This window comes from Ranitomeya imitator, chromosome 8 (assembly GCF_032444005.1).
Source record: "Ranitomeya imitator isolate aRanImi1 chromosome 8, aRanImi1.pri, whole genome shotgun sequence".
Classification (NCBI taxonomy): domain Eukaryota; kingdom Metazoa; phylum Chordata; class Amphibia; order Anura; family Dendrobatidae; genus Ranitomeya; species Ranitomeya imitator.
The window spans coordinates 145,141,088-145,285,266 of NC_091289.1; the positions used below are offsets into that span (position 1 = coordinate 145,141,088).

General features: G+C 43.6%; 1 protein-coding gene across 1 annotated transcript; it reads left to right on the forward strand.

Moving 5' to 3' along the window:
- The first annotated feature begins 17,526 nt into the window (after positions 1-17,526).
- On the forward strand, positions 17,527-85,881 carry LOC138648039 (calcium-activated chloride channel regulator 1-like). Its single transcript, XM_069737511.1, has 14 exons — positions 17,527-17,711; positions 35,093-35,233; positions 35,995-36,145; positions 38,318-38,426; positions 39,606-39,792; positions 45,978-46,202; positions 47,818-48,042; positions 50,936-51,116; positions 53,394-53,500; positions 54,392-54,613; positions 73,904-74,174; positions 77,079-77,243; positions 78,347-78,583; positions 84,708-85,881. The coding sequence occupies exons 1-14, from the start codon at positions 17,553-17,555 to the stop codon at positions 85,220-85,222; spliced, it is 2,895 nt and encodes a 964-aa protein (XP_069593612.1). The 5' UTR covers positions 17,527-17,552; the 3' UTR covers positions 85,223-85,881.
- Positions 85,882-144,179: the final 58,298 nt, after the last annotated feature.

The window sequence follows — 144,179 nt, forward strand, 5'->3', positions numbered from 1 at the left end:
TGCTCCCAGCAGTGAAAAGTGAGAAACTCTTGACAGCACACAATGTACACACTGTCAGAATTCAAAAGTCTGTTAAGACTGTAACCTTAAGCCTGGACAACATCTTTAATACATTTGTGTTATTGCTGATTTCCACTGTAACTCAGACTGGTATATTAGCCCAGTTACAGTAGAAAATCATTATTTCCTATTCAGAACAGATCTTTTGTGTTTCCTAGGACCCAGATGCTACTGTTTTTACTCTACATCCAGAAATCACATGATCACTAGGTCCAGAGGAGGAAGCACAGTGCACAGTGTTTCCTAATCTGTATACTCAGCGCATGGTCAATGCTGTATATACAGTGATGAAGAAGCTAGATATGACAATAAATCATATCTGCCTTCTCTGAAGGGAGTCTAACTATGTCTGACAGCTGGCCCCACAGCTGCACAATGATGTACACATGCTCTATAATGCAGTGACATTTTAGAACGTCACTGCAGAATTCAATGAGGATAGCCCAGACAATTAAAGTCTAAAGGCAGTCCTGAACTAGTTAAAGGAGATGTACCAAGTATATAAGTTGTCCCCTGTTGATAAAATAATAAGATAGGGAATTATTCATTGATTGCGTTGTCCAATTGCAATTACCCCCACCAATCTTGAGAATGGGGTTCTGGGAGTGAAGGTTGGGCATGCGCACCTCTGCTCTATTTATTCAACCTGATATAGTTGAGTACATCACTCGGTATTTTACAGCAGTCCCATACAGAATGGATAGAGCAGAATTGTCTATGTTTTACTTCCACTTGATTTAAATGGGGCTGTGCAAATTGGTGGAGCTACAGGGACCTATCATACTGAGGATAGCCTTTCTTAAGCGATAACTTACAAAGTTGGCACACGACCATTAAGTTACACTTTACTTGACCCTGTAAGTCGATTTAGATCAGTAGTGGCCAACCCAACATATTGTGTGGGCTTTAAAAGGCAGCACATCACATTCAATCATGGTCAGGTCAACAGATAAGAACAAACATTTGACCTTTTCAGCCAGCTGCATTTGTGACCACTGTTTTCTCAGATATTTAATTTACCTAACAACATCTTTGACCTCAGCCCCCCAAAAAGGGATGAAAACGTTTCAATCTCCCAGGACTTGTAACCTGTTTTTGGCAAAATAAATATGAGAACACCATATAAAAAAGTCCATTTATGATTTTCTATAAGTAGCACAATTATACATATAATGCAAGTTTTGGACATGACAAGACACCACTGTGTCCCCATAAAAAGAAGACAAAAGAGCCCCTATGGGCATACAGGATTGTTCCTGGCTGATCAATATCATGAGGTATTAAGCTATAACATTTGTTTGCCCTCTCGTGGAGGCCGCACCTCAGGCCACACAAAGTGGTTGGGCTCCCAGTTTAGGATCTTTGGGTCCATAAATGACAGAGAAATGTCTACCTATCTAGCAACAAGAATAAGGTAACTCAACAGCAGAGCAAGCACATGTGTAAAAGACAACTTTTTAGGCCGCTTCACATGTCCATTTTTTACCGGAAATGTCAGAGTCCATGTGTGTAATACTTGGGGCACATGTGTGGCAACTGTGTGACGCATCAGTACCATACCCACTGGCACCTGAGAAGCAGTGGTACAGTTAGCGCTGTTCCCCAGCGCCAGGTGCTGAGGACCGCTTGCATCATTCTCCCTATCTCTGCCAGCGGTCAGCGACAGCAGAGGAGAATGATGAGAGTTATATTCAACTGATAGCAGAGACAGCAGGCGGCCTCTGATGGGACTATTACTCCCATCAGCCTACACCTGCTGATGCTAACAACAAGAGCAGGAGTGGCTGATGTGAGTATTCATCTCCCAGTACCTGTATTATAAATAAATAAATAAATAAATAAATAAAAAAACGGCATTGGTTCCCCTGCGTTTCTGATAACCAATAGGGCAAAGCGCTCAGCTGTCAGCATTAGCAAGGCTGGTTATCAAGAAGAGAAGGGTCCCCACACTGTTTTTTTTTTTAATTATTTAAATAAATAATTTTAAAAAACAGCATGTAGCCCCCCCAATTTTGACAACCAGCTTTGCTAAAACTGGCAGTTGGGGGCTGATATTCTCAGGCCGGTAAGGGGACATTGATATAAGCTTCCTCAGCCCGTAGCTGCCCAGAAAAGTCAATTGTATTAGATGCACCAATTCTGGAGCTTTGCCCGACTCTTTCCACTTGCCCTGTAGCAGTGGCAAATGGGGTTCATATTTGTGGGGTTGATGTCACCTTTGTATTATCTGGTGACATCAAGGCCACGGCTTAGTAATTGAGAGACATCTATAAGACACCTCTCCATTACTAATTCTATAGTTATATGGTAAATAAACACACAGCAAATATAAAGTCCTTTATTAGAAATAAAACAAAACACACTTCAATTTTTATTTAAAAATAACAAACACATTTATAATAACCTAATGCCCATTCCACTGAATCCCTCGTCTCCTGTAATAAAATAAATTAAAAAAACAACAATATCTTTCACCTGTCCATCGTTCTGTCCCACACCTTAATCTATGTCTGCGGGATAAATAGTTTTCAACCCGGATGGTGCCAAGATGCGACCGTCCAGGCTGAGAACCACTGTTGAATGAGCTGCTGTGAGTGCAGCATCAGTGACCAGCGGTGACATCATCGAGGTTACTGCTGGTCAGTGAGGCTGCGTACTCGGTCAGGCTGAACTGCGGTGATCTCAGCACCGTTGGGAAAAGTCAGTGATGAGGTCACATCAGTTCTGCTCAGTGAGTTCACAGCAGATCGCCATGAGAATTTGCAGTAATGTGTCACTTACTTGGCTTGTTTCAATAAAATCAGTGTTTATCAGCTGGTGATTATCACTAGAAGGCTAGTTGTCTCATGCCATGTAGTCTTCCTGTTCTGTGTAGCCCCAACCCTACCACTGATTAGCAGCTTTCTGACAATTTAAAGTGGAATTGTAAATGACACATCGCTGAAATAAGGGTCTCTGCCACTACATTATACTGCACTAAGATTATATAACAAAAATCTGGTGACAGATTCCTTTTAAGGTGCAAATACACATAAAGCAAAGCAGACCTCCCAACCATCCCGAATCCAGTGGGGCAGTTCCGATTTTGAGAGTCTGCCACATGGTCACGGCCAGTATCTTACTTGTCCCGCACTGCACTGACTGTGATTCACCAACTGGTTGCTAAGAGACATCGAGAAACTTCCTCTGCAGCTTTTCTTTGCACAACAGATTCAGAATCCCGGATGGCTGCTCTGTGCGCACAGGACCTGTGATGAGGTCACAGGAGGGGAGGAGTCAGGGTTTACATGATCAGGGGCTCCCTGTATGCAGGACGTTGCTGTGCTGGTTGTCATGGTGCTGGATGAGGGTAAGTTTCTGTGTGGGGTCAGGTGGGGTTTACAGTGTGGATATAGCAGAGCCGTGCATGTACAAGGTGTACGGAGCGGAGCCGTGTGTGTACGAGGTGTACGGAGTGGAGCCGTGTGTGTACAAGGTGTACGGAGTGGAGCCATGTGTGTACAAGGTGTCCGGATCAGAGCCGCGTGTGCGAGGTGCATGGAGCTGAGCCACATGTGTGCAAGGTGTATGGAGTGGAGCAGTGTGTGTATGAGGTGTACGGAGCGGAGCCGCCTGTGTACAAGGTGTATGGAGCGGAGCTGCGTGTGTATGAGGTGTACGGAGCGAAGCCGTGTGTGTACGAGGTGTATGAATCAGAGCCGCGTGTATGAGGTGTATGGAGCGGAGCCACATGTGTACAAGGTGTACAGATTTAAGCCGTGTGTACGAGGTGTATGGAGCAGAGCCGTGTGTGTACGAGGTGCATGGAGCTGAGCCTTGTGTGTACGAGGTGTACGGATCGGAGCCACGTGTGTACGAGGTGTACGGATCGGAGCCGCGTGTGTAGAAGGGGTACGGATCAGAGCCGCATGTGTACAAGGTGTACAGAGCGGAGTGACGTGTGTACGAGGTGTACAGAGCAGAGTGCATGTGTATGAGGTGTATCGAGCGGAGCCGCGTGTGTACGAAGTGTATGGAGCCTCATGTGGGACCATCATACTGTACGCAGCATCATGTGGGGCCATTATACAGTATGGAGCACTGTGTGGCCATTATACAGTATGGAGCATCATGTGTGGCCATTATACTGTATGGAGCATCATGTGGGGCCACTAAACAGTATGGAACACTGTGTATCCATTATACAGTATTAAGCATCATGTAGGGCCATTATACTGTATGGAGCATCATGTGTGACCATTATACAGTATTGAGCATCATGTGCGGTCATTATACAGTATGGAGCATCATGCGGGGTCATTATACAGTATTAAGCATCATGTGGGGCCATTATACAGTATTGAGCATCATGTGCGGTCATTATACAGTATGGAGCATCATGCGGGGTCATTATACAGTATTAAGCATCATGTGGGGCCATTATACAGTATGGAGCATCATGTGTGGACATTATACAGTATTGAGCATCATGTGGGGTCATTATACAGTATTGAGCATCACGTGGGGCCATTATACAGTATTGAGCATCATGTGTGGCCATTATACTGTATGGAGCATCATGTGGGGCCATTATACAGTATGGAGCACTGTGTGGCCATTATACGGTATGCAGCATCATGTGTAGCAATTATACAGTATGGAGCATCATGTGTGGACATTATACAGTATTGAGCATCATGTGGGGTCATTGTACAGTATTGAGCATCACGTGGGGCCATTATACAGTATTGAGCATCATGTGTGGCCATTATACTGTATGGAGCATCATGTGGGGCCATTATACAGTATGGAGCACTGTGCGGCCATTATACGGTATGCAGCATCATGTGTAGCCATTATACAGTATGGAGCACTGTGTGGCCATATTTTATTTTTTCGTTTATAATTATTGTTTATGAAACAGTGTGGTTAGCAGTGCTAAATGGGTGTGGTTAAGGTGTGGATATGGGTGTGACTAGTTAAGAAATGGGTGTGGTCAGAGGTGTGGCCTAAAATTTGCCGCTGAGCGCATCGCAAACTTTGTCCCTGTTTGCCTTCTTCAAAAGTTGGGAGGTATGAGCAAAGTCAACCGACCACCCTAAGTGTATGCAAGACCCCTGAATTCAATGCCTGATCTAGTTATTCTCAGGGAAGATAAGCCATTGCCAAATGGGTTTGGCTGTTACCTAGTCCCCATCCCCATTCTGACTATATGCACACTCAGTGAGCCAAGGCTTGACAGCAATTGAAGGAGTATGAAATTATCCTTTAGGATGAGTTATGATTGCGGAATCATAGGTACTCTTCTACAATCTGTAGTGACCCAAGATGAATAAACCGTGACATATGCGTATGTGACATGGCTATGTTTAATGACAGTACAATAATGATTTTGTTTATCTTTTGTCAACTGCTAAATAATACCACATTCTACAAACTCTGCTAAACTCTGTGTGTACGGGGATATCCTCCTCTTTGTTGTTGTGTTTTTAAAGGAATTTTATTAGGCAAAATGTTGTCATTAGTTTTGGACTCATTTTTTACTTAAAGGAGTTATCCACTTTCAAGAAAGTGTGCCCCAAACTGATCAAAATACCTAAGATAACAAACTCAGCAGGTACTCAACCTCTCTGGGTCCAGCATCGGCTCCCTGCACACTTCTCCAGTCCTGCTGGTTTGGCTGCGGCGGTGACATCTCGCCAACAGCATATATCACCACTCTTGTCAATCACTGAGTTTGATGCTCATGCACTGCGCTCTGTGGCATGTGCCGTCTTAGGCTACTTTCACACTAGCGTTTTCTGCAATCCGTCACAATGCGTCGTTTTGCAGAAAAAACGCATCCTGCAAAAGTGCTTGCAGGATGCATTTTTTCCCCATAGACTTGTATTGATGACGCATTGCGACACGTCGCATCCGTCGTGCGACGGATGCGTCGTGCTTTGGCGGAATGTCGGGAGCAAAAAACACTACATGTAACGTTTTTTGCTCCTGACGGACCGCTTTTTCCGACCGCACATGCGCGGCCGGAACTCCGCCCCCACCTCCCCGCACCTCACAATGGGGCAGCGGATGCACCGGAGAAATGCATCCGCTGCCTCCGTTGTGCAGTGCGTTAAACGCTAGCGTCGGAATCTCTGCCCGACGCATTGCGACGGGGAGATTCCGACGCTAGTGTGAAAGTAGCCTTACCTTTGCCACTGAGCTCAGTGTCTGGCTAGAGATTGTTGCTGTTTACGTGACGTCGCCACTGCAGCCCAAATAATGAGGCTGGAGCAGCAGATAGACAGAAAGAGGTTAAGTATCTGCTGAATTTGTTATTTTAGGTATTTTACATAGTTTGGGACCCACTTTCTTGAAACCGGATAACACATTTAAATCAATGCATTTTTTAGTGAAAAATCATTTGTTGCAATTCAATTCAATTTCATTAGAAAATTTGATCCTTTTGCTTTCCGCAGCCATACTATATATCGCTCTACATAGTTGGCTTTAGAATTAGTTAAATATAAACCTATCAATGAGCTTGTACTAATGGAAGGGGTTTGAAAGTTATATTTTCTTTCTCCTAGATTTCTTTAATCTGATTTATGACCATTTTGAATGTAATTGTTTAATTAGAAAGACAAAAAGGAGCCCAAACCCTTTACTTATAACATTTTTTTGAAGACCTAAGTCAGTTGACTACAAAGAACTCAAATGATCTTGAGTTGAAGTGGTGCATAAATTGAAAGCCTCACTGCCATCACAACATCAAGAGAGATTAGCCGTTAAAGAATTACAGAGTAATAAAGACCTTTTGATCCGGCAAGCAGATAAGGGGGAGGCTATAGATCTATTGAATGCAGGACTTTATGAATTATTGAACCTGAACATGTAAAGAGATCCAAATGTCTATCAGGAGTTAAGTTTTAATCCAACAGGAAACTGCAGTATTAAAATGGATTTATTACTTGAAGAGGGCCATTCCACGAGCGTACATAAAAAGGTTGAAAATCTTTAGGTAGAATGTCCAGTAGTACCTATTTTTCATTCCTTACCCAAGGTACACAAAGAAGTGTTTCCACTCTTACTAAGACCTATAGTTGCAGGGATTTGGTAGTTTAAGTGAACCTTTATGCTCTTGGGTAGATTTGCATTTCCAACCTCTCGTCAGGAGTCTTCCCACGTATCTGAGAAACATCAAACATATTATTTCCTCAATGGATGGAAAAGCGTGGCCCAAGGGGTCCATATGGCTAAGTTGTGATGTAGTCAGTCTTTACCTCTGTATACCCATGACTAAAGAAGCATGTGCAGTCTTACAAAGACATTTGAAATCATACAGTAAATACACAATGTCCACACAAGAATTTATTGTTATGGCGGTGGAAAAAATGCTACAGAACAATTATTTTTCGATTAATAATACTTTCTTTTTTCAAAGACAGGGCGCCTCCATGGGAAGAATGATGCATATTTTTGTATGGTAATCCCTTTTCCTCCCATATCAGGTGGATAGGTCATTCCATTGATGACCTCCTCCTGATATGTAAGTTGGATTCCATCTTGGCTACTGATTTTGGTGCCTATCTAAATTATAATCCATTTGTAAAGAAAGAGTGGGATGGCACTCACCTGCCTGTAAAATCCGTAATCTTCAGCAGGGGAGAAATGTGTGGGATACAAGGACGACGGCCATTTCGTGTGGCTGCGCTTCTACGGCTCCTAATGACAAAGGGAAGGGGCAGGACACATATACACCTGGATGTGATAGAGGTACCCGCCCCTCCCATTATGTCATGAAAACACCTACCATCTACTAGAGTGAAATACAATTAAATGAAAAAACTCAGAGCAAGGGATACATAGGTATTTTAATAACTCAATAATATGCCCAATGTGTATGTATATTATATGTATCCCAAAATGGACATAAGGAGGACAAATCGGAAAAATATAAATAACAAACAGAGAACACACAACCGAACAAATGCCCAAAAATAAATTAAATTCAAAATAGATTTATTTATACAAAAATATATACCAATTGGTAGGGGGAAAAAGAAACCAAAAGAGAGGCACAACAACAAGGAGACAGGGCAACATACAATCCTGTACTGGTAGAATAATGGCCAAATATAAAATAGAAAAAATATATAATAAATATATATAAAGCCAACTACAGAATTGAAAGATTAAATATAAATATATATATATATATACACAAAAAATATTTCTTGTAGAAAACATATATATATGATCATAAAAGGATATGTGTACATATATATATATATATATGTATATTATATGACCGCACACAATAATATTAAATAATGAAAAAATAAATAAATAAATGAAAGAATAAAAAAAAAATGAAAAAATGGGTGGTACACCTTTAAGAGAGACCCAAAGGGGTTGATATAATATCCATAGCGGTAGGATGTGAAAACCAATACTAGAAAATGTGGAAATGTGCGGCTACATACAATATGTGCCAATATACTTAAATATTAATAAGGGATACAGGGAGCTGCTGCATAGATCAGAAGACACTATAACGTGTAACACAACAAGTAAATAATGTTATTACTGCAAATAGCAAAATGGAGTGTCACAAAGCAGGCTATACCTGTAGTGCCGCCCTCCTCCTGGATGTGCCAGTCCCCGACGCGCGTTTCGGCGTCAGCCTTCGTCAGGGGGTGGCAACATCCTGCAGAGAGGAAGCATATAAAGGGGGAGCACCCAATGAGCAGGGGCGACGGATGAGAAATGACGCGCACCGCTATTGGGCAGAAACACGGCGACCGCCGCCGCCAGCCCACGTGATCCCCGACGCCGCGTACATATGACGCAGCACCGAGGGACATGGAACTGGAAGGCGGGGACGCCATGATCCCCAACAACGATGCGCGTACCATCCGGCCCGCCGTCATTGGTTAGTGAGGGACATGTGACCAACAGGTCCTAGAAGGGTAAAGGAGAATCAAGGAGAAAACAAACGTAAAGGTCCTGGAGATGTATGAATTAAAGCTGATATAGTAGAATGTAGGAAAGAACTATAAGGGACAAATACCTTAAAAGTATATTGCAAAAAGAGGGAGGAAAGAAGGATATGTAAATAAATAATTGAATAAAGATGTATATATATATAAAAGTATGCATAGGCGTATGATGGACAAGAAAAATATATATGCTAAAGTGCACAAAGAAAATGTGATATGCATAAAAAGGAAAAAAGAAAGAAAAAATATATATATGTGAGTGAAAAACAAACCACCGAAAAAAGAGGGGGGTGTGGGGGTGATAAAGGAATGAAAAAAAGTGCAAAATAACATCCACAAAAAATGTATATATGTGCATGAACACGATAAATGAATAATAAATGTAAATGTGATGGATTATAAGATTGGACGAGACCAGACAAGCAAAGTGAAATATGTGCCATATAATATAATACCAACACACGCATACCAATGAAAATATATGCACATACATATACATATACATACATGAACATGTGTAAAAATATTGAATAAAAAAAAAAAAAAAAAAAAAAAATAGAAAAAATAGAAAAAACATAATGATTATATAATAACATGGGGAAGTAGTATGAATAATAAATAAGTTCAAATGTCCATCATTCTTCTCATATTCATCTTGATCATAGATAATGGGGAGAAAGAAATCTCCAACCAACATTCAACTCCGTCCTGACAACGAGTCAATCAAAAAGGATGTCCGCAGAAGAAAAAACTGCCATAACTTCAGTGGCTGAACTCTCCAGACATATAGGACCTTCATCCAAGGAACACCAGGTAAGTGAAAACTGAAAAACTAGGAACATATAAATGGTAAGTATAATAAATATAAATAAATAAATAAATATACCTAAAAAGGAAAAAAGAAAAAGGAAAAAAAGAGGGTGCAAAAAAAGAAATATAATATATTATATAATTATAAAATAGCATGAAATGCTCACCATGAAACGATTAAAAACAGCTAAAAGGCAAAATTTAATAAGACAATGGATAAAACCATACAGAAAAATTGCGCAGACTCTACACAGGATACGATGGTGGAAAAGGAAATTTATAAAAAAGGAACAAAGCTGATGTTTTCGTTTAAACCACGGGGTTGTATAGTGTCCAGGGACCAGATCCATCTAGCTTCCTTTTGTGCTAGTTTTTGACTGATGTTACCTCCTCGCATAGATGGATTAATTTTGTCAATGCCCCTGATTTTTAAAAGAGATGGATCACAGTTGTGAAATTGCTTAAAATGTTTAGGAATGGTTTTAAGAGTGCTAGGGTCAACCTCATTATTTTGTGCGGCAATAATACCATTGACGTGCTCTCGTACCCTCACCTTGAATTGGCGAGTGGTAAGGCCAACATAGATTTTGGGACAGGGGCATGTGGCATAATAAATGACCGCCTTGGTCTCACAATTAATAAAGTGTCGAATATTATAATGTTTTGTTCCAGAGGAATCATTAAATGTATGAGTTCTTTCTATGTTAGGGCATGCTTTACAGTGGCCACATTGAAAAGACCCCTTCTTAGGTTGAATTTGGGAAAGAAAAGTTTTAGAATTACTTTCATAGTGGCTTTTTACCAATGTATCACGGATATTCCTTGATCTGCGAAATGTAATACTTGGTTGTTCATTCAAATATTTGGAAAGTGTCTCATCTGCAAGAAGAATAGGCCATGCTTTCTCAAGTATTTGTCTCATCTTCCGATTTTCAGAATGGTAATCGGTAATAAAGCGTACATTCATAGTGTCAGATCGAGTTGGAGCGGAGTATAACAACTCATTCCTGGATGAGTATTTGGCTCTGTTATATGCCCGTTTCAAACTCCGGTGACTATATCCGCGATCCAAAAATCTAACTTTTAATTCTTGTGCCCGGATTTCAAAATCATTATCCGTAGAACATAGACGTCTAAGTCTCAAAAATTGGCCAACTGGAATTGATTTGATCAGAGATTGGGGGTGGGCAGATGAGGCATGAAGTAGCGAGTTGGTTGAGGTCTGTTTACGAAAAATGTCAGTTTGCAAGATATTATCCTGGTCACGTTTTACAAGAACGTCCAAAAATTCAATATGAGATCTGTGGTAATGATGTGTCAACCGAATATTCAAATTATTGTTGTTGAGATGCAAAATGAATGTATCCAACAATTCAATGCTACCTTGCCAAATGAAAAAAATGTCATCTATGTACCGTGTCCACAATAGGACACGGCACATATGAAGATGACTGTCTGACATAAAGAGGTCCCTCTCCCACAGCCCCAGGAATAAATTTGCATACGCAGGCGCAAATGATGCGCCCATAGCGGTGCCCTGGAGCTGTAGGTAGAGGGACTCTTTAAAAATAAAAAAATTATGTGTCAGACTGAATTCCAAGACTTCAATAATGAAGTCAATCATCGACGCTGGGTAATCAGATGTATTCAGGAACCATTTAACTGCCTGTATACCATCTGTATGTTTTATACTGGTATATAATGATTCAACGTCACATGTGACTAGAATCATATCCTCATCAATATGTAAACCGTCGATTTTCTTCAGGAAATCTCCAGTGTCCTTGATAAAAGATGGAAGGCATTCAACGAGTGGTTGGAGCTTGCAATCAATAAACTTGCCCACATTTTCAACATAATTACGATTACCGGAAACAATAGGTCTGCCAGGGGGCAAAACAGGGTTCTTATGTACCTTTGGAAGTAAATATAATGTGGGTATGCACGGTTCTTTGATTACAAGAGCTTGGCATAATTCTTTGGATATAGTACCTTCACTATTGGCTCTATTCAGAATAGTATTAAGCTCAGATGTAAAGGTAGCCAACGGATTAAAGGTAAGTTTTTTATAACATGTTTTATTTTTTAGTTGTCTGAAAGCTTCTACTTCATACATTGTAGATGGCCAGATGACAATATTACCCCCTTTGTCAGCAGGTTTGATTACGACATCGGGAAGATTACTCAATCTCTGGAGGCTTTTGCGTTCTTCAAAATTTAAATTGCCATTGACAATATGATGAGGGATCTTTTTAAACTCTTCACTGACAATTTTCACGAACAAATCAATGTTCGAACAAGTAAAAAAGGGGGGAAATTTCTTTGAACGCGATGCAATACATGATGGAATCTTACCTCCTTCTGGTGTCAAATTCTCTTGAGCCAATGCGTTTAAGGCTTGTAGTGCCGTTTGTTCCGAGTCTGTTGGAAATAATTCATAAGTGGCTTCATCGTGAAAATATTTTTTGAACATAAGTGACCTTGCAAAAATATGCAGATCCTTAGTTGCGGAAAAAGGATCAAATTGCGAATCAGGACAAAAAGAAAGACCTTTGTGTAACACTTTTAGATCAATTTGAGAAAGAGTGTGATTACTGAGATTAATTACCTTTAAATGATTGTCAGCAGAAGAGTCAAAATTACGTCTGTATGGGGTATTCCGTAAATAACGTCTACGTTTAGATGTATCCTTATATGATGTCACTGAAGAGGTTGAAGCGTCCGAGTATTCGCTCAATGACTGGGTGGATGTTATAGATGTAGTCCGGACACGACCAAAATCACCGGTGGAAGGTCTTTTCCATCGGTAAACACGGTTCATTTGGACATCTTTTTGGTCACGTGATAGCTTATTGGCGTGATTATCCTGGATGTCTTTAACCCAGACATCCATCTCTTTTTCCATGGCTAAATTCATTGATTGAAAATCGTCAGCTAATAGCTGAGTTCTTGCCAAAGCATAGGTGTTATCCAATTGTAAATCAATAGCCTGGATACTCTTGGTGTTCAGATTAATTAGTAATTCCATGAATTTTTTAGACGTGTTATTGCAAACATCTTCCCAACCCTTTATGAATTCGTCATCTTCAATGAGAAAAGAAGGTATTACTTTGACCCTTAAACCCCTGGGGATTAGGTCTTTAGAAATATAATTCTGTAAAAACGCTTTGTTCCACCATAACCGGGTACGTTTGTGCAACAATTTCTTAATTGTATTATTAAAATCAGAGGATCCTAGGCCACCAGGGCCATTGGATTCAGACCCACCACTACCAAAAAGTTGATTAATGCGACCAAGCAAACATATTATTTCCTCAATGGATGGAAAAGCGTGGCCCAAGGGGTCCATATGGCTAAGTTGTGATGTAGTCAGTCTTTACCTCTGTATACCCATGACTAAAGAAGCATGTGCAGTCTTACAAAGACATTTGAAATCATACAGTAAATACACAATGTCCACACAAGAATTTATTGTTATGGCGGTGGAAAAAATGCTACAGAACAATTATTTTTCGATTAATAATACTTTCTTTTTTCAAAGACAGGGCACCTCCATGGGAAGAATGATGCATATTTTTGTATGGTAATCCCTTTTCCTCCCATATCAGGTGGATAGGTCATTCCATTGATGACCTCCTCCTGATATGTAAGTTGGATTCCATCTTGGCTACTGATTTTGGTGCCTATCTAAATTATAATCCATTTGTAAAGAAAGAGTGGGATGGCACTCACCTGCCTGTAAAATCCGTAATCTTCAGCAGGGGAGAAATGTGTGGGATACAAGGACGACGGCCATTTCGTGTGGCTGCGCTTCTACGGGTCCTAATAACAAAGGGAAGGGGCAGGACACATATACACCTGGATGTGATAGAGGTACCCGCCCCTCCCATTATGTCATGAAAACACCTACCATCTACTAGAGTGAAATACAATACAGCGATATTGCAAATAATGACATACGATTAAAAATGAACAATATATGACAAACATCAGAATTATCATAAGAACACAGACATGTCTATTCTATCATTGAAACCTGTGCTCCTAATGCATGTGCACGCAGAATCCACCTAGCCTCCCTTCTAGGAGAAGTCCAATAAATTAACCTCTTCTAGTTGGATATCTGAGATAAATCTTAAATTCATGTCATTATTATTTATCCAACACCATAAACATGGAACATGAAATTCACATCACATTTTGGAGGCTCCTCTTTGGAATTTCTAGACGTTAAAATACGGACTGAACAGGGGACTATTAATACAGAGGTTTACTGAAAACTATCCTCTTTTAATTCCCTTTGACACTTTACTAGTACTCATCCCCATTACACAAAACAATCATTACCATATAGTCCATTTTTTTGGGTAAAAAGAGTGAACAGTAACGCCAGTGGCTTTGAAAAACAATCATCAGATCTTTATAAAAGGTTTAAGAACCGTGGGGATCCTGATTCCATACTTGATACAGCATTAATTAGGACGAAAAATCATTCACAAGATAATTCATTGGTTTTTTACCATCAGTAGAAGGAATAATAAGGAAATAAGATTTGTGTTCTGTTTTAAATATGGTCCCATGGATGGTAACATTCGTTCAATTATCAGAAAAAATTGGCATATATTGGAAAAAGACGCCAATTTATCAGATGTAGTGAGCAGAGGCCCTCTTATTGCTTGTCGCCATAGCACTAACCTAGGGGACATTTTGGTACATAACCACATGAGAAGTGAACAAAGTGAAAGTTTAAAAATACGTGTCCCTAAATGTAATTTCAAATGTGGACATTGTTCTTTTTTTCCCTTTGTGGGCTTAGAAAGTTACTTTACCATGTCAGGGAGGTGATCTCCATAGATATTTCTCTAAATATAATAGTGGTTTATCTATTATGGTTACCCCTATAGAAAAAATATGTCCATTAATTCTACACTTTTAGAGACATCTTGTCATTCTAAGCATCAAAAACATACCTGTGGGGGAGATAATCCGTATGAAAAGAAATACTTAGAGAATAACTGTTGTCTGGAACTGACCCAAATTAAAGAGAGACTTGGAGTACCCTAAATGGATGCTCACTTGGGCAACTAACACAGTAGAAAACTTCCCCAGGCAGGATATATTGAAAGATAGGAAAAATACTGTAAATTGCATGTGCAACAAGAGCAAAATGTAAGTTTAGTCACAACTTATAGTCCCCAATTCAAACAAATTAAACTCATAATCAGTAAACATCTACCTATTTTATACTGGGAGGAGAAATTTGAACACATTTTACTACATCCAGTTAGGTTTTCAGGCAGAAGAGCACCTATTCTAGGTCACGTTTTATCCCATAGTTTGTATCTCAAACAAGATGTTGAATAGAGATAGCGAACCCGAAAAGTAAAGTTCAGCATCCGTACCAAACACCTACTGTTCGGGCACAGACACCGAACACGGACTTCAGCAGGAAGTCCATGTTACTGTTCGGTTTCGGCTGCCTGTACACTGGGTGTTTGTCACGCTGTCATATGCATGGCAGTGTGGCAAACATCGCTTCTGATCGGCGGTGAAATCATTCCCACCGGTCAGAAAGCCGTGGTTCCCACACTGTCAAAAGACAACGTGAGCGCTCAGCTGTGATCAGAGGTATAAAGTTTACCACTGGTGACTGGTGTCAGCTGATGGGACAACTGCTCCCATCATCCAACACCTGTTGCTGCTAATAACAGTGAGAGTAGGAGCAGCTGATGAGAATATTCATTACCCGGCTCCTGCACTGTAAAAAATTTTTGTAAAAACTCACAGCTGGGGACTGCAACCCTCATTTGTCAGCTTCAGCAAGGCTAGTTGTCAAGAATAGGGGGGTCCCCATGCCATATTTTTAAATTATTTAAATAAATAGCGGCGTGGGGTCCCCCCATTTTTGACAACCAGCCTTTCTAAAGCTGACAGCTGGGGACTTTTATGAGGCCATGGATACTGTCCCCACCAGCCTAAAAATAGCAGCCCGCAGCTGTCCAGAAAAGGCACATCTATTGGATGCACCAATTCTGGAACTTTGCCCAGCTCTTCACACTTGCCCTACGGCGGTGGCAAGTGGGGTTAATATTTGTGGGGTTGATGTCACCGTTGTATTCTCAGGTGACATCAATCCCACGGTTTGGTAATGGAGAGGTGTCTATAAGACACCTCTCTACTACTAATCTTATAGTTAAGTGGTAAATAAAGACACAGCCAGAATAAAGTCCATTATGAGAGATAAAACAAAGCACAGTTTTCCTTTTTTATTTAAAAATAACAAACACAGTTGTACTCACCTAATGCCTATTCCACCGAAGCCCTCATTCTCCTGTACTAACACTAAAATGAAAAAACAACAATATCCCTCACCTATCTGCCGTTCTGTCCCACTCTGTAATCCATGTCTGGGGGAGAAATAGTTTTCAACCTGGATGGTGCCAAGATGCAACTGTCCAGGCTGAGAACCACTGGTTAATGAGCTGCTGCGAGTGCAGACTCAGTGACTGGCGGTGACATCATCGAGGTTACCTCCGATCACTGAGGCTGCGTTCCCAGCCTCAATGCTATGCAGCATCTGTAATATGTAAAAAAGTTTATAAAATGACAGTTACACTTTCAGCAGGCCAATTTTGGTCCATTAACGAGCATGGATCGATTATATTAAAATAAGTAGGAGCTGATCTGTATTACCCTGGTGCAGCCACTGAATAATGTGCACATACAGCTAACAGCTGATTGACGTGGGTGCAAGTTGTCGGACCCCCTTGAAAGAAGGGGGCCTCCTGATCCTTCTCTGTGGGTCAGTTGCCATTTCCTGGACATTACTTCAAGTCTTTTTTTTATTTCTTTGTCTAAGCCAAAGGATGAGTCCAGATACAAAAGACAGGGTAAAAAATATTCGCGCCATGGATTTTTGTTGATATCTTTGTCATTGTGGTTTGATCACTGTGTTGGACAACTGTCTTATCCACTAAATTTATCATACCTCTCATAACTCTCTGACTTCATAAGTTTGACCAATGGCTACAACTTGCCTACTCTTCTGTGCCACATCAATGATTAAGCTCAGTACCATTCAGGCATTTCAAAGCACCTGGAGATCCAACCTTTGAGGTTCAAACCTCCTTGAGAGGTTCCCTGGTGAAGAACTGGAGGATCCATTTAATTCCACACATTAGTTTAGTTGTCATCAAACTGTGACATATGTTAACAGCTTTCTTATCTGTTCCCAAGTAAAGCTGAGCGAATTTGTTCGGATTTGGGTCCGAATATGATCGGCATCTAATATTGTTTTTGTAATATTTATCGAACACATTCGAACGTCATTAGAGTCAATGGGAGTAGAAAGTGCCGAATATGTTCGGAACCGATCATCAAACATACATTTGGCACGAATAGTGTTCGAATATGGCACAAATATGTCAAATTCAGATTCGGTGACCAAATCCGAACAAATTCGCTCAACTCTATTCCCAAGTCAGTAAGAAATCTCAACTATCCAATCTTTGCTCTAAATTATCCCCAGTATGCAAAGACAACTAATCAATTGTGTTAATCCCAATCATTTCCTTGAAGTTGTTAGGTCAGTTCTGTGGCTGACAACTTTATGGCACATCTATTGCGCATAATTTCTAATATGTAACAAAGTTCAATTGATAAGACAGTGTTATATCTTTCAAGAAACTGATTTCAACATCCGGCTGTGTAAGATGTAAGATGGCTCTCCGTCATGTGCTGGTGTCACTATTAATCCCTTATTTGTTTAATACTAGTGGAGGGTCTTTGGTAAAGGTTAACGATGGAGGATACGAAGATATCGTGTTTGCGATCAATCCAGAAGTGAAAGAAGATATCAGAATTATTGAGGAAATTCAGGTAGGACAATAGTGCTAAATGTATGAGAAATCTAGTGAAATATACAAAATATTTTATGTTAATAGACGCAAGAGAACTTATTTTTAATTATTATTTCTACTACTTTTAGCTGAAGAATAATGTGGTTTTCTGATATAATTTTAATATGATAAGCAGGAGAATCGTTAGCAGAGGGTGAGGGGCACCAGTAGCCACTGGGGTTGACCAGCATATTAGACACTTTTACAGAAAAGCCTGGCTACAATACTGAATACTCTATTCTATTGTATGTTGGGAATTTATGGCCACATCTAATCACACAAAAACACAGTTTTCGGTGGTCGCAAGGGCAATGAATATAGTAGAGGTGAAGCATGCACATCTATTCGCTCCATTCAAGACAAGGTTCTGCAAAGCCTGACACTAGGGTTCTAGAGCCCTGTACTTGGGATTACTAGGGTCCCAATATTTGGACTACCAGCAATCAGTAAGTTATCCCCTATCCTTTTGATATAGTAGAGTCAATTGATAAAGTTCAGTTGAGAATGTTGATTAATAATTCACTACAGGTCAGGATCCATGAATAAAGGCTCCTATGCTGCATAGTAAAAGACATGGAAAACTTTACATGGTTTTACTGTGAATTGCAACATGTTTTTTAGCTCAGCAACTCATATAGGGGAAACAGATGTCACACGGTCAACACAGTCGAAAATGGCATCACAAAGCAATGAGAATTTGTGATAAAACTGCATGAGATAATACTCCCTGCATGTATGTAGATTTGGGGAACTTTGCTGATAATGGCGTACTGCAGATATACCCTATTCTTTTGAATAAGTGTGATTATGCAGTAGCTGTCCACAACCACTGTACAGTTGACGTAGATGTGCTGTTCCACTTCCGGGTGTCACACTCCCACTGATCTGATATTGATGATGACCTATCCTAGGGATAAGCCTGGATAACTCCTTTAATTTTTTGTCACTAAAGAATAATGGTTTCATTTCACATCTTTTGGGTACAGTGGTTTGATGATTGCAGTATAGGCTAGAGGGAACTATTACTCTTGTCAGTTCGCAATTATTGTGAATAATACAGAATATCTGTACATTCTTGGATGCAATCACCATTGTGAGTCACCCGCCAGGGCCGTGGGGTACTCGGTACCCGGTCCGATACTTAAAGTGGCTGTCACGGTGGTGGCAACCTGGTCTGTGGCCCTGGGCACTCAAGTAAAAGGGGAAAGGTCTTAAAGGGGTTTGAAATGAAGTTTGTGTTTGTGACGCAACCTGTGGTTTTCGGTCAGAGGGGACCGACGCTGCTTAAAGGGGTCCTCTGGGGCAATGTTACTGCAGCAAAGATGGTAACACTTCCCACAGGTGAAGCGGGGTCCCCAGGGTTGTGAATGAAGGTGTCAACTATTTACAAGAAAGTTTGTGGACCATTCACTGTCCATGTCCTCAGTGTCTTTTCAAATAAACAAACTTTTAAAGCAGAAACCTTGGCAGGTTAACTTTTAACTTTCAAACTTCAACAATTATAGCATTCAGCAGTCATTGGAACTTTCAGGAACTGTCTATTTTCTTTGCCAGGGTAGCTCCTGGTAACTGCTACTCCCTGACTGGGAAAATTCTAGATCATAACGTTCCACTGGGATGGCAAACCAAGGCCTACTTGCTGGGAATCCCATAAGGTCAGTTTTAGGGTGCCTCTGGCGTATAGTTTCTTTTTGTCTGCACACTTTCAGGGGCAAGGGTTCAGGCACAAGTTGGTCAGTAAGTGCAACCCCCAGATCTGTCATGTGGTCCCAGGTTACTGTTGTTGCTACCTGGCCAGGCAGTAGGATTGGCGGGGGTTCTAGGGGTCCCACCAAGATTTCCTTAACTACCAGGACAGTTTGCATACCTGTCTCTTCAGTGCTGGTGTTGTTTTCTGCCTCCACTGGGGTCAGGTGCGCTGGTCGCAGGGTTGACTTCTGCAGTGTTGCCATCTCCTTTTGCAGCGTTTCATTTTCCGGCTCCGCTGGGGTTTAAGGTGCATGCTCCGGGTCTTTCGTCGGTGCTGCCATCTTTTTCAGCAGTGCCGCTCTTTCTGGCTCTGCCGGGGTTGTGAGCGCTGGTAGTAAGTTTCGTTGCTGTGCTCTCGTCATCCTTTTGATCAGGGACTCCTTCGATGCGGCCACCGCTGTCATCTGGGTCCACCAGGAGTCGGGCTAGCTCCTCCATCTCTGTGCTGAGGAGCTCCAGATCCAAGGTGGTCCGGGGTTTCTTGTAGTTGACCGGGAGCATCCTCTCTGGTGTCGGCAGGTCCCGGCAGCTCTCCACTGCTGTCCGCCATCGCTTCTACTGGGTAGCATGCAGCCATGCTGCGGCCACCCTTTCCCGTGTCTTCCTCCGTCTTTTCACTTCGTTGGCAGTCTCTTCTCCACTTTCCCGCCGGCCATCTCCGGGGGCAGGTCAGTCCTCCTGATGGACATGTTTTGTTGGCATTAAAGTCTATGTAGGGGTGGATCCAGTTTTTGCGCTGGTTCTTGAGCTCCACCCATGGCAACACCTCCTTGTTCTCTATCAACCTCGTGGTGCAATAATGGCAGCCATTAAACAATTTCACACAGTCCCTTACAGTCCATGGCGCACAGGACCCATTCCAATGGGTCGGTCCATCCTGTTCGTGACGCCAAAATGGAACGCCTGGGTACAGTCAGCTTAAAGAGGATGTCACGGTGGCAGCGACCCATCCGTGGCCCTGGGCACCCATGTTAAAGGGAATGTCCTTAAAGGGATTTGAATAAAGTTTGTGTTCGTGACGCCACCTATGGTTTTCGGTCAGAGGAGACCGACGCTGCTTAAAGGGGTCCTTTGGGGCAATGTTACTTCAGCAAGGATGGTAACGCTTCCCACAGGTGAAGCAAGGTCCCAAGGGTTGTGAGTGATGTGAGTGGAAATGTTATAGACAGGTAGAGGTGCAGAGTAGGTGATACTGGAAAGAAATGGAAGGACACAGCAGGTTGCTGTTTTCACAGCTTTGCTTACAGTTCAGGCCCCCAGCTGGGGTGCTGTGTCCTCCATGTAAGAAGTCCAGAGAACTCTCCAGCAAGTCGGGCACCTGTCCAGAACTCCACTTATATGTATGCCTCTCCTGGCTGTCTTTCTGCACTGGCTATCGCCTCCGCTGTCTCGGCGCTCGCCACCCAGTGTCCCAAGCCAGTGTCGGGTGACATACTCTCTGTCCCTTGGACCCTATATGTTCACCTTTTCAGGGAGTAGGTGCAAATGTGGCTGCTGCACCTGCAATCACAGCTGCTTCCGGATTCTTAGCTGGAGCCTGGAGTGTTCCCACTAATTCAGGGGCCGGATCCCCACTGCAGCCTGGTCCCTCCATTGATGCTGGTCAGCCTGGAAACAGATCTCACAGGTGGCCTCTGCACTTCCCGTGTTCCTGGAACCCCTTCTACCGGGAGCTTCTTCTCCTTCCTTTCAATTCTCTTGCTCTCTCTCAGTCTGTCTGGAGCTGCAGACCCCCATGTCTGCTCAGCTTCACTCCTATCACAATCTCTGCCTGAGCTGATGTTCCCAACAAGCTCCTCTTCTTTTCCCCTCCGCCTCTGACTTCCTTCACCTCTGGTCTCTCAGGACCAACTGCTCTCACACTTTTCCAGCCTGATTAGCTCCTCCCCTTTTTCCTACCTTCTCCACCCACTCCCCAACACCCCTTCCTATCTAGACTGGGAAGAGGCCATCCTCCCCAAGGGTTCATCCAGATGCCCCGTCTAAACTGGTGTCTGTTGGGTGCGAGTGTTAGAGTTCTGTACAAAGTTCCCTTCTTACCAGAGAGTTGGTATACCACATCTCTGGCTGAGAAGCAGTACCTCTGTGGTGCCTGGACCTTCAGGAGCACCACAATTGACTTCCTTGCTATAAACTATTACCAATTTTATTGATACCATTTTTGGGATAGATGTGACATTTTGATCGCTTGTTACAACATTTTTTGTAGATAGCAAGGAAAATCCCAGTATGTAGCCAACGCTCCCATATAGAGATTGTCATAGATGTTATATATAAAAATCTGCTTTATTTAGGAAATAAAAAATGTCAGTCCTGTAATGTTTTATTACCACAATAAAGCAGATATTTATATATAACATCTATGAGAATCTCTATACGGGAGCGCTGGCTACATACTGGGATTTTCCTTGCTATCTACTGTTTTACCACGAATGTCTGAGAGCCTTTTCCGAGTGTCCAGTTGGCCGAGCTGCAGACTGTTTCCCTTGGATTCCTGTCGGATCCCCTTTCGATGCTTCAGTTTCGCCTTTGACTAGGTGAGTGCAATTATATAAGCGTGCAATTTACACCTAGTTTCTACTGCAGTTAGATCATGCATGGCGTTGTTCCCTTTTTTTCCCTAACCTCAGGGTTGATTGGATACAACATTTTTTGTGGAATTGCAGTGACCAAAAATATAATTTTAGTGTTTTGGAATTTTTTTGGCTATTGATCAGGTGAATTATTTAAATATTTTATTTGATCGAACTTTTCTGAATGTAGTGATACCAAATATATATATATTTTTTTAAGATTAAAGTATGTTGCTGGCTAACAATCATTTAAACAAACTATTGCAATGCTGACACACACAGCCATACACAACTTCATTTATGTTTCCTATATTAGTCGTTCATCCTGGCCAAATATGCTCAATCACATTGGTAATGAACGAACAATCTTCCTGGGAATATTTTAACAAAAGGTTAAAGATGTTCTGTGCAACTTTAGTTAAAAAAAATTAAACACCGGTGTGTTGTATTAAATGATGATCGTATGTGATCAGTCATCAAAAAATATTTTTCGTTCTAATGGTTTTACCCAATGAGCTATCATTTTTCTTGAAATCGCTCATTTTCATCAACTTTAATCTAATGTGCATGGAATAGTTTAGTATAACCATGTTGACCTGCATCCACACAATATCAACTGGCTAAACAATAAATGTATAGTCTGGACGTGTAGAGCATAGGAGTTGAGAAGCAGTAGACTTTTACCAGCAATAGCAAATAGTTAGCTCCCACAGTGAGCTGAACACCTGTTCACATACTAATAAAATTACTTAAAAAAATAAGTATACTCCACAGTCAGTTGTTGGGTGCTCCTTTGGTTTAATAAACTAGATTTTGGAGTGGTATCTGGGGCAGTATAACAACATTCAGATTAGAGAAAGAAAATAGTTAAAGATAGTGATTAGATATGTTCTGTTCGGATTACGATTGCCAAATTTGGAACATTTGCCAATTTATTCATCAAATAATAGCCGAACGCCATTCAAGTCAATGGGAGGCATAACGAACGCATACACAACACCTTCAAATGGGCCGAAAAGCTGCCGAAACACATTAAATGAGGAACAGACACCAGGAAAGTGGCCTCTATTCACCCACAGTACAAATTGTAGCATGGCATGGCAGCAATCAGCCATGCCTGAGGTATCGGGGCCTGGCCAGCATTTACAGCTTTTAATTGAACTTCAAATTAAGGTGAGGTGGGTGAGGGATTGGTGTAGGCCTGCTGTCCTGGGAGCCCTGATACCACATACAACAGCTCAACCTGCTTTTATGCTCAGCCACACTCAGTTGGCACAAATATCAGTTTCATGGAATACTATTGTCAGAAAAATCTAAGGATAGTAACACGGGTAGTTGACTGAAAGGCAAATGGAGGCCTTACAGTCTTGAAGACCTACTGCTACAGTCACCACACATGAAGGAGACCCAATCAGGAGTCTACACATTTACAAAAGTTAGTGGCAGACACCAGCAAAGTGGCATCAATTTCATCACAGTAGTATAAAATGGATCAACATCTCTTCCACTACAGCCAACCCAATAAATGGAGAGACCCAATCAGGACTCTGCACATTTCCAATAATTATTGGCAGACACCACCAAAGTGGCATCAATTTCACAAGAGGATCAACATCTATTCCACTACAGCCAACCCATCACATGGACACCCAACTAGGAGTATTGACATTTCCAAAAATTAGGGCCTGGCACCACTGAAGTGGCATCAATTTCACCAGAGTAGAAATAGTATAATGGAGCACAATATCTCCTTCATTACAGTCAACCCAACAGATAGACACCCAACCAGGAGTTTACAAATTTCAAAAATGAGGGCCTGAAACCATCAAAGTGGCATAAATTTCATGAGAGTAGAAATAGCATAATAAGGACCAACACGTCTTCCACCACAGCCAACCCAGCAGATGGAGACCAATCATGATTGTTCACATTTCCACAAATTTGCATTAACATCTTCAGCAGCAACAGCAACAGCAGGCACAGGAGCCACATTAAAGATAACACAAAGTGCAATTACACAAGATTAATGCAGCACAATAATAAATGCCACATTGCCTAGTCTGTACAGTCTGCAATTGTTGAGCAAAAGTCCTTGGAGATCCATGAATTGTTCATCTTGATGAAAGCTAGGTGGTCTACACTTTCAGGGGATAGCTGGCTGCTCTTATCCATCAGGACACCACCAGCAGCACTGGAGAAACATTCTGATAGAACGCTGACTACCAGGCATGATAAAACCTCCAAGGGGTGACAGTCGAGCTCAGGCCACTCATCCATTTTTGAAAACAAAAATGTGAAAAGCTCCAAACCCTCCCTGATGGTATTGATATTCAGTTCTAGATACTCCTGCACCATCCTCTCCATTCATTCACCATATGTTAGACTTGGATTCTGTTGTGCTGGTGCATGAGCTGGTCTTAATAAAAGTGTCACAGGACACACAGAAATTGCTTCTTCCACTTACACTACTGCTGCTGCTAATGTTTTGGAGTTGACGAATTGACATGCCGGATGTTGGAAGCTTACATCTGCTATGCACACTGTGTGCCTCACTGCTGTCTTGGGGAAAACCTCTCTTAAGGATGTGTAAAAGCGTGTTTCGATACTCCAGCTTTTGCAGGTCACTTTCCAGGGTGGGAAGCATCTGTAAAAATTTGGTCTTATAACGTGGATTTAACAGAGTGGCATCCCAGTAGTCAGCACTATTTCAAAATCATAACTATGCGGGGATCATGTTGCAGATAGTGTAGCAAGAAGATACTTATATGTTGGGCTTTTTCATGAGGTCCAAGCCCATGCTGTGTGGGTGACAGGGTAACACTGATGATTGTTTCCTCCATCCCCTCCCGCCAACCACGAACAACAGAGAGTGGATGATTATCCTCTTCTTCTCCTGACAGTTGTTCGCCCATCGTATCTTCCTCCCCCATTTGTTTCTTGGATCTTGGACCTTCACTAACAACAGTTTGTTTGTTATCACCAGCCCCGATTGAGAGCAGTAATCCACCCACCCTTGGCACCCGCCTGTGTGACAACAGTCTGGAACGTTGAGACAATGTTATCTCTTCCACATCCTCCTCAGCTTCCTCCTCTTCCTCTGGGAGCACCACCTCCTCTCGTAGGCTATTCAAAGTCTACTCAAGCATATAGATGACCAGAATAGTGATGCTGATGATGGCATCGTCAGTGCTAACCATCTTAGTAACCATTTTGAAACTTTGCAGAAGCATGCAGAGGTTCTTAATCTGTGCACACTCTGTAAACGTGATATGCACCACATCTGTACTGTGTTGGCCCAGGCAATACAACATGACATACTGCATAAGGGCTCATTGCTGCTGCCACAGTCACTGCAACATGTGCAGAGTGGAATTCCACCATGTCGGCACATCACATATCAACCTGTTAACTAGCATGAACAAAGACTTCTGTATCAATGCAAGTCAATGACAAGAGAGTGCGAACAGTGAAAGTGGGCACACAGCTTCAGTGCTTTGTGCAGCAGCTGACCCAGGCCAAGATAGTGGCAGAGAAAATGCTGTACCACTAGGTTGAGAACGTGAGCCATGCAAGGCACGTATGTGTGCTTTTATCGTCGTAGAACTATCACCAGGTGTTAGGGCTGGTGGAACACACCGAGTAAATATTGAGGTAGAATAGGTTCGTTCGCTGCCCGAGGTCCACCATGCAGGAGTGGAACCTGCTGCTAGTAAATGGCGGCACTACATGGCGTCACTACACCTGAATAGACATGGGTTCCGTCACCTGGGCTGCACAGGAGCCAACTCTGTTACTTCACTGAGTCGCTGGGATTAAAGAAGACGCTGTGCCCTGTTAACCTCACAGGGGATCAAAGCTCATAAACTGAGCAGGTAGTGTACAGTGGTCGTACAGTCAGCAACAGCACTCAAACAACTCTTCTCCGGCGATGCCAGCATTCTAGTGGCTATACGCCAGCCCTGAATTCATACACACAAACTCCTCTCCGGAGGAGCTGGAATTCTAACGGCTTACATCCGACCTTGAGCACATGCTGACAAAGACCACAAGGTAGCTAAGCTCATACACACATGAACATAGGTTGATACTAGCGCATGACCATGCAAACCTTTTACAGAGGAAGCTCTCCAGGACCTTCCTAGTGGTCCAGTTGGAACTGTTTCAGGACCTGAGCATGTGACCCCCGACCTCCAATGAGAGGATGACCCTTGGGCATGCTCAATAGTGAAAAAGCAGGACTTAGTCCCAGGAGCATCTGCTCGCCACTGAACAGTGCTGGTAATGGCTGAGCCTGGAAGATCAGCAGTAACCAAGCGCACAGTATCTGACTGAGCAAGACGCTGGGACCGACGTCTCCGCTGAGCCGGCTCCACTGCGGCTGAAGAAGAATGGGGGACTGCAGCAGAGGTGGCTCAAGATTCCCCCTGTGCAGTGGCAGGAACGCGACACCTAACATTACCCCCCTCCAAGGGCCCTCTCTCCTTGGGCCTCGCTATGCTCAAAGGCAGCAATGAATTGTGGAGCCCGAATGTGCTCAGCAGGCTCCGAGGACCTGTCCTCTGGGCAATAGTCATTCCATTCCATCAAATAAAATTTCTTGCCACGTACCACCTTACACCCCAAGATAGCATTCTGTTGTGAATTCTGTTCTTGGGTTCCCTCCAGTGGTTGTAGGTGGGAATGCAGTTGTCTCTGAGTCACAGCACTGGCCAGGTGTATCAGCTAATTGCTGTTCTGACTGGGATATTTAAGTGTGCAGGATTCATTAGCCCTTTCCAGTTGTCAATGTTTCTTTGGAAGTATTGGATCTCTGCCTGGCCTCACCTGCTTAGCTGCCAGTTCAGCAAAGATAAGTGTCTGTTTCTTTTTCTGAAGCACACTTGCTGTGTGCTTATTTTCAGTGCTGATCTTTTGTTTCTATTTGTCCAGCTTAGACTTTGTCAGCTGTTTTTCTCAGTCTGGTTGGATTCTCTGGAGTTGCAGTTATACTCTCCACGTCTTTAGTTATATGGTGGAGTTTTTGTAATTTCTGCTGTGGATATTTTGGAAGGGTTTTATTACTGACCGCACAGAACTCTGTCCTGTCCTTTTCTATTTAGCTAGAAGTGGCCTCCTTTGCTAAGCCTGTTTTCTGCCTGCGTGGGTCTTTTCCTCTCCAACTCACAGTCAATATTTGTGGGGGGCTGCCTATCCTTTGGGGGTCTACTCTGAGGCAAGATAGTTTTCCTATTTCCATCTTTAGGGGTATTTAGTCCTTAGGCTGTGTCGAGGTGTCTAGGTTTTGTTAGGTACACCCCACGGCTACTTCTAGTTGCGGTGATAGGATTAGGGTTTGCGGTTAGTATAAGTTACCACCTACTCCAGAGAAGGTTTTCATGCTGCTCCAAGGCCACCTGATCATAACAGTGTTCACTTCAAAATCATCCATAGATGAACCCAATGTCAAGGCAGATGACTCAGAAAACCGGGACATGTGAACGGGCTTAAGAAGAGACACATGAAAGGTGTCAGTGATACCCAGGCATGGAGGAAGGGCCAGACGGTAGACCACAGGGTTAACCTGTTCCAGGATTTTGAAGGGACCCAAGTAGCGAGGTGCAAACTTAGTGGACTCAACTCACAGCCTGATGTTACGGGAGGTGAGCCACACTAAGTCGCCAGGAGCAAAGGTCAGAGCAGGGCGCCGATGTGCATCCGCAGAGGACCTCATTCTCTCCTTGGAGGCCCTGATGGCATCCTGAGTGTGGTCCCAAATGTCACGTGCCTCAACAGCCCAGTCTGCTACCCTGGAATCGGCGGAAGACACAGGCATAGGCACAGGAACCCTGGATGCTGGCCATAATTAAGGAGGCATGGGGTCTGTCCAGGGGAGTTGAGGCTGGAAGATCAGCAGTAACCAAGCGCACAGTATCTGACTGAGCCAGACGCTGGGACCGACGTCTCCACTGAGCAGGCTCCACTGCAGCTGGAGAAGAATGGGAGACCGCAGCGGAGGTGGTTCGAGATTCCCCCTGTGCAGCAGCGGGAACTCGACACCTAACACCAGGTTTGCACCATTATTGGACACGGCCTTCCCTGGATGCACATTCAGCGAAGACATCCATTGCTCAGAGGCAGATCAATTTTAACACTGCCTGATTGCGGTGAGCCGTGGTTGTGCAGTGCGGAGATGGTGGGATTTTTTAAATGTGCGTGAGGTCTGCAGACAGCTTTGTTTCACCGCTCCAAATTTACAATTCAGGATATGGCTTGATATATAACGTTTAGCAGCAGAATTTTTTTTAATGTGCATGAGCTCTGCAGACAGCTTCATTTCACAGCCACAAAATTACAATGTGGCATAAGGCGGGCTACAGGACACTAGCTAGCTAAACTATCTGACTGATAAACAACGACCTAGCTAACGTCCTAAAATCTAGCATCAAACAGTCCCAGCATCAGAAGCAGCTTCTGTGCGCTGTTACAGTGTCAAAATGGTGCAAAAACAAGATGTCCGCTATTTATATGGAGAGGGACATGTGTTTTCAGCAGCCAAAGACAAAAGCCATTGTGTTAGGACATTGTGGTTGCTTCCTGTTTGGCTAGATGCAATGTGCACACATAAAGTTAGAAAAAAAATTAATTACAGTTTACAAGCACGCTACACAAACCCTCCCCCCTCATCAAACACGTGCCCTACGCTCATACCATTATCATAGCCAAAGAGCTGAAAATTCTTTAGTGGCAACTGGCAAATATTTTCCCTCGCTTTTTACTGAATATTTCCGATTTTATTACATTTTGCTGTTGTTTCCGATCACGAATCCGAATGTGCCATATTTGTTCCTAATTTATGTTTGGCGATCGCTTTTCAAACAAATTCGCTCATCACAAATAGTGATCAAAAGAAACAAAACTCTTGAGAGTCATCATTAGTTTGTATCTGATTTTGTCTTTCGGTTTAAGTAAACCTCCCACGGATTCTACAGATATTGTGAATAGTATTTTCAATTAAACTTTTAGTCAAATAGTGGTTATCTAGATGATATTCTGATCTATGCTTCAGACTATGCTTCTCACATTAATCATGGAAACATTGTTCATTACAAATTACATTGAAATATTATTTTTGTCAAAATAGATAAATGTACTTTCTGTGAACAAAATGCTAATTTTTAGGGTATATACAGTGCCGTCTTCCAAGTGTTTCTGGACTAAGCTACATATAAATAGATTCCTATTCATTTGTATGAGAATACCAAACCACACTTCACTGAAAGCAGCGAGCATCAGGGTCCCAATATTGAAGTAGATGTGAATATGCCATAAACGTAAAAGATGAGAATATCCTTCTAATCCTTTAAAAATGCAGGCTTTTTAATGGGTTATGTAAATTTAGATTTTCACAACAATATTGGAAATTTATTTTGGCTTTATTTTTTCTTTCATTTTCTTTCTAATATGCATTTATAATATGTATAGTGAATGTGCCATAAATGTACGAGATGAGAGCCACCTTTTAATGTTGAGCATAATCATTTCCTCCTTACAGTCATTCTGAATTTCCTTCTTGAAGTTGATGGATTTTGAACTTTCTTATGACTCTTATGACTCTCTTATGAGTCATATGGATGATGGTGTTATGAAATATATTACTAAGAAATGAAGAATTTAAAAAAAACTGCTTAACTAGAAGAAAAAAAAGAGAAATGTATTTAGAAATTATGGTTTCTGTAATATACATTCTTAAGGACTTAAGACTTACCTACGGATTTTTTTTGCATAGCACAAATAAAAAAAATCCTAAATTAATATTGTATCTATGATGTTTATAGCTTTAGTTACTCAGTATTACCTCAAATCTCATCCACCACATGTAAAAGCATTTTTCCTAACGATCGCCTGATGGGCTGTGATTTGAAGAAGGTGGTTGCAGCATGCAAACATAAGAATGAGCTGCAGGACATTACCCCTGAGAAACGGGCTAAGACGGGCTAAGGATTACTGTCAAAAGCTACTTCCAACAGGTGGCGCTATAGAGTTTAAGTCCTCTTTTTCTCAGAAGAGGCAATTTGCATATTATATTTCCCAGAGGAGCATTGCACGGCGAATAAGCCTCCTTACCTTGACAAGCTAGAGATGGTATGTCACTCTCCATAAGGAGAAACGTTACCCCTTATACCCCAGTCCAGAGCATCTCATCTAGCCAAATCAGTTCTCATGCTTCGCACTGACGAGGGCCAACAGCCCGAAACACCGTGTCTGCGAATTGAGATAATGATTTGGCTTTTTTCCTAAGTCATATTGCACGACTCGTTAAAGGGTTGATTGTGACTTGTAGGATCGCTACTTCCAACAGGTGGCGCTATAGTGTTTAAGTCCTCTTTTTCTCAGAAGAGGCAATTTGCATGTCAAAAGCTAGTGTCTTGTTATGCATCTTATCAGCCAAAGATGCTCTTCTGAGTACTTAGGGTACCGTCACACAGTGGCATTTTGATCGCTACGACGGCACGATCCGTGACGCTCCAGCATCGTAACAATATCGCTCCAGCGTCGTAAACTGCTGTCACACTTTGCAATGTACGACACTGGAGCGATAATTTCATGACGTATGTGCGATGTAGAAGCCGTTGGTTACTATGCGCACATCGTATACAATATCGTACACATCTTTGTTAGACCATGCGATCATGCCGCCACAGCGGGACACTAGACGACGAAAGAAAGTTTAAACTGATCTGCTACGACGTACGATTCTCAGCGGGGTCCCTGATCGCAGGAGCGTGTCAGACACTGCGAGATCGCTGGAACGTCACGGATATATCGCTGGAACGTCACGAATCGTGCCGTCGTAGCGATCAAAATGCCACTGTGTGACGGTACCCTTAAAGAGACTTGTCATGAAACTTAGTGAAGACTACATAATCAGTAAAAGCAATTGTTTGCTGAATTTGGTGAAACCACTTGTTATATTACTTGTGCTGATATATTTACATTGTTGTTGATTGATTGGTTTATTGCAAACAGCAGAAGGTTTGCAAATTTTGCTAATAAACCTAATTATCTTTGGATGATGAATAAGTTTGTTGTCAACTGTAAGACAATTTTATTGTTTGGTCATAAACTGGCTATAATTGGGCAATGTTGAAGGTGAAAGCTATAGCATCTTGAAAGAATCCCTGCAGTAAGTTTGATTACAGTTTTTTCTAACAAAAAATGAAGCTAGTGTTGACTCTTATTTAATAGACTAGTGCCATCTTACCATTTTTTTTGTTAAATGTCCTAAAACATATTGCTGCCCAGAGTTCAAATTTCACTAAGCGGAACAAGAGTACCTGAAGTACTGTCAACCTGTAACCCAACACTACAACAGCGGGGGAAATGTATTACTGTGTTTTTGCCTATAATTTTGCCCAATTTGTAACAGTTTCTTGCCCAATTTATCATTGCATAAACATCAATTTTCAGCTTCTATCCCAAAACTTAAAAATGATAAGAATAGGGGCTGTGCCTAACCATTTGATGTAAAGTATGACATATTTATGAATGAACTTCTGTATAAAAGATTCACAAAAAATTGTCAATTTTACACAGGTAATAGTTGTCTTAATAACCGCGTGGAACATATACATTTACTAAGCAAGCTTAATTATTAATGTGCTTTAAAAGTTTCAATATGTTCAAAATGTAGCATTAATGTACGACATTTTTATACTGGTCTGTCTGCTCTTTTCGAACATTGAATGGTAAAATAAGCATGCTTAAAAAGTTACACATGTAAAATTTTTCTATGAGTTTTCATATTAGCATGTCACATTTGTTAATTATGAACTGGTGAAGTTGCAGTGTCTGTGCTAAAAATTTGGCGGCAAATTTTATTCCATTTTATATAAACGTGGGCCAGTGTTGCAAAAAATTAGTCAGCAGACTGCAGTGAAAGACTTAGAGCTGGCTCTCATCTGGGTAAAAGAAAATTCCTCCGATGTTGATCCTGAAAAGTAGGACAAGTGCCATGTGAATGTCATATGAGTACAATACGATTTTTCTCAACTAGCATTCGTATGACGTGCATAACATCATCTTTTACATACAGTAATCTCTATGTAGTTTAAAACTAGCTTTCTAAGTAATAAAGCAATCTCATATTCAGGGATGGATGGATACAGGTGCTTCTCACAAAATTAGAATCTCATCACAAAGTTAATTTATTTCAGTTCTTCAAAAAAAAAAGTGAAACTCATATATTATATAGAGTCATTACAAACTGAGTGATCTATTTCAAGTGTTTATTTCTGTTAATGTTGATGATTATGGCTTACAGCCAATGAAAACCCAGAAGTCATTATCTCAGTAAATTAGAATAATTAACAAAAACATTTGCAAAGGCTTTCTAAGCATTTCAAAAGGTCCCTTAGGGTACCGTCACACTATACGATTTACCTACGATCACGACCAGCGATATGACCTGGCCGTGATCGTAGGTAAATCGTAGTGTGGTCGCTAGGGAGCTGTCACACAGACAGCTCTCCAGCGACCAACGATGCCGAGGTCCCTGGGTAACCAGGGTAAACATAGGGTAACTAAGCGCAGGACCACGCTTAGTAACCCGATGTTTACCCTGGTTACAAGCGTAAAACTAAAAAAAAACAAACAGCACATGCTTACATTCTGGTGTCCGTCAGGTCCCTTGCCATCTGCTTCCCTCTGCTTCCCGCACTCACAGACTGCCGGCCGTAAAGTGAAAGTGAAAGCACAGCCGCTGTGCTCTGCTTTCACTTTACGGCCGGCAGTCACAGTGCGGGAAGCAGACGGCAAGGGACCTGACGGACACCAGAATGTAAGTATGTGCTGTTTGTTTTTTTTTAGTTTTACGCTTGTAACCAGGGTAAACATCGGGTTACTAAGCGCGGCCCTGCGCTTAGTTACCCGATGTTTACCCTGGTTACAAGCGAACGCATCGCTGGATCGCATCGCTAGATCGCTAGATCGGTGTCACACACACCGATCTAGCGATGACAGCGGGAGATCCAGCGATGAAAGAAAGTTCTAAACGATCTGCTACGACGTACGATTCTCAGCAGGATCCCTGATCGCTGCTGCGTGTCAGACACAGCGATATCGTAACGATATCGCTGGAAAGTCACGAATCGTACCGTCATAGCGATCAAAATGGTATAGTGTGATGGTACCCTTAGTTTGTTTCAGTAGGCTCCACAATCATGGGTAAGACTGCTGACTTGACAGATGTCCAGAAGGCAGTCATTGACACTCCACAAGGAGGGTAAGCCAAAAATAGGTCATCATTGCTAAAGAAGCTGGCTGTTCACAGAATGCTGTATCCAAGCATATTTATGGAAAGTTGAGTGAAAGGAAAAAATGTGGTAGAAAAAGGTGCACAAGCAACTAGGATAACCACAGGACTGTTAAGAAAAGGCCATTCAAAAATTTGGGGAGATTCACAAGGAGTGGACTGCTGCTGGAGTCATTGCTTCAAGAGCCACCACACACAGATGTATCCAGGACATGGGCTACAAGTGTCGCATTCCTTGTGTCAAGTCACTCATGACCAATTGACAATGCCAGAAGTGTCTTACCTGAGCCAAGGACAAAAAGAACTGGACTGTTGCTCAGTGGTCCAAGGTGTTTTCAGATGAAATTAAATTTTGTATTTCATTTGGAAATTAAAGTCCCAGAGTCTGGAGGAAGAGTGGAGGCCACAATCCAAGCTGCTTGAGGTCTAGTGTGAAGTTTCCACAATCAGTGATGGTTTGGAGAGCCATGTCATCTGCTGGTGTAGGTCCACTGTGTTTTATCAAAACCAATCAAATCAATTTTTACTAGGAAATTTTAGAGCACTTCATGCTTCCCTCTGCTGACAAGCTTTTTGGAGATGGAAGTTTCTTTCTCCAGCAGGACTTGGCACCTGTCCACACTGTCAAAAGAACCAATACCTGGTTTAAAAACAACAGTATCACTGTGCTTGATTGGTCACCAAACTCTCCTGACCTTAACCCCATAGAGAATCTACGGGTCATTGAAAAGAGGAAGATGAGAGACACCAGACCCAACAATGCAGATGTGTGCGTAAAAATCAGGCGGTACGCGCATGGTCCATAAGCCATGCATTTTTTTCTGGCACCCATTGACTGGCATTGGCCAGTCTCATCCGATATATACATCCACTTGCAGTTTGCAGTATGCTATGATTTTTTTCTCATCTAGATTCAAGATGAGAAAAAACATGCAGAACAGCACAGAATCATTGAATAACTAGTCAAAGTGCAATCCGATTTTTTATCGGATTGCACTCATCTGATTTATATGCAGATGAGAACGAGCGCTTAGGCTATGTTTATCTGTTGTTTTTTTGCTGCTTTATTTCTCCATTGACAAACAAGAAATGACAGGCTGCAGTTTTCAAAAAAAGCAGCAGTTTTCCAATGGAGTCAGATAAAAAAAAGCGTGTTCATCAGATTTCTGAAATCTCATAGCTTTTACTGGCAGCTTTTAATTTGTATTAAAAAGGTAGCAAAAAATGCAACATGTGAACATAGCCTAAAAGGGAACTTGTCAGTGGATTCATGCTGCTCAAACCACAGGCAGTATGAATCAGAGCCTGGTTACATAATTGTCAGGTTTTTTTTTTCTATGAAATTTTCCAGTGTTTCAGAGAAAACATAATTGAAAGTTCTGGCTGGCGACCATAGGTATAGAAGCAACTAGTCCAGCACCGCCCGGTTGAGGTCTTCCCACACCACTCTAATTGATTGACAGATCTCTCCTGCTATACACATATGGAACAGACATCTTCAAACTATGTTTTCTCTGTGTTTGAGGGAAAAACATTGCTGCCTGCAATCAGGCCGTCAGGCTTTGATTCACGCTGCTTCAATTTGGGCAGCAATAATCGACAGTTTCCCTGTAAAAGTAGCACGTTACAATTTGATGTCTACTGTCAATCACAATGCTGTCTGACTAATGCGCATTGGTGAATTTTGCTTTGACAATATGTAGTATATGCTAAATGCTAAGCAATGTTTTGTTCTTATTTATATTCTAGGAAATGGTGAAAGAAGCAACAAGTTATTTATTTCAGGCCACAAGGAAAAGACTTTATATCAGAAGTGTTAAAATCCTTATCCCATCTACATGGACACCAAGTAATAATTATACAAAACCAGGGACAGAAACCTACAACACGGTGAGCAGTTAAGGGATTGCAACAGCTAAGAAAGTATCCCCATCTTTAGTGTGTTCTTAACCACATCCTAAATAGTTTCCATCATATTACTATATATATCAATTATTTACTCGCGACTGCATCAGACAAACCTTAATGTTTCTACATAGTAGGTGTGGGATTTTCAGTCACACCTAAACCAGGATCATAATGGGACCCAGATCATCTCCCTGGCCAATATGAAAAGACCAATATTATTAACCCCTTTCTGACATCGGATGTGATATTCCGTCCATGTGCCCTGGGCCTATAAGATCATGGACGGAATATTACGTCATCGCGATCACCCGCGCACATGGGGGGTGGTGGGGGTGCGGTTGATCGCCACCAGGTGTCAGCTGATTCTGGCAGCTGACACTCGGCTCTAAGTGCCAGGAGTGGTCACAGACTGTCCCTGGCACTTTGACCCCTAAAATGCTGCAGTTGAACACAATTACAGCATTCTTGAAGCCGGCAGAGGGCTCACAGCCTCTCTGACTCTGATTCGCAGACCCCGTGGCGTTACAAGGTGTCCCGATCGTTGCCATGGTGACCCGATGTCACATCCATTGTTGACTCTAAAACTACTAGAGTGAGGCCACCTGAGCACACCTCTGCTAATAACATTGGCAACATTTTTGGCATCTTCTGGATTATGCCTTTAAGTTGAAAGAGAAACTTCAGCTTTTCTATTACATTCTTTGCACAAAACATTGATAAACGTACCTCTCTTTACTTTTCAGGCAGATATAATTATTACAAACCCATATCTGAAATATGGCTATGATCCATACACCTTACAGTATGGACAATGTGGAGAACCAGGAAGATATATCCACCTGACCCCAGACTTCCTACTGGATGACAGCTTACTCTCGGTGTATGGACCAAGAGGTGATTTATTTCCTGTTTATCTATTAGGTTGAACACTGTAACACTATTCACTTTAGTTCTTTTTGTACCTCTTTTAATTAGGTTTTAATATTATGAAACATTATATATGCACCAAATGTAACCCGAGATATGATTCACACCTTGACTTTTAGAAAACTTTTGTTAAATAGTATTAGGGGCTTTAAAGGGGTTGTCCACTACTAGGACAAACCCTTCTTGATTAAAATGTTTGCCCCAATAAAATAATAAAGCCTATTCTCACTTCCCATGCTGGCAGTGATCCTGCGCTGTCGGCACTCGTAGTCCCATATTCTCGTGCGGGTGTTGTGACACATGATGCCGGCGCCCAAAAAGCACTGGTGTCACTGTCTCCACCTTCAGACAAATCAAACATGAGGAGGAAGTCCGTTCTGCAGCTGCTCTTGGGCTTCCTCTTCCTGCTCAATTGGACAGGTGGTGGGGACAGTGATGCCAGCGTTGATTGGGCACCGGGGTCAAGTGTCACAACAACCGCACAAGAGCCCTGGGACCGTGAGTGCCAAATCCGTGGGAATTGCATCGGCACAGGAGGGGAATATAGGCTTTATTATTTTACAAGGGCCAAGCGAGTGTATATATTTTCTGGCGTATAAGACTACTTTTTAACCCTTGAAAATCTTCTCGAAAGTCGGGTATCGTCTTATACGCCAGGTGTCGTCTTATAGGGCAGATGCGGAGTAATCTCCGGTCGCCGCATATTGTGGGGGGAGCGACCCCAATGACGAGGTGAGGGGGCACCTCACCGGGAAGGTGTAAGTAAAGCAGAGGCAGAGAAGGAGATAATAGGATACAAGGGCGAGCCAGATTAGTGAAAGAGGAGTGTTTTTCTAGGCACAGCACAGCACCGCTCTCTCTTTTTTGCATAACCCTTGCATCCCAGATTCTGACAGTGTGCTTCACTTACACCTTCCTGGTGAGGCGCTCCCTCACCTCGATATCGGGACCACTCCCCCCCACTATATACTTCGACCGCAGATTGCTCCGCACCCACCCTATAAGACGACACCCGGCATATAAGACAACCCCCGACTTTTGAGAAGATTTTATATTTTAACTGGAAAAGTTGGGGGTCGTCCAGTACTCTTATACGCCGGAAAATACGGTAAATAAGAAAAACTGCACTAAGCACTTTATTATACCAATTGTACAGATTTCTTTATGCACCTTAGTATACCTTTGAAGGAGTGTGTACCTGACCATCTATATTGTGGTAATACTCTCATGGCAAGAGTTTAGAGATTAATTGTTATAGGGAATTTTTTGTGGTACGCTGGTAATATTCAATAGTCTTTAGTCCCTCTTTCAAATTCTACACTTTTTCTGTTTTTAATTCTTTTATTATGATATTAATAAAATTGAGTTTTATCTATGACATTGTAGCACTTCTGATTTTTACCAGAGTGTAAGGCCAGGTTCACATTGCGTTGACATCAGCCCGTTCAAGACATGCGTTAACGGGCTGCTGTTAACGCAAGGGCCGATATGTCAGCGCACTAGCGCAGATAGAGCTAGCAAATGCTCTATCTGCACTAGCAGTGACGGACCTGGAAAGGCTGCAGCCTGCGTCCCAGGGTTCGTCACTCAATGACGGCACGTCGCTAGCACACGCCCATTGTGGGCATGCACTAGCGATGCATCCGACATTGGACTCAATGGCGGCATTAACGTTACACCGCGTTATGCCGTGGTGTTACGTAGTCCATCTAACGGACGCCCGTAACGTAATGTGAACCCAGCCTAATGGGCACCCTGGTAATCATGTTGTAGAGTAAAAAGGAAAAACAGCATTAGGAAAGTCAATTGCCCCCACATGTGCTTCCCATTCATTTAAGAAGAAATGCATTTCTTGAGGCGGAAGCATAGGATTAGAAGCTAAAATGTATTTGTTGTATCAAAATTTTCTAACATACTTTTTAACTTCTAATCATTTTCACAATCTATTTTCTTTTAATTGAAATACATCTTCTTGTCTATTTAGAAGAGATGAAAATCTTGAATGTGATGAGTCTGTAAACTATTGGGGATAAAACTGATAGAAAATGATGTTTCTATCTGTAGTAACTGCAGATATTCATGAAAGATTTACTAAAGAAATTGAACATTTATGTTACATTCATTAATTTTGGTTTTTAGAGAGAGTGTTTGTCCATGAGTGGGCACATCTTCGATGGGGAGTATATGATGAATATAATGAGGAAATACCTTACTATGTTGCTGGAAACAGTAAAGTAGAAGCAACAAGGTAAGTAAATGCAACTGTGCTGGGTAATGCAGTAATGTCCCATTCACTTCTACTGAACGACACAGCAATGCTCAGTACAGCCGCTACTTTGTAGATGGAATGGAGTTAACAGAGCAGAAGAGACTGGAGACAATTTAAATAGATGATTGCTGAGGATTCTGAGCATTAGGCCGGGGTCACACTTGCGTGTGCAATGCAAGAAACTTGCGCGAGTCTCTCACATCAATATCCGGCACTGCCGCCATCACTCGGGACCGGAGTTTGTGGCTGCATGTATTTCTATGCAGCCCACTGGTGGACACAGACCAAAATGGACCCTGTGAAAGAACAATATATAGGCCTTTTGCAGCCCAATAGCTCATCATAATGCAAAATTCCACCAACTTTTGAGATGGAAATGGTCCTCCTTTCCTTATGTGCCCCTGTGCGGCTGCACAGGTTGAACCAATGATATGCCTGCCCCTGATGCAGCCGCAAGCTCCAGTCCCTAGTGCCAGCGGCAATGCAGGGTATTGATGCGAGAAACTCGGGCGAGTTTCTCGGGCGAACTCGCAAGTGTGATCCCGGCCTTTTTGACTGATGACCTATCCTTGAGATAAGTCATCAATGTCTGATCAGCCAGGGTCCGACACACCTCACCACTTCCGATCAGCTGTAATTGGTGTCACGGTGGCAGCCAATGGCTGAAGGACTCACTTGCAGAGCTGGCCATCTTCTGGTAGTGGTCGAGGCTTGGTACTACACATCCGCCTCCTATTGATTTAAATAGGAGGCGGATGTGAAGTACCAAGCCTTGACCACTGCCAGAAGATGGCCAGCTCTGCAAGTGATTCCTCCTGCCAGTGGCCGCCGCTGTGACACCAATAACAGTTGATCGACGGGGGTGCCGGGTGTCGGACCCTGGTCGATCAGACATTGATGACCTATCCCAATGACAGGTCATCAATCAAAAAGTAGTGGACCACTTCTTTAAGTTTCCTCAAGTGGCACTGCTGCATTCAATGATAGCACAAGCTCTATAATTGCTAGTAGAGCAATACGGACCTGTCATTGACATCCTTTCCTGTTATAGTGGACAGCTGCTTTACTTTTTGGCAAGTTACAGAAGACAAAGATATGCAGAAGTGACTATAACTGGATAAGCCTATTTTACAGCTCTCATTTTCTTGTTTTTTATAGGTGCTCCTTGGATATTTTAGGTACAAATATAGTAAAAACAAGTGAATGTCATGGAGAAAACTGTCCAACAAAGGCTTGCAACTTTGATGTAGCAACTGGACTTTATGAAGAGGGTTGTGTGTTTGTGCCCTATTATACGAGGCAGTTTTCCCAGGATTCTATAATGTATTCACAAGCGCTGCCCACGGTGCGTATTTTCATTTTAATCTCTTCATGAGCATAGATAAAAGTGGCACATGCAGACAAACCAAGGACAAGTAGAAAAAAATGGAGACAAAGTATAGACTCAGCAGTACTTTTGGAGTTTTTAATTATGCAGATTTTCTACATCATTTCTGCACCTATTAGATTGTAATAGGGTGCAGGGTTGAGTATGTCAGCACGGAACAGACAGACCAACTGTTGAGTGGAATTTATTAACAGGAGTACGATTCTCCTCGCAGGGAGTAAACAGGGGGTTAATAGAGATAAAGCAAACAGTAAACAGTAATTGAAATGGTTAACGAGTGTTCTTGTAACTTATCAGTCCAGGGAGGTCCTGACTGGAGAGTCCTTATTCCAACGTGGGTACAGTCACCAGCAGCACTTGAGATTCTGAAGTCTCTCCTCTGTCTCCTGGGAACTGGAGACTCCTGGGTTAAGTCTTTGCAGTCTTTTCTCCCAGTGGAGCTGGAAGCAGGAAGTAACACAGCCACTCTGCTGCACAGTCTCTGTATATTAGCCTGGCAGTCTTTCTGCAGTAGCAATGCTACACACACACTGAGCAGTTTGCTTGTCACACTCAGGGGTCCTGGCTTGTCACTGCAGTTACCAGGGCTGCGCGCTCAGGTCACTGTCAAGGGATACGTCTTTTCTGATTACGGAGGCTTCCAAGTTCACACTCTCACGTCCAGCCTTCACTACGGCTGGTATTTCAGCCTCATTGTCCTCACGGGGAGCACTCTCTTTCGGGGAGCGCAGCGCTGCAGCCTGCTCTCTCTCTGGCGAGCTGTCCCCTCTGTCTTGCGCTCTGCTCTCCCGCTCTTTTCTGACCACACCCCTCTCTCTTCCTCTCTGTCCCCAACAGTCACATGGTCCCTTCTGTCCAGGGCGGAAAGTCTTCCCCCCAACAACCCAGCTGTCTGACTAAGTGGTTCCAGATAAGGAGCAGGAAAAGCAACCTCCTTACATTCCCTCTCTCTTGATGCTCGCCATTCCACGGGCGAGGACTCTTCATGCTTCTCTTCGTTCTTTTGAGGGGAGTCAGATACCTGCAATTCTCGCATCTCCTTCTGCCTTTCATCTTTCACATACTGCCAAAATAAATGGTCTAGGAGTTGTTCATCAGTCAAGTTGAGATATTCTTCCTCTACCTCGTCGGCAGCCATAGAAGAAAATTCCTCAGACGAATTTTGTGTTGTCACATTAGATTTTCCAATGGCATCCACTGTCCTCTTCTTCTTTTCGGCTTTGCTGCTAGCAGATGCTTGCATAGATGATTCATCCTTTTTCTTGTCATTATCGGAAACTTTAGGGACTTCTTGCCCGGGCTCCTCAGTCTGGGGGCTTAGTACAAGTAATTCTTCTCCATAGCTCCCCCTCTCTGTGACAGGAGCATTCTTGTCGAAACTAGAATCAGATGGATTAAGACCATGCAAGCCGGACTCTTCGTCATCTGCGCCGGGCTCTGCGGGCATCACTTCCCAAGGCTTCTCAGCCACACGCCCTATCTCACACAGCATTTCCTCTGTTCGATCAGGATCTTGTGAGCTGACAGCCAGCACACTCTTCACCTCAGGGGGCGACATCAGTGGTTCCTCCTTGTCATCGACTAGGACCTTGAAAACGAGCATAGCAGGAACACTTGGCACCTTTTCCCCTTCTCCTGGGCATCCAACACTGTGGTACTGTCTTGCTCTAGGTGGGGCTCTTCTCTTCCTGCTGTACCACTCTCTCCAGGGGCGACGTTCCCTCCAGTTAGCAGGACCCTCAGAGGGGTGAGCGGATCTCTGCCACCGCTCTTCTCAGGTAGGGCAATTTCTGGATATGTGTCCCACCCTTCTGCACGACCAGCACTCACGTCTGCGTCTGTCTGGAGGGCGCTTCAGTCTGGATCGTCGACCTCGGCGGGAGACATCTCTCATCTGTGGTTGCTCTTCACTCCACGATACAGAGTTATACTCTGGGGCCACCACTGAAGCCTTCTTCATGCTACACACCTCTCCGCTATCTCTTTCTGGCTGCTTCCGCACGTTACCTCGGGGTATGCCGCTGGTCCCCAAAATGGCAGTCAGGGCTTTCCCCAGACTCTCAATCTCTTCCCAGATTCTTCTTATCTTCAACTGGGAATCCCGGGTCCATGTCATCTCCTCTTCATTCTGACTGGGTGCTCCACAATCATAGCATGTCGGCAGTCTTCTTCGCTGAGCGGCACTAGTATCACTTTGGGGGGCGGTCTCTCTTTCTCGCACCGGAGGGCTGTACTCTGCAGCAGGGGTCTTCTTATATTCAGCCACTTCCTCATGGACCCGCTTAACCTCCATCTTCAAGTCTTGTACCCATTGAGGGGCGGTTATCTCCCTGCTCCATACCTTCCCCACTGGCACTACCACCCCTTGCTCTTGCTTGCGCGTGCGTGCCTCACTCCCGATTTCATATCTGGCTTTACGCACATGCGCTCTCACAGGGCCTGTTTCACCAACACATCTCGCAAGCCTGTCACCAGTTGGTCTCGCAGCACAACGTCAATTGCCCCCACACCTACGCCATCCTTCCGTATGAGGGCAGTATGAAGCTCCTGCATTCATATATTGCATCATGGTCTCTACCTCTCTTTGTACCCAGCAAAACAGTCACATGCGCAGCTCCCGTACGTCAGTGCGGTCCCCATGTGTCTCCTCAAGTATACGTAATACTTTGTCCAGGGTATCGCTCGCCTAGCGGGGTTTGAGCATAACAGAGTCCCGTGCATCTCGCTCTAGGGCCATCACAGCTATTTCCGCCTGCAGAGCTGGCGTCATAGGATGCATCAGCATCATCCCTCGGATGCGCTCTGTCCAATTCCACAACATGACATCGCTCCCCGAGAATTTTAACAGGTTAACTAACATGGCTCCCAGGGAGATGCTAGACCTGGGGCCTCCCCCAACTGCATAGTATGCCCTTTCCACGCTACCGTGTGACATCCTGCCGACTACGCCAAGTGTAATAGGGTGCAGGGTTGAGTATGTCACCACGGAACAGACAGACCAACTGTTGAGTGGAATTTATTAACAGGAGTAAGATTCTCCTCACAGGGAGTAAACAGGGGGTTAATAGAGATAAAGCAAACAGTAAACAGTTAAGCAGAATCAAAATGGTTAACGAGTGTTCTTGTAACTTATCAGTCCAGGGACGTCCTGACTGGATAGTCCTTATTCCAACATGGGTACAGTCACCAGCAGCACTTGAGATCCTGAAGTCTCTCCTCTGTCTCCTGGGAACTGGAGACTCCGGGGTTAAGTCTTTGCAGTATTTTCTCCCAGTGAAGCTGGAAGCAGGAAGTAACACAGCCACTCTGCTGCACAGTCTCTGTATATTAGCCTGGCAGTCTTTCTGCAGTAGCAATGCTACACACACACTGAGCAGTTTGCTTGTCACACTCAGGGGTCCTGGCTTGTGACTGCAGTCACTGGGGCTGCGCGCTCAGGTCACTGTCAGGAGATACGTCTTCTCTGATTACGGAGGCTTCCAAGTTCACACTCTCACATCCAGCCTTCACTACAGCTGGTATCTCAGCCTCAGTGCCCTCACGGGGAGTAGTTTGTTTCGGGGAGCACGGTGCTGCAGCCTGCTCTCTCTCTCTGGCGCGCTGTCCCCTCTGTCCTGCGCTCTGCTCTCCCACTCTTTTCTGACCACACCCCTCTCTCTTCCTCTCTGCCCCCAGCAGTCACATGGTCCCTTCTGTCCATGGCAGAAAGTCTTCCCCCCAACAACCCAGCTGTCTGACTAAGTGGTTCCAGGTAAGGCGCAGGGAAAGCAACCTCCTTACAAGATAAATTAGGTTACTTGCGTTTTTATTACACTTTTGAGTGTGTTTTCTTACTTACAATTTTATCATTATGCTATGGTTTTTGTCTCTTTTTGGTATGTTATGTTTTAAATAAAGCTGCTTTTTATATATACTTCCTGGTATTTAGCGTTGACAAAACTTTATTGATATTCATATATGGATTACATGCGTTTGTAGTATTCTTCCACAGCAGAAACACACCAAAAACAGATATACTGTACGTTATTTTCTTCCACATCTAATGCAAGTTTATAGAGAAAATCCACACATATAACTCAGCGTTCCTGCAAGAAAAATTGATATGTTGCTAATATAAAAAAAATGCACAGCAGATCAGTTTACACAGTGTAAAAAAAACTGGGCATGAGATTTCTATAAATTGCACTTTCTTGCTGTAATGCTGCATTTTTTACTCAGCTAAGATATACAGCATCAAAAACTCACCTAAAGCTCATTGTTGGAACTTAAGAATACTGTTTCACGTCACAGCATTCCCATGCCATCTACTTATAGGACCATTGCAGCCAATCCTCAGGTAATTAATGGTTGATTTATTGAGATCATCTACCGCCTTAAAGGGGTATTCTCAAGCTGTCTCTTGAGCAGCTCAAGACACTGCAGTCTCCTCACTTCCTTGTTTCTAACAGGGCGGGCTCTCTTCCTTGTTTGACAGCTCTCGTGAGTAGCAGAGCTGTAGTACTAGTAGAGCTATAAGGCTGAGCAGAAGTTCTGCTGTAACACATTCAGCTATCAGTGGTCTATACTTCTATCACAGTATATGAATATAGAAATAACAGTGCATTTAACCAAGCACATGTCTTAAGACAGTGAGAGCTGTGATGCTGGGTGCTGGGGAATTGTGCTTCTTCAGAATTGATCACAGCAGCTGTAGAAAGATGGGGAGGTGAGCAGATAATTGTTGCATAGAAATCAATGGGCTTGAGAAAGATAATTATTGTGTTAGGGGTTAACTCCTCTCCTGGACTGTAACCACTGCTACAGGGTTTGGGCAGGCACTAGTGGCTGTTCTCCATGGAAACCAGCTCTACATCATGTCAGATAAAAACTCCGGAGGCAAGATAATTAAAACAGAAAAAGTAAGTCAATTGAAAATTTGTTTGCTATTTTTCTCCAGTCTAATTAATGAAAGCAATGTAATAATTTGATAATATCCCCTTAAAAGTCTTTGTATGTCCTGTTCTGGCCAGATGTGAATGTCACTGCTGGAGCCATTCACTGGCCACAGATTGACATGTTGGTTGTGGCAAGTGATTGTCTGCAGCAAGGCCATGCACATCTGCCCAGAACCGGAAATACGAAAACCATCATGAGAACCCAGGTAACGTTCGAAGAGGAGTGGCGGGGAAGAATCATTTGCAATGTTTTAGAGCCTTCAACATGGTCTAAAAATATAGAAAGAAAATTTAGAAGTGGAGAACTCATTTAAAGTCACATATACACAGCTGCAATATGGATCCGTGTACTGTAGGCCATACTGTACTTTCATGTGCCTTTAAGAGTGGTTTCATACAGATTCATATGATGTTTTTTTTCTATTGGAGCTATTTGGAATATATGAGAAAAATTAGGGGAAGCTCTATTGTGATCCCTAACACTAAAGTTTTGCTTCAGGGAGAATAAAGAGGTGCTGCATAGTAACGCCATATAACGACGCCATACAGCAGCATATATAATAGTACAGGTCCAAAATACAGACCAGTAGGGATATTGTGTTCTACCATACAGGCTCTGTACACAGTTTCATCACGTTAGCACAATTAACACTGTTATCACAGCCAAATATTATGATGATTGGGTGATTGGAAGTAGACCTTAATTATAGCTGATTAGTTATTATAGGGGTTTTCCAGGATCATACAAAATTGACCCTAAAATAAGAGCTGGTATAAAATAAATGACAATTACTTGAGTACCTGCAAGTGGTTCCCGCAAGTGGTTCCAGTGGTTCCCGCTGATACATTAAGGGGTGAAGTCCCATCTATGAGTCACTTGACCACTGCAGCCAATCACTGGCGTCATTGATCACATACTGTACGTTTAAGCATCACAGCGGTTTTGGATGTCATCTATTCTGGGGACCACAAATGTGGCAGTTTTGGAGCAATTACACATTCAAGGGCTAAGTAATGATAATTGTGTTTCATATTTTGTCTTTATTTTATAACATTCGCAACTTTACAGTCCATTTTATAGAATTCAAGAAAACTCCATTAAAGTATTGCATACAGTATGTTGTACCCATATCCTTGATTCAAGGCTACAGGAAAACCCATTATACATCAAGAATATTTTTTTTTACTAATCGTCAATACATTTTATAGGTAACAGATTTCTGTGATGTCGATACCCATAACTCAGAAGCTCCCAATCTACAGAACAGAATGTGCAATTATCGCAGCACATGGGATGTTATCAAGGACTCAACAGATATAAGCTCCAGTCCTCCAAGACCTGACTTCAGTCTTCCAGTCCCATCCTTCTCTCTGCTGCAGTACAGAGACAGAATGATAACTCTAGTCCTTGATGTATCCGGAAGCATGATGCTGGTGGGTTACATTCTTATGATGTTGCTTATGCTTCTTTATTACTCTTAACTTTCATATTTATTTGGAGTTTGGATAAACCGTAAAGGGAATCTGTGATCAGGTTTTTACTATGTAATCTGAGAGTGGAATGAAGAATGATGTAGGGGCATAGACCCTGAATCCAGGGATGTATCACTTAAAAAGTTGTGTTTTGTTATTTTAATAAAGTCAGTGTTTTATCAGCAGGTGATTATCACTAAATGACTATTTGTCTTGTGCCTCCTTGTCCAACCACATCCCCCACCAATGACTAGCAGCTTTATATCAATATACATTGTACACAGAAAACTGCCAGTGGTGTAGGTGGGGTTATACAGAGCTCAGCATTCTGAGCTCTGCTATATCTGCAACACAGAAAACTGTTATTCTATCCCAACCGCTGCACCCATTAAGCTTAGTGATATATTGCTGGGATCAGGGTCTCTGCCCCTACATCGGGCTGCTGTCAGATTGCAAAGCAAAAACCTGAAGATAGATTCCATTTAATTAAGTTGTCCCACATTTATAAATAAGTAGCCCCCCACCATTCACAAGAATGGGGGTCATGTGTCCTAGTTTTGAATATTGCATTGGTCAAGCATGCACACTGCTTCTCTATTTAAAGTCTATGGGCCTGATAGAGACAGTAGGCAGCACGTGGAACGGTAGTGTGCATGTGCAACCATCTCTCCATTGAAACATGGAACACAGAACCCTCGTTCTTGAGAAATGATCAGCAGACCCAAGTAAAAATGTTCTATATTAGTAAACTCTTTTTAGCAATTAAATGTGTGCATATCAATTATCAACTTTATGTTACTTGTTACCTACTAAAGTCTCATGCACACAATGGAGACATGAAAAGAGGCTGAACAGTGGAAAAAAACGTTTCTGTGGCTCTGTTCTACAGAGCTGTATAAAGTCCATGTATCCCCAACCGGTGCTCCATACTGCGCCATATTACAGAACCGATATCTCCTAGAAACAGTGCTACTAAGAGAAAACGACAAAAAAAATCAGCATCGAACAGGACATGGCACTGACTGATCTCCTAAAAAAAATCTGAGATAAATTGTGATATACTTAATATGAAGTATAATTCATAAATGTATAATATGTTGGGGTTTTTTTGTTTGTTTTTTCCCCTTCCTTCTTTTTACTTATAGTTCCATACTCCTATGGATTCTCACATATGTTTTCTTTTCCCTCTTTCTCTTTCTAACCTCTATGTTGGAATTTTCAGAATAATTCTTTATTTGCTAATGTGATTTTTTTTTGTTTGTTTGTTTTTTTATGCAGCTGCAATGTGCTCTGCGTGAGTTGATCATAATATATTTGGTCGAATGTTGTGTTTTTTTGTGTTTTCACTATTGATTAATAAAAACAAATTGAACATAAATGTATAATAAGGCACCACAATGGCCTAATGGCGTCCTAGTATGACTGCACACAATTTTAGGGAGTTTATGTAGATGCCTAGTTTGTTCATGTATCTAATAATAATATGGTTTTAGCTTTTCAGTGCTTTTTCCTAATTTCATGTATTTGATTCCAAACTTACAGCCCCATTTATTTAGTTATATTTCCTTCTTTGCAGAATGATCGTATAAGACGTCTACACCAGGCTGCAGACATATTCCTCACCCAGATTACTGAAACCTCCACCTATATTGGGATAGTTGAGTTCTCCAAGTCTGCCTCTGTCATTTCCCCACTAGAGAAAATCAACGATCAACAACGAGAGAGACTGAAATCATTGATCCCATCTTCAGCCACCGATGAAGGGACAAACATCTGCTCTGGAATCGTCACTGGGTTGGAGGTAGAGTCCCACCATTCCTGAATGTAATAATGTGGCTCTCCTCAGGGACTAAAGACAAGCTCGGTAGAAAATCTTGTAGCCAATCTTCGGTCATAGGGTTTGTGCACACCGCAACTAAGAGACGCCAGCGTAACCGCTGAGTTTTTGAAGCAGGAGATGTTTCAGGAAAATGCTGGCGGTGTTTTTCCTGTAGCATATTTGGCACATTTTTGGTCTCTTTGCAGTGACTTTACCGCCTGTATCTTTTTATTTAACTGTATTTATAAAATAGTGAGTAGTTTCCAAATGGATGCTGCCTGAAGAATGGATCGGTCTCTTCTTTTAGCCACTTCAATGCTCAAAAAGACTGGACCAAAAGAAGCTCATAAAGACCGAATATTTGCACAGCAAGTCTTTTTGATGTTACAGTACACATGCTAATTATTTTCAGCACTTTTAAGTGCTTTTTCAGGTGGGCTCTTGGTATAAGCCTGAAAAAGATGTTACACGCCTAACCTTAAAGGGACACTGTCACCTGAATTTGGAGGGAACAATCTTCAGCCATGGAGGCGGGGTTTTGGGGTGTTTGATTCACCCTTTTCTTACCCGCTGGCTGCAATATTGGATTGAAGTTCATTTTCTGTCCTCCATAGTACACGCCTGCGTGAGGTAAGATTGCTTTGTGCAGGCATGTACTACAGAGGACAGAGAATGAACTTCAATCCAATATTGCAGCCAGCATGCAGCCAGCGGCTAAGGAAAGGGTGAATCAAAAACCCAAAAACCCCGCCTCCATGGCTGAAGATTGTTCCCTCCAAATTCAGGTGACAGTGTCCCTTTAAAGAGATCAATTGAACAAATGTCCTCCAAATTAACGCTGTATATATACTCAATGTATTCAACAGTACAGGAGAGAGGAACTCCATGAGTATGGATACATGATTTTTTTAAAAATCATGCTACACAAATTGGGTGAAATTGGCCTGGTAATGGTGGTCCACAGTGACCAACCAAAGAAAAGAAAAATCAGTAGTAAATAAACTCAGAAACATAGTACTGAATAGGCAGGGTGGTGCCAAAGTCAAATGTTTCCCATTGTCCATCAAACTCTATCTACCCAATGACCTCGCTGAATACATTTATCCATCCACAGGATAGATTAACATGTGGTATAGATCATTATTCATCTCTTTTTCAGCCAGCTACATGCACTTTTGACTGTGCTGAGCATGTATGGCCATTTGGTCAATTCAAAAAAGTTCATTTTTTTCTCATTAATGTGCACTCTGCACCCCATCTTCACTGGAAAAAAAACAGAAATGTAGAAATTTTTGCAAATTGATTAAAAAAGAAAAACTGAAATATCACATGGTCATAAGTATTCAGCCCCTTTGCTCAGTATTGAGTAGAAGCCCCTTTTGAACTAGTACAGTCATGAGTCTTCTTGGGAATGATGCAACAAGGTTTTCACACCTGTATTTGGGTATCCTCTGCTATTCTTCCTTGCAGATCATCTCCAGTTTCGTCAGGTTTGATGGTGAACGTTGGTGGACAGCCATTTTCAGGTCTCTCCAGAGATGCTCAATTGGGTTTTGGTCTGGGCTCTGGCTGGGCCAGTCAAGAATGGTCACAGAGTTGTTCTGAAGCCACTCCTTTGTTATTTTAGCTGTGTGCTTAGGGTCATTGTCTTGTTGGAAGGTGAACCTTCAGCCAAGTCTGAGGTTCAGAGCATTCTGGAAGAGGTTTTCATCCATAATATCTCTGTACTTGGCCACATTCATGTTTCCTTCAATGACAACAAGTCATCCCTTCCCTGCAGCTGAAAACACCTCCATAGCATGATGCTGCCACCACCATGTTTAACTGTTGGGATTGTATTAGGCAGATGATGAGCAGTGCCTGATTTTCTCTGCCATAAGGCCCCACTGATGGAGGGCTGCAGTGATAGTTGACTTTGCGAAACTTTCTCCCATCTCCCTACTGCATCTCTGGAGCTCAGCCACAGTGATCTCAGGATTCTTCTTTACCTCTCTCACCAAGGTTTATCTCCCACAATTGCTCAGTTTGGCTGGACGGCCAGGACTAGGAAGACTTCCGGTGGTCCTAAACTTCTTCCATTGAAGGATTATGGAGGCCACTGTGCTCTTAAGAACCTTGAGTACTGCAGAAATTATTTTGTAACCTTGGTCGGATCTCTGCCTTGCCACAATTCTGTCTCTGAGCTCCTTGGCCAGTTCCTTTGACCTCATGATTCTCATTTGGTCTCACATGTACTGTGAGCTGTGAGGTCTTATATAGACAGATGTTCACCTTTCCAAATCAAGTCCTATCAGTTTAATTAAACACAGCTGGACTCCAATGAAGGAGTAGAACCATCTCGAGGAGGATCACAAGGAAATGGACAGCATGTGACTTAAATATGAGTGTCTGAGCAAAGGGTCTAAATACTTATGACCATGTGATATTTTAGCTTTTCTTTTTAATAAATATGCAAATATTTCTACATTTTTGTATTTTTCAGTCAAGATGGGGTGCAGAGTGTACATTAATGTGAAAAAATTAACTTTTTTGAATTAACCAAATGGCTGCATTGAAACAAAGAGTGAAAAATTTAAAGGGTCTGAATACTTTCCATACCCACTGTATCTTATACTTGGTGTGTAGGTAACTTTGCGTCCCATTCATCTAACCCGAATTGTACCCTGCCTCCTGAATGGCGTCCTAGATGACTGCCTACTTTAAATGTCTATTTTCTTTGTTCTATATGAAGATAAACTTGGGTTGAGGTTTAGACTGATTACTTCCTTTCCAAAACTCAAAATTCAAGCATCAAGTGATGAGCCTCCTGAAAAAGAGTCAAATTCTAAATGTATTTATTTTTTTTTTTGCATAATGAGTTTTGTTTCAAATCCAGGTGAATAAAAATCTAGGTGGCTCTGCACAAGGAACCGAGATTGTACTGATAACCGATGGAGAAGATAATTATGACACTAGGCTTTGCTTTCCAAATATTTCAGCAAGTGGAGCAGTCATACACGTCATAGCACTTGGACCTTATGCCGAAAAAGAACTTGAAAATATTGCAGCAATGACCGGTAATGAAACACATTGACACAGACAATAAATATAGAGATACAGCCATGGTCAAAAGTGTTGGCATCCATGAAATTGTTCCAGAAAAAAAGTAGTATTTCACCCAGGAAATTATTGCAATTACACGTGTTTAATTTCCTTTGTGTGTATTGGCACAACACAAAGAAAGAAATAAATGCAAATTTGACATAATTTTACACAAAACCTCAACAATGGACTGGCACACTCAACTTAATATTTGGTTGCCCACCCTTTGGAATAAATAACTTTAATCAGTCACTTCCTATAACCATTACCAACCTTCTTATAACTCTCAACTGGAATTTTGGACCATTCTTCTTTTAAAAAACGCTCCAGGTCTCATATTTGAAGGTGCCTTCTCCCAACTGCAATTTTCAGATGTCTTCACAGTTGTTAAATGGGATTTAGATCCGGACTCATTGCTGGCCACTGCAAAACTCTCCAGCACTTTGTTTACATTCATTTCTGGGTGCTTCTTGAAGTATGTTTGGGGTTATTGTCCTTCTGAAAGACCAATTACCTAGGACGCAAACCCAGCTTTGTGACACTGGGCATTACATTGCAGCCCAAAATCTTTTGGTAATCTTCAGATTTCATGATATCTTGCACACAATCAAGGCACCCTGTGCTAGAGGCAGCAAGCAACCACAAAACATCTTGAACCTCCACCGTATTTGACTGTTGGTACTGTGTTCTTTCCTTTGTAGGCCTCATTCAGTTTTCTTTAAATAGTAAAATGATGTGCTTTACCAAAAAGCTCTATCTTGGTCTCACCTGTCCACAAGACGCTTTCCCAGAAGAATTTTGGCTTACTGAAGTATATTTTGGAAAATTGCATTCTAGCTTTTTTATGACTTTGTGTCAATAGTGGAGTCCTCCTGGGACTCCTGCTATAGTGTTTCATTTCATTCAAATGTCAATGGACAGTTCACACTAACACTGAGGCACCCTGAGACTACAAGAGAGCTTGATTTTCTCTGGAACTTTCTTGTGGCTGCTTATAAACCATCTAGACTATCCTGCATTGCAACCTTTCTTCAATTTTTCTCTGACATCCACATCCAAGGAGATTAGCTACAGTGCCATGGATTGAAAACTTCTTGATTATGTTGTGCACCGTGGACAAATGGACATCCAGATCTCTGGAAATGGACTTTTAACCTTCAGATTATTGATATTTTTTTCAACAATTTTGGTTCTCAAGTCATCAGACAGTTGTCTTCTCTTTCTGTTCTCCAAGCTTAGTGTGGCACACACAGACACACAATGCAAAGATTAAGTCAGCTTCTTCTTTCCTTTTCATCTAGTTTCCGGTGCGATTTTCACATTACCCACACTTGTTTTTTGCCACAATTGAGTTTCAACGAGCATCACATGCTTGAAACAAAGTTGCTTACTCACAATTTTGGAAAGGTGTTAACAATTTTCCCTCCCCATTTTGGAGGTTGTGTGTGAAATTTTGTCCAATTTGCCTTTTTTTCTTTGATTTTTTGTGTTGTTCAAATATACACAAATAAAATAAAAACATGTGTATAACAAAACATGTATGATTGCAATAATTTTCCGGGAGAGATACTACATTTTCTGGAACAATTTCAAGGGTGTCAGCACTTTTGGCAATGATTGTATATAATGAGAAAATAAATGATATATAGAGGTATTGAAGGTATAGGTAAATAAAGAAATAGACGGAAGGAAGGAAAGACGGATGGAAGGACAGACAGATAGATCCAGCTCCACTTCTGTATCAGGAAGTGAGAGGTACAACAGACTAACGTTTGCAAGATAACAGCAATTATTGTTCACATCTGTCAAATATCATGCACATGTTGGAAAATAATTAGTAGGACATGACTTGCTTTGTCACACATGAGATCAATGGATACTATGCCAGTAGTGCCACTGATCTACAGATGCAGAAGTTAGAGGAGCAGTGCAGCCTCTTTAAAGTTTGACTATTGTTCCTTTAAGACTTTTGTTGAAAACGTTTCCTTTTTCGCTTCAACCCCTTTTCAATATCTTTGATCTTCAAAAATGTTGACAAATTAGACATGTTAAATACTTGATTTGAGCAAGGATTCACAAATTTCTACTGCCCAACGATAGGAGTAGGGCCTTGTTACAGATTGTACATTGGGGCCTATACCCTGGACGTTATTCCTTTGTCTATTGGTATTATCCTGTTTATTCACCCCCCTCTACATATTTTACACAAGAACTTGCATATTTTTGTTTTATAACTTAATCATTTTTTCCAGGAGGAAGACAATTTGCTGTTTTGGATAACTTGGATGCTAATGGTATAATTGATGCTTTCAGTAGAATTTTACCTGTAGATGGACACGACCTACAGCAGGCCATTCAGGTGATGCCTTCAGATCCTGTTACGTATAAATTGTTATAATTATTGATTTAAAATAAAAAGTATGAATAAATTATATTTTGCTCTTTTTATTTTATCTTTTCTCTTACCCGAATGTTTAAAGATATACTAATGTGGTTGTGGCTGCAAGGCAACCTATTTTTAAATGTATTTTGTATAGATTGATTGGTTGAAGATTGGGAATTCCTTCTTCCATGTTGGATATTTAAATGAATAAATGACTCTCTATGGATTGCATAAACGCACCAGATCTCTCTGTTCTGGCAAATAAATAGGGATCCAAAGTAATAAAACCTTCTATGACATGCCACTGCCAAAATATGGAATATAGTCCAGGGTTATCATTGTAGGATAGCTCCTTAGTGGAATAATCAGTAGACAATAGGACCTAAAAAAGCATAGCGATAATCCATGAATATCAACCTTAAGTAACAAAAACATACACTGGGGCGAAAATTTACTGCATATTTAACAAGTTAATGGATGATACTCAGCAAAAAGTCAAAATTGACTGATTTAGTGGTCAATTTTCTCTTGTCTATTTTTTTTATTTTGGGAAGCCTTTAACCTTTTTGTGGGGTGCACTACCATATAGTAGCTACTATTTCTAATGTTTCAGTACTTCATCTGGGTAAAGCTTAGGGTTCCTCAGTGAGGTCTCTTGGTTGTTTTGAGCTCCGTTGACCAAACAAAGTTTGACAACCGCTGTTTTGGTGTTTTAGACCATTAGACACATAAATCAATGAATATTTGTTATATCTTGCACCTTTAGGTACCAATTAGCTGTATTTTGTGTACTTCTTATTAACTCTATTGCTATTACTATAACTGTCACCAATAACTAATAATATATAGATTTTTTTATTATTATAGCTGGAGAGCACGTCATTAGACCTTAAGCCAAGCACGTGTCTGATTGGCACCATCTTCGTTGACTGGACGGTGGGGAATGACACCTCATTTATGGTCACCTGGCAGACAGCTGTACCAAATATTCAATTACAAGATCCAAATGGGATCCTGTATACTGAAGCACAATTCATCAGCGATGCCACGTCAAAGTTATCAAGGCTTCAGCTGCCGGGAACAGCAGAGGTAATATTGTGTAGATCAACTAGTCCCTTGTTGAAGCGCAGAAGTATTTGGATGTACATGTGCCTTTCTATGATTACACCAATCACTAGTTTAGTAACATAACACCTTATGTAATTATTATAATGTTCTACTGGGCTCAGGGAATGCATTTTGAATAATTTGAGGTTTTTTTTAATATTCACATAGACTTTTAGTGCAAAACATCTAGAAATGTTGCAAAATTTTTGAGAACTCGAAGTTACACAACAATCTAACCACTTTTAGCTCATTTGTTTTTACACCAATCCTGGCCATTGTTGCAAAGTGGGCAGAGTTTTGGCACGACAAGGCATGACACAGCCCACATGGCCAGTTTATGAAAGCTTACACCACTCACTCTGTGTAAATTCTACCAGAAATGAACACCTGCACATGGCTGGAGTAACATTTCTGGCAGAGGCACACATAACACATAAGATCTGGCTAATTCATTAAGGCAGGGTTCACATTGCGTCAATGGCAATGCGCTGACGGCATGCGTTACACAGCGGCACTAACGCAATGTAACGGATGCTTCAGCGCATGCACCCATTGACTGCCATTATGTAGCGCATCGCTAACACATGTCATAATCGCCATGCGTTAGCGATGTGCCGCCATTCTGTGACGGATCCTCGGACGCGGTCTGCAGCGTTTCCGGGTCCATCACTGCTAGCGCAGATGGAGCTTCTGCCCTAGCGCGATCGCATAACATGATCTTTAAAAAGCACTAGCTTTGGTGCAGTCCGTTTAGCGCATGCGTTGAACGGACTGCACCAACGCAATATGAACCTGGCCTAAGTGGTGCTCCTCTCTTAATGATTTAGGCATATCTTACTCCAACAGTCCCTTCATTAAGACTGGGGTGCAAAATGCCAGTTTTAATGAATTGGGTAAATTGTAAAAAAAATTGAGTAGCCCTGATATAATCACATTAGAAAGATTTATGTTTTCCAGTTGTCTAGTTTAGAAAACCCAGTTGTAAATGCTACACTATGGCTACTTATTTCAGCATTTTCAACTATTAGGTGGAGGAAAAAGAACCTATAATTTGTGCTAGGGGTCGAGTTCCTGCCTCTGCACAGGGGGAATCTCGGGCCATCTCCGCTGCGGTCTCCCATTCTTCTCCTGCCGCAGTGGAGCTTGCTCAGCAGAGACGTCGATCCCAGCGTCTCGCTCAGTCTGACTCTGTGCTTAGAGTTACTGCTGTGTTTCCTGCTTCTCCCATTGAAGTCAGTGCTGGGCAGCGGCGAGCGGACGTTTCTGGGGCTAAGTCCTGCTTTTTACATTCTGAGCATGCCCAGAGTAAGATCTCTCAGTGGAGATCGAGGGTCACATGATCAGATACTGCAGCTAAGGTCCTTGTAGCTGCTAGGACTAAATCCTGCTTTGCACTCTGAGCATGCCCAGGGCGAGATCTCTCAGTGGAGATCCAGGGTCACATGCTCAGGTGCTGCAGCACTCCATTGGTCCTTCTTTGGAAGGTCCTAAACATGCTGCAGCTATTTAAGCCTCGCATGGCCGCACGGCCATGCACTAGTATTGTCTTTTGTAAATGTGTGTGTGTTGTGAGTGAAAGTCGTTCTTTAAAATCCCCTCCCTATTGTATGACTGCTCGCGGAAGGTGGGTGATTGCTACCTAGCGCCCGACTTAGCCATCAGCACGGTACACACATTACAGCGTCTTATTGCTGTGACCGCCAGTGTGGCGCCGTGCGCTTTCTCTGCGCTTTCCTAACCCAAGCCTGGGTGGTTAGTGGCGTCCGCCAATGCGGCACCGCACGCACTATCGTGCCTCTAAATATATTCTCTTGGTGCGGTACCGCGGCCCTGTGACTCAACAGGGTTCGCTTCCTTCACACTGGGTGAAGTTAACCCAAGTGTGTATTCATATTGTACCGCCATCTCGACCGTCTCTACTAGCAGCAGGGTTTTCACCTGCACGGTGGACCTCGGACGGCGAACGCACCTAATACCATTACACCTTATACTTGGTGCGTTCCGCCAGTCCTAATATAATACTAGCGCCAAGGTCTGGCTAGTAATGACGGACGATCAGCGTTCACAGAGGTACATCCAGCAGCTGGAGGGAAGGTTGGCGGCTCTTGAGCGTTCAACCTCAGTTGTGGATGTTACTGCTGTCGCTGTTCAGGCTGCAAGTGTGGCTGCAGCTACCTTGTCCACTGCCGCTTGTCCACTGCCGCCCCTGTACCGACGCTATCTCGCCTCCCGCTACCAGATAAATTTTCTGGTGACAGTAAGTCCTGTAGGGGTTTCGTGAGTCAGTGCTCAATCTCGAGCTTCTGGCCTCTCATTTCCCTACAGAGCGGGCTAAGGTGGGCTTTATCGTATCTTTATTGTCGGACAGGGCGTTGCAGTGGGCTACGCCGCTGTGGGAGCGTGGTGATCATGTGGTGCAGAGTGCTCCGTTATTCGTGAGCACTCTGAAACAGGTCTTTTTAGGACCTCGTGTCACCCATGGTACGGCGCTCCAACTGTTGGCATTGACTCAGGGCTCGTCCTTGGTCAGCCAGTTTGCCGTCCACTTCCGCACGCTATCATCTGAGCTGGAGTGGTCGGATAAGGCCCTTATTCCTATATTTTGGAGGGGGCTGGCTGACCACGTTAAGGACGCCCTGGCCACTAGGGAGATTCCCGCCACACTGGAGGAATTAATAACAGTATCCACTCGTATTGACCTCCGTTTTCACGAGCGGAGGTTAGAGCGAGCCCAGTGTAGGCAGAGGTTTCGGCTGGCTCCCACCTTCGCCAAACCTTTGAAGTCTCCAGTCCAGGCTCCTGAGTCCCATGAGCCTATGGTAGTGTCACGAGCGGGATCTAAGTCCCGGACCGCTCGTGCACTCCAGGTTTGTCATGTTTGCCAACAGTCAGGACATCTTGCCACCAGATGTCTCCAGCGGTCGAGGAAACGTCAGCGTCTAGTGGTAGTAGGTGGAGGTGCACTAGACACGGCGACATTTGCCTCCAAATTATCCTTTAAGGGGACAATAACATTAGGCTCATCCTCCCACTCGGTAGACCTCTGCGTGGATTCTGGGGCAGAGGGCAATTTTATGTCTTCTGCCTTCGCCCAACGTCACGCAATACCCCTGGTTATGCTACCTCAACCAGTAACGGTACGAGTGGTGAATGGGTCGACACTGCCCGCACAGATAACACATCAGACCATCCCTTTTACTCTGTCCATGTCACCATCCCATCAGGAGATTATATCTCTGCTCATCATTCCTGAGGGGATTGATGAGGTCCTGTTGGGGATACCTTGGTTACGGTACCACTATCCTCACATCGAGTGGTCCTCAGGCAGAATTCTGGGATGGGGTGAATCATGTGGGGGTAGGTGTCACCGAGAGTGCGTTCAGGTTGCTACTACAGAGGTACCCGCAGATGTATCCTCTCTCCCCAAGCAATATTGGTCGTATGCAGACGTGTTCTCCAAAAAGGCGGCGGAGACCCTTCCGCCCCATCGCCCCTATGACTGTCCTATTGATCTCTTGCCTGGTGCTGAGCCTCCCCGGGGTCGAGTCTATCCATTATCTCTCCTGGAGACGGAGGCAATGTCTCAGTACATTCAAGAGAATCTGGCAAGAGGGTTCATCAGGAAGTCAGTGTCACCTGCTGGGGCAGGGTTCTTTTTCATGCAGAAGAAGAATGGGGAACTACGTCCATGCATAGACTACAGGGGTCTTAACGCTATCACCGTTAAGAACAAATATCCTTTGCCCTTGATATCTGAGCTTTTCGATAGGCTTCGGGGAGCAAGGGTGTTTACCAAACTAGATCTGCGGGGTGCTTACAACCTGATTCGCATCCGTGAGGGGGACGAATGGAAAACGGCGTTTAACACCAGAGATGGGCACTATGAGTATCTGGTGATGCCCTTCGGGCTCTGTAATGCCCCAGCCGTTTTCCAAGACTTTGTCAACGACATCTTCCGGGATATGCTTTCCACCTCGGTTGTAGTCTATCTGGATGATATTCTCATCTTTTCTCCAGATATTGACTCCCACCGGAGAGATGTTGGCAGAGTCTTCGACCTCCTACGGGCAAACTCTCTTTATGCAAAGTTGGAGAAGTGTATGTTTGAGCAGGAGTCTTTACCGTTCCTGGGCTATATCATCTCCGCCCAGGGATTGGCTATGGATCCTGCCAAACTACAGGCTGTGATGGACTGGCAAGAGCCCCATTCTCTTAAGGCGGTGCAGCGCTTTATGGGGTTCATTAATTATTACCGCCAGTTCATTCCCCACTTCTCAACTCTGGTAGCTCCCTTGGTAGCCCTCACCAAGAAGGGAGCAAATCCCAAAGTGTGGTCTGAAGAGGTCTCCAGGGCCTTTTCTTCTACTAAGTCTCATTTTGCTAGCGCTCCCATCCTACATCGTCCCGATGTCGATAAGCCGTTTATAATGGAGGTGGATGCCTCTTCCGTTGGTGCTGGAGCAGTCCTCTTCCAAAAGGATGCTCAAGGTCGGAAGCATCCGTGCTTCTTCTTCTCCAAGACCTTCACACCAGCGGAGAGGAATTATTCCATCGGGGACAGGGAGTTGCTAGCGATGAAATTGGCTTTCTCAGAGTGGAGACATCTCTTGGAGGGGGCTCGTTTTCCCTTTCAAGTTTTCACAGACCACAAAAATTTGCTATATTTGCAAACAGCCCAGCGGCTAAATTCTCGCCAGGCCAGATGGTCCTTATTCTTCTCCCGATTCCACTTCACCCTCCATTATCTCGCTGGGGAGAAGAACATTCGAGCTGATGCCCTTTCTCGCTCTGTTGTGTCATCTGAGGAGGAGGAAGGAGAGCCTCGGCTTATTGTTCCTTCTGAGAGCTTGAGAACCGTGGCTCCGGTGTCGCTTGAGTCTGTGCCTCCGGGCAAGACTTTTGTGCCCATAAATTTGCGACCGGAGGTTCTCTCTTGGGCTCATTCCTCCAGGGTGGGTGGACACTTTGGGACAAAAAGGACATCTGAGCTGCTGGCGAGGACGTACTGGTGGCCGTATATGCTCCGAGATGTCAGAGATTACGTTCTGGCGTGTGTCTCATGCGCCAAAAATAAGTCTCCTCGACAACGGCCGTCTGGGTTACTCTATCCCTTACCGGTGGCAGACAGGCCCTGGGAGATGGTCGGGATGGACTTTGTAGTGGGTTTGCCCAAGTCTCGCGGCTGTACCGTCATTTGGGTTATTACCAATCATTTCTCGAAAATGGTGCATTTGGTGCCGCTCCCACGGTTACCTTCTGCACGGGCCTTGGCAGCGTTGTTCATAAGACACATCTTCCGCCTACACGGCATGCCAGACAAAATTGTCAGTGACCGGGGTCCCCAGTTTGCGTCTCGGTTCTGGAGAGAGCTTTGTCGTCTTCTCAGCATTGAGTTAAATCTCTCTTCCGCATATCATCCCGAGACCAATGGGTTGGTAGAGAGGGCCAATCAGACTCTGGTCACATATCTACGACATTTTGTTTCTGCCAGGCAGGATGACTGGGCATCTTTATTACCATGGGCAGAGTTCGCCCTTAATAACGCTGTAGCCGACTCCACTGGTCAGACACCTTTCCTCCTTAATTACGGCCAGCATCCGCGGGTTCCTGTGCCTATGCCCGTGTCCTCTGCTGACTCCAGGGTGACAGACTGGGCAGTGGAGGCTCGGGACATTTGGGACCGCACTCAGGATGCCATTCGGGCCTCAAAGGAGAGAATGAGGTCCTCCGCCGATGCATATCGGCGCCCTGCCCCGACTTTTGCTCCTGGCGATTTAGTGTGGCTCTCCGCCCGTAACATCAGGCTGCATGTAGAGTCCACTAAGTGCACCTCGCTACTTGGGTCCCTTCAAGATCCTCGAACAGGTTAATCCTGTGGTCTAGCGTCTGGCCCTTCCTCCACGCCTTGGTATCACCGACACCTTTCATGTGTCCCTCCTTAAGCCCGTATACATGTCCCGGTTTTCTGAGTCATCTGCCGGGACATCGGGTTCGTCTACGGATGATTACGAGGTGAACGCTATTTTGGGGTACAAGGTGGTACGTGGTAAAAAATTCTATTTGGTGGATTGGAAGGGTTATGGCCCTGAGGACAGGTCCTGGGAGCCTGCTGAGCACATTCGGGCTCTGCAGCTCATTGCTGCCTTCGAACGTAGCGAGGCCCAAGGAGGGGGGGGTCCTAGGAGGGGGGGTAATGTTAGGGGTCGAGTTCCTGCCTCTGCACAGGAGGAATCTCGGGCCATCTCCGCTGCAGTCTCCCATTCTTCTCCTGCCGCAGTGGAGCTTGCTCAGCAGAGACGTCGATCCCAGCGTCTCGCTCAGTCTGACTCTGTGCTTAGAGTTACTGCTGTGTTTCCTGCTTCTCCCATTGAAGTCAGTGCTGGGCAGCGGCGAGCGGACATTTCTGGGGCTAAGTCCTGCTTTTTACATTCTGAGCATGCCCAGAGTAAGATCTCTCAGTGGAGATCGAGGGTCACATGATCAGATACTGCAGCTAAGGTCCTTGTAGCTGCTAGGACTAAATCCTGCTTTGCACTCTGAGCATGCCCAGGGCGAGATCTCTCAGTGGAGATCCAGGGTCACATGCTCAGGTGCTGCAGCACTCCATTGGTCCTTCTTTGGAAGGTCCTAAACATGCTGCAGCTATTTAAGCCTCGCATGGCCGCACGGCCATGCGCTAGTATTGTCTTTTGTAAATGTTTGTGTGTTGTGAGTGAAAGTCGCTCTTTAAAATCCCCTCCCTATTATATGACTGCTCGCGGAAGGTGGGTGATTGCTACCTAGCGCCCGACTTAGCCATCAGCACGGTACACACATTACAGCGTCTTATTGCTGTGACCGCCAGTGCGGCGCCGTGCGCTTTCTCTGCGCTTTCCTAACCCAAGCCTGGGTGGTTAGTGGCGTCCGCCAGTGCGGCACCGCACGCACTCTCATGCCTCTAAATATATTCTCTTGGTGCGGTACCGCGGCCCTGTGACTCAACAGGGTTCGCTTCCTTTACACTGGGTGAAGTTAACCCAAGTGTGTATTCATATTGTACCGCCATCTCGTCCGTCTCTACTAGCAGCAGGGTTTTCACCTGCACGGTAGACCTCGGACGGCGAACGCACCTAATACCATTACACCTTATACTTGGTGCGTTCCGCCAGTCCTAACAATTTGTTTCTGAGCCTAAAGGACCCATCATATCCATCCATTACACAAACAGTGCATTAACCTCAAGTCCCCAGTAGCGACACTGCAGAAAACTGAATGCTTCTTGCCATGTTCTCCAGCAAATTACATCTACCGTATATACTCGAGTAAAAGCCGACCCGAGTATAAGCCGACCCCCCCTAATTTTGCAACAAAAAACTGGGAAAACTTAATGTCTCGAGTATAAGCCTAGGGTGGAAAATGCAGCAGCCACCGGTAACTGTCAAAAATAAAAATAGATGGGGGCGTGGTTTGCCAGGGGAAGAAAGCAGACGTGCTTCATGTGAGCTCCTGCTAATTCCCCTTAAAAAGCGTACAAAAGCTTACTCAAAGTGGATTTTTTGGACTGCCGAGGCATTTATAATATGCCAGTAAACAAATCTATGCGGAAGGGACTTGATCCCACAAAGTTTGCCTCTAAACGGAGCATGGGAGAGACTTTGAAAAGCTGCAGCTTCACAAAGCCCGGAGGGACCCTGACCAGATCTGCAGCCACCAAGTCAGGTCCTCTCAGCGCCAATCCTGTCACTGCAAAGCGGGGATCGCCGCGACTACATGTGACCCTGAACGGTAAAAGGCTTCCCATGGCACCGGAGCAGACCCACGGCGCCGAAGACACAGACCGGAGCAATGCGACTGATCAGCATGCCTGGAAATCCAAGATGGCGCCCGGGCCCTCACAGCTGAGGCGCGGCGCTCCTGGGTTTGTGCCGGGGCTGCGGGCAGTGGACGCCCCGAGGCTACCGGACAATGCGACGCCGGCGAGTGAAGAGCGGCTACAGAGGACTAGACCCGGAGAACTGCGATCCGGGAGAAGCAGTGACCCGTCAGCATGCACGGAGGCAGCGATCAGCTATGCGGCTACAAGATCCGGCCCCCCCGGCGTCCGTGACAGGCAGAGCCCAAAGGGATCACTGCCGCACGGGGAGACTCCGTCCAATAGAGCGCCATTTGCGGAGCTCCTGGCTGGAAATCAGGTGAGAGCCGGGGACTATGTGGCAGCGACGTGGCGGAAGGATCCAAGCAGAAGACCGACTGACTTGGCGACTCCCGCAACTAGGATCCCTGCTCCTGCCGGAGCGCCCGTGCCTGTCTGTGAAGATCTGAGGGAGCGCCGACGGTCGTCTACCACCCCGTACGCCGGCGAGCTATGGAGGAGACACAAGGAGGATTTACCGGCACTATCGCTGCAGAGAAGCGGATGGATCTCCCCGCCGCTCCAGACCTCGGGAAGTACGCTGAGGTATGACGCGCCGGAGTTTCGGCCGGGAAGAGACAGGGAGGAGAGAAGCCAGACGCAGGGTAAAGCGGTGGAGGAGGACAGGAAAATAGTGCAGCGGCGGGCTATGCATAAGTCACGTATACTTAACCCTAATAAGGAAGAGCCATCTGAGACAGACATTAACCCCTCCTGTAGTCAAAATAAAATGTGCCGCATAAGGGGATCTCTGGAGTCTATTGAGCATTGTGATAGCAGTCTCTATGAAGAGTTCACTGGGGACGAGGACTCCTACGATTACGGGCAGGAATCTCCGCTAGCGGACTCTGAGCCTGATGATATCTCGTCATCATCATCATCATCGTCAGGCTCTGGTTCTGCTTTGGAGGGCACAACAAGCAAAGAGGGCTCTATAGCCACTGAAACGCTCCCACAAATAGATGCACAGGGGCACCATCTTTTAAAGAACTCGCTGATAGACAGTGTATCTGCTTCTGACTGTCACCCTTCAGAGCGGTTTATTGTTAACCTGTGCAAAGCTCTTTTGATCTCTGTAGATACTAACAACCCTCACATGGATAATAAGTTGGAAACCGAATATACGTTTTTAAATGGAGCTAAGGCATCCGAAAAATTCATAAAAAAGCTGTTGAAGGACACATTTTCAAAAATAATAGTCGCCACACCTTCAAATTCTAATGTGATTCCTGATGGAGCCCCTCGCGGCCCAATAAATCTAGTCTCCTCACAGAAACTTCGAGAGTCGCCGTGTCCCGGGGATGTAGGGAGCGTTTCTGGGATTTCGGAGTCACTGGAAGATTTAAAACATGACATTTCCTCATTTAAGAAAAACCTAGCCAACTTTGAGAACTTCAAAAACTCTGAAAATCCGAGGGATCCCGGAATCGGTACAAGCTACCCAGTTAGGGGACTATGTCTCTGCTATGATATCCCACCTGCTTCCTGACACTCAGGGAAAAAATCTGGTTGATAAAGCTTTCAGAATAACCAGACCCTCTTCTCTTCTGTCGAATATGTCTGCAGATGTTATTGTTTCATTTTACCCCAACTGGCTTAGAGATTCACTGCGTGACATTACAAGGAAACCTAAGTTTCTCTCTTCCCAGTATAGCCACTTAGCCTTTTACAGAGATCTGTGCAAGGACACCTTACAAAATCGTAGAATGTTTCAGCACACTACCCATAGACTGCAACAGGCCGGAATACATTACAATTGGTACCAGTCTTCTAATCTGAGGTTCCACTTTGCATCAAAATGGTACACCTTCTCTTCTCCAGCAGTGGCGGCGGCCTTCATGGATCGCGCAGGAATAGGTCTTCCCGGGTATTCTTCTGGCCCTGCTCTAGCCCGAAACATGCCGCTTGAAACTTCACGTGAACTCATTACCAAATCCAAAATGAACCTTCGTTGAGGTCCATATGATCCACACCTAGCCTGTATTTGAACCGAACATTGCCCCCGATAGGGTCCGAAGGTCATCTGGAGATGACCTGGAGCCGACAGGCATTCGCACTATTTTCATTTTTTTTCTGGACAGCTTTAGAGCTAATGCATTATTTATGTCTCTGCATTTCTTAACCAACCCTTTTGTTTTTAGGTTGTGATTTTGGAGCTACAGCGCACCGTCAGAATTTACCTAACCACCAAGTTTATGTATGGCTTTCATATATTCGCTACTTTTATGTCAAACAATGGCTATTCTATTACTCTACAGGGTCTATTACGATGTTTTACCCATTCTATTTGTTAGCATTACACATAGCCTAAAACCCATAGCCTACCGCAACTCCAAAGTTATTCATTTCTAGTACGAGAGAGCTACACATCTCATTTCCCTTGCCAACATTTAGCGTACTTAACTCTCTTCTAGTATTATCTTTATGCCACTTCAACCTTGTAAATTCTTACTGTATTGTGTGACGGTCTGTCTCCCCTATTTTATAGGGGTTCTTTCCCTACACTCATATCCCTCCCTTTACCCCACCCTTCCCCCAGTTAAAATTCAATTAAAATTCAATAAAAAATTATTTGGAAAAAAATAAAAATAAAAATAGATACCAATAAAAGTAAAATTAATTGAGACATCAGTAGGTTAAGTGTTTTTGAATATCCATATTGAATCAGGAGCCCCATATAATGTTCCATACAGTTCACGATGGCCCCATAAGATGCTCCATATTAAAAAATGCCCCATATAATGCTCCATACAGATCTTTTTGGCCCCATAAGATGCTCCATATACAAATATGCCCCATATAATGCTCCATGCTGTTCATTATGGCCCCATAGATGCCCATATAATACATAGTAACATAGTTATTAAGGTTGAAGGAAGATTTTAGGTCCATCTAGCTCAACCCATAGCCTAACCTAACGTGCCCTAACATGTTGATCCAGAGGAAGGCAAAAAAAAAACCATGTGGCAAGGAGTAAGCTCCACTTTGGGGAAAAAAATTCCTTCCCGACTCCACATATGGCAATCAGACTAGTTCCCTGGATCAACGCCCTATCAAGGAATCTAGTTTAAATAACCTGTAACATTATACTTTTCAAGAAAGGCATCCAGTCCCCTCTTAAATTTACATAACGAATCACTCATTACAACATCATACGGCAGAGAGTTCCATAGTCTTACAGTAAAGAATCCGCGTCTGTTATTATGCTTAAACCTTTTTTCCTCCAGACGTAGAGGATGCCCCCTTGTCCCTGTCTCAGGTCTATGATTAAAAAGATCATCAGAAAGGTCTTTGTACTGTCCCCTCATATATTTATACATTAAAATAAGATCACCCCTTAGCCTTCGTTTTTTCCAAACTAAATATCCCCAAGTGTAATAACCTATCTTGGTATTGCAGACCCCCCAGTCCTCTAATAACCTTGGTCGCTCTTCTCTGCACCCGCTCTAGTTCAGCTATGTCTTTCTTATAAACCGGAGACCAGAACTGTACACAGTATTCTAAGTGTGGTCGAACTAGTGACTTGTATAGAGGTAAAATTATGATCTCATCATGAGCATCAATGCCTCTTTTAATGCATCCCATTATTTTATTTGCCTTTGTAGCAGCTGCCTGACACTGGCCACTAAATGTGAGTTTGTCATCCACCCATACTCCCAGGTCTTTTTCATTGACGGTTTATTACTTCTACCCAAGTGCATGACCTTACATTTATCCCCATTAAAGCTCATTTGCCATTTATCAGCCCAAGCTTCTAGTTTACATAAATCATCCTGTAATATAAAATTGTCCTCCCCTGTATTGATTACCCTGCAGAGTTTAGTGTCATCTGCAAATACTGAAATTCTACTCTGTATGCCCCCTACAAGATCATTAATAAATATGTTAAGAAGAAGAGGGCCCAATACTGACCCCTGTGGTACCCCACTGCTAACCGTGACCCAGTTTGAGTGTGCTCCATTAATAACCACCCTTTGTTTCCTATCCCTGAGCCAGCTCTTAACCCACTTACACATATATTCCCCTATCCCCATTATTCTTATTTTATGTATCAACCTTTTGTGTGGCACCATATCAAAAGCTTTTGAAAAGTCCATATACTGTTGTGAATTCTGTTGTTAAGCTCCCTCCTGTGGTCATAAATGGTACTTCGGCTGGTTCTGTCCATAGGCTTCCTCTGGTGGTTGTGAGTGGGGCTGCGGCTTCTGAGGTTCCTTCCACAGGTGACGAGGTTAATTCGTTAGCTAGCTGCTCTATTTAACTCCACCTAGATCATTGCTCCATGCCACCTGTCAATGTTCCAGTATTGGTCTAGTTCGCTCCTGGATCGTTCTTGTGACCTGTCTTGCCAGCAGAAGCTAAGTTCCTGCTTGTTTTTCTCTGTTTGCTATTTTTTCTGTCCAGCTTGCTATTTTGATTTTTGTCTAGTTTGCTGGAAGCTCTGGGACGCAGAGGGAGCGCCTCCGCACCGTGAGTCAGTGCGGAGGGTCTTTTTGCGCCCTCTGCGTGGTATTTTTTTGTAGTTTTTTGTGCTGACCGCAAAGTTACCTTTCCTATCCTCTGTCTGTTCAGTAAGTCGGGCCTCACTTTGCTAAATCTATTTCATCTCTGTGTTTGTAATTTTCATCTTAACTCACAGTCATTATATGTGGGGGGCTGCCTGTTCCTTTGGGGAATTTCTCTGAGGCAAGGTAGGCTTTATTTTTCTATCTTTAGGGCTAGCTAGTTCCTTAGGCTGTGACGAGGCGCCTAGGGAGCGTCAGGAGCGCTCCACGGCTATTTCTAGTGTGTGTGATAGGATTAGGGATTGCGGTCAGCAGAGTTCCCACGTCTCAGAGCTTGTCCTGTATTATTAGTAACTATCAGGTCATTCCGTGTGCTCTTAACCACCAGGTCCATTATTGTCCTCACCACCAGGTCATAACAGTACAGGTGGCCAAAAGTATTAATGCATCTCAATAGAGGGATAAGAGAAGTTCTGAGACCATTTTTTTTTCTTTGCAGTGTGTTTTGTCTCTCTTTTCCCCTTTACCTCTGGGTGGTTCAGGATGCAGGTGTAGATATGGACATTCAAGGTCTGTCCTCTTGTATGGATAATCTCACTGCAAGGGTACAAAACATTCAAGATTTTGTGGTTCAGAATCCGATGTTAGAGCTTAGGATTCCTATTCCTGATTTGTTTTTTGGGGATAGATCTAAGTTTCTGAATTTCAAAAATAATTGTAAATTGTTTCTTGCTTTGAAACCTTGCTCCTCAGGTGACCCTGTTCAACAAGTGAAAATCATTATTTCTTTGTTACGTGGCGACCCTCAAGACTGGGCATTTTCCCTTGCGCCAGGAGATCTGGCATTGCGTGATGTTGATGCGTTTTTTCTGCTGCTTGGATTGCTTTATGATGAACCAAATTCAGTGGATCAGGCAGAGAAAATCTTGCTGGCTCTGTGTCAGGGTCAGGATGAGGTAGAGATATATTGTCAGAAGTTTAGGAAGTGGTCTGTACTCACTCAGTGGAATGAATGTGCGCTGGCAGCAATTTTCAGAAAGGGTCTCTCTGAAGCCCTTAAGGATGTCATGGTGGGAATTCCCATGCCTGCTGGTCTGAATGAGTCTATGTCTTTGGCCATTCAGATCGATCGACGCTTGCGTGAGCGTAAAGTTGTGCACCATTTGGCGGTATTATCTGAGCATAGACCTGAGCCTATGCAATGTGATAGGACTTTGACCAGAGCTGAACGGCAAGAACACAGACGTCGGAATGGGCTGTGTTTTTACTGTGGTGATTCCACTCATGCTATCTCCGATTGTCCTAAGCGCACTAAGCGTTTCGCTAGGTCTGCCACCATTGGTACGGTACAGTCGAAATTTCTTTTGTCCGTTACTCTGATTTGCTCTTTGTCATCCTATTCTGTTATGGCATTTGTGGATTCAGGCGCTGCCCTGAATTTGATGGACTTGGAGTTTGCTAGGCGCTGTGGTTTTTTCTTGGAGCCCTTGCAGTATCCTATTCCATTGAGAGGAATTGATGCTACGCCTTTGGCCAAGAATAAGCCTCGGTACTGGACCCAATTGACCATGTGCATGGCTCCTGCACATCAGGAGGATATTCGCTTTTTGGTGTTGCATAATCTGCATGATGTGGTCGTTTTGGGGTTGCCATGGCTACAGGTCCATAATCCAGTATTGGATTGGAAATTTATGTCTGTGTCCAGCTGGGGTTGTCAGGGGGTACATGGTGATGTTCCATTTTTGTCTATTTCGTCATCCACCCCTTCTGAAGTCCCGGAGTTTTTGTCGGATTACCAGGATGTATTTGATGAGCCCAAATCCAATGCCCTACCTCCTCATAGGGATTGCGATTGTGCTATCAATTTGATTCCTGGTAGTAAGTTTCCTAAGGGCCGACTGTTCAATTTATCTGTGCCAGAACACGCCGCTATGCGGAGTTATATAAAGGAATCCTTGGAGAAGGGTCATATTCGCCCGTCGTCGTCACCATTGGGAGCAGGGTTCTTTTTTGTGGCCAAGAAGGATGGTTCTTTGAGACCTTGTATTGATTACCGCCTTCTTAATAAGATCACAGTCAAATTTCAGTACCCTTTGCCGCTGCTGTCTGATTTATTTGCTCGGATTAAGGGGGCTAGTTGGTTCACCAAGATAGATCTTCGTGGTGCGTATAATCTTGTGCGTATTAAACAGGGCGATGAATGGAAAACAGCATTTAATACGCCCAAGGGCCATTTTGAGTACCTGGTTATGCCATTCGGGCTTTCCAATGCTCCATCAGTATTTCAGTCCTTTATGCATGACATCTTCCGAGAGTACCTGGATAAATTCCTGATTGTATATTTGGATGATATTTTGGTCTTCTCGGATGATTGGGAGTCTCACGTGAAGCAGGTCAGAATGGTGTTCCAGGTCCTTCGTACTAATTCTTTGTTTGTGAAGGGGTCTAAGTGTCTCTTTGGAGTTCAGAAGGTTTCATTTTTGGGTTTCATTTTTTCCCCTTCTACGATCGAGATGGACCCTGTTAAAGTCCAGGCCATTTATGATTGGATTCAGCCGACATCTGTGAAGAGTCTGCAAAAGTTCCTGGGCTTTGCTAATTTTTATCGTCGCTTCATCAGTAATTTTTCTAGTGTTGCTAAACCGTTGACTGATTTGACCAAGAAGGGTGCTGATGTGGTCAATTGGTCTTCTGCGGTTGTGGAAGCTTTTCAGGAGTTGAAGCGTCGTTTTTCTTCTGCCCCTGTGTTGTGCCAGCCAGATGTTTCGCTCCCGTTTCAGGTCGAGGTTGATGCTTCTGAGATTGGAGCAGGAGCTGTTTTGTCACAAAGAAGTTCTGATGGTTTGGTGATAAAACCATGTGCCTTCTTTTCTAGAAAGTTTTCGCCTGCTGAGCGCAATTATGATGTTGGCAATCGAGAGTTGTTGGCCATGAAGTGGGCATTCGAGGAGTGGCGTCATTGGCTTGAAGGAGCCAAGCATCGCGTGGTGGTCTTGACGGATCACAAGAATTTGACTTATCTCGAGTCTGCCAAACGGTTGAATCCTAGACAGGCTCGTTGGTCGCTATTTTTCTCCCGTTTTGATTTTGTGGTTTCGTACCTTCCGGGCTCTAAGAATGTGAAGGCTGATGCCCTGTCAAGGAGTTTTGTGCCCGACTCTCCGGGTGTTCCTGAGCCGGCGGGTATTCTCAAAGAGGGGGTAATTTTGTCTGCCATCTCCCCTGATTTGCGGCGGGTGCTCTGCTCCTCAGTGTCCTGTCTCTCCGCACTGACTGTTCAGGCAGAGGGCGGCGCGCACACTAATACGTCATAACCCCCTCTGACCTGAACAGTCAGTGACGAGGATGTGGAAGACGGAGAATCGGTGGAACTCGGAAAGGTAAATATGAAATACTCACCTGCTCCCGGCGGTCCTGACGCTGTCCCTGCATGTCCCATTGTCTTCGGGCGCGGCAGCTTCTTCCTGTAGTGAGCGGCCACATGGTACCACTCATTACAGTAATTAATATGCAGCTCCACCCCTATGGGAGTGGAGTCCATGTTCATTACTTTAATGAGCAGTACCAGTGACCACTGAACAGGGGGAACAAGCTGTCGCGCCCGAAGACTGTGGGACATACAGGGACCGCGTCAGGAGCACCGGGAGCAGGTGAATATTTCACAGTCATTGCTCTCCCTCACCCGCCGACCATGACTCGAGTATAAGTCGAGAGGGGCACTTTCAGCCCATTTTGTTGGGCTGAAAATCTCAGCTTATACTCGAGTATATACGATAATTGTTGGTGGTCTAAGCTGTTTGACATCCTGTAGTCAGATTTAATTGGGGGGACCATTCTATCAAAGGTGAGATTTATTGTTTTATTACTATTAAGGTCATAAAAATTATAATCAATTTGATAAATAATGCATACAGCTTAGATTATTGGTCTGGTCAGGCACCACACATTGAGCAGTTCATGAACATTTTTGCAACTATACTTTTATTTTTTTACTATTTTATTTTTAAACATTCAGTCCTAGTGTTACGGAAACTGCAACCTTCTCCCTTACGCAACACGGAAGATTTGGGTCTTTTATGACCCAGTAGCTACAACACAAAGAAGATATGCAGTAATCCTTATTTATCATCTGTTTTCCAGAACTTGTACGGTAATGGGCAATGTCACTATATTGGAAATACGGCCTTTATTGATGTAGCAGATGGAAAGACAGAGCATGGCCGTAGACTTAATATAGATATTGGTCTCCAAGAAAAGGTGTTCTCCAGGAATAGAACAAAAAATATATGACATTATGAATAAATTCCTAATTACCGTACCCTTATTTAGCAAATAAAATGTGTTTTGTCTAGGAAGGTAATCACTGTAGTACATCAAAATAGCCAGCAACTGCAGTAGGAACCTTGGTTGCTGTGACCTCACTTCACTGTACGTGGTATTAGCTATCTCCAGGTCACAACAGTGGAGCCTCCTTCTGCACATACTGTTAGGACTGGCGGAACGCACCAAATAATAGTAATAGGGAATATGAGGTGCGTTCGCTGTCCGGGGTCCACCGTGCAGAGATGACACCTGCTGCTGAGTAATGGCGGACGGACGCTTGCTCACACGTGGGTTAGACCTCACCCAGTGTGAGTAGAAGCGAACTCTGTTGCTTCACAGAGTCGCCACAAATATGCTGCACCCTATTAGCAGTCACAGGGTGCAGCTGAAAGACACTAGTGGGATCCCTATGAATCACCCCCACTAAGCTGGTGATAGGACCCGCTCTGACCCTCGGTGGCTTTTGAGCCCGCGCCTGAGGACACCCTGAGTCAGATGCTGAGTCCAAGCGGGAATTCCCACCCTACACTGACAAGCTGTCAGGAAAGCGCACTGATTGCGCACGGTGCCATATAAGCGGGCACTGCAAAGGCACGGTAACGTGTGCTTAGCGTGCAGATGGCACTGTCAGGCGCTAGATAGCAAACATCCACCATACGTGAGCAAACAACAACACTAGGAAGGGGGATGATTAAAGAGCGACTTTCACACATCTACACACACGTTTTCAAGTATACACTAGCGCATAGCCAAACGGCCATGCAAACCTTTTATAGCAGTAGTGCTACGGGACCTTCCAGATTGTCCAATAGGAGGTGCAACAGAACCTGAGCATGTGACCCCCAACCTCCAATGGGAGGTCGTCCCGTGGGCATGCTCAGTATGGGAAAAACAGGACTTAGTCCCAGAAAGACCTGCTCGCTGCTGATCAGTGCTGGCTACAAAGGCAGAGCCTGGAAAGGTAGCAGTAACCAGTCGCACAGTATCAGCTTGAGCCAGACGCTCCGGCTGGAGAAGAATGGGAGACCGCAGCAGACATGGTTCGAGATTCCCCCTTTGTGGAGGTGGGAACTTGACTACTGACAAGATACTTTTTAATGAACATCCTATGACAGGTTTCTGTGTCATGTGGTTTGTGGGCCAACTGTGCCATGTGGCTGGGCTTACCTAGGAGGTGTGTGGCTAAGCAGTTTTCACTGAAGTTAGTGGTTTTCAATGGAGCTCCTGATGGTGGAGTCAGACTTAGCTGCACGCTGCCACCAGGTAGGCAGTCTCTGATCCTGTGGCTGGTCCCCCCAGGGGTCAGGACACGGTGTAACTGAAAGGCAGGATTCACACTCTGTTCAGACTATTCACGTTCTGGGTGCTCTGACAGAATGGATACTGAAACGGAGTCACAAAAAGAGCTGGATTCAGATACTGGAACAGGCTTCGACAGAACGGACTCAGGAATACTACCCAGGACTGACACAGGTTCAAGTACTGATGGAACAGTTACAGGGTTCAGGTACCACCAGTGCGGCTTCTCAGGGTTTAGATTCCACTGGGGCAGCTTCCCAGGGTTCACACTACTTAGAGGAGGGGTGTCAAACTGCATTCCTCGAGGGCCTCAGACCATGCGTGTTTTCAAGATTTCCTTTGCATTACACAAGGTGCTGGAATCATTCTGTGCAGGTGATTAAATTATCACCTGTGCAATACAAGGAAATCCTGAAAACATGACCTGTTTGCGGCCCTCGAGGAATGCAGTTTGACACCCCTGACTTAGAGAACTATAGGGGTTGCTCAGGCCCCTTTCTATCAGGGTGGAGGCATTTTATACAGGTGTGTATAGTTATGGAGTCAGAATACTTAGACTCTGACATGTCAGTGAACCTTAGCTTAAACCATTTTAGAGTAGTCATTAAAAAGAAATTAACCCCATTAAGTTTTTGTAGTGTGAAGTTATAAAGTTAGCTAAATTATAAATGCAGCTTTGCAAGATATAATAAGTTTTAACAAGTACATGATACACGGTACTATGGTTTTGACAAGTTAGTCAACTTTATGTAGATTTTTTTTCTATGGAAGATAAACCAGTATATGATGTTCAAAGCTGAATATATGCTTAAATTTCCAAATAAATCAGGGATCAATGTTATGTTATAGTATAGTTATTCTGGCAGGCTGAAACAAGTTCCACAGGAAATACAGTAATCGATCTAACCCCTGTTAAATAAATACTGCTGTACATAATTCTCATATGTGAAGTGAGTGCAAATACTCAGCAATGAATTCTACAACTCAGCGTCCAGATTAGTATATTTGACCTAAAACTCAGGTTCTCTTCAAATCACTATCATGCAAGTCTAGTGAATCTCCATACACATGAAATGGGCTATCAGTCCCACAGATTTCAGGTTCCCCCAATGTTCATCTGAAGATATTAGACAATACTGGGGTAAACCCACTTGAATTTTATATACGGTATAACATTTACAATAGAATCAACCTGTGTTTATTTTTTTTTTACCCACCACTAATCTTACTGGTGTGATGGCTGTTTAATTCCAGAGAGGAGGCTGGGATTACAGACTTTGTAACCCCCTTACAGCAAATCAAATCATAGGCATTACTGTAACCTCGAAAGTAGCAGATGAAAATGTGCCACCGATAATCACCGACTGCCATATGAACAGTAATACTAATAATTACCCAAACCCTATGGTAATCTATGCATCTGTAAGCCAAGGTCTGCTGCCAGTGACAGGAGCCAAAGTAACAGCAATGATTGAATCAGAGAGTGGAAACTCAGTGATTACAGAGCTTTTGGACAATGGAGCAGGTAAGAAATTCACATGGAAATGATCCTAGAACCTACAGAACTCTATGTGACTGCTCTCATACAGAATTTCAAAGAAGAAATGTCCCTCATTGTAATAAATATCATATTACTTAGATGCCATATAAAACTGTATTGTCTGTATAAATGTTAGTAAAGTGGTTTTTGGAAAGTGTCAGCTGGAATCAATTCATGTATAGGACTCCCAAATAAACTCTCAATATGCAAATGATGTATTATCAGCAGGGAGAAGTAAACTATAAACATATGTAAAACTATGCTTTAAATAATATCATTATAATGAATTACCTACAGTTAAGGGACAATTGATGTCGACCAAACTAGAAATACAGTGGAGGAAAAAAGTATTTGATACACTGCCGATTTTGCAAGTTTTCCCACCTACAAGGAATGGAGAGTCTGTAATTTTTATTGTAGGTACACTTTACCTGTGAAGAGCAGAATCTCAAAAGAAATCCAGAAAATCACATTGTATGATTTTGCATAAAATAAGTATTTGATACAATAGAAAAACAGAACTTAATATTTGGTACAGAAACCTTTGTTTGCAATTACAGAGGTCAGATGTTTCCTGTAGTGCTTGACCAAGTTTGCACACACTGCAACAGGGATTTTAGCCCACTCCTACATATAGCTCTTCTACAGATCTTTAAGGTTTCGGGGCTGTCGCTGGGCAACATTGAGCTTCAGCTCCCTCTAATGATTTTCTATTGGGTTCAGGTCTGGAAACAGGCTAGGCCACTCCAGGACCTTGAAATTTTGTCCTGGCTCTGTGTTTCGGGTCATTGTCATGCTGGAAAACCCAGCCATGACCCATCTTCAATGCTCTCACTGAGGGAAGGAGGTTGCTGACCAAAATCTCACGATACATAACCTCATCCATCCCTGCTTCAATACGGTGCAGTCATGCTTTCCCCTTTGCAGAAAAGCACCCCCAAAGTATGATGTTTCCCCCACCATGTTTCACGGTTGGGACGGTGTTCTTGAGGTTGTACTTATCCTTATCCTTATTCAAAACATGGCTAGTGGAGTTGATACCAAAAATTTCTATTTTGCTCTCATCTAACCACATTATCTTCTCCCATGCCTCCTCTGGATCATCCAGATTGTCATTGGCAAATTTCAAACTGGCCTGGATATGTGCTGGCATGAGCAGAGGGACCTTGTGAGCCGGCAGGATTTTAATCCATTACTATGTAGTGTGTTACTAACGGTAATATTTGAGACTGTGGTCCCAGCTCTCTTCAGGTCTACAATTTCATCCCTGGTGTCCTTAGACACTTCTTTGGTCTTGGTCATGGTGGAGAGGGTGGAGAGTGGTTGATTGAGTGTGTGGACAGGTGTCTTTTATACAGGTAGCAAGTTCAAACAGGTGCAATTAATACAGGTAATGAGTGTAGAGTAGGAGGGTTTCTTAAAGAAAAACCAATAGGTCTGTGAGAGCCAGAATTCTTGCTGGTTGGTAGGTGATTAAATACTTTTTTTTCATGCAATTTAATTATTTAAAAATCATACAATGTGATTTTTCTGGTTTTTATTATTAGATTCTGTCTCTCACAGTTGAAGTGTACCTACGATAAAAATTACAAACCTTTCCATTCTTTGTTGGTGGGGAAAACTTGCAAAGTCAGCAGTGTATCAAATACTTATTTTCCCCACTGTACATATAAAGTGTAAGTGCTCAAATAAGCCAGTGCTCATAAAAAAAAGGCTTGATCTCACCCATATGTCTTGATAAGATGTATCCCTCCAAGGTAACATGCGGACAGGGGCAACGATGGACCAGAATCTGGCATTACATAACCCCATCGTGACCCATGCATAACTCCTCCTGTGGTTTATGGTAGCACAATGAATGGAAGTTTATTGCAAGGAAAATGTCAATTGTCTTCGCATGCTGTGCTATATGAAATGATGTAGCGGAGCCTCCTTTTTCAGGAGACCAGTTAGTGACATGGGAGATGCTTGTAGAATTTGATATGAGTGTATAAGATTTATTACCATACACTACCTATGCCTTCAGCTGTATAACAGAGCTGTCATTAAAATCCTTTTCCTGCTGACTCTGTCCCAGTCTACACAGCAAAGATGTCAATCATTATATTTTAAATATGTGCACTATTAGGCCACGTTCACCCACTCAGTATTTGGTCAGTATTTTACATCAGTATTTGTAAGCCAAAATCAGGAGTGGTGATTAATACAGAAGTGATGCATATGTTTCTATTATACATTTCCTCTGATCGTTCCTCTCCTGGTTTTGGCTTACAAACACTGAGGTAAAATACTGACCAAATACTGAATGTGCAAACGTGGCCTTAATGTTGTTTACTTGCATTCTTCAATGAATTACAATTCTGTAGAATCATTTCTTAAAACACTATGGTGGGCTGATCCCTTGTTATACCACTTGGAAATATATGTAGAAATTTTCACGAGGGCATTAATATTTCCTTTGCACCTATAGGGTATGTGACAAAGGACTTATGCTCGTGCTCATCTTTTCGTCTTTAGACCATCATTTTTCCCTGATGTCCCAAACAATTTGAAGGATTCTTCATCAGAAAAAAATAACTTTACGGAAAGTATAGTGATCGGACTGCTAGGAAGCTGGGGTAAAGTTATACGGCATTATCTGATGACGCAAACTTCATATTATTTGGAACATCTGCAAGAACATCTGACGAAATAATAATTGTGTGCACATGGCCTTAGAGTTACACTGTCCCGTAAGAATGAGCTTATGACAAGGCAACATAAATGATATAGAAGAAGAATGGTACAGAAATTTGAATGAAAGCCAAATACAAAAATTATTTTTATCAAAAAAAACACGTGACATTAAGTATAAATTCTTTGACTTCTGACATTTTTGTGATTTTCAAGGTGTTGACGTAGCAACAAATGATGGAATCTACTCTAGATACTTCACCTCCTTTACTGAAAATGGAAGATACAGCTTAAAAGTGCGAGTTATTGGTGAAGATACCAAAATTCGATTAACGTTACCAAGGAGTCGTGTTCTTTATATACCTGGCTATGTTAACAATGGTAATAATGATGATTATATAGGACATTTTAAAAAATAGGATTGTATTATTGCTGATCCCACTTGATCACTCATGAAAGCACAACTGTACTCTTACTGCCACTGTGGAGATCAAAGAAGTCTCTGAATCTGACAGAGAGGGCATGTCACTTGCTAAAACTAATTGAGTTAAATTTCTTGCAAAATCCTTGAGACCCACTGATTGTGCTGTTCTTTTTTGTTTCACTCTGCGTCACTCCATTGCAGAGATATTCACATTTGTTGCTTTTGAAGCGCAGTATGTGAAATCTCTGCTTTGCAATAAGACTGGACGCTTCTTCATAGTCTTATCTGGTGGCACTTTCACCCCTCCTAGATGCTGCCAGTCACAGTACGGCAGCACTTGAGACTGCTACAGTACTAGTTCTGCTGCAGATCTGTGATTGGCAGCATAAAGGGTAAAGGGGTGAAAGCACACCCGCTCCCATGATAAGACTTTGAAGAAAACCCTAGTTCAACTGCAAGCAGAGCTTTCACATAGTGTGCTTCAAAAGCAGCAAACTTCAAAAGTTCTCCAATGGCGTGGTGCAGCATGAAATGGAAAAGAGCGCCATTACCGGGGGAGCTCAAGGATTTTTACCTTGACCAAGCAGTCTGTGAAACGCGCGTTGGACAGTTGTGGTGGGTAAGCAGGACTTTAGATACTTAATAGCACATGTCACTTTATGACTTATGTCATTCCATTATCTTCATTGCTTTACTCTGCATTTGCCAGAAATGGAAAAAATTTGCATTAAAATGCCAAAAGTCACATAAATTTTGACACAGCTGCGAGTTGTGGAGCTTTTTCAAAGTTGTTACGCCACTTTTCCAGCTTTGCTGAATCGGGGCCTATAACTTTACAATTATACATTTAGTGAGACATATGAGATCTCTGATAAGTCCTTTTTGGGTCGAATTTTGGCATCCTTAGCGCTGCGGTACTTGCAGACTTCTTTTCAGTCTAAATTGTCTGCAGATGAGTGTTTTTGTTTGATTGTTTCAATCCATATCTTATTTAATACATATGTAATTAAATCGAATCTAGAGCTTTTAATTATTAGAGTTCTCTTCATTTATCTTTCAGACAAGGTGATTATCAATCCACCCAGACCTACTATTAGTGATGATGACCTGCAGGTCCATTTTGGAGCATTTAGCAGGACAGCATCTGGTGGTTCTTTTGTTGTGTCCAATGTCCCTTCAGGGGTACAGCCAGATATTCACAAACCTGAGAAAATATCTGACTTGGAAGCAAGACTAGTACAATTCAGGACTGTGTTGTCTTGGACCGCAACCGGGGATGATCTGGATCAAGGACAAGGTAAAATAACAGATATGAGATGATGAATAAAACATAAATTTCATTATGTTCACATTTTGCATGAAGCACGATTTTATTTCCAAAAATTGGGAAACCAAAAGGACCGTCTTATAAGTTAAAGATGTCCGCGGTATGGCAGATCCAGCAGAGTGTTGTGTTGTGTGCTCTCTTATATGGAGAGTATTTTGTGATTGTGTTTGTACAAACAATTACACACACATTTACTACTTACATATACACAAACTAACTAAACAAGAGTATGCATACACACATATATATTATATATTCACTCGCTATAAAGAGTTACACTAATGTGAAAGGTTGGCAGAACCTCACGACTCTTGGTTTCTGGATGCACATTACGGTTCTACTTTAGAAAGGAGAATTTCTCGCTGTCCACTTCATTTTGTGCTGCCCCCACCAATTTTGACTAAAAGTACTTTATTCCTGTACGTTGGGTACAGACAATTCGTCATTCAAAAAAAAACATTACAGTCAGCATTACTTATTGAACTATTTTCCCTGATTACAATGAAGTTGAGAATGACTATTTGTGCAATGTTTTACCTTTTGCTAATGTGATTGTTTGCCTAAGTAAATCGTTTTCTCTCTTGCTTTTACTTGTGTTGTATCCAGTGTATAAGAGGTGCAATGATAGATTTTACCATTAGATGGCTCTTTCATAGCAGAGAAGTGAGGCCCTTTGTGGCTGAAGGTTCTATGTAACTGTCTGGGGAAGAGAAGTAAGATAGAGGTATGGAGAAATTCCCAAAAAGAAGCCTGATAAAGGGGAACCCACAGAGGCAGCTATTGAGAGTACTGCAGAGCATCTCCCACACAGAAAAGTGACTGTGCTACCAAATTACAGCAGTGTAAAGTGAAAAAAAGTCAGTCCCAATGCAAAATATCCAATAGGGCTCCCAACTATTACAGGTCTTTAAGAGTATTAGTTTTCTCATATGGACTAAAGGGACTTTTTGCACCCTTCTCTATGCTCCAGGGCTCATACTGCAACCCCTACACCCACTATAGTTATTTAAGAAGATGGACATTCTGCCCAAGTTCCTTCTTGAAGACATACGGACGGTTGTAATGTGTACTATGACATACCTTAATGGTGTTAATGTTGTGCATTGGCCAACAGTAGGGAGAGAGTTAAAGCTTGGGACTAGCCCATGGTGTGAGGGTCTAATGTGAGGGGAAACAGTGTCCTGTCAGGACATCAGATAGGGCACAGCGTGCATCTGAAGCAGGCCTAAGGTCTGGACAGTTAGCAGTGCTGCATGACGTGGGTGTCCCGAAGTGACAAGGCGGTGGTTAGAGGACAGAATGAAACGGAGACAAGTCCTGGGAGAGGATGCCAAGCGGTACGGCCCAGAGTTTATAACTCAGAGAGATAGTGGGCCAAGAAGGGACAGAGTATATGAGACAGAGTTCGTGGGAGGAAGTTTCAAGGCATCAGTAGCGGAGAAGCTAAGTACGAAACTAGCCATAACGGCAGCATAATTATCTTGAGGAGAAAGAAGACACAGATCCGTGGGTTGAGAATAGAAATCTTGCTAACTGGACTGTAGTGTTGACCTGGGTTGTGGTGAAGGAAAGTGAAACAGTGGAGATAGAAGCACAAACCTCTATAGGAGGAGCACAAACCACTATAGGAGGAGCACCAACCACTATAGCAAGAGCACCAACCACTATAAAAGGATCAGCTATTACTACAAGGTGGCCATTCACTTTACATGACCACAACTTAAATAGCAATTCTGCTAAAGCAACTAAATGAGCAACTAAGAGAATAATACTGTAGTATCATTGTGTCAGTGGAGTGTGATCTTTGCTCCTGGGGTTGTATATAGTACACATACACCTAGTATTGAAAATGACCTAACTATATCCACTGTATGGACATTTTACTCCAGACGCCCATCTAGTAATGCGTTGGACCTTCTTTGACCTTCAGAACCACACAAACTCATTGTGACATAGAGTTCATCAAGTGTTGAAATCATTCTTCTGAGATATTGGCCCATGTGTACAGAATAATTTCAGATGGTAGATGGAGGTGCTGACATACCCAGAACAGCTTGTTACCTATATTTTATTCCAGCAATCAGATGTGAAGATCAGGAAAGCAAGGTTTGCATGCTCTTTGCGTGATCTTTATTGGTCTACCACTGCTGGGGTTACTAATATTGATCTTAAGCTTCCTCCATTTGTACATAACCTGTCTGCCCATGGATTGGTGTTGGAGTTGGTTTTGAAACCTTTTCAAGTCTGATGAGCACCAAGAACTATTTTAAGGTTCTCAGAAATCTCCTTTGTTAGTGCCATAATACACTTCCACAAACGTGTGTTGAAAATGTTCATTTTGGAGAGCAGTGGTTTTCTCCTTGCAATTCTGCCATTCATGCCATTGTTGTTCAGTGTTCTGCTGATGGTGGACTCATTAACATTTTCAGCTAATATGAGAAAGGCCTTTAGTTGCTCAGAGTTTACCTTGGTACCGTTTATTATTCACAACAAAACATAAATCATATATCAGAAGGATAGATATTTTTCCATCCATTTAAAAAAATTACCTCAACAGCTGGAGGGTCAATTTGCAATTAAGTCACATGATTTCATCTAAAAAGAGCATGTTTGAGAGGCAGAGTCTCACAGAAGCAAAGATGGTTAGGGGTTCACCAATTTGTGAACAACTGTTTCTAAAAATTGTGGAAACAGTTCGGAAAAAAAAGCTCCTCAACATAAAATTGCAGAGACTTTGAATATCGCACCATTTGCAGCACGTAATATAAAACGATTCATTGATTCTGAAGAAATCCCATGTGCACAGAGGACAAGGTCCAAGGTGATTATTGGCTGCTCATCATCTCAGGAATACTTTCAGAAATCGTTGTGATAATAGTTCACTTTGCACTTTAAAAAATTCAAGTTAAAGCTCTGTCATGCAAAAATGAAGCCATATATCAACACAATCTAGAAACGCTGCTGTCTTCTCTGGGCCAAAGCTCATTTAAAATGGACTGAGGCAAAATAGAAAACTGTTCTTTGATCAGATGAATTAAAATGTGAAATTCTTTATGTAAACCATGAATGATGTGTCCTGCGGACTCAAAAGGAGAGGGACCATTCAGCTTGTCAACAGCTCCTATCAATTCCTAAGCCTGCCTCTCTGATAGGATAGGGTTGCATTAGAGCCCATGGCATAGGCAGCTTACACATCTTTAAAAACAATATGCTAAAGATCATATAGAGGTTTAGAGACCAACATATGCTCCCATCCAGTCAATGTTTATTTTAGGGAAGACTTTGAGTATTTCATCAAGACAATACTAAACCACAAACAGCATCCATCACAACAGCATGGCTTCACAGAAGAAGACTTCAGGTGATGAACTGGCTGCCTCCAGTCCAGACCTTTCACCAATGGAAAACATATAGTGCCTTATGAAACAAAAACTCAGGCAAAGAAATACCAAAGCTGATAAGTAGGTAGAATTCTACATCAGATAAAAATGAGACAACAGTACTCTGCCAAATGACAGCAATTGGTCTTCTCAATTCCCAGACCATTATAGACTGTTGTAAAAAGAAACATGGGATGATAGACAATGGTATACATGGCCCTATCCTAACTTTTTTGAGATATGTTCCTACCATCAATTTTGAAACTAGTTAATTTTTTTCAAACGAATTGCAAAAATCTATGGCTTTCATCTTCTGGTTTGTGTCCTATGTTCTGTTGTGAAACTTCCAAATCATTACTTTCTTGTGCTTTTTACATTTTAAACAGCGTCACAACTGTTTTGGAATTGGGGTGTAGATTGCGGCTACTTCCCTGCTGTGTATTCATTGTATTCACATCCTAAGGAAGGATATATGTAATAAAATGTAAAACTCATCACAGTGATCAAATGAGTCAGGACATAAAAGCTCCATGTAATGGTCAAGTGAGTCTGGCTGTCTGAATGAAACACCATGAAAAATGCTGCCTGTGATGAGTTTCTGGCTTGGATATTATCATGTTGCAAGGCTCGTTAAAGGGTCAGAAATTGACTCTCTCCACTTGGTGGCACTCCATACTAAGCTGGTCTCCTTAAGGAGAGCCACCCCTCCATCCCAGACTTACAGTACAGACCAAAAGTTTGGACACACCCTCTCATTTACATATTTTTCTGTATTTTCATGACTATGGAAATTGTACATTCACACTGAAGGCATCAAAACTATGAATTAACATATGTGGAATTATATAATTAACAAAAAAGTGTGAAACAACTGAAAATATGTCTTACATTCTAGGTTCTTCAAAGTAGCCACCTTTTGCTTTGATGACTGCTTTGCACGCTCTTGGCATTCTCTTGATGAGCTTCAAGATGTAGTCACCAGGAATTGTCTTCCAACAATCTTGAAGGAATTCCCAGAGATGCTTAGCACTTCTTGGCCCTTTTGCCTTCACTCTGCGGTCCAGCTCACCCCAAACCATCTCGATTGGGTTCAGGTCTGGTGACTGTGGAGGCCAGGTCATCTGGCGTAGCACCCCATCACTCTCCTTTTTGGTCAAATAGCCCTTACACAGCCTGGAGATGTGTTTGGGGTCATTGTCCTGTTGAAAAATAAATGATGGTCCAACTAAACGCAAACCGGATGGAATAGCATGCTGCTGCAAGATGCTGTGGTAGCCATGCTGGTTTAGTATGCCTTCAATTTTGAATAAATCCCCAACAGTGTCACCAGTAAACCACCCCCACACCATCACACCTCCCCCTCCATGCTTGATGGTGGGAACCAGGCATGTAGAGTCCGTCCGTTCACCTTTTCTGCGTCGCACAAAGACATGGTGGTTGGAACCAAAGATCTCAAATTTGGACTCATCAGACCAAAGCACAGATTTCCACTGGTCTAATGTCCATTCCTTGTGTTCTTTGGCCCAAACAAGTCTCTTCTGTTTGTTGCCTGTCCTTAGCAGTGGTTTCCTAGCAGCTATTTTACCATGAAAGCCTGCTGCACAAAGTCTCCTCTTAACAGTTGTTGTAGAGATGTGTCTGCTGCTAGAACTTTGTGTGGCATTGACCTGGTCTCTAATCTGAGCTGCTGTTAACCTGCAATTTCTGAGGCTGGTGACTCGGATAAACTTATCCTCAGAAGCAGAGGTGACTCTTGGTCTTCCTTTCCTGGGGCGGTCCTCATGTGAGCCAGTTTCTTTGTAGTGCTTGATGGTTTTTGCCACTGCACTTGGGGACACTTTCAAAGTTTTCCCAATTTTTTGGACTGACTGACCTTAATTTCTTAAAGTAATGATGGCCACTCATTTTTCATTACTTAGTTGCTTTTTTCTTGCCATAATACAAATTTTAACAGTCTATTCAGTAGAACTTTCAGCTGTGTATCCACCAGACTTCTGCACAACACAACTGCTGGTCCCAGCCCCATTTATAAGGCAAGAAATCCCACTTATTAAACCTGACAGGGCACACCTGTGAAGTGAAAACCATTCCCGGTGACTACCTCTTGAAGCTCATCAAGAGAATGCCAAGAGTGTGCAAAGCAGTCATCAAAGCAAAAGGTGGCTACTTTGAAGAACCTAGAATATAAGACATAATTTCAGTTGTTTCACACTTTTTTGTTAAGTATATAATTCCACATGTGTTAATTCATAGTTTTGATGCCTTCAGTGTGAATGTACAATTTTCATAGTCATGAAAATACAGAAAAATCTTTAAATGAGAAGGTGTGTCCAAACTTTTGGTCTGTACTGTACTGTACTGTATATTATATATATATATAGAATATATGTGATGTCACAAAAATGTTGGCTCAGAGGTTACCACAGTTCTCAGATCGTGAGATTGATTCTGGCTCATGCCCAACATGTGCCAACTATTATGCTATCATCATGTTTTCATGCTCTTCTTTCAGGTACGGTACTTTGCCTCAGCAGCCTAGAATGCATATTAGTGAAATAAATGGCTTTTGACAGAATTATACTGAGCCGGGCCTATTAAGCACAGCCAAGGTGTCTCCTAACCGTACAAAATTTGGAATAACGCACAACATTTCAGAACAGACATACTGAACTCTCAGTACCGTAATAACATGTTATTCTAATTTTTTTTTTCAGCTTCTAAATATGAACTCAGAATGAGCAGCGACCCGAAGAGAATCAGAGAGCAGTTTGAAACCAGCACACTGGTGAACACTGCCAGTCTCATCCCGCAGCCAGCTGGATTCAAGGAAAACTTTATATTTGCATCTGAAAATATGAATATACCAAATGGCACTGCTCTGTACTACGCAATAGTTGCTATAGACAAAATGGGGCAGAAATCAGACAGGTCTAATATTGCACAATCTGTTTTCTATAATGTCCCTCCACCATCTCCTACCACCTCTTGGCCATCTCCTACCACCTCTCGGCCATCTCCTACCACCTTTCTGCCAACTAGACAGGAGCTGACGACTACTAAAATGCTCATCACTTCTGCATTTAATTGGCCCTCCAAGGAGCCTAATTGGAAACCAAGCGCCATAGTAATAACTGCGATCGTGTGTTCAGCCGTCATTGTAATGTGTATTCTTGTATGTATAGTTATTTGCATTGTCGCCTGCAAAAAAACTAAAGGGCGCCAATTATAGAATGAATTTTGGCTGATATCTTTGTAAGGCCACGTTTACACATGTAGGCCTTATACATCAAAACTGACTGGGTTGCCCTCAGTAGCCAATCACAACTTTCATTTTTCTATAGCAACCAATCACAGGGCAGCTTTCATTTTTTTTAAACCAGTATGAGATCATATGAGAAATGAACTCTGATTGGTTGCACAACAAGAACGAGAAGCACAGTTCTGATAGATGAGGCCCAATCTTTATACATTTGAATTTGTGTTTTTTTTGTAAGGTAAAACAGATCTCAGAGATGGAGGAAGAATTGAGTTTTACTCACTGGTATCCATTCCTGTACTCACTAAAATAAAAATGGAGATTGCATACAAAAAAAACCAAGATTTATTAACATTTGCCTTAGAAGTCACCACTGTAAAATCTTATGTAAAAAAAGTGAAATTTGTAATTTTAGTAATTATACTGAACTTTTATCTGTAATGCATCTACTGTTTAGTTTACTTAAAGTTATTATCCAGGCAAATAATATCAATAAATATTGGGTCTTAGCAGACTCATATTTGCCACTAGGTATCGGAGGTCTGGTGCCTAGAGTGGTGGGGTGCAGGCGGTGGCGCCCAAGTTGAGATTTTAAAAATATTTTTTTAAAAATAAATAAATCTCCCTCCTGACTCTTTAAGAAAACCGGCGTCTTTCTGGAGGAGGGATGGAGTGCGCCGAAATTTCGGGGTCAATGGATCTCCAGTCATCTCCCTGACTTGACGTGCGTCGGTGTGCACAAGCTGTTATCATCACAGTATGGAGAACATGGGGGGAAGCACAGTATGGAAAACATGAGGGGGAAGGATAGTATGGAGAACATGAGGGGAAAGCAAGGTATGGAGAACATGGGGAGAGAGCACAGTATGGAGAACATGGGGGGAAGAACAGTATGGAAAACATGAGGGGGGAAGCATAGTATGGAGAACAGGAGGGGGAAGCAAGGTATGGAGAACATGGGGGGGAAGCACAGTATGAAGAACATGGGGAAAACAGTATGAAGAACATGAGGGGCGAAGCATGGTATGGAGAACATGGGGAGAGAGCACAGTATGGAGAACATGGGGGGAAGCACACTATGGAGAACATGAGAGGGGAAGCACGGTATTTAGAACATGTTGGGGTTGTCATGGTATGGAGAATATGGTGGAGCACAGTATGGAGAACATGGAGGGAAGTACAGTGTAAAAACATGAAAGGGGAAGCATAGTATGGAGAACAAAGAGGGAAGCACCATATGGAGAACATGGGAGGAGCACATTATGGAGAACACGAGAGAGGAAACACGGTATGGAGAACATGAAAGGGGAAGCATGGTATTTAGAACATGAGGGGGAGCACGGTATGGAGAATGTGGGGGCAGTACAGTATAAAAACATGAAGAGGAGCACAGTATGGAGGACAGGAGCGGGCACGGTTTAGAGAACATGAGGGAGAAGCATGGTATGGAGAACATGGGGAAGCCTGGTATTGAGAACATGAGGGGAAGACGGACTCGGCATGGAGAACATGAAGGAGAGGGGGACTCGGTATGGAGAAAATGATGGGGGAGCTTGGTATGGAGAACATGAGGAGGAGGGGACTCGATATGGAGAACATGAGGGTAGGGGAACACAGTATGGAGAACATGAGGGGGGAGCTTGGTATGGAGAACATGAGGGGGGAGTTCAATATGGATGAGTTCGGTATTGAGTGCATGAGGAGGAGGAGGTGTGGCCTCACTTTCATGTGCACAGAATGATTATTAACATGATCGTACTGTGCACATAGAAAAGCATTGTTCACAGCAGCACTTTTGTACACAGGAAAATGTGTTGCTGAGAACAATGATATATAAAATGAGTCTTCCCAAAATGCCAATTATTCTGCACGCACATTGATATAGGGAACATAGCCCAGGCATGTACAGTTTAACTTACCTTAATATTTCATTTTATATATGCAGATGAGAGTACTTCTCCACACCCTGGACGTGGCCTATGCCTTGGTGCAACATTACACCCTCACCACCTCTCGTTGCAGCCTGTTCCATTGATCACCCTCACTGTCAAAAAAGTTTTTTCTAATATATAATTTGTATCTTTTCCCTTTCAGTTTCATTCCATTGCTTCTCTTGTTTCCATGTGCAAATGAGAATTATGATGATCCATCTAAACTGTGACATCCCTTCAGATATTTACAGACAGCTAATAAGTCTCCTTAGCTTTCTTTTTTTGCAAACTAAACATTCCCAGGTCCTTTAATCATTCATGAATAGGGAATAACTTTCAGACTTGAGATATTTGCTTTATGCTCCTCTCACATGTCCTGGTTAGAGATGAGCGTATTTGCTTGGGTTCCCTCTTATTTGGCAAGCTATAGCGCTTACCTAATAAGCTGCAGAGGGAACCCGGCTTCCTGGATCGCACGGCTGATCAGCTGATCGGGGCCGCAGCTGCACGTTTTTAGGCTGTGTGACAGTCACGACACATGCATGGAGAGCCCAACAAACAGGCTCTCCATGCATGTGTTGTGACTGTGACACAGCCGCGACACATGCAGGTGTGGCGCCAATCAGCTGATCAGCCGTGCGATCCAGGAAGCCGGGTTCCCTCTGCAGCTTATTTGGCAACCGCTATAGCTTGCCAATTAAGAGGGAACCAGAGCAAATTCACTCATCTCTAGTCCTGATGTTTCAGGTACTGGAAAAACAGCACTGGAGCTATCTGTATCCATGTGTTACAGAAGAGTGGCATACGTGTGGCTTCCGTGATGCCTCATCAGTGTGACACGTACTGGTACAGTTTTCGCTGTTCCCAGGCGCTGGTTACTGAAGACAGCTCTCATCATTGGCACCTGGTCTCCCTGAGATCAGCGCCACCGGGCGACAATGATGGGAGTTGTATTCAGCACCCGCTGCATGTAAAATAATCTAAACAAATAATGGCGTGGGCTCCTGTTATGAACAGGTGATTCAGAACCACAATGGACCTAGTGGTTAAGAGCACACAAAGTGACCTGATAGTTACCAACATAGGACGAGCTCTGAGACGTGGGAACTCTGCTGACCGCAATCCCTAATCCTATCATACTACGCTAGAGGTAGCCGTGGATTGCTCCTAACGCTCCCTATGCAACTCGGCACAGCCTGAGAAACTAGCTAGCCCTGAAGATAGAAAAATAAGCCTACCTTGCCTCAGAGAAATTCCCCAAAGGAAAAGGCAGCCCCCCACATATAATGACTGTGAGTTAAGATGAAAATACAAACACAGAGATGAAATAGATTTTAGCAAAGTGAGGCCCGACTTACTGAATAGACCGAGGATAGGAAAGATAGCTTTGCGGTCAGCACAAAAACCTACAAACAACCACGCAGAGGGGGCAAAAAGACCCTCCGCACCGACTAACGGTACGGAGGTGCTTCCTCTGCGTCTCAGAGCTTCCAGCAAGCAAGAAAAACCAATATAGCAAGCTGGACAGAAAATATAGCAAACAAAAGTAACACAAGCAAAACTTAGCTTATGCAGGGCAGATAGGCCACAAGCACGATCCAGGAGAGAGCTAGACCAATACTGGAACATTGACTGGAGGCCAGGAACAAAGAACTAGGTGGAGTTAAATAGAGCATCACCTAATGACTTAACCTCGTCACCTGAGGAAGGAAACTCAGAAGCCGCAGCCCCACTCACAACTACCAGAGGAAGCTCATAGACAGAACCAGCCGAAGTACCACTCATGACCACAGGAGGGAGCTTGACCACAGAATTCACAACAGTACCCCCCCTTGAGGAGGGGTCACCGAACCCTCACCAGAGCCCCCAGGCCGACCAGGATGAGCCAAATGAAAGGCACGAACCAGATCGGCAGCATGAACATCAGAGGCAAAAACCCAGGAATTATCTTCCTGACCATAACCCTTCCACTTAACCAGGTACTGGAGTTTCCGTTTCGAAATACGAGAATCCAAAATCTTCTCCACTATATACTCCAACTCCCCCTCAACCAAAACCGGGGCAGGAGGATCAACGGATGGAACCACAGGTGCCACGTATCTCCGCAACAATGACCTATGGAATACGTTATGGATGGAAAAAGAAGCTGGAAGGGTCAAACGAAAAGACACAGGATTAAGAACCTCAGAAATCCTATACGGACCAATGAAACGGGGCTTAAACTTAGGAGAGGAAACTTTCATAGGAATATAACAAGATGACAACCAAACCAAATCCCCAACACGAAGTCGGGGACCCACACAGCGCCTGCGGTTAGCGAAACGTTGAGCCTTATCCTGAGACAATATCAAATTGTCCACTACATGAGTCCAAATCTGCTGCAACCTATCCACCACAGTATCCACACCAGGACAGTCAGAAGACTCAACCTGCCCTGAAGAGAAACGAGGATGGAAACCAGAATTGCAGAAAAACGGCGAAACCAAAGTAGCCGAGCTGGCCCGATTATTAAGGGCGAACTCAGCCAAAGGCAAAAAGGACACCCAATCATCCTGATCAGCAGAAACAAAACATCTCAGATATGTTTCCAAGGTCTGATTGGTTCGTTCAGTCTGGCCATTTGTCTGAGGATGGAAAGCCGAGGAAAAAGACAAATCAATGCCCATCCTAGCACAAAAGGCTCGCCAAAACCTCGAAACAAACTGGGAACCTCTGTCAGAAACGATGTTCTCCGGAATGCCATGTAAACGAACCACATGCTGGAAGAACAATGGCACCAAATCAGAGGAGGAAGGCAATTTAGACAAGGGTACCAAATGGACCATCTTAGAGAAGCGATCACAAACCACCCAAATGACCGACATTTTTTGAGAGACGGGGAGATCCGAAATAAAATCCATAGAGATATGTGTCCAGGGCCTCTTCGGGACTGGCAAGGGCAAAAGCAACCCACTGGCACGAGAACAGCAGGGCTTAGCCCGAGCACAAATCCCACAGGACTGCACAAACGAACGCACATCCCGTGACAGAGACGGCCACCAAAAGGATCTAGCCACCAAATCTCTGGTGCCAAAGATTCCAGGATGACCAGCCAACACCGAACAATGAACCTCAGAGATAACTCTACTCGTCCATTTATCGGGAACAAACAGTTTCTCCGCTGGGCAACGGTCAGGTCTATTAGCCTGAAAGTTTTGCAGCACCCGCCGCAAATCAGGGGAGATGGCAGACAAAATTACCCCCTCTTTGAGAATACCCGCCGGCTCAGGCAAACCCGGAGAGTCGGGCACAAAACTCCTAGACAGGGCATCCGCCTTCACATTTTTAGAGCCCGGAAGGTACGAAACCACAAAGTCAAAGTCAAAACGGGAGAAAAACAGTGACCAACGAGCCTGTCTAGGATTCAACCGTTTGGCAGACTCGAGATAAGTCAAGTTCTTGTGATCAGTCAAGACCACCACGCGATGCTTAGCTCCTTCAAGCCAATGACGCCATTCCTCGAATGCCCACTTCATGGCCAGCAACTCTCGATTGCCAACATCATAATTACGCTCAGCAGGCGAAAACTTCCTGGAAAAGAAGGCGCATGGTTTCATCACCGAGCCATCAGAACTTCTTTGCGACAAAACAGCCCCTGCTCCAATCTCAGAAGCATCAACCTCGACCTGGAACGGGAGCGAAACATCTGGTTGGCACAACACAGGGGCAGAAGAAAAACGACGCTTCAACTCTTGAAAAGCTTCCACAGCAGCAGAAGACCAATTGACCACATCAGCACCCTTCTTGGTTAAATCAGTCAACGGTTTAGCAATACTAGAAAAATTATTGATGAAGCGACGATAAAAATTAGCAAAGCCCAGGAACTTTTGCAGACTCTTCAGAGATGTCGGCTGAGTCCAATCATAAATGGCCTGAACTTTAACAGGGTCCATCTCGATAGTAGAAGGGGAAAAAATGAAACCCAAAAATGAAACCTTCTGAACACCAAAGAGACACTTTGACCCCTTCACAAACAAAGAATTCGCACACAGGACCTGGAACACCATTCTGACCTGCTTCACGTGAGACTCCCAATCATCCGAGAAGACCAAAATATCATCCAAGTATACAATCAGGAATTTATCCAGGTACTCTCGGAAGATGTCATGCATAAAGGACTGAAACACTGATGGAGCATTAGAAAGCCCGAATGGCATAACCAGGTACTCAAAATGGCCCTCGGGCGTATTAAATGCTGTTTTCCATTCATCGCCCTGTTTAATACGCACAAGATTATACGCACCACGAAGATCTATCTTGGTGAACCAACTAGCCCCCTTAATCCGAGCAAACAAGTCAGACAGCAGCGGCAAGGGGTACTGAAATTTGACTGTGATTTTATTTAGAAGGCGGTAATCAATACAAGGTCTCAACGAACCATCCTTCTTGGCCACAAAAAAGAACCCTGCCCCCAATGGCGACGACGAGGGGCGAATATGACCCTTCTCCAAGGATTCCTTTACGTAACTCCGCATAGCGGCGTGCTCAGGTACAGACAAATTAAACAGTCGACCTTTAGGAAACTTACTACCAGGAATCAAATCGATAGCACAATCGCAATCCCTATGCGGAGGTAGGGCACTGGACTTGGGCTCATCAAATACATCCCGGTAATCTGACAAGAACTCTGGGACCTCAGAAGGGGTGGATGATGAAATAGACAGAAATGGAACATTACCATGTACCCCCTGACAATCCCAGCTGGACACAGACATTGATTTCCAATCCAATACTGGGTTATGGACTTGTAGCCATGGCAACCCCAACACGACCACATCATGCAGATTCTGCAACACCAAAAAGCGAATATCCTCCTGATGCGCAGGAGCCATGCACATGGTCAGTTGGGTCCAATACTGAGGCTTATTCTTGGCCAAAGGCGTAGCATCAATTCCTCGCAATGGAATAGGATGCTGCAAGGGGTCCAAGAAAAACCTACAGCGCCTAGCAAACTCCAAGTCCATCAAATTCAGGGCAGCGCCTGAATCCACAAATGCCATGACAGAAAAGGATGACAAAGAGCAGATCAAAGTAACGGACAAAAGAAATTTCGACTGTACCGTACCAATGGTGGCAGACCTAGCGAAACGCTTAATACGCTTAGGACAATCAGAGATAGCATGAGTGGAATCACCACAGTAAAAACACAGCCCATTCCGTCGTCTGTGTTCTTGCCGTTCAGCTCTGGTCAAAGTCCTATTACATTGCATAGGCTCAGGTTTATTCTCAGGTAATACCGCCAAATGGTGCACAGTTTTACGCTCATGCAAGCGTCGATCGATCTGAATGGCCAAAGACATAGACTCATTCAGACCAGCAGGCATGGGAAATCCCACCATGACATCCTTAAGGGCTTCAGAGAGACCCTTTCTGAAAATTGCTGCCAGAGCACATTCATTCCATTGAGTGAGCACAGACCACTTCCTAAACTTCTGACAATATATCTCTACCTCATCCTGACCCTGACACAGAGCCAGCAAGATTTTCTCTGCCTGATCCACTGAATTAGGTTCATCATAAAGCAACCCGAGCGCCAGAAAAAACGCATCAATATCACATAATGCAGGATCTCCTGGCGCAAGGGAAAATGCCCAGTCTTGAGAGTCGCCACGTAATAAAGAAATAATGATCTTTACTTGTTGAACTGGGTCACCAGAGGAGCGGGGTTTCAAAGCCAGAAATAGTTTACAATTATTTTTGAAATTCAGAAACTTCGCTCTATCTCTAGAAAATAACTTAGGAATAGGAATTTTAGGTTCTAACCTAGGATTCTGAACCACTAAATCTTGAATGTTCTGTACACTTATAGCGAGATTATCCATCAAAGAGGACAGACCTTGAATGTCCATGTCTACACCTGTGTTCTGAACCACCCTGATGTTAAGGGGAAAAAAAAGACAAAACACAGTGCAAAGAAAAAAAAATGGTCTCAGAACTTCTCTTTTCCCTCTATTGAGAAGCATTAGTACTTTGGGCCTCCAGTACTGTTATGAACAGGTGATTCAGAACCACAATGGACCTAGTGGTTAAGAGCTCACAAAGTGACCTGATAGTTACCAACATAGGACGAGCTCTGAGACATGGGAACTCTGCTGACTGCAATCCCTAATCGTATCATACCACACTAGAGGTAGCCGTGGATTGCTCCTAACGCTCCCTATGCAACTCGGCACAGCCTGAGAAACTAGCTAGCACTGAAGATAGAAAAATAAGCCTACCTTGCCTCAGAGAAATTCCCCAAAGGAAAAGGCAGCCCCCCACATATAATGACTGTGAGTTAAGATGAAAATACAAACACAGAGATGAAATAGATTTTAGCAAAGTGAGGCCCGACTTACTGAATAGACCGAGGATAGGAAAGATAGCTTTGCGGTCAGCACAAAAACCTACAAACCACGCAGAGGGGGCAAAAAGACCCTCCGCACCGACTAACGGTACGGAGGTGCTTCCTCTGCGTCTCAGAGCTTCCAGCAAGCAAGAAAAACCAATATAGCAAGCTGGACAGAAAATATAGCAAACAAAAGTAACACAAGCAAAACAAAGCTTATGCAGGGCAGATAGGCCACAAGCACGATCCAGGAGAGAGCTAGACCAATACTGGAACATTGACTGGAGGCCAGGAACAAAGAACTAGGTGGAGTTAAATAGAGCAGCACCTAACGACTTAACCTCGTCACCTGAGGAAGGAAACTCAGAAGCCGCAGCCCCACTCACAACTACCAGAGGAAGCTCATAGACAGAACCAGCCGAAGTACCACTCATGACCACAGGAGGGAGCTTGACCACAGAATTCACAACAGGCTCCCAAGTAATTTTCATAACCAGCAGAGGGAAAGCCGACAACTGGGGGCAGTTAATAATCTGGGAAATGGGACATTATCCCCAATGGTTCCCAGGCTATTAATAACAGCTCACAGCTGTTTGCTTAGCCTTTACTGGTTAGTTTATGAGGGACTCCAGAAAAAAAGGACATAGGCTAAACAGACAGCTGTGGGCTGATGTTATCATATATATCCATAAGATATATCACATCTGGTGCTTAGCCTCGCTCTTCCCACTTGCCCTGGTGTGGTGGCAAGTTGGGTAATAGTGTTGGGGTTGATGTCAGCTGTTTTATGGCTGCTGACATCAAGCCCAAGGTTTAGCAATGGAGAGTCGTCTATAAGAATTGTGCATTTCTAAGAGGTCTTTTGACTAATCGGAGGGGGTCTCACGTCCCACCCCATGATGTCCCTTCTTCATACTGAGCTAACTTCAGGCTCACAAAAATCTACTGAGAATTAGTAGACCTAACAGATGTAAGATATCTTCCAAAAGCCTGCAGTCTGATGATGGCTGGTTAACAACTTCAAGCATCTGCTTATCATTTTTAATGGCATACTGGGTGTGGTATATTAACGTGATACAATTGTATATGGGGCTAACCTGACACTACAATTGATTGCTGTACTAAGCTTGGCAATGTATTCATGTATTGATGGAAGTTCTAGTGATATATTACTATACTGACAGTGGTTGTGGTGACATATTACTATATTGAAGGTGGTTGTGGTGATGTATTACTCTATTAATGGTGATTCTGGTGCTGTATTACTGTATTAACGGTGGTTCTGGTGCTGTATTACTGTATTGATGGTGGTTCTGGTGATGTATTACTGTACTGACGGTGGTTCTCATGATGTAGATATGTAGATGTTGTAATCTTTAATTTATCAGACTTGATATAAAAACATTACATGGTCAGTGTGATGGAATAAAAATCCATCTGTCTAAATGTTTGCCAGCTGTGACACCACAGGGTCTCCAATCCAAGGGCAGAGGGGCTGTTATGAATCTGCCTGCTCCCGGAACGCTGTGATCACGTTCGATCACAGCATTTAGGAGTTAAAGTGCTGGGAGCGGTGTGGGACCATCCCTGGCATTTAGTGCCTGGTGTCAGTTGTCAAAACCCCTTCTCCAAATCTGGTTTCACATTTGTCACATCTTACAGAAGAATTGTCATACAAATCACTGACACAGCAAGATTTTTGGGTACATTTTTTGAGTATATTAGTGTTTTTTTAATAAGCTATAGTAATTCAAACAGGAATATCTCTTTTGATGTATTGTATTTAACTTCTATATACTGCTGATACTGCTATATTCTGCCTATTCCCTAGTGGTTCATTTATTGTCACAAATTTTATAGGCTTTGACGACGTGCTGCATCCTGTTTATCCACGACACAAGCACATAGACCTATGAATCACTCATTTAATAAAGACATGGTTTCCTGTGGAATTGTATAATGAAAAGTTATGCAATTTTCTAATAAATTTTGTGCATCAGTTCTTCATGTTTTTAAACATACCTGCTTACAATCATTGAATGAAAAATGTTCATTTTTGTTTTCAGAAGAAAACCTGTCTTGGTCAAATGATCATACTGGTGACCTCTGTAACTATGTCATCATCACAGAATCAAAGATCTACAATGTGAAGACATGAAAAACTATTAGACTAATGCCAGAAAAAAAACATGTTCAACAGTTTGCAAATGCAAATTAAAAATGAATACTAATATATTCTAAACATTTCACCCAATTTCACCCTTAGATGTCCCTAAAATGACAAAGTGTTTTACTGATAGCATGAGATTTCTACTGCAAGAAGTAATCAAAGTAACATCCTCAGGTAGGAGGAAGCTTCTCTACCCTTCCTGTACTGGTGACATGTGTGAAACCTGAGATGCAGATGGCGGCTAGCCTAGATAATGATCAATCCAAACAGCCAGATTCTTCATACACTGTATGTCACAGGTTTCTTAAGTGTCACTAATAAGGGATGAGAAGGAAGCTTCCTTCTGACTGTGGCTTTGACATTGCATCACAACTCACAGAAGAATCTATGCAAATTGTCTCTTCAGATAGGAAGAGGATTAGAATGCTAGTGCCACCTATTGGAAGTAGGAATAATAAAAGTCAATATCGACCCTCTAATGAACCTTGCCACATGACTTAGGATAAAAGCCAAAACCTCAATTTGCAGACACTGTGTTTCGGGGTACTGCCCCTCCTCAGCGAAAAGTGTGGGATCTGGTTTGGTTGGTTGAGAAGCATCTGATCGGGATCCAAGGTGTAAAGTTTTTCCTGGCTTTAATCTTAAAGGAAAATCTTGAAGAAAAAAGTGCATTAGAAAAAAGTGCACAAGCAGCTGGGATAATCGCAGCCTTGAAAGGATTGTTAAGGGTACCGTCACACAGTGCCATTTTGATCGCTACGACGGCACGATTTGTGACGTTCCAGCGATATCCATACGATATCGCTGTGTCTGACACGCAGCAGCGATCAGGGACGCTGCTGAGAATCGTACGTCGTAGCAGATCGTTTGGAACTTTCTTTCGTCGCTGGATCTCCCGCTGTCATCGCTGGATCGGTGTGTGTGACACCGATCTAGCGATGCGTTCGCTTGTAACCAGGGTAAACATCGGGTTACTAAGCGCAGGGCCGCGCTTAGTAACCCGATGTTTACCCTGGTTACCAGCGTAAATGTAAAAAAAAGCAAACACTACATACTTACCTTCCGGTGTCCGTCAGGTCCCTTGCCGTCTGCTTCCCGCACTGACTGACTGCCGGCCGTAAAGTGAAAGCAGAGCACAGCACGCTGTGCTCTGCTTTCACTTTACGGCCGGCAGTCAGTCAGTGCGGGAAGCAGACGGCAAGGGACAGACACCGGAATGTAAGTATGTACTGTTTGTTTGTTTTTTACGCTGGTAACCAGGGTAAACATCGGGTTACTAAGCGTGGCCCTGTGCTTAGTAACCCGATGTTTACCCTGGTTACCCGGGGACCTCGGCATCGTTGGTCGCTGGAGAGCTGTCTGTGTGACAGCTCTCCAGCGACCACACAACGACTTACCAACGATCACGGCCAAGTCGTATCGCTGGTCGTGATCGTTGGTAAATCGTATAATGTAACGGTACCCTAAGAAAAGGTAATTCAAAAATATGGAGGAGACTCACAAGGAGTGGACTGCTGCTGGAGTCATTGATTCAAGAGCCACCACACACAGACGTATCCAGGACATCGGCTACAAGAGTCACATTCCTTGTGTCAAGCCACTCATGACCAATAGACAAAGCCAAAAGTGTCTCACCTGGGCCAAGGAGAAAAAGAACTGGACTGTTGCTCAGTGGTCCAAGGTGTTTTCAGATGAAAGTAAATCTTGCATTTCATTTGGAAATCAAGGTCCCAGAGTCTGGAGGAAGAGTGGAGAGGCCACAATCCAAGCTGCTTGAGGTCTAGTGTGAAGTATCCACAATCAGTGGTGGTTTGGGGAGCCATGTCATCTGCTGGTGTAGGTCCACTGTGTTTTATCAAGACCAAAGTTAGCGCAGTCGTCTACCAGGAAATTTTAGAGCACTTCATGCTTTCCTCTGCCAACCAGCTTTTTGGCAATGGACATTTCATTCTCCAGCAGGACTTGGCACCTGTCCACACTGCCAAAAGAACCAATACCTGGTTTACAAACAACAGTATCACTGTGCTTGATTGGCCAGCAAACTCGCCTGACTTTAACCCCATAGTGAATCTATGGGGTATTGTCAAGAGGAAGATGAGAGACACCAGACCCAACAACACAGATGAGCTGAAAGCTGCTATCAAAGCAACCTGGGCTTCCATAACCCCTCAGCAGTGCCACAGGCTGATCGCCTCCATGTCACGCCGTATTGATGCAGTAATTGATGCAAAAGAGCCCCGACCAAGTATTGAGTGCTTTTACTGAACATACCTTTCAGTAGGCCAACATTTTGGATTTTAAAATTATTTCTAAAGCTGGTGTTATAAAGTATTCTAATTTACTGAGATAATGACTTTAGAGTTTTCATTGGCTGTAAGCCATAATCCTCAACATTAACAAATAAACACTTGAAATAGATCACTCTGAGCAGGTTCAGGGGTGAAATCACCTACTATGATTGGTAGATCTGGTGTTATCAGCTACGTACCTGTCATTGCAATCCTGACTCTGATGATAAGGAGCCTGCTGAAAATTATTTCAAGAAGTATGTCCTTAGAAAAATTATTTCTTGCCGTCATTTTCAGAAAGCCAGCACTTTTTTATTTCTATGGCAATGAAGTTGGGTATTTGTGTGAGAAATTGTTTTTGCTCGGCAAGTTGGTTTTTTTTAACGAAACTATATTGGAGTACATATAATGGGCTGGATCAGCAAAACTTTTACAGCAGTGTTCTGGTGTAAAAAGCTTTGAACAGTTGCACAAGTTTGGCATAACTCGGGGCTGCGGTAAAAGTTTTCAACTTGTGGCATTTTCATGTCAATTTTGCCCAGCTGTGACAAAGTGGGAGGAGCTGGGTTGGGACTGGGGAGTAACAGCCACCGTTCGACAAATTAATGACAAGCGGCTGAGTTTGCTACGCAACAAATCCGGACTGGAATAGGACTGATGGCGAGCCGCACACAGAGGTCCATGCCACTTTTTGACGCTCCAGATTCCTGAAGAGGTAGATATATATTCATGAATTAGGAGTGTCTGAGTCCAGCACACCGCCCCATCTAGTTCAATTTTTGTCTCGTCAGTCCACAGAGCATTCTCATAAAAGTCTTGGAGATCATCAAAATGTTTTCTGGCAAAACTGAGACGAGCCTTAATATTCTTATTGTTCAGCAATGGTTTTCATCTTGGAATTCTACTATGCAGGCCATTTTTGCCCAACCTCTTTCTTATGGTGGAGTCATGAACACTGACCTTAATTGAGGCAAGTGAGGCCTGCAGTTCTTTGGATGTTGTTGTGGGGTCTTTTGTGACCTCTTGGATGAGTTGTCGCTGCGCTATTGGGGTAATATTGGTGAGCCGGCCACTCCTGGGAGGATTAACCACTGTTCCATGTTTTCTCCATTTGTGAATAATTGCTCTCACTGTGGTTCCCCAGAGTTACAAAACTTATAATCTTAAGTGGTGGCAGACCACATCTAATTGTCAGAGGTGAGCAAGTAATGCAGTATATTTCTTATAGTTCCTTAAAAGAGTCTGATTGCGAACACGTCGGCACAGATTAGATTCTTTGTTTCTGAGTCTGACCATAGCTAGTCAGCGTAACAATACATATCTTAATATATCTTAATTGCTTGTGTAAATTCCAAAGAATACATTGTGCACAAAATATCAAAGCAGTGAATAATTGAAGGAAGTGGCAGTGCGAGACTCTTATTCTGAGGTCTTGGCATCTCCAAATAGTTTTCACTTACCCAAGAAAACAAGTTAAACTTTGTGACATTGATGTGAGTATATGTGATTATACATTAGAAGCTTTTTTAATGTTTTATCCCCTTGAGATATAAAGTGGTTCTCCTGCTTCAGCAAATGAGGTACAGTCATTGGTTACTGAAAAGTTTTTATTTACCGTATATAAGCCGAGAATTTCAGCCCATTTTTTAAGGCTTAAATTGCCCCTCTCTTCTTATACTCGAGTCATAACTAGGGGTCGGCAGGGGAGGTGGAGCAGCAGCTGTGTAATCATACTCACCTGCTCCTGGCGCAGTACCTGGTTCCCCGGCGCCGGCAGCTTCCTCCTGTAGTGAGTGGTCACATGGTACCGCTCATTACAGTAATGAATATGGATCCCACTCCACTCCCATAGGGGTGGAGCCGCATATTAATTACTGTAATGAGCGGTACCATGTGACCGCTCAATACAGAAAGAAGCTGCCGACGCCGGGAAACCAGGGACCGCGCCAGGAGCAGGTGAGTATAACGCAGTGCGCAATATTCACCTGCTACCCGTTCCACCGGCCGCCGCTGCATCTTCCCCACCCTCTGCACTGACGCTCAGGTCAGAGGGCGCGATGACGTGATTAGTGTGCATGCCACCCCCTGCCTGAACAGTCAGTGCAGAGGACCTGGAAGAAGCAGCTGTGGCCGGCGGCATTGGAACGGGGAGCATGTGAATATAGCAAGTGCCGGGGGCCTGAGTGACGAGAGGTGAGTATGTTATTTTATTTTTTTATCGCAGCAACAGCATATGGGGCAAATTATTATTATTATTTATTGTTATAGCGCCATTTATTCCATGGCGCTTTACATGTAAGGAGGGGTATACATAATAAAAACAAGTGCAATAATCTTGAACAATACAAGTCATAACTGGTACAGGAGGAGAGAGGACCCTGCCCGCGAGGGCTCACAATCTACAAATGTCTACATGGAGCATCTTATGGGGCATAATCAATGTTTGTGCAGCATTATATGGGGCAAATGTCTGTATGGAGCATCTTATGGGGCCATAATCCGCATTTGTTCAGAATGATATGGGGCATATTTTAATATGGATATTCAAACACTTAACCTACTGATGTCTCAATTAATTTTACTTTTATTGGTATCTATTTGTATTTTTGACATTTACCGGCAGCTGCTGCATTTTCCACCCTAGGCTTATACTCGAGTTATTAAGATTTCCCAGTTTTTTGTGGCAAAATTAGGAGTTTCGGCTTATACTCGAGTATATACGGTATGTTGTTCTTGTATTATAAAGGCCCCATCTGGAATATGGGATCCAGCTAGCTAGCCTTTTAATCAGATGTGGAGGGGCGGAGAAAAACAATGTCTGTCTTGCTCCTCAGCTTCATCCCATCCGTGGAAGCTGAGGAGCAATGTGCCTGACTGCTCACCTGCCCCCCAAACACCGCGATCGCCATCGCTGCACACCTCTTCACAGCGCTGCCGCCTCCCCCACTGCCAGTGCCAGCACCATCGCTGCTGTTGAGCACAGGTACCTCCCCTCTCCTGTCCTCCATTCCCCCCAACTTTCGCTCCCTCCCCCTGTCCCCCCTGATCACCCCCTGCTCCGGTGATCACCCCTGCCCCCCTTTATCACCTGCTGCTGCCACTCTATTTTTTCCTCTCCTACCGCCCCTTGCGCCTGTCAGCCCCTCCTCCCCTGGTGATCACCCTCTTCAGTGATCACCCCCTGCCCCTCCTGATTACCCCCTGCCCCCCCTGATCACCTTCTGCCCCTGATCACCCCCTGTCCCCCTGATCACCCCCCTGCCCCCCTTTATCACCTGCTGCTGTCGGCTCCATTTTCTTCTCTCCTACCCCCTGCGCCTGTCAGCCCCTCCTCCCCTGGTGACCACCCTCTCCAGTGATCACTCCAATCACCCCCAGCCCCCCTGGTCACCCCCTGATCACCCCCTGCCCCCCTGATCACCCCCTGATTACCTGCTGCCGGCTCCATCTACAGCTCGTCCTCTGCTCCTCTACTGCCCCCCCCCCCCCCCCGTGCCTCACAGCTCCATCCTCCCCTGGTGATAACCCCCAACCCTCCTAATCACCCCCTGCCCCCTGATCACCCTCTGCACTCCTTTATTACCTGCTGCTACCGCCTCCATTTGCTCCTCTCCTACCCACCCTGTGCCTGACAGCTCCATCCTCCCCTGGTGATCACCCCCTCAGTGATCACCCCAATCACCCCCGGCCCCCATGATCACCCCCTGCCCCCCCTGATTACCCCCTGCTCTCTGATCACCCCCTGATCACCTGCTTCTGCCGGCTCCATCTGTAGCTGGTACTCTGCTCCCCTTCTGCCCCCCGCGCCTGACAGCCCCTCCTCCCCTGGTGATCACCCTCTTCAGTGATCACCCCTAATCACCCCCTGCCCCCCTGATCACCCCCAGCTCCCCCCGATCACCCCCTGCCCTCTGATCACCCCCTGCACTCCTTTATCACCTGCTGCTGCCGGCTCCATTTGCTCCTCTCCTACCCCCCTGCGCCTGACAGCTCCATCCTGTCACCACACCACACACACACCAACCTGATGTACACTATACGACACCACACACCAACCTGACGTACGCTACACCACACACACCAACCTGACGTAGCGTACACAACACCACACACACCAACCTGACACAGTGTCAGGTTGGTGTGTGGTGTGGTATAGTGTATGTCAGGTTGGTGTTTACTGTAGTGTACATCAGGTTGGTGTGTGTGGTGTAGAATACACCACACACACACACCAACTTGACGTACACTATATGACACCACACACCAACCTGACGTACACTACACCACACACCAACCTGACATACACTACATCACACACACCAACCTGATGTACACTACAACACACACCAACCTGACGTACACTATACGACACCACACACCAACCTGACGTACACTACACCACACACCAACCTGACATACACTACACCACACACACCAACCTGATGTACACTACAACACACACCAACCTGACGTACACTATACGACACCACACACCAACCTGACGTACACTACACCACACACCAACCTGACGTACACTACACCACACACCAACCTGACATACACTACACCACACACACCAACCTGACGTACACTACAACACACACCAACCTGACGTACACTACACCACACACACACCAACCTGACGTGTCAGGTTGGTGTGTGGTGTGGTATAGTGTATGTCAGGTTGGTGTGTGTGTGTGTGGTACACCACATACCAACCTGACATACACTATATACTTTCAATACGCAACGTGTCCGCTAACGATTGGAGCTAACTTTCCATTCAAAAAGTCAAATGGCGCTCCTTCCCTTCCGAGCCTTGCCGTGCACCCAAACAGTGGTCTACCCCCACATAAAATTTTTGTGCAAAAAAAAAGGACTTTTTCATATTTACGGATCAATTTGTGAAGCAGCTGGGGGTTCAAAGTGCTCACTATGCATCTAGATAAGTTGCATGGGGGGATCTAGTTTCCAAAATGGGGTCACTTGTGGGGGAGCTTCAATGTTTAGGCACACAGGCGCTGTCCAATCGTGGCATGGTGTCCGCTAACGATTGGAGCTAATTTTTCACTCAAAAAGTTAAATGGCGCTCCGTCCCTTCTGAGCCTTGCCGTGAACCCAAACAGTGCTTTACCCCCACATGTGAGGTATCGGTGTACTCTGGAGAAATTGCCCAACAAATTTTAGGATCCATTTTATCCTGTTGCCCTTGTAAAAATTAAAAAAATTGAGGCTAAAATAAAATTTTTGTGGATAAAAAGTACTTTTTCATATTTACGGATCAATTTGTGAAGCAGCTGGGGGTTCAAAGTGCTCACTATGCATCTAGATAAGTTACTTGGGGGGGTCTAGTTTCCAAAATGGGGTCACTTGTGGGGGGGCTCCAATGTTTAGGCACACAGGGGCTCTCCAAACATGGCATGGTGTCCGCTAACGATTGGAGCTTATGTTTCATTCTAAAAGTCAAATGGCGCTCCTTCCATTTCGAGCCCTGTCGTGCGCCCAAACAGTGGTTTCCCCCCACATATGGGGTATTGGCATACTTAGGACAAATTGGACAACAACTTTCGGGGTCCAGTTTCTCCTTTTACCCTTGGGAAAATAAAAAAATTGTTACTAAATGATCATTTTTGTGACTAAAAAGATAAATGTTCATTTTTTCCTTCCATGTTTCTTCTGCTGCTGTGAAACACCTGAAGGGTAAATAAACTTCTTGAATGTGGTTTTGAGCACCATGAGATGTGCAGTTTTTAGAATGGTGTCACTTTTGGGTATTTTCAGCCATACAGACCCCTCAAACTGACTTCAAATGTGAAATGGTGCCTAAAAAAAATAGTTTGGTAAATTTTGTTGTAAAAATGAGAAATTGCTGGTCAAATTTTAACCCTTATAACTTCCTAGCAAAAAAAAAAGTTTACAAAATTGTGGTGATGTAAAGTAGACATGTGGGAAATGTTTTTTATTAACTATTTTGTGTCACATAACTCTCTGGTTTAACAGAATAAAAATTAAAAATTTGAAAATTGCAAAATTTTCAAAATGTGAAAATTGCGAAATTTTCTAAATTTTCGCCAAATTTCAGATTTTTTCACAAATAAACGCATAAATTATCGACCTAAATTTACCACTAACATGAAGCCCAATATGTCACGAAAAAACAATCTCAGAATCGCTAGGATCCGTTGAAGCGTTCCTGAGTTATTACCTCATAAATGGACACTGGTCAGAATTGCAAAAAATGGCCAGGTCATTAAGGTCAAAATAGGCTGGGTCATGAAGGGGTTAATCTGCATTTCGATAACGTTATTAACTGTCCAGTGCCAGCACTTAGTTGAATGCTTTGGTACACTCACCTGTCTGAGTATACAGAGCAGTGGCAGATGTGACCGCAACCCCATATCTGCAGGTTAATAGCATTTTTTCTGGTGACAGGTTTCCTTTTAATTACTTGTGGAGGAAAGGCAATTCCAAAAGCTAAATAGGAAAGTGTTCTTTACAGTTAGAGCAGTGAGACTGTGAAATTCTCGGCCACAAGAAGTAGTAGCGGCAGACACTATATCAGCATTACAACAAATAAATAAATAATCTAGTGATAGAGAAAGTAGAACTGGAGGAGAAAGGCTGAACTTGATGGACCTGTGTAACTAAACAATGTTTCAATTCTTTGTACAAATTTGTAATGTATGAATTTTTTCAAAAACTCTGCGTGCCAAAAACACTACACCTCCTTCTTTCCAGGAGATTAAAGAACGTGTTGCCCTCCACAAATCTTATGAGCAAAAATTTGCCTTAGCTAACGACAACTTCAAAAAATTCTCAGAAAAATGGGTTCGATGGGAAGAAGTTTTCCCGTAATATTTTGCAGCAGAAAATGTTACATCGTGATTTGGAGTTTGATTACAAGTGTTAGTTATGTTAGACCGGCTCGTTTGTCTACCTTATGTATGTTACTGCATGCATTTTGATTATTCACCATTTAAGTGTATTATTGCTATTTGGCAATCGTGAATACCTGTCGACGCATACTACTTGTGTCTTCTCTCCCCTCTTCTTCCCCTTCTCTCCCCCCCTCCTACGCAGCCTTCCTCCCCCTCCCCTTCCCTCCCCCCTCATTCCCCTTATACCTAATTCCTTCCTGCCCCGTTAATTGTAAAACCCAATGAAGTTTATTTGAAAACAAAAACTCTGCGTGCCGTGAATCAATAAACTCCATTAGGGTGTGATGTTTTGCTGAGTTTTGGAGCAGAAACTCTACAATTTTTCTATTAAAACTTGTGGTTTTTGGTTTTGTGGGTTTTGGACTGTTTCTGCTCTAGAAACTCATGACTTTTGGATATGGGATGGTGTATTGCCAAGTTTTTAACACTTAAGGTACCGTCACACTTAGCGACGCTGCAGCGATACCGACAACGATCCGGATCGCTGCAGCGTCGCTGTTTGGTCGCTGGAGAGCTGTCGCACAGACAGCTCTCCAGCGACCAACGATCCCGAGGTCCCCGGTAACCAGGGTAAACATCGGGTAACTAAGCGCAGGGCCGCGCTTAGTAACCCGATGTTTACCCTGGTTACCAGCGTAAAAAAACAAACAGTACATACTTACATTCAGCTGTCTGTCCCTTGCCGTCTGGTTCCTGCACTGACTGCTGGCCGTAAAGTGAAAGTGAAAGCACAGCACAGCGGTGAGTCACACAGCGGTGACTCACCGCTGTGGCTGTGCTCTGCTTTCACTTTACGGCCAGCAGTCAGTGCAGGAACCAGACGGCAAGGGACAGACAGCTGAATGTAAGTATGTACTGTTTGTTTTTTTACGCTGGTAACCAGGGTAAACATCGGGTTACTAAGCGCGGCCCTGCGCTTAGTAACCCGATGTTTACCCTGGTTACCAGTGAAGACATCGCTGAATCGGTGTCACACACGCCGATTCAGCGATGTCTACGGGGAGTCCAGCGACGAAATAAAGTTCTGGACTTTCTTCCCCGACCAGCGATCTCCCAGCAGGGGCCTGATCGCTGCTGCCTGTCACACTGGACGATATCGCTAGCGAGGACGCTGCAACGTCACGGATCGCTAGCGATATCGTCTAGTGTGACAGTACCTTAAGGTTCTGATACGGCTTTAAAGAAGGCTACTACTTGCGATATAACGCAATTTTATTTCAAAGTACAAAATTAAAGGAATGGTATGATTGAATAGTATGATTGTGCACACCTTTGTATACATCAGACAATGGGCCATAAACCCATAGATACATAAAAGCCCACAAGGGTTAGATAAAACTACCAAAGACAGAGGTTAAATAAACCTTACTGTTTTACAATAACAAACAAACTTAAAACAGTTTGTAAACTCAAAGGTCTTCAGATAATAAATAAACAGCTCTCAAGATTGTGTCACAATGAGCATTGACTGTCTGTAAATGTATGACAAGAAATGCTACTCTGTAATAGTCTGTATGCGTTCAGTATATTTCAAAATGGACTCAAAATAGCCATTTTTATATTCACATTACAGATGGACCCCACTCCTTCTTAAAACCACCATAACTACTGTAAACCTAGGTACTAAAATAAATACACAAAACACATTATTTTGGTTGTCAAAATGGCCACAGCTTTTATTCAAATCACAAGATTAAATAATCACAGTATGAGTCAGGTGGAGTGCCAGTACATTGGGATTCACAAGTACTGCGATATCCCCAGCTGTCTGACATACAGCACCAGGACAGACAGCCATAAAGGGGCGGCACGCACTGGCTTGCCATTCAAGCAGAGCCAGTAAACTTTCAGGGCACCAATGACCCTATTATCCTCACTCCTGTGCTTAACCACTGTGCCCGCCACTGATTGATGTTACCATTACAACGTCCTTGAGGCTAGCCACCAAAGCCGAGCCTGCTCACCACCATGAGGTTTTACATCCTCTACTAGTTAAAATTAGTCCACCTTAACTTGTCTGCAACTTCCACCTGACTCCTAAACCGCAAAGCGGTGACGGGTTATAAATTCCAAGTCTCATTTGACACTTTTTTTTTAATAATTAAATCATTTTTGTAAACTTAAAAACTAGAAGTCCCTGCAAAAGCATTAATGGGACTAAACTTGGCAAACCCCCTCATCACCAACGAAGCTACCGCCTCACCAACACCGGAGCTACCGCCTCACCAACACCGGAGCTACCGCCTCACCAACACCGGAGCTCCTGCAACCCTCAACCTACTGTCTCCTTCCCCATAATCCTGTAGAATGTAAGCCCGCAAGGGCAGGGTCCTCGCCCCTCTGTATCAGTCCGTCATTGTTAGTTTGTTTACTGTATGTGATATTTGTAACTTGTATGTAACCCCTTCTCATGTACAGCACCATGGAATCAATGGTGCTATATAAATAAATAATAATAATAATAATAAACCCCCGACTCACAAAGAGTCATCCAACAGCGCTCAGGAGAAGAAAAACCCCCTGTGGAGGAAACCTCCAGGGAACCATGGCTGAAGGATTACCCTTCCCTTGGGCTTAGAAGGTTACCGCAAATAACTTTTTATAGCCAATATACAATTGAACCTGGTACAATATATACAATGACAAATTCAAAAATACAATAAAGCATTTATCATTATACAATAATTAAAAAGTTTAAGGACAGAGATTATAAACAGGGCGGGAGGGCGGCTAATGTTTCCTCCTGTCCATCCTGTGAGAGAAAGAGGGAGAGCCAGAGTTGCCTCCCCTATATAAGCCCCACCCTCCGCACAGTAATACACCAGGCACAAACATCTAAACTTCTTCTTAAAGCAACAACTCTCGTGTTTAAAATCTACACCGCAATACAAACAAAAGCTGCAGGAGTTCTCGGTCCACCCATCCCCAAGTCATGTCCACCTCCGTCTAGTCTCCGGTGGTTTCTTTTATGAAACTCAACGTAAACACACCCTTATTGAATTAATTTCTGGTCTGCATGTACTGTGAGACATGTACCTGTATGCAGGGAGGCATGGGGGCCCCATACTGTAAGTAGGGAAGTTATAGGTCCTCCATACTGTATATGGGGCCATTATGCTACACATAGGGGAGCTGTGGGAATATCATACTGTATATAGGGAGCTGTAGGGATTCAGCTTTTCTTGCTCGTTCCATCAGTCATCACGTGATTACTCATTTGCGATTTGCATTCTTGTGGTCATACACCAACTAACTTATCTTTCTAATTTCTCTCAATGCTTTAACATTCAGAGAAGCAGTAAATATAGCTCGTCGGCGTGAGACCACAAGTATGCAGAATCGTATATTAGCGTTTATGTGATGACTGATCAAAGCGGCAAGCAAAGTTAAATCCTAACAATGTTACTTCTGGACATATTGTAAGATACAGTTCCTGGCCAAAAAAAATGACTTTAATGTTAATGCATTGGTTTTGTATAGATGAAAAGTGAGGTCTTAGAATCAAGTCCTCTAGTGGCCCCAATGTTCCCCAGTCCGACACTCCCTATGTGAGGATCTCATAATCAGGACTCATCCTTTAGAGATTATCAATGAAGGATCCCGAAAACCCCTTTGAGATGTGGCACTTTTTTTTATTTTTTTTGTACTTTTGTTTTTTGCACCCCTTCTTCAAAGAGCCATATCTTTTTTATTTTTCTGTCCATATGAAAGCTTGTTTTTATATAGGAGAATTTGAAGTTTTGAATGACATCATTTGTTTTACCATAAAATATACTGAAAGGGGGAAAAAGACTCCAAGTGGGGGTGAAATTGAAAAAAACCCAGCAACTTTCTTACTTATTATTTCCTTTTTTGGGGTCAGTGAAATGACCAAAGTTAGTGATTTTGCAGCATTACAGTTATGGTAGACAGTTACTGCATTGCTAAATATGTATGTTTTTTCAATTTTTTTTATTTACATTTCGAAAAAGGGAGGTAACTTGAAGTTTTACATTTTTTGTTTTCTTTTTTATATTTGTAATAAATATTTTAGACTGATTTTTTTTTTACATTTGTTGCTTATCGGTCCCCATGGGAGACTTGAACTTGCCTAATCCCTTGTACAATACACTGCAATACTGGAACATTATCATTGCCATATTGTAAAATTAATCTCCGAGGATCGCCTTTATTGGAGTACAAACATGGCAGACAAGGAGGCCTTTAGCACATATCTCATGAACACAGGGTGCAGATAGTGTTGCTATAGCAAATGTAAAATACGAATATGGACAGGATAGTTAGATGTAACAGGACCCCTGAAGCCTGTGTTTGGCTGCAGCGGTCATATGACTAAAAGAGCGCGTCAGCAGAGAAACATCCAATGATGCAGCCTGCTAGTCAATTGGTCTCTACAGCCAAAGGCTTCTGCAGTCCTGTTGATGTCTCCATTGGGTGACAGAAGATAAGTATACCTCCATTTGTTATTTTGAAAACATCCACGGCTATGAAAAAATTTTTCAAAAATTGGAAGTGCTGATTTACTGCTGTCCAGTCTCCGGAATGTGAACCAGTTGGCGCATTATCATTATTATTACTTATTTCCTTATCTTGATTTCAGGCATTTATTGTTTATTTTGGTATGTAATTAAAGTATTAAGTATTATCCTTCTTAAGTTGCTAGATCAGATTTTTGTTTTGTTTTTCTTTTTTGATTTCCCCATTCTTTGCTTTGTAATAATAACATGTAAGCTTATAAACATCAGATTTGATAAGTTGTTATGAAGGTATGATTTAAAAAATATATCGTATTAATTAGCATGCAATTTATATGCATATATTAGCATAATACATTATTCACATTCCATACATATACAGTATATAAACATGTTGTATATGTAGGTAGTTTATTGCAGACTTTTAAGTTTGTCCATTTAAGATGTGACCAAACCTGTCTTAACTATTAAGGGATTCAACAGATAATACCACACACTGTATAAGCTTAGGAACAGAAACTGGCGACTATGTTTTATGGTTACTCGGCTCCTTAAGGTCTCTTTACACAGACTGACCGGTGCCACTAATCGACTGCCGATCAGTAAATATCGACGTATGGGCGATCGTATAATGGCCTGTTCATACAGTGGTTAGCACAGCAGCCTTGCAGCGCTGGAGTCCTGGGTTCAAACCCCACCAAGGACAACATCTGTAAGGAGATTGTACGTTCTCCCCGTTTTTGCGAGTTTCCTCCGGGTTCTCCGGTTTCCTCTCACATTCCAAAGACATACTGATAGGGAATTTATATTGTGAGCCCCAACGGGGACAGCAATGATAATGTGTGCAACCTGTAAAGCGCTGCAGAATATGTTCGCGCTATATAAAAAATAAAGATTATTATTATACAGGCAGACCAGGCTAAACAATAGATAATAAATTGTTCAGTCCACAGTGTTCCTAGGAACGCACCTTAACGATAATCTTGCTGTGTAAATGCACCTTTAGGAACACTAAATACTTGCCAATGTGTTTTGAAATGTGAATCTCTGTAACAATGGTCATCATCTGCATTTTCATTTATTTTAACTTACAATACACAACTATCAATCTCCTCCTGAGTTGAAGTTTTATTCCAAATTGTGCGTTACCATCTAATTGTAGTATAGGGGATAACTTAGTAATCATTAAAGGCCCGATCACTGGGACTCCCCAGCAATTCTCCAAATGGGGCACTGGAACAAAGAGAATGGAACTTTACAGAGTCCCGTCTTGATGAGCAGAGATGAGCATGCTTGACTTCCACTCCATGCATTCTTTCTTGGACTTATTGCTGTAGCTGTCTTTCTTAGGTAACCCCATAGACTGTAGTCGAGCCTGAATATCTCCACTCCAATCAAGAGTTCAATTCTCATTATTCTCAATCCACACTCTTGGGTTAGAGGATAACTTGTAGTTCTGGGAATAACACTTCATATTAGTTGCAAGCATGCTGTAGTTTTTCTACAATTTTGCATGAATGGTGTCAGGAATCAGTTAATGCAAATTTACTCTAGTTTTTTATGAGGCTATAAGAGATGAAAAACTGATATCATAGACTGTATTCTTATCCATATATGAACAACTGCTAATCCAACCATGATCTTTATTGGAGCAAATATTCATGGCAGTGTAAGGATATGGATATGCTGTCCACGTTCCCCTCTTGAAGAAATAAGTTTTATTGTTAAAATTTGTGAATTGTAATGTGCGCTAGATATGTGTTGTTATACTGTAGAAAAGGTTAGAGTTAATGTTTGAGACTAGCCCACAGTGGAAGGTGCTAGTTTAAGTTTTTAGGGAAAGTGATTGCTTCCTGCAAGGAAGACAGATAGCGTCTGGAGTACTTAGTGAGCAGACCTGAAGGTCCAGGGTGAACAGTGCCGCATTCTGAGGTAACCTTAAATGAGAAGAGGCCGAAGAGAAGGTATAGCGAGATCCTGAGCATAAGTGACAGATAGACAGAGTGGCCTAGGAGAGAACACCTAACCTTGATACCCCAAGCTTACAACACTGGAATGTAATCGGCTTAAGCAAGACTGAGTATGTAGGACTAATGAAGGGTCCAAAGCGGAAGTTCCAAGGCGTCAGTAGTGGAAAGAGGACACGGAACCGCAGAACAAGTAAAAGACATTTATTGATCAGGATTATGTTGCATAGTTTGGTCTCAGAAGAAACTTGTGACAGTAGATTATATGGGGTAATTCAACTTTAATCTACACAGAACATGAGGTACATGCATCAGCTTCTTAATACAGCATAACAGGAAGTCTGAAGGACCTTTTACCAGAGAGAAAGTGAAACCAAAGTACAAAAAAGTACATGCATTACATTACATTCAACTAAGCATATAACAGTAACAACATCGCCATCTACTGTCAGAAAAGTATAAACTCCTCCTGCACACAAATAAGTCTGAATATGTTGCATATCTGTCATCAGATAGTAGTGTTAAAGCTGGGGTGTGGCGAAGTAGGGAGAAACAACAGACATAGAGGTCCCTGGAAGGAAACTGTGTTAAAGGGAACCTGTCACCCCGTTTTTTGAGATTGAGATATAAATACTGTTAAATAGGGCCTGCGCTGTGTGTTACTATAGTGTATGTAGTGTACCCCGATTCCCCACCTATGCTGAGAAATAACTTACCAAAGTCGCCGTTTTCGCCTGTCAATCAGGCTGGTCAGGTCGGGAGGGCGTGTTCACAGCGTTGGTTCTTCCTCAGCTTTACGTTGGTGGCGTAGTGGTGTCCGCATGTTGAGGTGACTAATCCACTGTGGGCACGTGAACAAGCAGCGCGCGATCTGCGCTGTCATCCCTTTCGTCGGTGGGGGCGGCCATCTTCCTGGGGCCGCGCGTGCGCAGATTGAGTGCTCTGCTGCACAGGGCTTCAGTAAAATGGCCGCGGGATGCCGCGTGTGCGCATTAGAGATCGCGGCGGCCATTTTCCCAAAGCCGAGTTTGCATCTCGGCTTTGGGAAAATGGCCGCCGCGATCTCTAATGCGCACGCGCTGCATCCCGCGGCCATTTTCCTGAAGCCCCGTGCAGCAGAGCACTCGATCTGCGCACGCGCGGCCCCAGGAAGATGGCCGCCCCCACCGATGAAAGGGATGACAGCGCAGATCGCGCGCTGCTTGTTCACGTGCCCACAGTGGATTAGTCACCTCAACATGCGGACACCACTACGCCACCAACGTAAAGCTGAGGAAGAACCAGCGCTGTGAACACGCCCTCCCGACCTGACCAGCCTGATTGACAGGCGAAAACGGAGACTTTGGTAAGTTATTTCTCAGCATAGGTGGGGAATCGGGGTACACTACATACACTATAGTAACACACAGCGCAGGCCCTATTTAACAGTATTTATATCTCAATCTCAAAAAACGGGGTGACAGGTTCCCTTTAACCCCTTCCCGACCTTTGACGCATACGCTGCGTCATGAAAGTCGGTGCCATTCCAACCCATGACGCAGCATATGCGTCATGGAAAGATCGCGTCCCTGCAGATCGGGTGAAAGGGTTAACTCCCATTTCACCCGATCTGCAGGGACAGGGGGAGTGGTAGTTTAGGCCAGGGGGGGGTGGCTTCACCCCCTCGTGGCTATGATCGCTCTGATTGGCTGTTGAAAGTGAAACTGCCAATCAGAGCGATTTGTAATATTTCACCTAAAAAAATGGTGAAATATTACAATCCAGCCATGGCCGATGCTGCAATATCATCGGCCATGGCTGGACACACTAATGTGCACCCACCCCACTCCTCCGATCGCCCCCCCAGCCCCCCGATCTGTGGTCTGCTCCCCTCGGTCCTGTGCTCCGCTCCCCCGTCCTCCTGCCCGCTCCCCCCGTGCTCCAATCACACCCCCCGTGCTCCAATCAAACCCCCCCGCACTCCGATCCCCCCCGCACAGCGATCCCCCCCCCGCACAGCGATTCCCCCCCGTGCTCCGATCCACCCGCCTGCACAGCGATCCCCCACTCCGTGCTCCAATCCACCCCCCGTGTTCCGATCCACCCCCCCGTGCTCCGACGCCCCCCCCCCGTGCCCTGATCTCCCCCCCTTATACTTACCTGGCCTCCCGGGGACCGTCCGTCTTCTTTCCTGGGCGCCGCCATCTTCCAAAATGCCGGCCGGCAGATTCATTCCAGAGTGAATTTTGATCACTGAGATAGGTTATATCTCAGTGATCAAAATAAAAAAAATAGTAAATGACCCCCCCCCTTGTCACCCCCATAGGTAGGGACAATAAAAAAAATAAAAAAATTTTTTTTTCCACTAAGGTTGGGGTAAGAACTAGGGTTAGGGTTAGGGGTAGGGTTAGGGTTAGGGGTAGGGTTAGGGTTAGGGGTAGGGTTAGGGGTAGGGGTAGGGTTTGGGTTAGGGTTAGGGGTAGGGTTAGGGTTAGGGTTTCGGTATGTGCACACGTATTCTGGTCCTCTGCGGATTTTTCCGCTGCGGATTTGATAAATCCGCAGTGCTAAACCGCTGCGGATTTATGGCGGATTTACCATGTTTTTTCTGCGCATTTCAATGCGGTTTTACAACAGCGATTTTCTATTTGAGCAGTTGTAAAACCGCTGCGGAATCCGCAGAAAGAAGTGACATGCTGCGGAATGTAAACCGCTGCGTTTCCGTGCAGTTTTTCTGCAGCATGTGTACAGCGATTTTTGTTTTCCATAGGTTTGCATTGAACTGTAAACTCATGGGAAACTGCTGCGGATCCGCAGCGTTTTCCGCAGCGTGTGCACATACCTTTAGAATTAGGCTATGTGCACACGGTGCGGATTGGCCGCTGCGGATCCGCAGCAGACTTCCATCAGGTTTACAGTACCATGTAAACATATGGAAAGCCAAATCTGCTGTGCCCATGGTGCGGAAAATACCACGCGGGAACGCTGCGTTGTATTTTCCGCAGCATGTCAATTCTTTGTGCGGATTCCGCAGCGTTGTACACCTGTTCCTCAATAGGAATCTGCAGGTGAAATCCGGACAAAAAACACTGGAAATCCGCGGTAAATCCGCAGGTAAAACGCAGTGCCTTTTACCCGCGGATTTTTCAAAAATGGTGCTGAAAAATCTCATACGAATCCGCAACGTTGGCACATAGCCTTAGGGCTAGGGTTGGGTTGGAATTAGGGTTGTGGTTAGGGTTAGGGGTGTGTTGGGGTTACGGGTGTGTTGGGGTTAGGGTTGTGATTAGGGTTACGGCTACAGTTGGGATAAGGGTTAGGGGTGTGTTGGAGTTAGAATTGAGGGGTTTCCACTGTTTAGGCACATCAGGGGGTCTCCAAACGCAACATGGCACCACCATTGATTCCAGCCAATCTTGTATTCAAAAAGTCAAATGGTGCTCCCTCACTTCCGAGCCCCGACGTGCACCCAAACAGTGGTTTACCCCCACATATGGGGCACCAGCATACTCAGGACAAACTGCGCAACAATTACTGGGGTCCAATTTCTCCTGTTACCCTTGTGAAAATAAAGAAATGCTTGCTAAAACATCATTTTTGAGGAAAGAAAAATGATTTTTTATTTTCACGGCTCTGCGTTGTAAACGTCTGTGAAGCACTTGGGGGTTCAAAGTGCTCACCACATATCTAGATAAGTTCCTTGGGGGGTCTAGTTTCTAAAATGGGGTCACTTGTGGGGGGTTTCTACTGTTTAGGCACACCAGGGGCTCTGCAAACGCAATGTGACGCCCGCAGACCATTCCATCAAAGTCTGCATTTCAAAAGTCACTACTTCCCTTCTGAGCCCCGACGTGTGCCCAAACAGTGGTTTACCCCCACACATGGGGTATCAGCGTACTCAGGAGAAACTGGACAACAACTTTTGGGGTCCAATTTCTCCTGTTACCCTTGGGAAAATAAAAAATTCTGGGCTAAATAATTATTTTTGAGGAAAGAAAACGTATTTATTATTTTCACGGCTCTGCATTATAAACTTCTATGAAGCACTTGGGGGTTCAAAGTGCTCACCACACATCTAGATAAGTTCCTTTCGGGGTCTAATTTCCAAAATGGGGTCACTTGTGGGGGGTTTCTACTGTTAAGCCACATCAGGGGCTCTGCAAACGCAACGTGACGCCCACAGAGCATTCCATCAAAGTCTGCATTTCAAAATGTCACTACTTCACTTCCGAGCCCCGGCATGTGCCCAAACAGTGGTTTACCCCCACATATGGGGTATCAGCGTACTCAGGAGAAACTGGACAACAACTTTTGGGGTCAAATTTCTCCTGTTACCCTTTGTAAAATAAAAAATTGCAGGCTAAAAGATTATTTTTGAGAAAATATATATTTTTTTTTCATGGCTCTGCGTTATAAACTTCTGTGAAGCACTTGGGGTTTCAAAGTCCTCACCACACATCTAGATTAGTTCCTTTGGGGGTCTAGTTTCCAAAATGGGGTCATTTCTGGGGGATCTCCAATGTTTAGGCACACAGGGGCTCTTCAAACGTGACATGGTGTCCGCTAATGATTGGAGCTAATTTTCCATTTAAAAAGCCAAATGGCGTGCCATCCCTTCCGAGCCCTGCCGTGCGCCCAAACAGTGGTTTACCCCCACATATGGGGTATCAGCGTACTCAGGACAAACTGGACAACAATATTTGGGGTCCAATTTCTCCTGTTACCCTTGGTAAAATAAAACAATAGGAAATTCCTGGCTAAAAAATCATTTTTGAGGAAAGAAAAATAATTTATTATTTTCATGGCTCTGCGTTATAAACTTCTGTGAAGCACCTGGGGGTTTAAAGTGCTCAATATGCATCTAGATAAGTTCCTTGGGGGGTCTAGTTTCCAAAATGGGGTCACTTGTGGGGGAGCTCCAATGCATAGGCACACAGGGGCTCTCCAAACGCGACATGGTGTCCGCTAACAATTGGAGCTAATTTTCCATTCAAAAAGTCAAATGGCGCGCCATCCCTTCCGAGCCCTGCCGTGTGCCCAAACAGTGGTTTACCCGCACATATGAGGTATCGGCGTACTCGGGAGAAATTGCCCAACAAATTTTATGATCCATTTTATCCTACTGCCCATGTGAAAATGAAAAAATTGAGGCAAAAAGAATTTTTTTGTGAAAAAAAAGTACTTTTTCATTTTTACAGATCAATTTGTGAAGCACCTGAGGGTTTAAAGTGCTCACTAGGCATCTAAATAAGTTCCTTGGGGGGTCTAGTTTCCAAAATGGGGTCACTTGTGGGGGAGCGCCAATGTTTAGGCACACAGGAGCTCTCCAAACGTGACATGGTGTCCGCTAACGATGGAAATAATTTTTCATTCAAAAAGTCAAATGGCGCTCCTTCCCTTCCAAGCCCTGCCGTGCACCCAAACAGTGGTTTACCCCCACATATGAGGTATCAGCGTACTCAGGACAAATTGGACAACAACTTTCGTGGTTCAGTTTCTCCTTTTACCATTGGGAAAATAAAAAAATTGTTGCTAAAAGATAATTTTTGTGACTAAAAAGTTAAATGTTCATTTTTTCCTTCCATGTTGCTTCTGCTGCTGTGAAGCACCTGAAGGGTTAATAAACTTCTTGAATGTGGTTTTGAGTACCTTGAGGGGTGCAGTTTTTAGAATGGTGTCACTTTTGGGTATTTTCAGCCATATAGACCCCTCAAACTGACTTCAAATGTGAGGTGGTCCCTAAAAAAAATGGTTTTGTAAATTTCGTTGTAAAAATGACAAATCGCTGGTCAAATTTTAACCCTTATAACTTCCTAACAAAAAAAAATTTTGTTTCCAAAATTGTGCTGATGTAAAGTAAACATGTGGGAAATGTTATTTATTAACTATTTTGTGTCACATATCTCTCTGGTTTAACAGAATAAAAATTCAAAATGTGAAAATTGCGAAATTTTCAAAATTTTCGCCAAATTTCCGTTTTTATCACAAATAAACGCATAATTTATTGACCTAAATTTACCACTAACATGAAGCCCAATATGTCACGAAAAAACAATCTCAGAACCGCTAGGATCCGTTGAAGCGTTCCTGAGTTATTACCTCATAAAGGGACACTGGTCAGAATTGCAAAAAACGGCAAGGTCTTTAAGGTCAAAATAGGCTGGGTCATGAAGGGGTTAAAAATGCTTCAAGTTGTAAAGGAAGCATTCGTAAGATTTTGTACCTGCAATTCCATGTATATAACGCTTACCAAGTTACCATACAGTAAGTAGTTTATTTGTGAATATGTAGAGGAGTAAAGAGGACCCAACTTTTTAATCTACAAATATTGGTATGGATGGCCGCCCATATACAACTTTTTTTAGGATATGTCTGGGAGGTGCACAGCTCAAAAGTATAGCAAAAATAAAAAAAGTAGGAACAGAAATGCAGCACTCATCCATATCATTTGAAGAATAGTCAATAAAACAAGCTGAAGTAAAAAAAAAAAAAATAGAGCCACCATCAGCTCCTAAACACAGAATAACAAGTATCAGTACATGCATACATCACCTGAACCATGATTACTACATGCATAAATCTTCAGAACCATCATTAGTCCATGAATGCATCACCAGAACCACCATCAACCCATTTGTCACAAATAGACATTTACACTCAGATACCTTATAGTGATGTCTTATTTGATTGAAGTTATACTCACCCTTTACCCTTTCACCCTCTCCATCTATTCAGAAGCCATGGTGACTTTTCACATCTATAGCTTTTCTATGTAGCCTTCCCTCTTCTCCATCCTTTTGCAGTATATTTCAATATGCTGCACTTAAAAATAACAGTGTCACTATAGTGCCCCTGAATAAGATTATCTACTCAAGATGTGCCCTTAAATTAAATAAGTGCCCGTCCCTACGCTCTCTGCACAAAATATGTCCCCTCACAGTGTCCCTCTTATGGTGCATGGCAGGGCCGTATTTAGAGTTTCTGCTGCCCTAGGCACTTTTAGTGCTGCCTCCCCCTTTGGTGAGTATAACACTATCGGCAGTGACTTTGGCAAAAATCGCTGATGTGAAAGTCGCCTTTTGCAGCAGATCCGACAGTTTTTCCGCATCTGCCGCGTAATGGATCACTTAGGGCAACACTGCATTCGGCCTCATTCATTCCCTATGGGACTTACAGACATGTGCGGCACTTGCGGTTTTGCCGCCATCCGGCAAATGCGGTACTTGCAGCAATGAGAAAAAACACTACTAGCAGTGTTTTATGTATCATCGTAAGTGCAAAACCGCAATTGCCGCACATGTTCGCAAGTAGCCATCACTACCTGTCCCTGCACCTTGCTAGCTCATCCCTATCCAACCCTCCCTGACCTATAACTACACTATAAAGCTTCAGAAAAGCAATTTATTAACTGACATATTCCTATGATAATGAGGGCTCTAGGCTACGGCGTAGACTGGGACGGGCAGTGTCCGGGTCTCCATCCTCTCTGTGCACACCCTCAGTCCCTGCCTCACTGCCTGTGCACAGACCTCCCTCCACCGGACCCGGTAATCGCCGCTCGCAGTAGGATACCGGCAGAGGTGTATCTAGGGTTTCTGGCACCCGGGGAAATAATTCATTTTGGTGCCCCCCCTCCGCCAAGGACATATGTGATTTGCACACTCAGTCATGTGCCCACGAGCTCCTCTCCCTAATGCTCTCAATGTTCAGTGAAAAACTAAGAGAAGCAGAAGAGAAGCTCGTTGTCACAGGACCATAAGAGTATGTGTCCACGTTCAGGATTGCATCAGGATTTGGTCAGGATTTTTCATCAGTATTTGTAGCCAAAACCAGGAGTGGAACAATTAGGGTCTGTTTCCACGTGCAGGAAACGCTGCGTGTCTGACGCTGCATAGAGCCGCAACGTCAAACACGCAGCGTCCAGATGTTACAGCATAGTGGAGGGGATTTAATGAAATCCCGTCTCCACTATGCGTGGTAACACGCACGCGGTGGCCCTGCGACTCCGGACATGCTGCGCGTCTTTTCAGATCGCAGCATGTCCGTATATCTTGCGGCGACGCTGCGTCGCCGCAAGATATAGCACAGGGCGCTATGGTGGGGTGCGATGATGCCGGATGTGTGCTGTGAACACATCCGGCATCATCGCGTCCCAGAAAGGGGGCGGGGCTTACCGCAGAGCGGCTAAGCCGCTCCGGCGATACCGCCGGCCATCCTGAAAGTGGACACATAGCCTTAGAGGAAAACTATAATAGAAACATATGCACCACTTCTGTATTTATCACCCACTCCTGGTTTTGGCTACAAATACTGATGTAAAATACTGACCAAATCCTGATGCAATCCTGAACGTGGACACATACTCTAAGTCTGAAAATCGCATATGAGTGACGTGTCCATGTGACGACTACTGGAACTTGCAGAGCTGAATCCTGACATCGCAGCTTCTGAATTCTCACAACGCATGCACTGCACACTTTTAGGATTCTCCCTTGCCGGTGGACAGTCATGTCAGCACAAGTATGTGATTTGTATACTTCTGACCACATTCCGACTAGATGTGCCCGGCCTCGCTCAGTTCATTTTCATTGACGGAGGTCACGCATGTCTAGTCAGCACATGATCGCATTAATGTAAATCCCCAGCATGAGAGAATCCTGACAGCGTGCAGTGTGCACTGTGAGAATTCAGAAGTCTGCAGTCACAAAGAATGACTGCAGACTCATCACAAGCCTGGACATCCCCTTTAAAAGGGACTCTGTCACCTGAATTTGGAGGGAACAATTTTCAGCCATAGGGGCGGGGTCTTCGGGTGTTTGATTCACCCTTTCCTTACCCGCTGGCTGCATGCTGGCTGCAATATTGGATTGAAGCTCATTCTCTGTCCTCCATAGTACACGCCTGCACAAGGCAAGATTGCAGATTGTGCAGGTACAGTATGTACTACGGAGGACAGAGAATGAGCTTCAATCCAATATTGCAGCCAGCATGCAGCCAGCGGGTATGGAAAGGGTGAATCAAACACCCGAAAACCCCACCCCTATGGCTGAAAATTTTTCCCTCCAAATTCAGGTGACAGTGTCCCTTTAAATCTCCTAGCATATATAAAAACATGAGAGTTAGCATCACAAATAACATTTACATCCAGGTACCTGATAGATGACGTCGCCTCTGGAGCCGTTCTCCTTTTCTTCATCTTGTCCAGATCCCATGATGAGTTTTTTCTCATCCACAGCCGTCTCTGCAGACTTCCATCTTCGCCGCTCTTTTGCAGAAAGTCTCCACATGACGCCCTTAAAGATACAAGTGTCATTATAATGCTCCCAAATAAAAAATTGCCCCTCACTATATTGTCTGCACAAAGTATGACCCCCACACTGTCCCTCTTATGGTACATGCTCTTCACACTGACCTCTCCTTTCTATACCGGTCCCCTCTTCACACTGTCCTTTCACACTGTGTCCCCCTTATAGGGCCCAGTATTTATACTCCATATTTATACTCCATCCTCCCACACTGTGTTCATGCCTCCCCCATCCTCCCACCCTGCGTTCATGGCTCCCCCATCCTTCTCCCCTGCAAGCATGGCTCCCCCATCCTCCCACTCTGCGTTCATGGCTCCCCATCCTTCTCCCCTGCGTTCATGGCTCCCCCATCCTTCTCCCATGCGTTCATGGCTCCCCCATCCTCCCACTCTGCGTTCATGGCTCCCCATCCTTCTCCCCTGCGTTCATGGCTCCCCCATCCTTCTCCCCTGCGTTCATGGCTCCCCCATCCTCCCACCCTGCGTTCATGGCTCCCCCATCCTCCCACCCTGCGTTCATGGCTCCCCATCCTTCTCCCCTGCGTTCATGGCTCCCCCATCCTTCTCCCCTGCGTTCATGGCTCCCCCATCCTCCCACTCTGCGTTCATGGCTCCCCCATCCTCCCACTCTGCGTTCATGGCTCCCCATCCTCCCCTGCGTTCATGGCTCCCCCATCCTTCTCCCCTGCGTTCATGGCTCCCCCATCCTCCCACCCTGCGTTCACGGCTCCCCCATCCTTCTCCCCTGCGTTCACGGCTCCCCCATCCTTCTCCCCTGCGTTCACGGCTCCCCATCCTTCTCCCCTGCGTGCACGGCTCCCCATCCTTCTCCCCTGTATGCACGGCTCCCCATCCTTCTCCCCTGCGTTCACTGCTCCCCATCCTTCTCCCCTGCGTGCACGGCTCCCCATCCTTCTCCCCTGCGTGCACGGCTCCCCATCCTTCTCCCCTGTGTGCACGGCTCCCCATCCTTCTCCCCTGTGTGCACGGCTCCCCATCCTTCTCCCCTGTGTGCACGGCTCCCCATCCTTCTCCCCTGTGTGCACGGCTCCCCATCCTTCTCCCCTGTGTGCACGGCTCCCCATCCTTCTCCCCTGTTTGCACGGCTCCCCATCCTTCTCCCCTGTATGCACGGCTCCCCATCCTTCTCCCCTGTATGCACGGCTCCCCATCCTTCTCCCCTGTGTGCACGGCTCCCCATCCTTCTCCCCTGTGTGCACGGCTCCCCATCCTTCTCCCCTGTGTGCACGGTTCCCATCCTTCTCCCCTGTATGCACGGCTCCCCATCCTTCTCCCCTGTGTGCACGGCTCCCCATCCTTCTCCCCTGTATGCACGGCTCCCCATCCTTCTCCCCTGTATGCACGGCTCCCCATCCTTCTCCCCTGTGTGCACGGCTCCCCATCCTTCTCCCCTGTGTGCACGGCTCCCCATCCTTCTCCCCTGTGTGCACGGCTCCCCATCCTTCTCCCCTGTGTGCACGGCTCCCCTTCCTTCTCCCCTGTATGCACGGCTCCCCATCCTTCTCCCCTGTATGCACGGCTCCCCATCCTTCTCCCCTGTATGCACGGCTCCCCATCCTTCTCCCCTGTATGCACGGCTCCCCATCCTTCCCCCCTGTGTGCACGGCACCCCACTTTTTTTCCCTGTCATACTTACCTCTCACCGGCGCGCAGCACAGAACTTCCTGGCATCTCAGCGTCTTCCTTCCTGTCTTCAGCGGTCACATGGTAGCGCTAATTAAGGGTGATGAATATGCGCATATTCATCACCCTTAATGATCGGTACCATGTGACCGCTGAAGACAGGACGCGCTGCAGGCGCTGAGACGCAGTTGCAGCCACCGCTGGAGGAAGGTGAGTATTACGTCTTCAGGGAGGGAGGGAGGGGGGGCGGGAAGGAGGGAGGAGGGGGGGCGGGAAGGAGGGAGGGAGGAGGGGGGGCGGAAACTTGACCCCGGAGTTTTATAAAAAAAAAAAATAAAAAAAAAGAAAAAACCTAGCTCAAGGGCGCCCCCCCGCATCCCGCCGCCCTAGGCACGTGCCCTCAAGTGCCTAGTGGCAAATACGGCCCTGGTGCATGGTCTAAACACTGTCATCTCCTAAAAAATTGTCCTGCACACCATCATCCCTGATGAACTACAACTACCACACCGTCCCCCTTGTGAACTACAATGGCCACACCATCCCCCTTTATAAACTACAAGTGCCACTCCATAGCCTCTTATAAAATCTAACCACCATGATGTTTGCCCATATGAACTACAACTGCCACACTGTCTGCTCTTATTAACTATAACCGCAACACTCAAAATAGCACAAGTGAAGTAGAAATCAGGGCAGGAACCACTGCTGAACTCATTGCATTTAGTTGTGCAGGAACATAAAAACATAGAAAAACAAAGGCCATTTGTTTGTTGCTCATGCCCTGATTTCAACTTTATTTGCGCTATTTGGAATATGGATACTTTATTTCAGTGAGTACCACATATTATTATTTATTATTATTTATTATTATAGCGCCATTTATTCCCTGGTGCTTTACATGTGAGGAGGGGTATACATAATAAAAAACAAGTACAATAATCTTAATCAATACAAGTCACGACAGGAGGAGAGAGGACCCTGCCCGCGAGGGCTCACAATCTTCAAGGGATGGGTGAGAATACAGTAGGCGAGGGTAGAGCTGGTCATGCAGCAGTTTGGTGGATCGGTAGTTACTGCACGGTAGGCGAGAGTCTAATGTGTTGGGGTAGAGAGTTCCAGAGTAGGGGGATAAGCTGGAGAAATCTTGTATGCGATTGGGGAAGAGGAGATAAGAGGGGAGTAGAGAAGGAGATTTTGTGAGGATCCGAGGTTTCGTGCAGGTAAGTACCAGGAGACGAGGTCACAGATGAATGGAGGACACAGGTTGTGGATGGCTTTGTATGTCATGGTTAGGGTTTTGAACTGGAGTCTTTGGGTAATGGGGAGCCAGTGCAGAGATTGACAGAGGGAAGAAGCTGGGGAATAGCGAGGGGAAAGGTGGATTAGTCGGGCAGCAGAGTTTAGAATAGATTGGAGGGGTGCGAGAGTGTTAGAGGGGAGGCCACAGAGCAGGACGTTGCAGTACTCAAGGCGGGCGATGATGAGGGCATGGACTAGGGTTTTTGCAGATTCTTGGTTTAGGAATGTATGGATCCGGGAAATATTTTTGCGTTGAAGTCAGCAGGAAGTGGAAAGGGTTTAGACTTGTGGTTTGAAGGAGAGATAAGTGTCAGGATTACCCGGAGGTAGCGAGCTTGTGAGACTGGGGAGAGTGAGCAGCCATTTACTTTAATGGATAGGTATGTTGGGGGAGTCAAGTAAGATGGGAGAAAGATGATGAATTCTGTTTTGTCCATATTAAATTTTAGAAATCTAGCGGAGAAGAAGGATGAAATAGCAGACAGACATTGTGGGATTCTGGTTAGTAGGGAGGTGATATCTGGTCCAGAGATGTAGATCTGTGTGTCGTCGGCATAGAGATGATACCGAAAGCAATGGGACTCTATAAGCTGTCCGAGGCCAAAGGTATAGATGGAGAAGAGCAGAGGCCCTAGGACTGAACCTTGTGGGACTCCGACAGATAGGGGGCGAGGTGACGAGGTCCTGTGTGAGTGGGAGAAGCTGAATGTCCGGTCTGTTAGGTACAATGAAATCCAAGATAGGGCCAAGTCAGTGATGCCAAGAGATGAGAAGGTCTGTAATAGTAGGGAATGGTCCACTGTGTCAAAAGCAGAGGACAGGTCTAGGAGGAGGAGGATAGAGTAGTGTCGCTTGGCTTTGTCAGTAAGTAGGTCATTGGGTACTTTAGTTAGGGAAGTTTCAGTGGAGTGATGAGGCCGGAAACCAGATTGAAAGCAGTCGAAGAGGGAGCAGGAAGAAAGGTGGGAGGACAGTTCAAGATGGATGTGTTGTTCCAGTAGTTTTTAGGCATAGGGGAGAAGTGATATAGGGCGATAGAAAGATGCAGAGGATGAGTCAAGAGAGGTCTTTTTGAGGATAGGTGTGATTGAGGCATGTTTAAAGCTTGAGGGAAAAACACCAGTTGTTAATCATAGGTTGAAGGGATGGGTTAGGGTTGGCATGAAGACTGTGGTGAGGTTTGGGATGAAGTGGGATGGGATTGGGTCAAGTGCACAGGTGGTGAGATGTGATCTTGAGATTAGAGTGGAGAGTCAATCTTCTGTAAAGGTGGAGAAGTTGGTTTTGGACTAGGAGGGCTGGGCAGTTAGGAGGAAGGGCTCTGGGGGTTGTCGACCAAAACTGTCTCTGATGTTATCAATCTTCTGCTTGAAAAATGAGGCAAAGTCTTCGGCCGAGACGAGTGAAGAGGGAGGGGGTGCTGGGGGACGGAGGAGAGAATTGAAAGTGTTAAATAGCTGTTTAGGGTTGTGAGACAGGGAGGATATGAGAGATGAGAAATAAGTTTGTTTTGCTGCAGCGAGTGTGTCCTTGAAAGTAGTGAGGGACTATTAGAATGTAATGAAGTGCTTGTTGGAGTGGTATGCTTATAGCAGCTAGTACAGGAGGAGAGACCACAGGTAATTCATATGAGGTACATATATAACCACAACACTGTCGATCCTTATGAACTAAAACATCTATACCATATATGAACTATGATAGAAAATGTCCCCTTATGAATTATGATACCACCCCATTCCTCTTAGAACCTATAATTGCCACTCTGTCCCCTGTTATGAACTGTAACCTTCACACTTTCTAGCCTTATGAATTGCTGGTGGACAAGAGTATGAGAGAATGAAAGAGAGAAGAAGTTTGTAGATTATATGTAAATACAGATGAATACGGATTTTCACTAGTTCCTGAGAACATGATTGCATTCCTTTAAAGAAATAGGGCGTTCTAAAATATGCAAAGTCATTCAAGCGTAGTAAGTACTGAAAGACTTCAGACCAGCCCCAATGCAATGTGTATAATTATAAGGCATGTTTTAGCAGATTAGAAGACATTAATTACAGGCGGATGCACCAATGGTTTCACTATGGTGTCATTGTTATTATAGTGTCATTGTTATGACCTATTTAAATCACCCAGCAATGTTTGATTTTTGGTAATCTCTAAAGAAGTTGTCCACTTTTCTGGGGACATTTTTATTTTGCACTTAAGTGCTTGTATTTTGAGCTAAAAATAATTCTAATAATTGGGTTTTATTACAAATTTTGCACCATTTTAATTTTCAGGCTGTTTGTGGTCATAAATCAGCTGAGAAGAGCTCAGAAAAGGAGAGATAGGAGTTACAAACCCTGTCAGTCTGTGAGAACAACCTCACGGATGGATTCTTTTACCTTGGAGGAATATAGGAATTAAGAAGAGGTTGTCTGAGTAGTTGACAACCCCTTTAACTCATTCTGCAGCCAGCAATTGACAGAGTAAGGGTTCACTCACATCTGAGTATAAATCCGGCGAATGCATTGCGTGAACAAACCTTATTGAACTTGCACCAAGTGCATAAGCATGCTGCTTATAGCTGAATAAAATGACACTAATGGGACTTGTCAGGGAGTCACAAAAACACTGAACTTTAGGAAGGCAAAGTTTGACCAGCTTAGAGATGCCCTTAATCTGGTAGACTGGGACAATATCCTCAGAAATAAGAATACAGATAATAAATGAGAAATGTTTAAGAACATCCTAAATAGGCACTGTAAGCGGTTTATACCTTGTGGGAATAAAAGGACTAGAAATAGGAAAAACCCAATGTGGCTAAACAAAGAAGTAAGACAGGCAATTAACAGTAAAATGAAAGCATTTGCACTACTAAAGCAGGATGGCACCATTGAAGCTCTAAAAAACTATAGGGAGAAAAATACTTTATCTAAAAAACTAATTAAAGCTGCCAAAAAGGAAACAGAGAAGCACATTGCTAAGGAGAGTAAAACTAATCCCAAACTGTTCTTCAACTATATCAATAGTAAAAGAATAAAAACTGAAAATGTAGGCCCTTTAAAAAATAGTGAGGAAAGAATGGTTGTAGATGACGAGGAAAAAGCTAACATATTAAACACCTTCTTCTCCACGGTATTCACGGTGGAAAATGAAATGCTAGGTGAAATCCCAAGAAACAATGAAAACCCTATATTAAGGGTCACCAATCTAACCCAAGAAGAGGTGCGAAACCGGCTAAATAAGATTACCGTAAAATAGATAAATCTCCGGGTCCGGATGGCATACACCCACGAGTACTAAGAGAACTAAGTAATGTAATAGATAAACCATTATTTCTTATTTTTAGTGACTCTATAGCGACAGGGTCTGTTCCGCAGGACTGGCGCATAGCAAATGTGGTGCCAATATTCAAAAAGGGCTCTAAAAGTGAACCTGGAAATTATAGGCCAGTAAGTCTAACCTCTATTGTTGGTAAAATATTTGAAGGGTTTCTGAGGGATGTTATTCTGGATTATCTCAATGAGAATAACTGTTTAACTCCATATCAGCATGGGTTTATGAGAAATCGCTCCTGTCAAACCAATCTAATCAGTTTTTATGAAGAGGTAAGCTATAGGCTGGACCACGGTGAGTCATTGGATGTGGTATATCTCGATTTTTCCAAAGCGTTTGATACCGTGCCGCACAAGAGGTTGGTACACAAAATGAGAATGCTTGGTCTGGGGGAAAATGTGTGTAAATGGGTTAGTAACTGGCTTAGTGATAGAAAGCAGAGGGTGGTTATAAATGGTATAGTCTCTAACTGGGTCGCTGTGACCAGTGGGGTACCGCAGGGGTCGGTATTGGGACCTGTTCTCTTCAACATATTCATTAATGATCTGGTAGAAGGTTTACACAGTAAAATATCGATATTTGCAGATGATACAAAACTATGTAAAGCAGTTAATACAAGAGAAGATAGTATTCTGCTACAGATGGATCTGGATAAGTTGGAAACTTGGGCTGAAAGGTGGCAGATGAGGTTTAACAATGATAAATGTAAGGTTATACACATGGGAAGAAGGAATCAATATCACCATTACACACTGAATGGGAAACCACTGGGTAAATCTGACAGGGAGAAGGACTTGGTGATCATAGTTAATGATAAACTTACCTGGAGCAGCCAGTGCCAGGCAGCAGCTGCCAAGGCAAACAGGATCATGGGGTGCATTAAAAGAGGTCTGGATACACATGATGAGAGCATTATACTGCCTCTGTACAAATCCCTAGTTAGACCGCACATGGAGTACTGTGTCCAGTTTTGGGCACCGGTGCTCAGGAAGGATATAATGGAACTAGAGAGAGTACAAAGGAGGGCAACAAAATTAATAAAGGGGATGGGAGAACTACAATACCCAGATAGATTAGCGAAATTAGGATTATTTAGTCTAGAAAAAAGACGACTGAGGGGCGATCTAATAACCATGTATAAGTATATAAGGGGACAATACAAATATCTCGCTGAGGATCTGTTTATACCAAGGAAGGTGACGGGCACAAGGGGGCATTCTTTGCGTCTGGAGGAGAGAAGGTTTTTCCACCAACATAGAAGAGGATTCTTTACTGTTAGGGCAGTGAGAATCTGGAATTGCTTGCCTGAGGAGGTGGTGATGGCGAACTCAGTCGAGGGGTTCAAGAGAGGCCTGGATGTCTTCCTGGAGCAGAACAATATTGTATCATACAATTATTAGGTTCTGTAGAAGGACGTAGATCTGGGGATTTATTATGATGGAATATAGGCTGAACTGGATGGACAAATGTCTTTTTTCGGCCTTACTAACTATGTTACTATGTTATGTTACTATGTTACTATGACAGAGACTCACCAATGTAAGTCAATGGGTGCAAGCAAAAACATTGCACAGCACACAGACCATCTGAGTGTTTTACAATTAAAGGACTTATGAGTGTGTTCATATCTTTTGACTACGGGGTTAGTAATGGAGGTGTCTGACAGACGCTTCTCCATTACTAACCCTGTGATTGATGTCAGCAGACATTACAAAGATGAGATCAACCCCAAAGCCATTAACCCGATTGCCAATGCACCAGGGAAATTGGGAAGAGCTGAGGCTAAGTGCCAGAATTGGCGTATGTAATGGATGCGCTATTTCTTGGGTGGCTGAGGGCAGCTCTTATTAGGCTGAGAAGGGCCAATATCCATTGCCCTTCCCAGGATATTAATATCAGCGCACAGCTGTCTGCTTAGCCTTTGCTGGTTATTAAAAATAGGGGACACCCCAAGTCATTTTTTGGGGACTCCTCCATTTTTAATAACCAGTAAAGGCTAAGCAGACAGCTGTAAGCTAATATTAATAGGCTAGGAAGCTCCATCTTTACTAGCCCTTCCCAAACTACTAAGACAAGCTCACAGCTGTCTGCCCTCCCTTAGCTGGTTATTTTAAAAAAAAATAAGGGTGACCCCACACCATGTTCTTTACTTATTTAATAGCTAAATTCAAGTACAGAAAACAATACATGCAAACCAATGATTACATATCTCACTGATCTCTTTCTATTTATCTATTGATCTATATATGTGCATAGAATTGCTTTATTAGTTTAAAAACTAGCTTTAAATTACATAGAGAATTACAGTATGTAAAAGATTATACTAAAAACGCATTGCATATGGGTGTCATACAGATGCTAGGTGTGAAAAAAATTGCACACTTGCATAGCATTATGATGACATACGGAATGACATACGCATGACATTCACCTGATGCTCAACAACTTTTCTGGCTGAGAATCTGAGTGATTTCATATACACATAGATTTCAATGCAAGTAGTAGGCGAAATGCAACTCGCTTGTGGCTTGTCTGTAATTTTGCTGTTTTATTTAGGACTTATCTCTAAAATGGTAGCATAAGTTGCTCAAATATTTTTGTCCCGTGATTTTTCAGAGAACTGTTGTGCTGTAATGCATGTCACCATGTAGCCTTAGTCTTAATGAAAGAGGCAACAATAAAGCAGTAGAAGACATTTGATCAATAGCAGGGAATGGGATAATAAGAAACTAGACACCAGGGACTAGCCCATTAGCATTGGGAAGTAGGCACCAAAGGCTAGAACACTGGACACCAGGGACTAGCCCTTTAGCATTGGGAAGTGGGCACCAAAGGCTAGAACACTGGACACCAGGGACTAGTCCATTAGCATTGGGAAGTGGGCACCAAAGGCTAGAAAACTGGACACCAGGGACTAGCCCATTAGCATTGGGAAGTGGGCACCAAAGGCTAGAACACTGGACACCAGGGACTAGTCCATTAGCATTGGGAAGTGGGCACCAAAAGCTAGAACACTGGACACCAGGGACTAGCCCATTAGCATTGGGAAGTGGGCACCAAAGGCTAGAACACTGGACACCAGGGATGTAGATGAAGCCACTAAACATAATGGAGAAGGCAGGATATTTTCCACACATGTAATCATGCAAAATGGCCTAACGATTATGTTTTTACCATTCCCCAAATAACTTGTTGTGCATAGAGTACTTTTCATAAATGAAGCTAAAATCTGGAAAACAACACTATTAGATGGCTGTCGGCCTCCCACTCTTTCAGCCAATTGCCATTCCTCTTGACCCCCAATTCACATACACACCAAGAAATCCACGTTTTTCTTAATATTTAAATTAGCTGTTAATATTTAGGGGCCGGACATAGATCTCCCTGAGAATCTGCCTCCAGTCCTTACTTTAAATAAAAGGGGGTGTTACCAGTGTGAGTCACGTGGATCAGGAGAGCAGACTGTCAGTCATTACATGTCTCACACTGGTAATGCCCCCTTTGATTTAAAATGAGATCTAAAAGCAGATTCTTTGTCTATTTCTATGTCCAGCCCATAGATCTTACCAGCTCATTAACATATTAAGAAAAACATGGATTTCTCTGGAATAAGACTTCGGATCGCTCATAGAGAAGTATAATTTTATTAAGCTTTCTATGACCTACACGCCCATATAGGAAGGTTGATTCTACTGACAGATTCCACTACGATGGTCATCCACTCCTGCCGAAATTGGCAGGTCCGGCAGATACACTTCCAATGTGTATGGCTAGCTTTACAGGTGTCAAGCCTGTAATAGAGGATGTTAGTGAGGTATCAGATCAGTAGGACAAGAGGTTGCCTCAAGTGAGGGAAAGGTTTGTCATAGCAATGTGTCAAATCAGTGGCCAGAAGATTTGTGGTACAGAAGGGAAATGAGTCAGCAAGACAGTATCCAAAAGATCCAAGGCAAGATAGTTATAACTCACTAGATGGTGGCCTCGGGCATTCTAACGCATCGGGTATTCTAAAATATGTATGTCCACGTAGTATATTGCACAGCCCACGTAGTATATTGCCCAGCCACGTAGTATATTGCACAGCCCACGTAGTATATTGCCCAGTCACGTAGTATATTGCCCAGCCACGCAGTATATTGCCCAGACACATAGCATATTGCCCAGCCACATAGTATATTGCCCAGACACATAGTATATTGCCCAGTGACGTAGTATATTGCCCAGTGACGTAGTATATTACCCAACCACGTAATATATTGCCCAGCTACGTAGTATATTGCCCAACCACGTAGTATATTGCCCAGCCACGTAGTATATTGCCCAGACACGTAGCATATTGCCCAGACACGTAGTATATTGCCCAGACACGTAGTATATTGCCCAGACATGTAGTATATTGCCCAGTGACGTAGTATATTTCCCAACCATGTAGTATATTACCCAACCACGTAATATATTGCCCAGCTACGTAGTATATTGCCCAACCACGTAGTATATTGCCTAGTGACTTAGTATATTGCCCAGTGACGTAGTATACAGCACAGAGCCACGTAGTATATTGCACAGCGACGTAGTATATTGCCTAGTGACGTAGTATACAGCACAGAGCCATGTAGTATATTGTCCAGCTACGTAGTATATTGCCCAACCACGTAGTATATTGCCCAGCCACGTAGTATATTGCCCAGACACGTAGTATATTGCCCAGCCACGTAGTATATTGCCCAGACACGTAGTATATTGCCCAGTGACGTAGTATATTGCCCAGTGACGTAGTATATTACCCAACCACATAATATATTGCCCAACCACGTAGTATATTACCCAATCACGTAATATATTGCCCAGCTACGTAGTATATTGCCCAACCACTTAGTATATTGCCTAGTGACTTAGTATATTGCCCAGTGACGTAGTATACAGCACAGAGCCACGTAGTATATTGCACAGCGACGAAAAAGGCGAAAGGCGAAAAAGGCCACTTTTGTAAGGTATTTCGGCAGCATAGGTAGGGAATCAGGGGACAAAAAATACCCTATTGTAACGCACAGCTCAGGCCCTATTTAACGGTATTTTTATCTCCTACTGAAAAAACGGGGTGACAGGTTCCCTTTAACATTACTTTTTTTACTATTGATGCCGCATAGGCAGCGTCAATAGTAAAAAGTTGGGGACACACAGGGTTAATAGCGGTGGTAACGGAGTGTGTTACCCGTGGCATAACGCAGTCCGTTACCGCCGGCATTAACCCTGTGTTAGCGGTGACCGGAGGGGAGTATGCGGGCGCCGGGCAGTGACTGCGGGGAGTAAAGAGCCGCCATTTTCTTCCGGACTGTGCCCGTCGCTGATTGGTCGCAGCAGCCATGACAGGCAGCGGGCGAGACCAATCAGCGAATGAATAACCGTGACAGAAGGACAGACAGACGGAAGTGACCCTTAGACAATTACATAGTAGATTGGTTCAATTTAAAACAGTTGTCAAAATGGTGCATTTAGTGTTGTGAATTCTGTGGCTGAATTCACTCCTGTGGTCACAAGTGGTATTGCAGCCTCTGGGCTTCCTCCCTCAGGTGTTTTGGTGAGCTCATTGGCTGCCTTGCTATTTAACTCCACCTGAGTCTGTCTTCCTTGCTCCTTGTCAATGTTCCAGTGTTGGATCTGAGCTACTGCATCTTTCCTGTGGCCTGCTGCTCTGCTAGATAAGTGTTACTTTGTTTTTGTTTCCGTTTTTTCTGTCCAGCTGTGCTATTCTCTTTTGCTGGAAGCTCTGAGACGCAAAGGGTGCACAGCCGTGCCGTTAGTTCGGCACGGTGGGTCTTTTTGCCCCCCTTTGCGTGGTTCTGCTTTAGGGTTTTTTGTAGACTGCATAGTTCTCTTTGCTATCCTCGCTCTGTCTAGAATATCGGGCCTCACTTTGCTGAATCTATTTCATTCCTACGTTTTGTCTTTTCATCTTGCTAACAGTCATTATATGTGGGGGGCTGCCTATTCCTTTGGGGTATTTCTCTGAGGCAAGTCAGGCTTGTATTTCTATCTTCAGGCTAGTCAGCTCCTCAGGCAGTGCCGAGTTGCATAGGTAGTGTTAGGCGCAATCCACTGCTGCTTTTAGTTGTGTGAGGATAGGTTCAGGTATTGCAGTCTGCAGAGATTCCACGTCTCAGAGCTCGTTCTATTGTTTTTGGGTTATTGCCATATCACTGTATGTGCGCTGATTACTGCACACTGTGTTGCCTGATAGCACAGCATAACAGTACAAGGAGCCCAAACCAATGATTCTCAATAGAGGGAAAAAAGAAGTCCTGACATCATTTTTTTTTCCTCAGCTCTGTCTTCAGTGTTTTTTTTTTTTTTTTTTTTTCCCCTAGACATTAGAGTGCTTCAGGACACAGCTGTGGACATGGATATTCAGGCTCTGTGCTCCTCAATGGATAATCTCGTTATAAATGTACAAAAGATTCAAGATACAATTGATCAGAAATCTATGCTAGAACCAAGAATTCCTATTCCTGATTTGTTTTTTGGTGACAGAACTAAGTTCCTGAGCTTCAAAAATAATTGTAAGCTATTTCTGGCCTTGAAACCTCATTCTTCTGGTAATCCTATTCAACAGGTTTTGATTATTATTTCTTTTTTGCGCGGCGACCCACAGGACTGGGCGTTTTCTCTTGCGCCAGGAGACCCTGCATTGAGTAATGTTGATGCGTTTTTCCAGGCGCTTGGATTGCTTTACGATGAGCCTAATTCAGTGGATCAGGCTGAGAAAAATTTGCTGGCTTTATGCCAGGGTCAGGATGATGTAGAAGTATATTGTCAGAAATTTAGGAAGTGGTCAGTACTCACTCTGTGGAATGAATCTGCACTGGCGGCTTGGTTCAGAAAGGGTCTCTCTGAAGCTCTTAAGGATGTCATGGTGGGATTTCCTATGCCTGCTGGTTTGAATGAGTCTATGTCCTTGGCCATTCAGATCGGTCGTCGCTTGCGCGAGCGTAAATCTGTGCACCATCTGGTGGTATTGTCTGAGAGTAAACCTGAGCCTATGCAGTGCGACAGGACTATGACTAAAGTTGAACGGCAAGAACACAGACGTCTGAACAGGCTGTGTTTCTACTGTGGTGATTCCACTCATGCTATTTCTAATTGTCCTAAGCGCACTAGGTGGTTCGATAGCTCTGCCGTCATTGGTACTGTACAGTCCAAATTCCTTCTGTCCATTACCTTGATATGCTCTTTGTCATCGTATTCTGTCATGGAGTTTGTGGATTCAGGCGCTGCCCTGAATCTGATGGATTTGGATTATGCTAAACGTTGTGGATTTTTCTTGGAGCCTTTGCGGTGTCCTATTCCGTTGAGAGGAATTGATGCTACACCTTTGGCCAAGAATAAGCCTCAGTACTGGGCCCAGCTGACCATGTGCATGGCTCCTGCACATCAGGAAGTTATTCGCTTTCTGTTACTGCATAATCTGCATGATGTGGTCGTGTTGGGGTTGCCATGGCTACAAACCCATAATCCAGTATTAGATTGGAACTCTATGTCGGTAACCAGCTGGGGTTGTCAGGGAGTACATGGTGATGTTCCATTTTTGTCTATTTCGTCATCCATTCCTTCTGACATCCCAGAGTTCTTGTCTGACTTTCAGGATGTATTTGAAGAGCCCAAGTCTGATGCCCTACCTCCGCATAGGAATTGTGATTGTGCTATCAATTTGATTCCTGGTAGTAAATTCCCTAAGGGTCGTTTATTTAATTTGTCCGTGCCTGAACACACCGCTATGCGCAGTTATGTGAAAGAATCCCTGGAGAAGGGACATATTCGCCCATCGTCATCACCATTGGGAGCAGGGTTCTTTTTTGTAGCCAAAAAGGATGGTTCGCTAAGACCGTGTATTGATTACCGCCTTCTTAATAAGATCACTGTTAAGTTTCAGTATCCCTTGCCATTGATATCTGACTTGTTTGCTCGGATTAAGGGGGCTAGTTGGTTCACTAAGATAGATCTTCGTGGTGCGTATAATCTGGTGAGAATCAGGCAAGGAGATGAATGGAAAACGGCATTTAATACGCCCGAGGGTCATTTTGAGTATCTGGTGATGCCGTTCGGACTTGCCAATGCTCCATCTGTTTTTCAGTCTTTTATGCATGACATTTTCCGTGAGTATCTGGATAAATTCCTGATTGTTTACTTGGATGACATTTTGATCTTCTCTGATGATTGGGAGTCTCATGTGAAGCAAGTCAGAATGGTTTTCCAGGTACTGCGTGCTAATTCCTTGTTCGTGAAGGGATCAAAGTGTCTCTTCGGTGTGCAGAAAGTTTCATTTTTGGGGTTCATCTTTTCCCCTTCTACTATCGAGATGGATCCGGTTAAGGTCCAGGCCATCCAGGATTGGACTCAGCCGACATCTCTGAAAAGTCTGCAGAAATTCCTGGGCTTTGCTAATTTTTATCGTCGCTTCATCTGTAATTTTTCTAGCATTGCCAGACCATTGACCGATTTGACCAAGAAGGGTGCTGATTTGGTTAATTGGTCTTCTGCTGCCGTGGAAGTTTTTCAGGAGTTGAAGCGTCGTTTTTGCTGTGCCCCTGTGTTGTGTCAACCAGATGTTTCTCTTCCGTTCCAGGTCGAGGTTGATGCTTCTGAGATTGGAGCAGGGGCGGTTTTGTCACAGAGAGGTTCTGGTTGCTCAGTGTTGAAACCATGTGCTTTCTTTTCCAGGAAATTTTCTGCTGCTGAGCGTAATTATGATGTGGGCAACCGAGTGTTGCTGGCCATGAAGTGGGCATTCGAGGAGTGGCGTCATTGGCTTGAGGGAGCTAAGCATCGCGTGGTGGTATTGACTGATCATAAGAATCTTACTTATCTCGAGTCTGCCAAGCGCTTGAATCCTAGACAGGCCCGTTGGTTGTTATTTTTTGCTCGTTTTGATTTTGTGATTTCGTACCTTCCGGGCTCTAAAAATGTGAAGGCGGATGCTCTGTCTAGGAGTTTTGTGCCCGACTCTCCGGGGTTATCTGAGCCGGCGAGTATCCTCAAGGAAGGAGTCATTGTGTCTGCCATCTCTCCTGATTTGCGGAGAGTGTTGCAGAAATTTCAGGCTAATAAACCTGATCGTTGTCCGGCCGAGAAACTGTTCGTCCCTGATAGGTGGACTAGTAAAGTTATCTCTGAACTTCATTGTTCGGTGCTGGCTGGTCATCCAGGAATCTTTGGTACCAGAGAGTTAGTGGCTAGATCCTTCTGGTGGCCATCTCTGTCACGGGATGTGCGTGCTTTTGTGCAGTCCTGTGGGATTTGTGCTAGGGCTAAGCCCTGCTGTTCACGTGCCAGTGGGTTGCTTTTGCCCTTGCCGGTCCCGAAGAGGCCTTGGACACATATTTCGATGGATTTCATTTCTGACCTTCCCGTTTCTCAAAAGATGTCGGTCATTTGGGTGGTCTGTGATCGCTTTTCTAAAATGGTCCATCTGGTGCCCTTGGTTAAATTGCCTTCCTCCTCTGATTTGGTGCCTTTGTTCTTCCAGCATGTGGTTCGTTTACATGGCATTCCTGAGAATATTGTTTCTGACAGAGGTTCCCAGTTTGTCTCGAGGTTCTGGCGAGCCTTTTGTGGTAGGATGGGCATTGACCTATCTTTTTCCTTGGCCTTCCATCCTCAGACTAATGGCCAGACCGAACGAACCAATCAGACCTTGGAAACATATCTGAGATGTTTTGTTTCCGCTGACCAGGATGATTGGGTGTCATTTTTGCCGTTGGCTGAGTTCGCCCTTAATAATCGGGCCAGCTCGGCTACCTTGGTCTCTCCATTTTTCTGCAATTCTGGGTTCCATCCTCGTTTCTCTTCAGGACAGGTTGAGTCTTCGGACTGTCCTGGTGTGGATTCTGTGGTGGACAGGTTGCAGCAGATCTGGACTCAGGTAGTGGACAATTTGACCTTGTCCCAGGAGAAGGCTCAGCTTTTCGCTAATCGTAGACGCCGTGTGGGTCCCCGACTTCGTGTTGGGGATCTGGTTTGGTTATCTTCTCGTCATATTCCTATGAAGGTTTCCTCTCCTAAATTTAAACCTCGTTTTATTGGTCCGTATAGGATTTCTGAGATTCTCAATCCGGTGTCTTTTCGTCTGACCCTCCCAGACTCCTTTTCCATACATAATGTATTCCATAGGTCGTTGTTGAGAAGATACGTGGCACCTATGGTTCCATCTGTGGAGCCTCCTGCCCCTGTTTTGGTGGAGGGGGAATTGGAGTATATTGTGGAGAAAATTTTGGATTCTCGTGTCTCTAGACGGAAACTCCAGTATCTGGTCAAATGGAAGGGTTATGCTCAGGAGGATAATTCCTGGGTTTTTGCCTCTGATGTCCATGCCCCAGATCTTGTTCGTGCCTTTCATGTGGCTCATCCTGGTCGGCCTGGGGGTTCTGGTGAGGGTTCAGTGACCCTTCCTCAAGGGGGGGGTACTGTTGTGAATTCTGTGGCTGAATTCACTCCTGTGGTCACAAGTGGTATTGCAGCCTCTGGGCTTCCTCCCTCAGGTGTTTTGGTGAGCTCATTGGCTGCCTTGCTATTTAACTCCACCTGAGTCTGTCTTCCTTGCTCCTTGTCAATGTTCCAGTGTTGGATCTGAGCTACTGCATCTTTCCTGTGGCCTGCTGCTCTGCTAGATAAGTGTTACTTTGTTTTTGTTTCCGTTTTTTCTGTCCAGCTGTGCTATTCTCTTTTGCATAGTTCTCTTTGCTATCCTCGCTCTGTCTAGAATATCGGGCCTCACTTTGCTGAATCTATTTCATTCCTACGTTTTGTCTTTTCATCTTGCTAACAGTCATTATATGTGGGGGGCTGCCTATTCCTTTGGGGTATTTCTCTGAGGCAAGTCAGGCTTGTATTTCTATCTTCAGGCTAGTCAGCTCCTCAGGCAGTGCCGAGTTGCATAGGTAGTGTTAGGCGCAATCCACTGCTGCTTTAAGTTGTGTGAGGATAGATCAGGTATTGCAGTCTGCAGAGATTCCACGTCTCAGAGCTTGTTCTATTGTTTTTGGGTTATTGCCATATCACTGTATGTGCGCTGATTACTGCACACTGTGTTGCCTGATAGCACAGCATAACAATTTAGATGGGAGAATAATCACTGAAGTGCTAGTTTGATGTTGATCACAGTATGTTATATACTGAAAAAATTATATTAGTGATTGTCCTGTTCCCGTCAGCCTTCATCGATCTTTGTAAACAAGCGCCAACTTCTATAGGGTAGATGTGTGTTTGTTCACGGGCCTAGGTCAGCCCACCTAAATGCACCTTAAAGGGGTATTCCCATCTCCAATATCCTACCCCAATATATAGTAGGTGTAATAATAATGTTAGCAAATACCTCCAATTAGAAATGTAGTACAGTTCTTCTGATTTGCTATGACTCTTTCCTCAAGTGCAGGCATTGCAGGACCTTCAGTATCCATGGTTATGACAACTGATATAGTGACAGGTATTTACTAGCGGTCGTAACCATGGATACCTAAGTTCCTGCAATGCCTGCACATGAGGAAAGAGACATAGTGAATCAGAAAAACTATACTACATTTTCTAAGTGGAGGTTTTTGCTTCTACTACTATTTTTATTATTACACTACTACATATTGGGATAGGATCTAGGAGATGTGAATACCCCTTTAAGGTATCAACACAAGACACAAAGATGGTAGCAAGATATATGAATGCCATGACAAACCCCCTAATTAGTAATGTCCATTAAAGGGACACTGTCACCTGAATTTGGAGGGAACAATCTTCAGCCATGGAGGCGGGGTTTTTGGGTTTTTGATTCACCCTTTCCTTACCCGCTGGCTGCAATATTGGATTGAAGTTCATTCTCTGTCCTCCATAGTACATGCCTGCACGAGGTGCAATCTTGCCTTGCGCAGGCGTGTACTATGGAGGACAGAGAATGAACTTCAATCCAATATTGCAGCCAGCATGCAGCCAGCGGGTAAGGAAAGGGTGAATCAAACACCCCAAAACCCCGCCTCCATGGCTGAAGATTGTTCCCTCCAAATTCAGGTGACAGTGTCCCTTTAAGATCATATATAATGTGACTTCTACACTGATTAGCCAGGCAGATTGCAGCACAGCACTGATTATCACACCTATTTTTTAACTTAAGAAACCCTAAGCATGTTGCAATAATATGGAGAAGTAACATTGTGCATCATGTCTGTGCACCCAGTGTAGTACATGCTGACATCTGACATATTGGACACACCCAGCAGGATGCACAGGAAATCCCACACTTCTGAAATTCCAGTGATAGTGTGCATTTTTCTGGCTCAGCATTCACACACAGAATTCTTTTTACAAAGATCTATTTTTGCCATACAAAATTAATTTTCATTTTCTCTTAGTTTTGACAGTTAGGGCAGATGCAAACGACCATATTCTTGGTCCCAGTGAGGTCTGACAAAACATTGGATCGCACTCAGACCAAAGTAATTCTATGGGGCCAAGCACATGTTCGATTTTTTTTCCTTGGATTCAGTCCGTCTGAGGAAAAATCGCAGCATGCACGAGCTGCATCCGTAAATCTGATCGCACTTGGCCATGCAAGTCAATGCGTCCGTCAAAAAAATCAGACAGCACTTGGATGACATCGGTTTTCACAGACTGAGAGAATGAGGAACATGGAGAATGTTTTCTTTCCATCTTCTCCACATCCGAGAAAGTTGGGTCACACAATGCTAACACTCTCCATCCTCTCAGTGTGTGAATATTGGACTTCACTCAGACGGCATTCGAGTGCAGTCCGACTTTTTTGACAAACTCATTTACTTGTATGGTCGAGTGTGATCAGATTTACAGATGTGAATGTTGGGATTTTTTCAGACTTGGTTAGAGGAAAAAATCAGACATGTGCATGGCTCCTTAGAATAACATTGATCTGAGTGTGATCCAATGTTTTTGTCAGATCGCACTTGTACCGAAAATACGGTCGTCAGCACGAGCCCTTAAAGTGATAGATATAAAGTCCCACCAGGGTTCTGCAAAGCTTTATGGTCAACTCTCTTACTAATGGGTTGGACACATTTTACAAATAAATCCTATTGGGAGCGCTTCACATACAAATGCATCTGTATTTGATTGTGTTTGCAATTATTGCTATTTTTTACAGCCATTAATGAAAATACAGATGCAAATCTGATCGAATGAATACATCTTGCTTCATTATGTGTCCTTATTGTGAACTGCAAAAGTATGATATACGCTTGGCTGAAAGTGAGCATATAGTAAAACAGGATGCATCAATATTCCATCAGTATTGGATCAGTTTTTGCAGCTGTATTTTCATTCATTGCCATTTTCTAAATTATTAGATAAAAAATGATCTGTTTTTTGTGCATTAGAAAATAAGAGAAATAAGTTCATAAGCCTATTTGGGATTCTTCGTTTCGTATTCCTTAGTATTAAAAGACAGACATATAAGAAAATAGTTGCAAAGAGATACCATCAAGGAAAAAAAGTTTCCATTTCTAAATAGATTAGTTTAAAAATAAATACTTTGGTTACTGTTTTGTATCCATTTAAATCTGTTTTTGTTCCATATTGGATGGATGGATTTTTACTAGCGGCTCCTCTGAGCTCTAGTATTCTTATTGTGTTATATGTAACACAGCCATCATCTGCCTGATTTGAAGCAGGCTCAGCTCCTGAGCCAAACTCATATATTCCTTAGCGACCTTTGTTGAAAATGTACAATATAGGTAATTAGGGGGGTAAATGGATATAATGGATGACTGTCTGTTATGATCCATTTTCAGTAACGTTGATGTTTTTAAAAACTGAACTATCGGTTATCCTTTTTTATGGGCGGATAGAGAAAAAGTTGTGCAGACTACATCTTTAGGTCCAGCCAAAAAAAACAGATAACACATGGAATAGATACCATTTTAGTAAACATAAAAACAGAATGTATAGTGTAACTGGACATTCTATGGCAGTTTCTATACTTCCAAGTGGATCGTAAAAAATGGGAATAAAAACAGAGATCTGAACACAACCTAAATACAAATATGGATGCAAAAACTGATCAAATACTGATGGAATACGGATCAAATACTAAGCATGATCTATGTGTAAAACCTCAACATCCTGCAGACACTACAGTGAATAAAGGGTCCGGCATGTTGAATCTTGAATGAGTTGTCCAGGCTTAGACAAACATGGCTGCCTTCTTCCTTGGGATGATCTTTCACAGATCAGTGGATCTCCCCTCCTCATTGAAAAACACTTGTGGGTTCCAACCATCCAAACCTGTATATTAAAAGAGGAGCGTCAGACTTTATAAACAGCTTTGTGAATCAGTGCAGACAAGTCTGTTCCACATCGTTCGGGTCTTTGATATTCTGTTTGTAAATGTATTTGTAAAGGAGTTCTGGGAAAACAGTGGAGCAGTAAAGTCAATCATTTTAGTTAATAAGTAACTGAAGAGTCGTGAAAAAGATTTCTAAGGATATTATAATTCTTGGACCACACCTTTTATTTTACTTCGCTGGAAGTGAATGAATCACGACATTGGTGGAAAGGCACCGGTCCCGTCTCTATATCTGTATTTACCAAGAGATTAGGTGATTTACAACTTAACAATTAAAGAAGACAAAAAATATCCTAAGAAATACGTAGTGTGAGAAGTTGTCAGAGTTTCACACAACAGGTTTTGTGTTATGTTTTTCTCCTTTTATCAAAAATAAGTAGTGACTATGGCAACTATTAACAAAAAAGAGAGAATATCTGGATCCTTGGACCAATGTATGTAAGGTGATTATTAGTAACATTCCTGGTGGTCTTGGATAGTAGTTATCCCTGGTGATCAAGCGTATTAGACTATGTGCAGACAAAGTGTCACAGGTTTGCTACGACAGAGAGGGGCCAGAAGACTGCTGTGTCTGATTACACATACCCATGTACTGATTAGAAGCACTTTGCCATCATATTAAATGGTGCTAGCAGTGCAGGGATTAAATCTGTTCAGTTGAGAGTCTCTGAAGCTTTCCTGCTTTGATGATCTCAGATGTTCAGTGTTGGTCACTCCTCTCTGCTATTTATTCTTGCCTCTGGCAGTCAGAATTGCCATTGTTAATTCTAAACTCCCTGGTGTGGAGTTGGAGGTGTTTTGTTAAGCAGGTGTCTAGAGCATTGATCTAAAGTCTGTTGCTTGGTGATTTGTCTGTTTGCATTTCCTCATCCTCTCCTATTTGGTTGTCCATTCCTTTTACTACCCAGTGTTCTAATCTGTTGTTGTGAGTGCATTATTATATGATTGGTGATTTCTTTTATTTCTGCACATTTTCCATTGTTAGTCTGGTTTGTTTATGTTAATATACAACTACTCCCTATTTCCCTAGGTGGGGAGGGGACAGATAAGGGCTGATTCAGGAGAAAGGTACATGGCCCCGACATCTTCACCATTAGAAGTTATCTGGGGAGAAGGGATAGCTAGGGTGCCCCCAGCCCAAGAGATAGGGAAGGAGCCCTTAAGCCCGAAAATTTCTAACTACAGTATCGTGACAGAAAGTTTTTAGATGTGGTTTAAAATGGGGTTTTCAACTGTAAACTGTTTCAGGAAACTGCTTCAATGGGGATTTTTTTAGGTTTTTTTTCATTAGTTGAAGCTGTTTTAATGAGTTTTTTTAAGCATTTTGATAGAAAATTTTTTTCCAAAATTATTTTTTTGCAGCCTTTCATTTGACAGAGATTTGCTTGAAGTGAATTCCCTCAGGGCCTAGTTTAACCCCTTCAAGGCATAAGGAGTATATATACGTCATGGTCAAGAAGGATTTCCCAACCAATGCAGTATACAGTTGTGGCCAAAAGTATTGACACCTCTGCAATTCTGTCAGATAATGCTCAGTTTCTTCCTGAAAATGATTGCAAACACAAATTATTTGGTATTATTATCTTCATTTAATTTGTCTTAAATGAAAATTGTCCTAAAGCCAAATTGGATATAATTCCACACCAAACATAAAAAATGGGGTGGACAAAAGTATTGGCACTGTTCGAAAAATCATGTGATGCTTCTCTAATTTGTGTAATTAACAGCACCTGTAACTTACCTGTGGCACCTAACAGGTGTTGGCAATAACTAAATCACACTTGCAGCCAGTTGACATGGATTAAAGTTGACTCAACCTCTGTCCTGTGTCCTTGTGTGTACCACATTGAGCATGGAGAAAAGAAAGAAGACCAAAGAACTGTCTGAGGACTTGAGAAACCAAATTGTGAGGAAGCATGAGCAATCTCAAGGCTACAAGTCCATCTCCAAAGACCTGAATGTTCCTCTGTCTACCGTGCGCAGTGTCATCAAGAAGTTTAAAGCCCATGGCCAATGGTGGACATATATTTATTATTACCTTTTTGCCATTGGGTTTTATTGCCTGTATACAACCGTGGTGTCCACCATTGTTTTTGGCTTTCCACTGTCATTTCCCTGCTACTTTTCTTTTGTCTCCACATTTGGAGTTTTATTGTTATTTAATACAGCTTTGTACTTTTATTATATTGGTTCCTTTTGGTGCTTTTTTTTCTCTATATGATTCTCATTTTAAGACGTTTATGGACCAGATTATTTTTAATATATCATGACTATGTCAGGAATTCCCCATGATCAACATGTACTACAAACACATTGCGAATAGACCACATCAGTAATTGACAGACTGCATTGCTAGCTTGTATGGCTCAAAAGTAGTATCATTTACATTATTTATAATTTTCGATGACATTTATAAAAAAAAAATATTGTGCTATTGTCAGAAATTCACGTGGCCATCCCATTCATATTAATGGAATTTGTAGAGATTCGTTTGGTTGCAGAAAAAAACATTCGAATTCCGATCCGTGGAACTGATTTCTCCTCTACATTTGAGTATACCGATAGGATGTGTTCAGACGTGTTTTTTTTTTGTTTACTGCATTACCGGGCGTTCTTTAATAACACAAAGAAAGCAATGTATGTACTTACCCCTAGCACCATTGGCATCATTATTTGTCTATTTTATTTACTATGGGGTGAAAGAATTTGGGAATATTGGCTCCCGTAGTGTTTGTATTCCCACTAGGGCCCATGTAACCAGCAGTTGGGTAGTAATGAAGAGTGGGGTAGAAAAGCTGCAATGACTCTTCCACATAATATGCTATTCAGGAGGTCTCTCGAAATAAAAAAATATGTAACTATGCCTAATATAAGGAACATGATGGCGGATTAAA

Bases quoted from the DNA above. Each gene is read 5' to 3' on its own strand.
- LOC138648039 (XM_069737511.1), top strand. From the start codon at position 17,553: ATGGCTCTCCGTCATGTGCTGGTGTCACTATTAATCCCTTATTTGTTT. The intron at 54,614-73,903 runs GTAATATTGTGT...GTTTAATTCCAG, and splicing joins AGCTGCCGGGAACAGCAGAG to AGAGGAGGCTGGGATTACAG. The intron at 74,175-77,078 runs GTAAGAAATTCA...GTGATTTTCAAG, and splicing joins GCTTTTGGACAATGGAGCAG to GTGTTGACGTAGCAACAAAT.